This window comes from Sciurus vulgaris (assembly GCF_902686455.1).
Source record: "Sciurus vulgaris genome assembly, chromosome: 6".
NCBI classification, from domain to species: domain Eukaryota; kingdom Metazoa; phylum Chordata; class Mammalia; order Rodentia; family Sciuridae; genus Sciurus; species Sciurus vulgaris.
This window is the reverse complement of record NC_136466.1, coordinates 134,767,144-134,911,322: the sequence shown is the minus strand read 5'-3', so window position 1 is coordinate 134,911,322 and position 144,179 is coordinate 134,767,144. Positions and strand designations below refer to the sequence as shown.

At 39.4% G+C, this 144,179-nt stretch overlaps 3 protein-coding genes and 1 long non-coding RNA gene across 12 annotated transcripts in view; 2 read left to right on the top strand and 2 right to left on the bottom strand.

Annotated features, from left to right (window-relative positions):
• Window positions 1-34,538: 34,538 nt before the first annotated feature.
• Window positions 34,539-64,235, top strand: ZNF131 (zinc finger protein 131). 7 transcript variants are annotated; one of them, XM_079145580.1, is made up of 8 exons: window positions 34,539-34,750; window positions 34,996-35,150; window positions 35,667-35,805; window positions 36,849-36,950; window positions 44,181-44,325; window positions 54,170-54,855; window positions 60,711-60,841; window positions 61,798-64,235. In XM_079145580.1, exons 3-8 carry the CDS (start codon window positions 35,682-35,684, stop codon window positions 62,482-62,484), a joined length of 1,875 nt encoding a protein of 624 aa, XP_079001706.1. In that variant the 5' UTR covers window positions 34,539-34,750; window positions 34,996-35,150; window positions 35,667-35,681; the 3' UTR covers window positions 62,485-64,235. The 7 variants fall into 7 exon arrangements, with proteins under 7 accessions (XP_079001706.1, XP_079001707.1, XP_079001708.1 ...); XM_079145581.1 differs by lacking the exon at window positions 34,996-35,150 and having other exon boundaries at window positions 34,540-34,750; XM_079145582.1 differs by lacking the exon at window positions 34,539-34,750 and having other exon boundaries at window positions 34,818-35,150.
• Window positions 64,236-69,065: 4,830 nt separating this feature from the next.
• On the bottom strand, window positions 69,066-73,021 carry LOC306664138. The gene is made up of 2 exons (XR_013764657.1): window positions 72,788-73,021; window positions 69,066-70,059 (listed from the first exon to the last, which is right to left on the bottom strand). It is a non-coding gene; the product is annotated as an uncharacterized lncRNA (long non-coding RNA).
• Window positions 73,022-73,204: 183 nt separating this feature from the next.
• On the top strand, window positions 73,205-129,642 carry NIM1K (NIM1 serine/threonine protein kinase). Its single transcript, XM_079144895.1, has 4 exons — window positions 73,205-73,414; window positions 106,356-107,334; window positions 124,320-124,588; window positions 126,194-129,642. Exons 2-4 carry the CDS (start codon window positions 107,037-107,039, stop codon window positions 126,941-126,943), a joined length of 1,317 nt encoding a protein of 438 aa, XP_079001021.1. The 5' UTR covers window positions 73,205-73,414; window positions 106,356-107,036; the 3' UTR covers window positions 126,944-129,642.
• A 4,405-nt stretch (window positions 129,643-134,047) lies between these two features.
• HMGCS1 (3-hydroxy-3-methylglutaryl-CoA synthase 1) overlaps window positions 134,048-144,179 on the bottom strand; it is a 22,324-nt gene continuing 12,192 nt past the window's right edge. For all 3 annotated transcript variants that reach the window (XM_079144693.1, XM_079144692.1, XM_079144691.1), the window contains 9 exons: window positions 142,365-142,822; window positions 141,910-142,035; window positions 141,268-141,432; window positions 139,829-139,994; window positions 138,874-139,044; window positions 138,290-138,396; window positions 137,410-137,535; window positions 137,060-137,223; window positions 134,048-136,115 (listed from right to left, as the gene is read on the bottom strand). In XM_079144693.1, the coding sequence (XP_079000819.1) occupies window positions 136,026-136,115; window positions 137,060-137,223; window positions 137,410-137,535; window positions 138,290-138,396; window positions 138,874-139,044; window positions 139,829-139,994; window positions 141,268-141,432; window positions 141,910-142,035; window positions 142,365-142,812 (1,563 nt within the window). In that variant the 5' untranslated portion in view covers window positions 142,813-142,822 and the 3' untranslated portion in view covers window positions 134,048-136,025. The remainder of the gene's footprint in view (window positions 136,116-137,059; window positions 137,224-137,409; window positions 137,536-138,289; window positions 138,397-138,873; window positions 139,045-139,828; window positions 139,995-141,267; window positions 141,433-141,909; window positions 142,036-142,364; window positions 142,823-144,179) is intronic.

Here is a 144,179-nt window from a genome sequence, read left to right as displayed (position 1 = left end):
GTTCAGAAGGGATAAATGTTCGCTTTCGGTGGAGATGCCAGGGATGAACCTGGGAAGGGATGAAAGTTTGCTTTATCCCCTCAGGGCTTATTGTTATTGGGAAAGGGTGCACTGGGAGAGGTTTAATGTTTGACCAATTTCCCCTCCCTCCTCCCAAGCCACACTGTCCCCCCTTTCTTCTTGGGGAGCTATCTTGTAGTAATTTTATTGTCCATAATCCATTCGTGCTATGTTCTGGCTGAGAAGTTGTCTGCATTTTGCTAGTGTCCTGACACTTTCTGTGAGGCTGATTTTAAAAGTGATGGACTTCTTAATCTGGCAGAAGAAATGTCTAGGCAGCCTAGCATTCAGAAAGTAGCATGGGTATTGCTGGCAGGGTCTACTGTACTGTCACTGGGAAAGGATTTATTTGGGGAAAGATTAATGTTTTGTCTTCTTCCCAGAGACTGTCATTTTAGGTTTGATAGATATCTCCTTCCCAGAGATTGTCTTGTCATTGGGATAGGATCAACATTATCAATGTCTTGCCTTCTTCCTCCCTTCCTCATCCCAGACCACTGTTTTGGGGGTTACTATTTCCATATCCTTCAGAGACCCCCAAGATTAAGAAATGCCAGTAATGTGGGACATCATCCTAGGAAAGCTGCAGGCATTGAGCCAACAGAAAGCCCACTTTTGGGCTGCAACAAACAACCACAAGGGTGGTGCTGTACATTCCTTTGGAGAGAACATCACGATGCCAAGTGCCCCAGATGCTGGACATGGAGCTAAAGGACTTGTATGCCCATCTGAATCTCACTCTTGCTTTGGTTGTCCCTTCTTTCTATGGCCCTAATTTTGTGAATGGAAATATTTACTCTGTAACATTATATATTGGATACTTATAAATTGCTTTCAATTTTATTAGAGTTCACAATGTGAAATTGCCTTGAACCTTAGAGAAGATTTCGGATTTGGACTTTGAGCAATCTCAGAACTGTTGAGACCATGGGGACTTTTGGGGATGGACTAAATGTATTTTGCACTGTCAGATGAGTGTGAGCTTTTGGGGGCCAGGGACGGAACGTTATGGTTTATGTGAGATGTCCCCCAAAAGCTCACGTGTGAAACACAGCAAGAAGGTTCAGAGCAGAAATGATTGGGTTGTAAGAGTCTTAAGCTGATCAATGAATTAATCCCCTGACAGGGATTAACTGAGTGATAACTAAAGTGGTAGGGTGTGGCTGGAGGTGGAATTGAGGCGTGGTTTTGGAGTATATTTTTGTATCTGGCCAGTGGAGTCACTTTCTCTCTGTCTACTGATCATGATGCTGAACCCCTTCCCTTCACCATGATGTTTTGCCTCAACTTGAGCCCCAGGAATGGAGCCTGCTGTCTATGGATTGAGACCTCTGAAACCATGAGCCCTCAAATAAACGTTTCCTCCTGTATAATTGTTCTGGTTGGGACCTTTTAGTTACAGCGTGAAAAAGCTGACTGAAACAGAGCCTTAGGTCTCTGCAGTGCACACCACTCCTTCCTTTCCCTTCCTCTCTTGAATCACTGAATACTTTTCACTGAAAAAACTCTTTTCATTTTATCAATCCTATTTTGTAGAACTGTTCTTTCGGATCTACTTAGAATTGTGGTGTCCTCTTATTAAAGTTATACAACATGATTAAAGCCTTTTCCCTTATTCTCCACCTTTGGAATGAATTTTGTGTGATTGAAGTCAGGAGAGGAAGTAGTAGAGGTGGACGTTATGGTTTATGTGAGAGGTGGCCTGAAGAGCACAGGCCATGTGTGAGATCATTAAAATCATAGAAATCCAAATTTTAAAAGTAAGCTACAATGTTGATTAGTATCATGGCACATATTAAACATCTGCTTTCTATCCAATATAGGTACGTAGACATAGATAGTTACATCTTGGTAACTCTCAAACACTTGGTAGAAACGAATTAGATGAGATCATTTGAAAGCAAATAATGGGAGCTGAGGACATAGTTCAGTGGTTGAGCATTTGCCTGGTGGGTTGTAGGTCCTGGTTTTGATCTCCAGGACCACAAATCCAAGGTATTGAGAGCTGAGGGGAGAGAATGGAAGAGAAACCAATTAAGGCAATACAAATTAAGCATTTCAGCGTGAATACTTTATGTGTATGTGAATGCTTTTAAAACAGAAATTCCACTTCTGTAAGGAGGAAACTGTACTTTAAAAAGAGGTGTACAGTTAAAACTTCCAGTGCCATTAGAGGTGCAAACACCCATGGTTTTACCCCTTACAATGCCTGACTTATTTCTGGCCTAGTTCCTAAAAGCAAAAGGTTTAGCAATAAGGGCCTGGGCTAGGTGGCCCACATTGTAATTCCAGGGACCTAGGAGGTTGAGGCAGAGAGGGCTGGTAGGTTGGAGACCAACCCCAGAAACTTAGAGGAGGCCCTAAACAACTGAATAAGACCTTGTCTCAAAATAAAAAATAAAAGGGCTGGTCATGGTGGCACATGCCTGTAATCACAGTGATTCAGGTAGCTGAGGCAGGAGAATGGTAAGCCAGCTTCAACAACTTGGCTAGACCCTTAGCAACTTAGCAAGATGCTAATGAAGGAGTTAAAATTTAAGTGCCCACAATTAAAGCACAGAATCTGTAGTCTAGCAAATGAACTTAGGAAAAGAAACAAAGAGGGACAGGCTTGAGGCCTGAACATACCTTAACAAGCCTAAAATAAGACTGCCAAAACATCAAAATCTAACTGGCCATGGAGGATAAACAATCTCCACAAGGCCGTGGACCATCTGGTGTCACCCACTTTCTCCCTTCTTCCCTTTTCTTTAAGGTTAACTTGACCGCCTGCTAACCAAAATAAACTGCCCTACCACATTGCTGGAATGTCAATTTGCACGTACTACTTGCTGATGTAATCAATGTAGTCATGTGCCCGCTTATGTTTGAATCAGCCAATTATGTGTACCCGGGCCAAACTCCCTAACTTTTCCTATATAAACCCCTGACTACTGAGCCTCGTGGTCAACTCCTCTATCTCCTGCGTGAGATACGTGTTGGTCCGGAGCTCCGTTATTAAAGTGCCTCGTGCTTTTGCATCAAGCCGGTCTCTCGTGCTTCCTGGAGCGCGCCATCCTGAAACTCGAGTAAGGGTCTTCCTTTTGGGGGGTCCTACACTGTCTCAAAACATAACAAGAGTAGGGATGTTGCTCAGTGGTCAAGTACCCTGGCTCAATTCCCAGTATAAATAAATAAAGAAAGAAATAGGCTAGATTGTGGCTCAGTGGGTAAGCTCCCCTGGGTTGAATCTCTGATCTAAAAATAAAAAAATTTTTAGCAATAAGTAGGCAGACAATAGGCAAGCCCACCCTACCCAAACGCTGGAAAGCAAAACCTCAACAAAGGCAATCATCTGAAGTTAGGATCTCAGAGAAGACATGCCCCATCATTAAGGCTGCCCTTGTCCCTAACCAGGGAAAGCCTATTCCCTGCTGATGAATCTGTTTTTACATTTTCTTGTTAACTCTTCTTACAAGTATATTTTTTTCATGCTACATTCTTCCCTAAAGATATATCACCATCTACTTTTTGTAGATAAATGGCGGGAAGGGCTTTTTTTGTTATAAAAACCATCTACACTGATTTCACATAACTTATGGTGACCATTTGTGAAATATAAAAATTATTCTGCCTTTCCTTGTTGTGAAACCACTGTTTCTAGTCTCCATTAAATAGTTAGCTGGGTCATGTACGGGCTCCTGTCAGCTGTGGACTGTGACCCATGAGGGCCAGGCATGGGGCTACAGGCAGTGAGGGGCCCACCAGCTGGGTTGCAGCCCCTTGACTCTGGCTGGGTTAGGGGGCCTGGCACTGGGAATGGAATGGGGACTGGAGCTGGCCAACAGGCTGTGAGGGGGAACTGCCCACTCTTCAACCTCCCCTACTCTCCCCGCGGACCTAGCCTCCTGCCCAGCCACAGCAGGAGCAGTCCCTTTCCTGACCAGTGGTCTCTGCAGAACCTGCTCCTCCCCACTCACAGTGCTTCACCAGAGCCATTGAGAGCAGCAGTGACCTGCTGCATAGGATCAAGGACAAGATGGAATAGGGACCCTGGGATTAGGGGTCAGAGTTTCTGTAGGAGGAAAAGAAGTCTGGTCAGAAGGTTTCTGTCACAACAAGTTTACTAATTTCCCATATAAGTGGAATTCGTCATCATGAAAAGGTCACAAAAAAAATGAAAGAAGAAATGGTTTACAAAGCTTTGAAGATGATGAAAGGGGCCTTTGCATCTGAACCAGAAAAAGGAAGCAAAAAAGTATGAAAAGAAAGACTTTGCTAAAGCTAAAATGGAACAGCATGATGAATCCAAATACCAGAATTTAAAACCTGGCAAGAAAAAAATGAAACTTGTTTTGAACAAGGTGAATCACATTTGAAAGAAAATTTTAAAAATTTAGTTGGCTCCCTAAGATTATTTTTAAATGATTCTTTGTTCTTTAAACCTGGCAAGTGTTAATTCCTTCTCTTAACAAAGGCATTATTATTGAAGTATCAAGTTTTCATGAACTCCAAAAAGTGTATTATCCTGAGTATACTCAGTGAGTTTGATGATGGCGGTATGGGCCAGTCCAGTGTCTCCCTTTTTCCTAGCAAAGCCTGACATCTAAGCAGGTGATTATTTTGATTTAGCCTCATAGAAGGCTATGTAATCATTTTAGGGGAGATTTAGTATCTCAGCACCACATAAAAATAAATAAATAAATAAAATAAAGGTATCATGTCCATCTACAACTAAAAAAAACAAACAAACAAACAAACAAAAAAGATGTTCATGGAAAACTTTAAGAATGTTGGAGAAATTGTTTCCTAAATAAAACCTGGATCAAAATAGAAAGAATAAAGTGTTACTAACAGGAATATTTACATTTAGTTAGAATTTAGCGTTTAGTTAAATTAAATTATTGAACCCAGCATGCCTATAATACCAACAACTCAGGAGCCTGAGGCAAGAGGATGGCAAGTTCAAGGCCAGTCTCAGCAACTTGGCAAGACTGTTTCAAAATAAAAAATGTAAAAAGAAAGTTGGGGATACAGCTGAGTGGTAAAGTGCTCCTGCATTCAAGCCCCAGTACTTGCGGGGGGTGGGGGGGCGAATAAGGTTTCTATCCATTTTTAGTATGAGTAATAAGATCTTAAGTTTCCAGAATAATAAAGTGATGTAAAGTTATATATTTGAATTATATACATATATAATATATCTAAAATTATATATAATATGTACTTAAATATATATTTGAAACAAAGTTATTATGCCTACATATATTTTACTAAATTAGAACTTGTACACCTATTTATACTTTTAACAGGGGATGGTAGCTGAAATGAGAACAAGACAGTTTGAGTCAAGAAATCAAGTTTGTTTTTCTTCCCCTCCCTATTTGGTTGTCGGTTTGATCAATTTTTGTTTTGTTTTGAGGTAGGATTTACTTACTTACTTTGTTGTCAGAGAAAGGTGCAAATTCATTAAAGTTCTAAGTATGTATACCAATCATCATTTTATACTTGTATTAGAGAGATAGAATAAGTAAGGCCATTACAAAGTTAACTAAATTTGTTGATATATCATCTGTAATCTTTTCTAAATGCTGAAGTAAAATATTCCAGGAAAATTCCAGGAAAAGAGAAAATAGTTAGCTGGTAGATATTTGGCCAAGCCTCATGCCCAGCATTGTAGGATGAATCTGCTCCATCCTCGCACACAAGGCAAGTTGAACATTGCTATCATTAATGTTCAAAAAAGTTGTTCATGAGTGCAGCATGTCAAAAGGAGTGAGACATATTAGCTTACATATCTTTCTTTTCCCCAGAAATAAAGTAGTTGAGGGCTTTTATTTTTTAAAGATATTTAAAGGCAACAACATTATGTAAGGAGTAGATTTTGTTTGATCTAGGCAATCCTGTACCTGTTTGTGATTGAGTCTTACTTGCAGTTGAAGTACATTATTGATATTCCCCGTGCTGGCATCTTAACAATGCACTTACAGCACAAGATAACTGCCTCTAACTCCTCCACTAGAAAACAGGGATTTAAAGAATTCCAGGGAAGGATCTAACAACCAGAAACGATCAGATATAGGTGGGACTTCAAAGCATTTCACAGTTTTTAAAACTGTACCTGTCTCACACTTAAAACCACACAGCAGAGTTTATCTTGAGAAGCTTTATTCTATGTCCCAGCTGCAAATAGTCCATGTTGTTCCACTGAACCCTGCAACTTGCCACATTTGCCAGCCTTAAACCTAGCTTACAATCTTCTGCCTCTTCTGATGCCTATACTTTGCTTCCTTCTTTCCTTCTTTCCTTCCTTCCTTCCTTTCTTCTTTCCTTCCTTCCTTTTTTCATTTTTTCTTTCCCCTTTTAATTTTTGTTATGACTGCCTTTCCTTTCATTTCTTATTATCCCTACCTTTGTCTCTTCCCCCACTCCTCAGCTCATACAAAAACCTGGTTCTGATGAGAGTCATCATGAACATTATGTTAAATAAGCTCTGCAAAAGAGGGAAACAGCTCTTTAATTTCCTACATACAGCATCGATTCATTGAATCTCACTCCTGGCATGTTACCAATCATGCTCCCTGAATATTTGAACTAAACTGACTTTGTTATATTGAAGACAAATGTTTGGTCAAGAAAAACTATGTTTGCGTACATTCCCATTTTTGTGAACAAAACAGAAACATCAGAAACATCTCAGGAAGAGTCCGCTAGAATGTAATCTGTCCAAGCACATAATATCTGGAAAAGAAAGCAGCAGCTTTCAGGTGAAAAACATTTTTAAAAATTTAAATTTGTTATCATTTAGGTTGTATTTATGATAATATCAATAATGATAATACAATAATCAATTTAACAACTTATTTTATGCTTTGAGCTGTCTACTTATCACTTATGAATGAATTTAATCATGAAAACTACCTTACGTTGTTTTGTTTTCAGTTCACAGATGAAAAGATGAAGACCGTATATGTTAGCCTGCTGAGTGTCACATCTTTAAAAGTGATGGAATGGAACTTAAACTTGTGAAATTCTGGACCCTTGACATTGGGCCCTCCTTTTCATTCTTCTTCTTTTTTTTTTTTTTTTTTCTCATTAAAATCATTACTGTTTAATATTGTTTCGAATACTTTAATGCAATTAAAGAAACAAAAAAAGCAGAAAACTGAAGATACTAAATTTGTTCTTTAAGGGAAGAGAAAAATTACTTACAGAAAACTTTCCAGCTAACTAAGAAACCCAAGGCAACCAATTTGAAAATCATCATAAACAAAAAGGTAGGTCAATGAAGGGAAGACTTTTCCTTCTCTGAGAGGCTGCAGCTGTGGGGAATCATTTGCCCAACTGTGTGCAGGAAGCCTGGGATCGCAGAGAAGAGGCTTCTGGGCCCCAGACGCTGCCAGCCCTGAAGGAAGCAGATTTTGGGCCCTGGCCGCTGCTATTTTATCCCAGACGGCTTCCTTTCTTGAGATCGCCAGACTTCAACTTTTGAGACTCTATGGTTTTCTAAGCTGGGCCTGCTCCTCCACAGACTTAGATTGCACAGCACCTAGAAAAGAGGCACAGAGTCGCCCGCCGGTTCAGGACTGATGTCCTAGACCCTTGAGGAGACGCAGGAGCCTCCAGGAGAGGCGGATGCCTCTGAGAAACCCGGTAGAACAGCGCCCAGGCTGGCCGCTTGGACCAGGTATCCCGTGATTGCCGTCGTTCTTTTCAGCGTCGCCCTCCTCGGAGGCCAAGAGCCACCACCCGAGGTCCACAGGATGCTGCCTGTGGTTCCCACGCGCACTGACTTTAGACTTTAAAAGACTGTGAACTTTTCGCTGCCCGCCTTTGGGCTTGGGAGCCCTGAGATTTCCGCCAAAACGCTGCAATGGATGATCCTCTGTGAACAAACGATATTACAAAAAAGGTTTTGAGCTTAGTAATCATGTGAGAAGTTAATGTATTCGTAGATATTTGTGAAATGTTCTGTCCTTTGTTTAATAAAATTATAGAAAATTTTGTTTTTCACTTGTTTATCTGTTTTGGAGTTTAGGAAAGAAAGGGCAGGTTGTCTGGGTGCCAGCATCGATCCTGCAAGGTGTCTTTTCTTTGCTGGACATGGGACGCATGGGTGGTGGGGTACCCTTTGCACAGAAGGCAGACAGGGTTCTCACTTGCCTGTTCCTACTGCCTGCTGTAAATGTCTGATAAATGTTGATTACAAGTATTCTTAAACTCATTCCACTTCTTGTCCTTTTTCTGATACCGAATATTCACAGGGATTAGGGTCTGAACGTTTAGACCCTTCCCCCATTTTCTATCGAGAATTGCAAAAGTCTCACTTTTACACCTTTGATAGGGAGATACTTTTTCTTTGCCAGATTCAAAAATAATTTTTCCAGGAAAGGCAAAATGTGGTAAGTACAATATATTCCCAGAGGAACTGATGACCTAGATGTGTGTTAGAGATGGTGATGTGCCTTTATGGAAGTACTTCAATTTTCTGCTTTCTTTTTCTTTTTCTTTTCTTTTTTTTAAAGTTGAACAGTAGAAACACAATCAATAAGAACTAGGAATGAAGAGCAGTTCCTAATTTAATGCTTCATTTCACACTCAACTTTTTCAGCGATTGCAAATTAATCTATTAATAGAAATATGAAATATTGGTAGAATCTAAATATTCTTTGAATTCACACACTGACAACTCTCTATAAACCCACTTGCAAATAATCACTAGTAGAAATAGAGTTCTATGATTCTTTTTTTCCCCTTCCTCTTCAATTTTTTGAGAGACCTTGAGAGTAATTGGCATTGCTTCTCTAAATGTTTCATTGAATTCACTGATGAAGTCATTATGCCCAGAGCTTTCACTTATCAGGATTCAGGATGCAGGATCCCCAAGCCCCTACGTCCTTCCAGTGGTGGACACTGAACCTAGGGAGGACCTCCTGCAAGTGCTCTCTACCACTGAACTATATCCCCAACCTCACCATGCTTTTGATTACTGATTTAATCTCATTTATAGTTGAGGAAATTATTCAATCTTGGTAGTCCTTGCTAATGTTAGCAATCATAGCTATAAACCTCTCCCTTGCACTGTTCCTGCTTTATCCCATAAATTTTGGTAAAGTATGTTTGTATTTTTATTCATATATATTTTCTACTTTCCCATGTGCCCTTTTCCTTGATCAGAAAATTGTTTGAAATGTTTTTTTGATTTCTACAAATTTGTGAATTTTCATTTCCCTTTTTATTATTTATTTCTAGCTTCATCTCATTATGTGTGTAGAAGACACTTTGCAGCAATCATTAAAATACGTTTTAAAATCTCCACTATGGGCAGTGAATCCCTCTCATGAGGGATTATATCCTAATCTGTATCAAAGAGTCCCATGTTATCATATTGTCACCTTGGGAATTCCTTTTTCAAGATATAAATTGGATGGGATGAGATGACAGATTAATCAGATTATAGCACCAGATCTGAAAACCAAAATTCATCTCCCATGTTAAAATTGCTTTTTGGTATATTCCTAGTGACAAGTACTCTACCAGTCAGGCAGAATTCTAGGAGGAAGAGTAACTAAACCAAATCATGGTATGAGAATCTGGATATTGTGCTGCCATCCCCTGCTAAAGACATAAGAAAAATGACTATTTTCCAGTGACTTGTTTGGAGCAAGAATTTCTCCCAATTACAGAGACTAACAAATGATTGGCTTTTGTCACTGTTGTTAATCTCATTAATTGCAATTTCCTTTTAGGATTAACACCACCCAGGTTAGGAACTCCCCAGAGGCCAGAGGAGTATAAAAATGAAAAGTTGCAGGCTGCTAAGTCCCACATACTTGGTACCTGGTGCGACTGACTCCCGGGACGCCATGGGGCAGCACTTTCCCTGCTGTGTGCCACAGGCCTGGAATACTGCAGACCAGGCAACAGGGCCCCAGAGGCCTCCAGCCCTGAGCTCAATATATCCTGGGCCTTGGCCCCCTGCCTTCTATATCCACCCGAATATCTCCTATGACAGCCAAGACTTCAACTGCGACCTGCTTTGCACGCCCGGAGGGCATCTTCCCTGGGACTGATCGGGAAATGGCCACTTTTCCAGAGCACACAGCACTTTACGTCAGGACATTGCCGTCCTTCCTGGATCGCATGTCTGCAACCCAGAAGAAGCCACTGGTGCCTCCAGGAAAATCAGGGGTCTTGAAGGTGCCATCGCCTGCCCGCTGGGGCTCCCTAGGCGTGTTCCCCCTGCCTGGATAACAAATGGCTGGAGCCCAAGACCTCTGACGATGGTGACCCTTATGAGAGTGGTCTTTTTCCTGCTTCCACCAGCTACCATGTGACCAACCAAGGCTTCTGGGTTGCAGACATGCGGCCCAGGAAGGACGGCAATGTCCTGACGTAAAGTGCTGTGTGCTCTGGAAAAGTGACCATTTCCCGATCAGTCCCAGGGAAGATGCCTTCCGGGGGTGCAAAGCAGGTCGCAGTTGAAGTCTTGGCTGTCATAGGAGATATTCGGTTATTTCAGGGGTGCTCCTGCCACATTTCAGTTGAATGACAGCCACCTCTGCCTGTCTTCCTTTCAAACACACCTACAATCTTCTGCTTCTTGGGACTCAGAGTCTGCCCAACTAGGAGCCAAAGGAGTCAAAAGGCCAGATCCCGACTCGGGAGAGCAGTGAAGCCTCCCAGTCTGGGTCTCAGTTGCCAGTACACACTTGTCTGCACTCACCCTTCCACCCACCCCAACATCTGGACCTCCAAATTCTGGGATAGATCCTCCAGAAGGCTCCACCCAGTGTGCCATATAGCCAGGGACCCTACGAGGAACCCAAGGGCGACCTTCTTGAACTCTACTTTTCCTAGAGTTTTTCAAAGTTTCAACTTGAAATCATGGTAGTTTGGTTTTTGATAACCTTACAAGATACTCCCCCCTGTACTTTTAAATCACAATCTACATCCCCAGTACTTTTTAGTTCTTATTTTGAGACATGGTCTATTTAAGTTGCTGCAGCTTGCCTTGAATTTGTAATCCTCTTGCCTCAACTTCCTGGGTCACTGGGATTACAGGCCTGAACCACCCCGATCTGCACTGCAAGATTTATCTTTACAATTAATTAGTATTCAGGGAGCTGGAGAATTGTTCCTCGGTTAAATTTTCCAAATTATCAAACCTCACTTTTCCAGGGTTGATGGGAATTTGGCTTCAAAGTAGATGCAATGCCTCTCAAATTATAAAGGGAGAAAGATTGGGAGCAGGAATGCACCCATAAGATGGGGAAGAAGAAGGGAAGGCTTGGACAGAAGACATGGCAATTAAAAGCTAGTCATCAGACATATATATCCTAGCACCAAATGTGCTACTACATTGGAGTAGGAACCTGATGCTTCTGAGATCAGAAAAGTGAAAGTTGACACAGAGGAATGCATAATTCTGTCTCAGAAGTTACAAAGAACAATGATAGCAAAGGTATTACATTGCAGATCAATATATTGAGCTGATCACTCATTATACAACAGACAACTTGCCATGGGGAATGTTTAGATGCCTTAACTGAGGATGTTAGAAAGAACATTTTACAAGATTTGGCTAAACTGGTGTTTATTGATTTTAGGGAAAATGTAAGGAAGAAGGGTTATTTGCCCTGCATTGACTGCTGTGAGGATTTGTGGGTGATTCTATGATGAATATTTTGGGCCTGGGGGACATAGCACATTGGTAGAGTACTTGCATGGATGAAGACCTGGGTTCAATTCCCAGCACTGCAAGAAAGAAAAGAAGAGAATGGTTTCTGGAAGATTGAAAGACTAGGTTTCTGGAAAGACTAAATGGATTCTGGAAACATGAAAGACTAGGCCAAGGACCGGTTACGACTGGTAAAGTACTGTTAAGAAGCAGCAGCAATCACTTGTAATAGCCAGAACAAGGAATATTTGGTCATTATAGAATTGTTTTGCACTCATGTTGACTCATCCTTGGCACCAAGAGGCCTTGTCTGATGTTGATGCTCTGTGAAATTGGTAGCATTCAAGAGGAGAGCACCAAGTGTTAACTCCTTGCCACACATTTGAGCATAGTGGAGTAGTGCCCAGCTCATGGATCTCAAGGCTGCTTTTCTCCTTCTTATGTGGTCTGCCATTATGTTTCCTAAGTTAAACCTGAGTGCACACATTGGCAAATGAATTAATTTTGTATCTGCAATAGCAAAAATAAAATGCTATTGTCGGTAGGATAAAAGTAATGTCTTCGCAATTTACCATGTGCTAGTGAGAGTTTTCATACTGAAGACAGGCCCACAAAATAATGGGTAGGGCAGAAAATAGGAAAATAGAAAGACAAAGTAAGGGGAATGGGTAACAAAAGTAACAAAGTGGAACAGAGCTCAAAGCTTCAGGTACCTAGAGTCAAAAAGGAGCTAAATTTTTCTCCAGTGAAATAACTGAAAAAGAACACTTACTGAAAGTAATTGTAATGAATACATGGCAAACAATTCTGCTATGCTAGAATGTGCTAAGATCTTCTAATATATAAGAAAGTCGATACAATGAGCAGTATAATTAGAGCATCTATTTGACTAACAAGGAAAATGAGAGATGACTTCAATTTGCATTAGAAACTTTATACTCTAAAGTGTGTAAAAGAATGAAGGAGCTTGGTTCTGAGTCAACACATGAGATGATATTTTCCTAGGTTTTTAATATCAGGTATAAAACTTTAGTCCCCTGGATTAACATTTATATTTGTATTTATACCTGCTCTTGGTCTCCTGGATTGAAAATTCACTCTAACCTCTTTCCATGTAGTCTTGGTTTGGTGTTCTTGCTTCAGCCCAAAGGGATTTCTTCTCAGACACTGCACACAACTTTGAGAGATCACAAGCTCCAGGATCCATTAGTTCTGCAGGATGCAGGGGAGCTCTGTGATTACTATTGCCAGTACAGCTCCAGACACTTACTTATTCCTGGATCCCTAGGTAGTTTCTTCTTCCTGAATCTTTTCTTTCTGCTACATTTGCTTCTGGTAATCTAAGGGCTATCTTCAGTGATTTCCTGCCCCCCATCAAGAACTCACCCAACTCTGACTGCTATTACATTCTTTCCTAAAGACTACGTGAGTGTTTCTCCTAGAGTACGAAAGTAGTGATGCTTGGGGACAATGTGAACCTGGGATCCAGAAAGCAGAGTTCAGATTACACTGGATATCCTGAGTTATTGACTGTTATGGTGCTATTTGGAACCATAAAGGGATCTTATAAGTCAAAAATTTGAACTCACAATTGAAGTTGCAGCAAGAGAACAGATTGGAATGAGGAAACACAAGAACTGGTTAATCAGTGCTACTGAAAGTATTAATTGTTAATAATTAGACAATATCAGTGATAGATTAACCCTATATCAATTAGGAAAGTGCTGAAAATAATGGAATTATTTTCAAATTCTCAACAAGGACAATTTATATAATACTAAGAGCTTCTTTGATTGAATGATAATCTCAGACTCACTAATATTCAAGACATGGAAATTAAAAGAAAGAGATACACGTTTAAATGGCATAATAGAAAGTGTTCAGAAGCTTCATTATAGGGGCTGGGAATGTAGCTCAGTGATATAGCCCTTGCCTAGCATGTATGAATCCCTGGATTTTATTCTGGCCACTACTGAAAAAGAAAATCATTATAACCCATGTTGTTAAAAGTTGACAAAAAAGATATTCCTCAATGCTGTTGGTTTGAATGAATTCGATAGGATACTTGAATATGCAACATGATCATGTGTATTAACAATTTTAAATATACTGCCTTGACATAGATCTCTGATTTTATGATTTATTTCACAGATTAATTCTCAGAAACAAACTGTATAAAGGAAAAAATAGTGTTCTTTAACAGTACAAGATAAAAATTGTCTTCTTAGTTAGAAACAAGGCAGCCCTTAGAAACAAAAAAGAATAGATGATATTAGGGTTTCTAGAACATATTAAATGTTCTTATAATTCTACTTCCATTAGGTATTAAGATATTAAAACAGCATTAAGGATTTGACATTTACATACATGTACATGTTTGTGAAAAACCAGTGACCTATTGAAATCTAAAAAAATGTATATTTTACATTACTAAATAAAAGTAAAAATGTTTTACAATTTTATAATTTTGTAGGATTTATAATCTGAAAAGTACTTCAGAAAAAAATTAATCCTCTATTAATCTCATCTCTTTCACTTTCATTCCTTTTCTTCCTGTTCCTGTTTCCTCCTAGATATTATTTTAGTTGAATGAAATTTAATTAATGAATTTCAGCAAGATATTTGTAGAGTCACATAAACTATAAAAATATAGTGAGATTTTAGTTTGCAAAATGGATGTAAATGATATCAAAGATATTAGTTAAAATTTAATTGTGAAATGAATGCAAAAGTTACTAAAATTATTAGAAAACAGTCTTTTAAATTATACAAAGATTAGTTAAGAGAAGGGAAGATGTCATACTTAAACAGGAGTCTAGTCAGGAGACACCTCCTTCTCTTCCTGGTGAAGTCACTTGGCCTCCCCCAGTGCTACTTGTCAAAGGCAGATCCTTCCTCAGGCTGGGAAATTGTAGCAAATCCTCTGCCCTCTGCCCCTTGCAGGGACCCACCATGTCTACTGGCCCTAGGCACACTTGTGCCTTCTGGGACTTATTTCTCCACTAAAAACCAAATGAATAATTCAAATTAAAATTGTATTTTTCACTACTTTGGTTTTAAAACAATATGTTAATATTATATATCAATTATATTTGACATGAGTTAATTTTTTAATTCCAACTTCAAAAGAAATTAAAAAATTTTTGATAACCCCTGAAAATACTTAAGGCCCTAGGTAGTTGCCTATTGGATGGCTCAGCCATGCCTGATCTAGTGATTCCCGGTGGCAGCAGCTGGGGCTCTGTCTCCAGAGAGGACACATTCTAAACCTGCTCCACAGCAGAATTCCCTTGGCCTGGCTACATAGTTAAAATGCAACTTTGTGAGGAGTCTATAGTTTTGTGTACTTCCAAAGGTAAAAACGATTCCTCCTTGGATCATTCTGACAAAAATTAGAACAGTATAACCAACACTGTAGCTTCTTTCCTGAAGCTAGTCATGTAGAGATTTCTGCATGTTTGGTTTCAATTCAGGATCAAGAGGCTCTTGATTGTAATTGCAAGAAAACCCTTTGCCAAAAGACAAGTCGTACATATTTTCCAAAATCTTTTCTACATGTGGCAATCACTGAAGAAGAGCTTTCCTTGACTTGAAAACAAATGACAACCCAAGAGCTTCTAGGGAAGAGCTAGGCTTTTTTTCCAGGTGAAGCAGTAGTTAACCTGACTGGCAACCTCTTAAGAACCAGATTCAGAAGCCAATTATGGAGCCAGTCAAGGCTCGAAACCTTGCTTGCAACATACCGATGAATAATGTGCCTGCATTTCACTTACCCTCTGAAAAGGCTCTGTAATCAAGATTTGAGAGTCAGGGGGTGGCTTTTGAGAGCAGGGGGAGGGTGATTTCATTTTGGAGGGTCTCTGCTATCACAGGCCTTTGGCTCCAACCATCTCTCAGCCAGGGTAAGTATTCATCCTCCAGTCTGTCCTCCCCCAAAAGCCAAACCAGAAATACATATGAAATTTTCTCAATTGAGGATAATTTTATTGATAGCAAAAAAACATACAAAACGCTGGAAAGCACAACCTCTGCCATAGCGCTTGAGCAAAGAGAGCACTTGGATGACATCACGTGTCCGCCCAGGATCATCCAATGAAGCATCCGGTGGGAGAAATCTCACTGCTCCTGGAAACTAAAAGCAGGCTGTGGAGGAAGCCGGGGTCCATTGCCCACTGCCAGCAAGACTTTGGACGTTGGGAGGTGGCTGTCTTTAGGAGGAGGAAGGCATCCAATCTCCGGAGTTTCCAACGAAGGATTTCTCAAGTTCCAGTCGTCCTCCGAAGCCGGGGCAGGAGGGTCCTCTCCCTTTCTTGGAGCGCCTGTGGTTCCTTCTGGGTCTCTAGGTCGCGGACGTGAGGTCCCAGGCAGGCTGCTCTGAGCCCCTCCTCAGAGTGCTCCGCACTCTGGGCTGGTGCTGCCGGCAGACCCAACTCCGAAGACCACAAGGACGAGCAGTTTCCCGTCCAAGTCTCAGCAGCCCCAAGAGACGCAGCCCAGCTTTGGATACAAACGAAGAGGGCAGGACCCAGAATCCCAGGGACTCGGGTTTGGCAGCGTTTGGGGCCCTGGTGTCTCCTCGGCAGAATCCAGGCCTCCTGCGCACAGAGGAAAGTGCTGTTCCATGGCGTCCTTCTCACTCCGAGACGCTGGGTATCTGGTATTCAGAAGACCCAGACTCTTACTCTTCTTGTTGATTAGGTGGTCCCAAACTGAGGGAGGCAATGTGGGTGTGGACCAGAAAACTAGGAACTAATCACACCAGAAGACCTGACGGGATTACATCACTCTCGATTTGGGTCCATTTTCAGATGAAATCGTCCAAAGCCAAAAGGAACTGGTGACTGTGATAGCGCCGTTTACCGGTGACAGTTCTGCTTCCTCAAATGTTGAAGTGTGAACATTAGAGAAGCACGCCAAAGCAAGCATATTAAGCAGGTATTTAAAGGTAATAATACAGGTTTCTCCCAGGAGGCAGAAGGGGACCATGGCTGATGTTCTAGAGTCCCGGAGAAGTGAGCATGCCCTGCAACTCTTATAGATTAGGGTCTCCTTTGTTCTGTTCTCTCCTCCCTTATTTCTCCTTCCTGCCTCATGACTAGACCCAGGAGTTGCCTGTGACATAGCAAAAAAAGTGAGCAGCAGATGGCAGGGGGAGAGCCAAAGTGATTCAGGCAGGTAAGGGCCCCGGGGGCATTAATTAGCAGCTCCCTGCCTGTAGTCCTTCACAAGGGCAGGTAAATTTGGTAATTAATGGACTATGGAGGTCTTTGATATTCCATTCTCCCAGGGGCAGTCACCAACTTCCCAGACTCTGATGACCTTCATTCCTTGATTTGACCAGATTTCTTATTCTACACTGTCTGTCCTCAATTCTGGTTTCAATTGGATTAGAGGTGGAGAATTCAAAGCATCACTAGGTCTGGAAGAATAAAGTTGTCTAGGGGCAGTAGATCCTTGTCAAAGTCCTTATAAGTAAAAGGGCATGACATCTACAACTTATTCTCAAATAATCAGTCATAAATAAATAAAAATAAATTAAATTGAACAATAGTACAGAGTTAGAAAGCCAATGTCACAACATTATGGGGGAATCTAGATAAAGGTTATATGGGAGTTCACTGTGCACGTCTTGCATTTTCCTGTAAACTCAAAGTGTTTTCAAGGTTAAAAAAAAAATTAAAAAAAAAGAAAAGCTGTCTGGGGGGACTCCAGCTTGTCAAAAGCTAACATTGGTACAAATCAAACTTTTAGTCTGGAATAGAGACAAAATCATACTTTTAGTCTGGAAACCCAGACTCAGGCTAGGAGAATTGGGGAATTGAAGTTGGGGAATTGAAGGGACTGATGCCTAAAGGAGGGTTCACAAATAGTTGAGTGATAGACACCCAATTTTTATTAGACCTTCATGTTAGGTCAGAAATTAGGCAACTGTAGGGGGCAAAGCTGAGCAGCTGGAACAAAGAAGCTGAGCGGCTGGAACAAAGACCAGCCCACCAAAGTTGACCAGAAAGTTCACAGCAAGATGGTTAGAAAGTTCCACTGACCCTTCACACCCACCTGTCACTCAACAGGACCCCCTCCCATCCCAGTCTATAAAAACCTGGGCCACATGCGATTTTCTCTGGGTTCCTATACCCCTGGGGGTCCGGGAATTTCACCCGAGAGCCAAATTCCAATAAAACTTGCTCTGGCCACTTTCTGTCTGATTTTATTTGGCCGCTAACTGTGCCCGCCGAGCCTGCCGAGACCCGCCCAAGCTTACACTTCACTCAGTTTTGCTTTCTGCTAGCAAATAGATAAGTTGAAATGTACTCATTTTGGGTGTGTTCCTGTGTATTGGCAAAAAGCCAAAGTCATAGACTCCTGTGTCTTGTTGTAGTTAAAGAGCTGCTGCATGTCTTTCTAGAGAGTGACCTTCAACAAGTTATCAAATTTCTCTAGGCCCTTTATTTTTTAAATTATTTTTGTAATGGAAACCAAATTTAACTTTAATTTTGCAAGAAAGCATTCATGTAAACATTCCATAATAGAAATTGTTTAGACTGTTCCTAGCAGAAAATAATTTATTCCATTATTACTATTATTACTATTATTATTGTTAATCTTACCATGGATAATAAACTAAAGGAAAACAATATAAAACTGGGGGGTATTGGTATTTGTTTGTAATGGATGGCATTTTATATCATATATCATGTATATGCACAGTTGAAATAAATTTCATTCATGTGAAATACTCTCACAAAAATATCAACAGACACAAATGTAGATTTTCTTGATCAAAAATCTACATTTACTCATACATAGTCTGATTTCAGCATTTCAGAAGCATATGTTGATCTCCTTCCAATTGCCATGAACTATGGTGAATGCAGTGCCTCCCTGCATCATCAGTTTTTTATCTTGAATAGAAGAAAAAATGTAATAGAAAATAATGAGAAATAATAAAGCAGAGAAAGGATAACAGAATGTACAAAGAGAAAGATTAGAAATTCTAATTATGCTTATGCACCACGTAACAATATTCCAGTCAACAAGACACTGCATATACAATGGTGGTACTATAAGATTATGATGGAACTGAAAATTCTTATCATCTAATTAAGTTGTAAAGTCTTAGCATAATACATTACTTACTTGTTTGTGGTGATTGTGGTGTACACACACCCACTGTGCTGCCAATCATATAAAAATATGGCACATATAACACATAATACTTCATGATGAATAAACAATTGTTACTAGTTTACTTATTTACTAGTCTATGCTTTTTATCATTATTTTAGAGAGTATTTCTTCTACTTATATATATTTAAAAAGTGTACTGTGAAACACTGTGTCATGTTATGCCAGCTGCAGTCCCATACATCTTGTGTTTACCTTGACTCTTGATTGCATCAATAAGCCTGAGTGGAATAACTGGCCTGTACCATCCAGGTCTGTGTAAATATACTAAAATGTTTTCACAACCACAAAATTACCTAATGAAGCTATGCATTGTGGTACACACCTGTAATCTAGCACTCAGGAGGCTGAGGCAGGAGGATCACAAGTTCAAGGGCAGACTCAGCGATTTAGTGTGATTCTCAATAACATAAAACAAAACATAAAAAGTACTGGGGAAAAACCACTCTAGGGTGGACTATAGGGAGGCTGCATTCCTTGTCGCTCTGTAACTCCGGTTTCAATCAGAGGATATCTGTTTCTTGGTGAGGCAGTCTTTGCTGCTTATCATCGATCCCCTGCTGTTTACCCCATTTGTCTACTGTGATCACCTGCAGTCTGCCAGCATATCGACACCTTTTATGAGTGCAGATTGCTCACTGTCAGGCGCCTATCATCTGCCATTTGCCTGCCTCTTGCCTGTCCATCACCTGCCTTTCACCTACCCATCACCCACCATCCAACAGACTGACAGCAGACTGACCGCAGACCGCCAGTGGAGCGCCAGCTGCCTGCTGTTGCCTGGAAGTTCTCTGTCACAGTACCTGCAGGTTTGGTACACGTGGCTGCCGCCATTTTGAGATAACTGCCAGGCCCTGTAGGACCCCTGGCTGGACTGACTGAGCCCTGTCTCCAGGATCCCTCAGCCCGACCGATCACTCCCTGCCTCTGGGGCCCTCACATTGACTGACTGCTCCCTGCCACCAGGATCCCCAGACCAACTGACTGTATCCTATCACCAGGACCCCAGACCAATTGATCGTACCCGGCCTCCAGGATCCCACAACCACACCAAACACAACTGACCTCCAGGACCCCTGCCTGACCAACTGCACCCCACCTCCAGGACCACCAGTCGACCATGTCCACACCCCGAGCTGCAGATCCCCATTTGCCAACACATTTGGAAGACAGAGTGGCCATCTTGGATAATCCTGGAAGCCCTAGCTCCGATCTTTAGGTGGGGCAAATCCCATCCTGAGACACCTGTTGGAGACCTGAAGCTCATTGTCAGGTACCTCTCATGCATCAGGCTACTGAAGACTGGGAGGTTTGAATACTATAATAGTGTAGATTTTCTTGCTTCTCCTATTGAACAATTTTAAGTTTTTATTTCTTTACTTTTTTTGCTCTCTTTTCCTTTTGTTTACCTGTTCCCTCAGAGTCTCTTTCTCCCTTTTTTGCATGCTAACATCCAAATTCTTTTGATTGCACGCTCACCCTTTCTATTATCTAAAACTTCCGTATATTCTTTTCTTATCCCATTAACAGCTACATCCTACATCCCTCTGCATCCTCTTTTTCCTCCATTAGAAACTGCAGACCTTATTGCAAATCTGTTTCTTATACTGAAGATAATATTTGAACTCATTCTGTTTATTATGACAATTTTGTTATTGCCCTCATAGGGACTATTTGGTCTAGGATTGCATAGTGTCTGAATTGGGCACTACTAATATTGATCTCCCCTCAAAAGGTTTTGGAAACCTATAGGGCCACTATAAGCCTATAGGGGGAAATCTGCAATACCCCAGATCTGCACTGCTAGAGGGGAAGATGCAACAAGAAAAAACAAGGGAAGAAAATGATCCAAACAAATCTAGATTCTATATTAATAGAATCTAATGACAGTATGGTAGAAGAAATGTCAGAAAAGGACTTCAGATTATACATGATTAAGATGATTCAAGAAGCAAAGGATGAGTTAAGAGAGCAAATGCAGGCAATGGTTGATAATACCAATAAGCAGTTGAAAGAACACCTGCAGGAAGCAAAAGATCATTTCAACAAAGAGATAGAGATTTTCAAAAAAAAAAAAAAAAAAAACAAATGGAAATCCTTGAAATGAAGGAAACAATAAACCAAATAAAAAACTCAATGGAAAGCATCACCAAAAGACTAGACCACTTGGAAGACAGAACCTCAGATAATGAAGACAAAATATTTAATCTTGAAAATAAAGTTGCCCAAACAGAGAAGATGGTAAGAAATCATGAACAGAATCTCCAAGAACTATGGGACATCATGAAAAAACCAAATTTAAGAATTATTGGGATTGAGGAAGGCACAGATACAAATCAAAGGAATGAACAACCTATTCAATGGAATAATATCAGAAAATTTCCCAAACCTGAAGAATGAAATGGAAAATCAAATACAAGAGGCTCACAAAACACCAAATGCACAAAATCACAACAGATCCACACCAAGGCACATTATAATGAAAATGCCTAGCATTCAAAATAAAGATAGGATTTTGAAGGCCACGAGAGAAACGCATCAGATTACATATAGGGGGAGACCAATACAGATAGCAGCCAACTTCTCAACCCAGACTCTAAAAGCTAGAAGGGCCTGGACCAACATATTTCAAGCTCTGAAAGAACATGGTTGCCAACCAAGAATCCTATACCCAGTGAAACTAACCTTCAGATTTGAAGAGGAAATAAAATCCTTCCACGATAACCAAAAGTTAAAAGAATTTACAAACAGAAAGCCTGCACTTACAGAATGTTCTCAACAAAATATTCCATGAGGAGGAAATGAAAAACAACAATGGAGGTCAGCAAAGGGAGGAACTACCTTAGAGAAAAACCACTCAAAGGAGAAACCAAGCCAACTTAAAAACCAAAAATTAGCCAAATGACTGAGAATAAAAATCATTTCTCAATCATAACCCTGAATGTTAATGACCTAAACTCATCAATCAAAAGACATAGACTGGCAGAATGGATTAAAAAGAAAGACCCAACAATATGCTGCCTGCAAGAGACTCATCTCATAGAAAAAGACGTCCACAGACTAAAGATGGTAAGAAATCAAAAAACCTACCATGCACATGGACTCAGTAAAAAAGCAGGGGTTTCCATTCTTATATCAGATAAAGTGGACTTCAAGCCAAAGCTAGTCAGAAGGGATAAAGAAGGACATTTCATACTGCTTAAGGGAACCATAAATCAGGAAGACATAACAATCCCTGATGTACCAAACAATGGTGCATCCCTGTACATCAAACAAATCCTTCTCAATTTCAGGAATCAAATAGACCACAACACAATAATTCTTGACTTTAACACACTGCTGTCACTACTAGATAGTTCTTCCAAACAAAAACCAACCAAAGAAACCATAGAACTCAATAACACAATCAATAACCTAGACTTAATAGACATATATAGAATATTCCATCCATCAATGAGTGGATTCACTTTCTTCTCAGCAGCACATGGAACCTTCTCGAAAACAGACCATATGTTATGCCACAAAGCAGCCCTTAGGAAATGCAAAAAAATAGAGATACTGCCTTGTGTTCTATCAGATCATAAGGCATGAGAGTAGAAATCATTGACAAAATAAAAAACAGAAATTACTCCAACACCTGGAGACTAAATAATATGCTATTGAACGAAACATGGATAACAGAAAACATCAGGGAGGAAATAAAAAAATTCTTAGAGGTCAATGAGAACAATGATACAACATATCAAAATCTCTGGGACACTATGAAAGCAGTACTAAGAGGAAAATCCATTGCATGGAGCACATTCCAGAAAAGAATGAAAAGTCAACAACTAAATGACCTAACATTACAGCTCAAAGCCCTAGAAGAAGAAGAACAGAATAACAGCAAAAGTAGTAGAAGGCAGGAAATAATTAAAATCAGAGCCGAAATCAATGAAATTGAAACAAAAGAAGTCAAAAAGTTGACAAAACACAAAAAGTTGGTTCTTTGAAAAAGTAAACAAAATAGACAAACCCTTAGCCATACTAACAAAGAGAAGGAGAGAGAAAACTCAAATTACTAAAATTCGTGATTAAAAAGGAAATATCATGACAGACACCACTGAGATACAGAACATAATGAGAAGCTACTTAAAAAATCTGTATTCCAACAAAATAGAAACTACTGAAGACATTGACAAATTTCTAGAGACATATGCTCCTCCCAAACTGAACCAGGAGAACATACACAATTTAAACAGATCAATATCAAGCAATGAAATAGAAGAAGCCATTAAAAACCTACCATCCAAGAAAAGCCCAGGACCAGACAGATTCTCAGCCGAGTTCTACAAGACCTTCAAAGAAGAACTCATTCCAATACTTCTCAAAGTATTCCAGGAAATAGAAAAGGAGGGTATCCTACCAAAATCATTCTATGAAGCTAATATCACCCTCATACCCAAACCAGGCAAAGACACATCAAGGAAAGAAAATTTTAGACCACTATCCTTGATGAATATAGATGCAAAGATCCTTAACAAAATATTGGCGAACCGTATCCAAAAACATATTAAGAAAATTGTGCACCACGATCAAATGGGGTTCATCCCTGGAATGCAAAGATGGTTTAACATCCATAAACCAATAAACGTAATCCATCATGTGAATAGACTTAAGGATAAGAATCATATGGTTATTTCAATTGACACAGAAAAAGCGTTCGACAAAATACAACACCCCTTCATGCTCAAAACACTAGAAAAAATAGGGATAGTAGGAACATACCTGAACATTGTAAAGGCTATTTATGCTAAGCCCATGGCCAACATCATTTTTTTTATTGTAAACAAATGGGATACATGTTGTTTTTCTGTTTGTACATGGAATAAAGGCATACCATTTGTGTAATCATAAATTTACCAACATCGTTCTTAATGGAGAAAAACTGAAACCATTCCCTTTAAAAACAGGAACAAAACAGGGATGTCCTCTTTCACCACTTCTATTCAACATTGTCCTCAAAACTCTAGCCAGAGCAATTAGACAGACTAAAGAAATTAAAGGGATACAAATAGGAAAAGAGGAACTTAAGCTGTCACTATTTGCTGATGACATGATTCTATATTTAGAGGATCCAAAAAACTCCTCCAGAAAACTTCTAGACCTCATCAATGAATTCAGCAAAATAGCAGGCTATGAAATCAACATGCGTAAATCCAAAGCATTTTTATATGCAAGCAATGAAACATCTGAAAGGGAAATGAGGAAAACAACTCCATTTGCAATAGCCTCAAAAAAAAATAAAATACTTGGGAATCAATCTAACCAAAGAGGTAAAAGATTTCTACAATGAAAACTACAAAACATTGAAGAAAGAAATTGAGGAAGACCTTAGAAGATGGAAAGATCGCCCATGTTCTTGGATAGGCAGAATTAATATTGTCAAAATGGCTGTACTACCAAAAGTGTTATACAGTTTCAATACAATTCCAATTAAAATTCCAATGATGTTCCTTACAGAAATAGAGCAAGCAGGGTTGGGGAGATAACTCAGTTGGTAAAGTGCTTGCCTTGCATGCACAGGACCCCAGGTTCAATCCCCAGCACCGCAAAAAAAAAAAAAAAAAAAAAAAAAAAAAAAAAATAGAGCAAGCAATCATGAGATTCATCTGGAAGAATAAGAAACCCAGAATAGCTAAAGCAATCCTTAGCAGGAAGAGTGAAACAGGTGGTATTGCAATACCAGAACTTCAACGATACTACAAAGCAATAATAACAAAAATGGCATGGTATTGGCACCAAAATAGGTAGATCAATGGTACAGAATAGAGGACACAGACACAAACCCAAATAAATACAATTTTCTCATACTAGACAAAGGTGCCAAAAATATGCAATGGAGAAAAATAGCCTCTTCAACAAATGGTGCTGGGAAAACTGGAAATCCATATGCAACAGAATGAAACTAAACCCCTATCTCTCACCCTGCACGAAAATCAACTCACAATGGATCAAGGACCTTGAAATCAGACCAAAGACCCTGCATCTTATAGAAGAAAAAGTAGGTCCACATCTTCACCTTGTTGGCTTAGGATCAGACTTCCTTAACAGGACTCCCATAGCACAAGAAATAAAAGGAAGAATCAATAACTGGGATAGATTCAAACTAAATAGCTTTCTCTCAGCAAAGGAAACTATCAGCAATGCGTAGAGAGAACCTACAGAGTGGGAGAATATCTTTGCCACTCATACTTCAGATAGAGCACTAATTTCCAGAAAATATAAAGAACTCAAAAAACTCTACACTAAGAATACAAATAACCCAATCAACAAATGGGCTAAGGAAATGAACAGACACTTCACAGATGATGTACAAGCAATTAACAGATATGAAAAAATGTTCAACATCTTTAGTAATAAGAGAAATGCAAATCAAAACTACCCTAAGATTCCATCTCACCCCAATTAGAATGGTGATTATCAAGAATACAAGCAACAATAGGTGTTGGTGAGGATGTGGGGAAAAAGGTACACTCATACATTGCTGGTTGGGCTGCAAATAAGTGCAACCACTCTGGAAAGCAGTGTGGAGATTCCTCAGAAAACTTGGAATGGAACCACCATTTGACCCAGATATCCGACTCCTTGGCCTATACCCAAAGGACTTAAAATCAGCATACTACAGAGATACAGCCATATCAATGTTCATAGCTGCTCAATTCACTATAGCCAGATTGTGGAACCAACCTAGATGTCCTTCAATTGATGAATAGATAAAGAAACTGTGGTGTATATATACAATGGAAAATTACTCAGCCATAAAGAATGATAAAATTATGGCACTTGCAGGCAAATGGATGAAATTGGAGAATATCGTGCTAAGTGAGATAAGCCAATCTCTAAAAACCAAAGGACAAATGATCTCACTAATAAGCGGATGATGACACATAATGGGGGGTGGAAGGGAGGCAAGAATGGAGGAAGGAGGGACTGTATAGAGGGAAAAGAGGGATGGGAGGGGTGGGGGGGAAGGGGAAAAAATAACAGAATGAATCAAACACCATTACCCTATATTAAATGTATGATTACACAAATGGTATGCCGTTACTCCATGTACAAACAGAAACAACATGTATCCCATTTGTTTACAATAAAAATAAATTAAAAAAAAAAAGAACTGGGGATGCAGCTCAGTGGTAAAAGTGCCCCAAGTTCAATTCCCAGTACCAATAATAATAACAATGACACACACCTCAGAACATGTATCTCTGTTAAATGATGCACTTATATACCTCAACAACATGGAGTCATCATAGCTGAACTGAAGACTAAAACTAGTGTTGGAAAGCACCGTCTCAGTGGTTGGAAGGGAAAGAGAATTGTCTGAACTCAGTGAGAGGTGAAACCCACTGAGATGTGAGGCACAGCTAACCTGTGCTATAATGCACCAGAAGGAAGTCTTTCTTGAGAACCAGCAATTGGTCCCTCTGCAGATGACATACGTGAATCACCAATGAGGCACAATGCAACAGTATAAGTGCAGGAACAAGATGCTTGAGGACTCTTATGTTTGGGTATAAATGTTGACAGAATCTCCCTTTGGATTATGTAAGGATGTTTTGTGAGAATATTGGTGGACCTAATAACACATTCACATTAGATATGTGCTAAATCTGACACTGGCAGCTCAGCAGATTTTTAAATATATTTTCTTCCTATCTATTTTGCATACACATACTTTATAAACATACTGTCTGCAAAATCAAATTTGGGTGAGCTTATCTTGGTATATCTCCAGACATCTTTAGATCTGATTCTCATTTATATTTTAGCTTTTATTATGGAAAATTTCAAGTGAACACATAGAGAATCCACTACTCAGGTTTTCATAGTTACCAACAGTTGGCAATCTTCTTCCATGACTTCCTCCAGAGTTTTTAGGTACAGCTATCATGTCATTTGTCCATGTGATTACACCTATCTATAACAGATAAGGCTTTTTTCATGTCATTATACCTTATAATTTTAATAATTCTTTATCATCTGTTAATTAGGATGTATGAATTTTCTCCTATTGTCTCCAAAAGTGCTTCTACATTTGATTTCTTTTATGTTAGGAGTCAAAGAAGTTCCATACATCACAAATGATTTAGATGTCTCAGAAGTGTTTGATTTATAATAATTTCCCACCTACATTATTTGCTTGCTTTTTATTATTTATATATTTTTCACTTCCTAAATTAGTTTAATTGCTTGCTAGGTGTTGTTCTATTTTAGTTCCAGACTCAAATTTTTAGATCTAGAGATCTGATTTTACTTAGGTTGAATTTGATTTTTAGGCAGGAATACTACTTAGGTGATGGTATGTTCTTCCCATACAATAAGAAGCACATAGCAGGATTCTCTCATTGTCAGCAAGATTAAGAATGCACGTGGAGTTAGGTGACCTTTTTCCATGTGTGACTCCATTTCCATATCCAGACTCTAACTCGAGACACTGTTTAGGATAATCATCCCTGGTATTCTATTTCAAGCTCAAAATTTATCTTTTGTCAATGGCATCTCTTTCAGACTTACTATTTTTCTTTCAGTGCATTCCAAATACTCTGAGAGCATCAGGCTTTTATTTTACTTTACTTGCTCCACAATTGGAATCTGTAAGTCTCCAAACAATCTTCATTTATTTTACTGAAAAAGTGGCATGTAGAAAACACCATTTTGGCTTTGGTGTGTTCGTTACTTTTTGGTTGATTATTGCATTCATTTTCAGTGGACAGAGCAAAGATACATATGCATATACAATACAAATTTATATATATATTCGAAAGATAAAACTAAATTGTGGGTTAATGGCATTCAATTTTTTTTTTTTTTTTTTTTTTTTTGCAGTGTTGGGGACTGAACCCAGAGCCTGTGCTTGTGAGGCAAGCACTCTACCAACTGAGCTATAACCCCCCCATGGTATTCAATTTTAAAGATTATGGGCAATTAGAAGACCTCAGAAGATGGACAATATATAGATTGTTACAGGAACTTCAGTGTTAGAGACATGCTTCATTATAAGTTTCAGTATAACAATGAAGAACTAAAACTCAATGACAGGGAAATGATGACTAGCTTAATATATATATATATATATATATATATATATATATATATATATATATAGTACCAGAGGCACTTAACTACTAAGCCACAGCCCCAGTCTTTTTTTTATTTTTATATTTTTTTGTATTTTTAGAGAAAGGGTCTTGCTGAGTTACTTAGGGTCTTGCTCAATTGCTGAGGCTGGCTTTGAATTTGTAATCCTTCTGCCTCAGCCTCCCTAGCAGCTGGGATTACAGTCATGCACCACCACACTCAGCTAAAACTTTATATGTCCTGGAAATATTGACAACTATCAAAAATGGTTGGCAAAAGACATTGTACATGGAATAAGAAAATGTCACTGGAGAACTTGGGAGGAAAGTTGAGAGGTGATGAAGAGAGGGAGAGAGAAGATAATCTCAAAGTATTAAACTCACGAGTAATGAACATATATATTCAAAGAATGTATAACCTCTCAAACGATAAGGCAGGAAAATGCAAGAAAAAGATATGAATAGGTAATTTATAAAGATTAGTATAGAACAATTAAGGTATAAGAGGGGCTTAACATCATTATTAATAGGGCAAATGTGAATTTAAACTACACAGCTGAAAAAAGGACAAAAATTTAAATGTAGATAATTCCAAGTTAATGCTGATTTGAGATGGGTAGGCTTCTCAAGAAGACTGGTATTTGTTAATTCTGAAAAGCAATATGGCAGTATTTGTGGAAGTTAGATAAGCTTTTCCCCTTCATCCCTCTTAATCTCATTCATGCATCTATATCACAAAAAATATCCCTTATATAAACCTAAAGAAAAATACAAGAATCACAGAATTGTGTGTAATATAGGGAAGTTGTTGGAGACCATAATTATAAGTAAAATGTTTGTATTAATACTAGAAATATCCTGCAGGAGTCAGATGAAACAAACTAGTTGCATATATTGTTCTACTGATTAATCTTAAAAATCATAATGGAGACATTTACCATAATAATACCCACATACATTAAAGACACATTTGCCTAATAAAATGAGCAAATTATATACAGAAGTCTCCATAATTACATGAAAATCTACTTGCTGAGTGAAAATCTACTCCAATTTTTGGCAACTTGCAACAGCAAATATTTATTATTTCACTCAGTCTCTGGGAATCAAGAATGAGAGCTGCTTAGCTGGATGGTCCTGATCAGAGTCTCTCATGAGGTGGCAAACATCAAAAGCTTTGCTAGAGGCAAGGATCACCTCCCAAGTTCAATCACTGTCATTGTTCACAATGACACATTGTTCCTTTCCACAGGGTCCTCTCCATAGTGCAGTTCATGAAATGGCAGCTGGTGTCCCCAAAGAAATTGATTCAAGGAGAGAGCATGTCAGAGTCTTCAAAAAAGAATCTTCAGTCTCTTTTATAACTGACTCTCATCAGTTCTATGACAAATCATCAGTTCTATGTACTATAAGTCACATAGACCAACCCCAGAATAGTAGAGGAGTACTCTGTATAATGAGTGACTACCAGGAACAAGAGCCACTTGTTGGGCATTGGACGCCATCTGCCTTCAAACTTTAGTCAAGAAGAATAAAATTTAACTGCCTTGTAATTCTTTATGGAGATAGTAATCTTTTAAAAAATACTATAAAAAGACAATAAAATCATTCTCAGGCTCCCTAGAACCTAAGAAATAGAAATAGAAATTTGGGTATATAGTCTAATATAGGTATTTTGAGTTGAATATTCCCAAATGCTATTGAGAATAGAGTAGTAAAAATGCTCATGTACTTCAAATGAGAATTAGTTAATGTTGCATTTAGAAGGAATATTAAAAGTAAAAAAATTTACAATGCTCATAACTATATACAATCTAGAAATTCACATTAACTAATGTTTTATATACAAAATACTTTCATAGGATGGAAATTAGGTGTAAAAGTAGAAAATGGGAAATATTTTGGGAAATTAGCATACTTTTGCATTCCCCCAAAATGGATATATGCCATTGATCAAAGAATGACAAGGTTTTATTATGCAGTCATAAGTCAATTGACCAGGATGTTTAATAATGGCATGTATATCATAATCCATATCTGTGTGTAACTAAAAAGTACAGTACATAATAGATTTAAGAAATTCTAGGGGTAAAAGTGCTTTACAATTCTGACTGAGCTCAGAAGGTTGAAGAAAGACCAGAAGGAGCATATCTGGAGATTATAGACAGTGTAACTACATATCCTGTCCTAGGGTAGAATTCTGCAATTTGTCCTTAATACTTTTTATCTAGGATGGGGGAGACTATTTCTGCTAATCAGGATAAATAAAAAGCAGAAAATTCACTCACCTCAAGTTAGGTCTGTTTTGACGCCAAATCATTCGAGGGCCAGGTTAGGGGGAAGTACAGGTTTTAAGAAATTTTGGACTTTAGAATGGCTCTTGAGAAATTGCAGAAGTATAGTATAAAATCTGTTTGTGTTTATTGGCAACCAGGATCATAGAATACCTTTCTTTTTCAGTCCACACAAGCACCATTTTTCCTTTATTCCTTTTTGTTGTTGTTATTGTTCTTTTGTTTGCTGATCTAATGGGTATGATCTAATGGTAAAAAACTGGTAGGGAGGGGGCTTAACACGGCCCATTTGTTCAGATTCTTCTTGGCAGTAGTAGGAATTGAACCCAGAGGCACTCTACCACTGAGCCACATTCCTGGCCCTTTTCACTTTTTGAGACAGGGTCTTGCTAAGTTGTCCAGGTTGGCCTCAAACTTGCAGTCCTGCTCCAGCCTCTCGTGTACCTGGGATTTCAGGCATGTACCACCATGTTGGTTATTTATCCCTTTCTCTGTCCCCCTCCCAAATCCTGTCCCCAGTGATTAGTTATTACTTTGGAAACCAGAAAATAAAAGGTAGAGATGAAAGTAAAAATGGAATCTCTGATAGTGTCTTGTCTTCAGTGATTATCTCTCTTTTTTAATGCACTTTTTAGAAATAAAGAACCAATAAATTATTTAGATAAAGACATATCAGTGTCTCCAACATACATCAAATCATCAGTTCTTCAGGACATGACACATATTTCACAAGCTCACTTTAACTGTAGAAATCAGAATTAATTCTAAAATAGCAAAATTATCATCTTTATTATATTTTTTTTTTTTTTGCAATTGCTTTTTCAATTCACCATGCAAAGGTCAATTTATTTCTTTGATAAGTTAAAACCACAGTTCCAGTGAAGGTAACAGAAAGAACTTTGGTAACAGGAAAAGCTGGAAGGGGTAGGATAATAAAGATTCATGGCCAGACTGGACCTTCTATGACACACATACACTATTGTAGAAGGAAAGGACTATAGCAGATGCTCATGAAGTCTCCTGACTTTAGGACATCTGTGGAAAACAGTTTGATTAATGTTAACAGTATCCTACATCAAACACATATGGTGGCATCCCTTTGCTTTCACTGAACTTGGAGGAGGTCATTCGGTCATGCAAGAGGTAGAACCTATGCTTAGTATGTAGGAGGAACTGGGTTGTTCAATTACTAGCACAACCAACCAATGTCCCCCCGCTCCCACAAAACAAACAAAAACAAAACAAGGATAACAAAAAACCCTGGAGAACTGAAGGACGAATCACATTGCAATGGATGTGTCACCTTTGATTTTTTTTGTTTTTGTTTTTCAAATGGGATCTTGCTATGTTGTTCAGGCCGACCATGAACCAGCAACCCTCCTTCCTCAGCCTTGGACATGTCATTTAATGTCCACTATAGGCATCAACACCACCACTACAATAGTCATCTAATTTCATTTATAAAAAAGAAAATGACAGTTTGACCTTGGATCCTGCAGGGAGATCCACTCTGTCCTCTGACCACACCTGCTTCATTTTGCATCCCCACAAGCAACCGGGGAATGACTGGGAAGACCGATCCTCCATTCATGCATCTCAGGTGAGGGACCATGATCTCAGCCTGCCCTGCCAGCGCTGGGCCTGACAGTTCCACCTGCCCCACTCCTGGTTTTAGAAGCCTAGACAATTTCAGTGTTTGCTAAAATTTCTTGGCTGGAAGTTTTACTGCCCCCTGGTGTTGTGAGAAAAGCGATGAGTCCTTCACCTACCAACGGAGCACTAGAGGGCAGCAACACGCCGGTGACGGAGCAACATTGTGGTTCAGGGGCTACACTGGCGCATCGGGTAGTGAGACCGGAAGAGGCAGTACTACTGCTTTCTACAACAAAGTTAAGGAGGGAAAGTTCATTTTGGATTGACATGTCCAGCGATGTCTGCTGCGGAAGGTGAAAAGGGATGACCAGAGGAGCTTTGAGGGGGACACTTCATATCCAAACCATAACAGAAATAATAAAATATGCTAAAACACTTTTAAAAATCTTGAAACCTAAAGGACAGTGACACCAATTTGAAGTTTAGATGGAAAGTGGCACAGTGTTGATTATGAGCAAATCTGATTGGATAATAGTTATGTAAAACAATAAAATGATGGGGGATTTAATATGTATGGATATATATAGCAAAAATCTGGGGGGTGGAAAGTAAAGGGAATTAAAATTTCCCAAGGACTTTCTGTTGTCTGGAAAGAGGCTAAAAATATCAAGTTATTTAAATGTTTTAAATCAAGAATTCATGATGTAGACTACAGGTTAGCCACTAAAACAATGAATAACTAACAACCAAGGAAAGAGGAGTCATAAAAATTATCCAAATTATGCAAGAAAGGAGCAAGAAAATGGCACAAAAGAGTAAGATACAGGCAAACAAGCCAGGCACAGTGGCACACACCTATAATCCCAGAGGGTCAGGAGGTTGAGCAGGAGGATCAGGAGTTCAAAGTCAGCCTCATCAACTTAAAGAGGCCCTAAGTAACTTAAAAGACCCTGTCTCTAAATAAAATATAAAAAGGGCTGGGGATGTGGCTTAGTGGTTAAGTGTCCCTGGGTTCCATCCCTAGTACCACAAAAAAAAAAAAAAAAGAAATGAAAACATATCCCAAATATATTAGAATGATGTTAAAAAGTAATGAACTGAGGTACTTCAACATTAAAAGGCCAAAAAAAAAAAAAGCAGTTCACAGACCAAGGATCAAGCAAGGTGCAATGCATTCCATGTTTGCAATAAAGATTTTAAAATTAAAGAAGCAGCATTTGGATCTCCGTGACCCCTTTGGCAATAACAACATCCTGAGGGGCTCAGCTGTCTAGAATAGCAAGTATTCCACACCTGGATGGTTTTGCATGTCATATTGTTATACCAAGATGGGATGGGAATTCAACTTAGACACAAGATTTAGCAGCTACGAGGGAGACAACACTGCTGAAAACAAAATTTCTGGACCTTGTGTTTTATTTATCTTCAGCTTAGCCTTCTATCTTTTGTGATTTTTTGCTATCTGGCTCCTGTTCTGTCTTCTTCCCTAGCTCAAGGACTCCACTAATTTGGAATTTTGGAATTTCCAAGCCGGTATTAAAATTTAAATACTAAATGAGTAAAGGCCAACATATACAAGCTGGGAAGCAAAGAAGTAATCATCCTTAAGTATAGTCATGAGAGCTTAGCATTAAGGACACATTTTGAGACATGCATTGTTCAAAGACTGCCTTGCGTGAACATCAGAAATGATCCATTAATCCCTCTCTTGCACAATTAGCCCTCCTTCTGTATTTTAATCATCTTCCTCTGCTGATCTTTCCCTGCCAGTTTTACTCTACTCTCATGTCACTATTTCATGCTGAAAATTTCCAAATCTTCTATATTTGTTAGCTCTTTCCCTTAAGTTTATATACATACCCATATATCTAAATGCCTTTTTTACATCCACCATCTCCACTTAATCTGTCTTCTTGAAATTGTCCCTCTCTCCCAGTTTGACCTTCGAATCTTCCCTTTGAAATAAGGAAATCTAATTATCTTTAATACTATTTACAAGACCCCTGGGAGTCTATCCCAGTCAAGTCTTTCAGTGCAGGAATGCTATGATCAAGGCATCTTTGCATGAAATGTACTTTTCATATCACTTCTTAAAGGCCACTGGCTCTCCTCCACCCCCCAGATTACCTTGTTCTTCACGTACCATAATACTGAGGAATCAATACCCAGGCAATCACTGTTTAAAATGTTTATTTTAAACAGGGTAAGATTCAGAATGTGGAAACAAGGTGTAACTTGCCCACTGCCCGATTTCCCAGTTCCTTGAACAGTGCCTAGCACAGTGTTGACTCTCAAAACATGTCTGTTGAAATAATGATTGTACTCCCTATTGTACATAGCTATTAGAGTTCTCCCCTAATCACCATTCTCAAACTCTTTAAAAGAATTAAATCTCAACTATTGCATTCTCCTCAAAAAGCCTTTCTTAGGATGAATGAACCAGTCGCATATGTATGGTTGACTGTGGGTCACAGGACTCTTTAAAGGGCGGAGGGCGGAGGTGCGGTGCGGAGCTGTAGTAAGGACATCACGTGAATAATTCCGTGCAGATCCAGGTCCCGAGCCTAGTAAGCACGTGCACTGGCCGGCGCGAAAAGGGCGGGCATTGGGGAAACAGATCCCAGGCGGCCTGAACGTGCTCGCTCCCGTGGCCGCCTCCGCCCAGGCGTCCAGGCGAGCGCAAGTGCGTCAGCAGGACCCAGCGTAGGGAGCGCCCGGGTTCCTGCGAGGAAAATGTGGAGGGAGAGCGGTGGCTTGGGAACAGGGAAAGGTGTGGGGCGACCTGTGCTCTGGAAGGGGAGAGCACGGAAGGGGAGGAGAGAGGAAGAACCGCGAGCTAGGTAAGGCGGGCCGACCTGGGCTCGCCAGGAAAAGTGGGCGGGGTGGGGCGTGGCTGAAGCCGCCGGGGAATATAATCGTGCTGGGACTGGCGAGCAAGTGTACTCGGGAATGCGGGGTCGAAAGCTTCTGCACCTGGAGTCAATTGGGGAAGGTGGAAGGCAGAAGGGCGGCGATTGAGGGTTCTCGCTCCCGACCCAGCCAAGCCCTGCATCGGCCTAAGGCCATCGCACCTTGCTTTTCCCAGCTGGCGGCCTCTACAGCGGTGAGCGCCAAATACTCCCGGCTGGCTCCGCCCCTGCACTGAGAGGGCGGTGGGGGAGTGGCCCGCCCCTTCCTCGGTTGGCGCTCGGAAGGCGTACGCGTCAGCCGGAGCCCGACGCGGTGACGCAGTACGTCGACGTAAGTGACGCACGGGCCCGGGCCGCTCCTCCTTCTCTGAGTGAGTGCCGGCCGGGTTGGGGCGGGGGAGAAGAGGGAGGGCGGGGGAGGGAGAGGCGACCCGGGAGTCGTTGTGGGCCGCGGGCCGGACCGGGTTTTGGGGCAGCGGGAGCTCGGGCGGGGCAGAAAGGCTTGGTGGGCCGTTAGAGAGCCTCCACGGCTGTCGGGTTCCCTCCCTTGCCGGATTTACGCGCCCGGGCGCCCCGAGCCTCCGGCGCTGTGCCCACCCCGCTCCAGCTCGCGTCTCCCGACTCCAATTAGGTCAGGCTCGGAGTCCCGCGGCCGCGGCTCTGGCCCGCAACGCGCGGCGACTACTGGGGCTCGCCTTTCTTTCTTCCCTCGCCTTCCTCTCTTGCCTCACCCTCCCCCCCTCTTTTCACGTTCCTGGGTTTTGTTTTTTTCGTTGTTTTGTGCTTTAGGGGTTTTGTTTCCCAGCACGAGCTCATGGGTGTACATTATCATGCTCCTCTTTTGTAGAGCAACCCGACGGCCATGGAGGCTGAAGAGACGATGGAATGCCTTCAGGAGTTTCCTGAACATCATAAAATGATTCTGGACCGATTGAATGAACAACGAGAGCAGGACCGGTTTACCGATATCACCCTCATAGTTGACGGTGGGTAGGACAGTGGTCAGAGGAGTGTATTTGTGGCTTCAGTTCTCCCTCTCCACCACCCGCCTCCCCCTCCCCCCCAAACACACTTTTGGGGCTCCCAACCAAAGTCTGTGGATGGTGTGCATTGGGACTGGAGTGCACTTGTCAGTGTTTGCTCCCATAGGCCAAACTGCAGAAAGCTGGTTGGTCAGTTGTGCTTTCAGTATAGCCCGGTGTTCATCGCATTTTAATTTGCATCCTGTTAAAAGTTTTTTCATTGCACACGTGAGTGCAGAATGATGAAGCTGGGCTTATAGACCATATCTCAGAAATTTTGGTTAATACATAAAGGAGAATGTCTAAAAATGTTTGGTTAATAGTGTGGTAAACTGCTTTGAGAACTCCCTTACAGGAGTCATTTGGGAAGTGTGGGTTTCTAGTTATCCAAGTGGTTTTGAGTGGAGAATGTTAGAGATCCCCTTTGGGACCCCCCCCCCCCCCCAAATAGTTGAAGGGTTTGTCAGTCTTGTCATTTTAATGGAGACAAACCCAGTTCGGGTGTCTTTCCTGTTTAGTTCGAACAGGCTTCTCAAAGCAAGTTATTTTTATTATGGGTCTACCATAATTGGGTTTCCTCATGTACATTTTTAAAACATTTCCTATTATATACACATGAAACTTTATGCTTATACTTATCTTATAGTTTTTCCAACTCCAAATGATCTTTTGGATTGACTTTATGTTTAGCAATTTCATTGAGTATTATAGGCATCTCATTTCATAATTGACAATAATGGAAAGGCCTAGAAGGTTCCTTACCTAGTGTTGTAAATGGGCCTTTATAACAACCTAATTGTCTATGAAGCGAAGATTTGGCTTCTTGTTTAATTTAAGTTTAAAATTTGCCAAGATAGCTGACCATTTTCTGAGTTTAGTTCAATAACTTATGCAGATACTATGTTGTGAAAAAAAGATCTATTTTATTTTTTACAATTTTATGTTTTGTAGTTTTTACATTTGATTTTTATGCATATGTTTGTTTTGTTTGTCTATTTTTACCCCAGGACATCATTTTAAGGCCCACAAGGCGGTTTTGGCTGCTTGCAGTAAGTTCTTCTACAAATTCTTTCAGGAGTTTACTCAGGAACCTTTGGTGGAGATAGAAGGTATGTTCTTGTTTTATATGCAATATTCAGTGGACATAATTGATTCTTTAGCTTTTAGACTATTTAGCCTGTCATGGAGAATAGGCATCAGTAATTCCTTATTGGGCAGCTAGATAGATTCTTTTGACTCTTGAGAATCCTTAACTTTGATAGCATGATCTGCCAGGAAAACTTTTAGATGGTAGATATTGGTGAGCAATAGAAGTCTTTCCCATTGCTGAAAGCATTCACTGTCTTTTGAAACATGCATTAAAAGTAAATCACCATCTTTGTTTCAGTGGGCTTATGTTTCAGATAGGCAGGGATGCTATTTTAAATTATAGGAGGGACTTTTGTATTAACAGAAGCAATGATGTACTAACAGTGATATAAATGATATGCACAAGGTGAAGTGGACTGCCATGATATGGAAGAGACTAGGAACACTGAACTCAACATTAAGAAAAAGTTCTATAGACTAGGAGGAAAGGAATCATCAATTAGGTATTAACTTGAAATAAAAAATGATTTTTGTAATTGTTTGACTTTTTCTGATAACTTGCCAAGTGCCAAGCATTGTGCTGTGTAGTTTGTATATTATCTGAGGCTCACATGAATATTTTAAAAGTGATTTTATTTCCAATTTATACATACGGGACAGAGTCCAAAATGTTACTTGTCCAAGGTTGCCCAGCTAGCAAGAGATTGTCTGTGCTATTAATTACCATGCTTTTATCTCTTGTTGCTACTATCTCCCCCTGTTCCATATCCTGTCAAAATCCAAAACAGTAGAGCATAAATCTATTTGTGTACATAAATACAAAATCTTAAGTTCTTTTAGATTTTTTGGGTTTCAGTTTTATATATCTTTCATATACATATTCTTTGTTATGAATAGGTTGCCTGGGAACACCATTCCTTTAGAAAAATTCGATGCCTAGAGGAGTAAAGAAAATAAGAGTTAAGAATATCACTTTATTTTGGCATATCCCAGTTGATAAATCTGCAGCTTATTTTTTTCTGTGATGGACAGAGTACAGGCATAATGGGAATTCATAGAGCTTACTAAGATGAGAATCTAGCTGTCTAGATGTGTGTTGCTACAGGGCAAGGAATCCAACAGTTGATTCATCTGATGTTTGCTAAATATCTAACCCAGGCAGGTTATTTTACCTCAATTACCTATTTATCTTCCCATTTAAAAAGAGGTTAACAGGCTTATAATGATTAATTGAAATAACCTGTGCAGAATATTGGGCATGGTGGTTGATGCATTGTTAAAGCATAGTAAATGGAAGCTATTTATCACATTAAAATACTAATTATACATTATATACTGTGCTAGAAGAATTAATGAGTAAGATGTCTCTTCATGAACTTGAACATGTGACAGCAGCAGGTAAAGGACTGCAAAAAGTGTTAGAGATTGTTAACTGTTTTATGGTATCACTGAGAAGGGAGAATGAGAGGTTTAGTCTACCTTAGATAGGGATTTCAAAGAAAAGCTTACTTCTAAGCAGAATATTAAGTTTTTAAAAATAAGTGGCCTAGGCTGGAGTACTCATTGTTGGTGGAGAGAGTAGCTCTGGAGTAGTAGGCTCTTTTCTGAAAACGTATCACCTTGGGATTTTTCTCTTCTACCTCTTAGTACCTCTGTCCTCTTATGTCCATAATATCACAGGACACAGAAGCCTTCAGTATTTCAAATGTAGACAGATGTAGCTTTAGATTTGTGCAGATTTAGTTTTAAAGAATAAATTTAGTTCATTGTCTTCTTAAACTTTTAACTGTGGGATTGTTCTGTTAATCGAAGTCACCTGGCTATAGAGAAAGTACTCAGTACATAATTAGGAAAGCTGAATTTTAGTCCTGGTCTTACTATTTGTCAGTTATGTGACCTTGAATATCTTGACTTCCTTTTTTTTTAATCTGTAAAATGTGTCAAATAGTTTTGTGTTATGTCATGGACACTTCGAATATTTAAAAGACTGAATGCTGTTGAAATCCTCTGGGGAACCTTTTTTTTTTTTTTTTTTTTTTTTTAAATAAGCAATGTGTCTGGTTAGGTTCAGGCTGCCCCCTGGGTTGTAGATCCAATTCCAGTTTACTTTTCCTGGGACCTGGGTAGTAGACCATGTCATAGTACAGTTTTTAAAACCTTGGATCAGTGCAGCTCTGCAGGTGAGCTTTAGATCACATGCACAGATTGAGAGGACCTTTCTCCACTTCCCTCATTACCATTATTTTCTCTGTACTGAAGCTCCCAGAAGCTCCTTTTCATTGTTCGATGAGTAGAAAGCTGGGGTTTTAGCCTATGTGCTATTGTACATTTCCTGCAGGTGAGTCTATTTCCTGGACAAAGAGGTGACAGAAAATGTAGAGAAATAACATGAATTCCCTCCATACTCTAAAGATCATAGTCTTTTTCCTAGTTCCTTTGTCAAAGAAGAAAACTCTTAAGAGTTTAATTGGTGGCTACCAACCACATATATGCAACCTCAGAACTAGGACTTGTCCTGAGGCATAACTGAGAAAAGAAAAATTACAAGGTCTCCTTCCCTCCCCACTCCTCTCCCCCAGTATCCCTTTTCCTGGTATTGTAGCCAAGAAGAATTTCTCTTAGTGCCTTTTTCTGTCTCCACCCACTGCTCATTTATGGGATTTGGGTTCTCAAGTCTAACCTGAAAGATGTGGGAGGAAAAATAAACCGTAGGAAACTCTGCTCTTTGAGTTTTTCTCTTTCCAATCTGCTTGCTTCTATTTTCCTAATCCTTGTATATATGCTTTATGTATTCTCTGCAGGGTGTTTAGTTGTAATTAATGGACAAGATTGGGTGGAGTATGCTTATACTTTATCTTAGCCAGAACTAGAACCTCATTTATAAAATACAGTGACTTGGAGTAATACAAATTAGTTGTACATTAGAAATACCAGGAGAGCTTTTACAAATGCCAACTCCTAGACTATAATTCCAGATCAATTAAATAGGTCTTTCAAGGGTGTGATTTTAGGCATCTGTATTTCAATTTTCTAACTCCTTGTTTTTCACCATGTTTTCTGAGGATAGTAATTGGTGGGGATCACCTGGGATGTTGTTAGAGCCATTGATTCAGTTTCTATCCAGACCTGCTAAATCAAGATCCTTAAATGATTCCTATGAACAATATTGAATTCAAACTGCACTGCAGTGGGACCGTTCCAATGTGTAGTCAATTTTGAGGACCACTGCCTTATAGGATTTTGTAGAGGCAGATGACCTGTGTTTAAAAAATTGAATGCCCTTTGGGTGTCAATGCAGTACACAGAAGCTGAGCTCTCTCCCTGTTTTCTGGTTTCCTGGTGGTAAATTACCTGTGATGAGAAGCATTAATTCACTTTTGGCTTCAAAATAAAATGGTTGACCTTGAAGCCAATTGTATCCCAGTTTAGCTATGCTACTTGATTCACACCACATCCAATCTTCAGCATTTATTCATTCCCTGGTTCAGAACCAAGACTCCAATTTTCTTCATTCTCTTTCTGCTTTTCCGAAAACCACAGAGTCCCCAATTGCCTGGTTTCTCTTTGATGGCAAATCTTAAACATCATGTCCAGATATTTTAGCCCCTGCTATTAAAAACAAACATCCAAGTACATGTTGAGACATTGTTTTGAGTATGACTTTTCTCCCACCAATTGGAAGAATTTCCCAAGACTAGAGAAATGCCCAATACTGGCTTTTTTTTTTTTTTTTTTTTTTTTTTAACTGTTTTTAAGCATTGCTGTCACGAAGACGACTCAGATTAAGGTGTTCATATTCATATTTTCTTTAGATACTCACAGAAAAATTGTATTCTGCACATTTCCATGAGAGGAGTAAGGATTGATAAAATCCATTAATCCCAAGATTTATAAGTTAGCAAACTAGTCCTGATAGAATAAAATATTTTCACAACTATACATTTACCACTTAATTACCTGGGCAGGTATTATCAGTTCGGTTTATGTTAACTAATTTAGTTTGTTGGGACAGTGTTGGGCTGGTCTCATAAGAAGCACCTGAAATGTTTATTTAAAAAAAAAAAAAAAAAAAACTCATCCCAGGTGTGATTCCAAAGTTGAAGAATAATTCTTCTAAGTGCTCAGCTAACTCTGATCAACCAAAATCCACAAAAACAACATCCACGATTCTTTATTCAAATTCTTGGAACTCAGATGTATTTCTCACAATTCCAGATTTCAAACATTTTCTAAATGCAATGCAGCTTATGTATATTAATATTCCCAGTGGAGTCTAGGATAACATCCTATAACCAATATTAATATTTCTGAAGCATAACATTTTAATATTTACTTAAGTGGGATAAAGACCATACATAGCCTTATGTTCAGACCAAATTTTATTGACAAACTTGTGGGGAAACTTGGTTTTAAGTAGTTTGGGAAAGTAGAGACAATAAGAATACTGACTGTATTTGAGAGATAATGAGATAAAATCAAGGTTTGTCATTGATTCAGTATATGGTGGTGATGAAAAATGGGGAGTACAAGAATAAGAGCAGAATCCAGATGATAAGCTCCACTGTTGATTTACTGTTAGGTCTCTGTATAATGACCAATTTGAAATGATTGACAAAGATCGGGAATTCCAGAAGAAAATAAGGGCCAAAGATGCTGCTTAGGCAGAAAAGAACTTATGAATCTTTTGCTGTAAAATACTGAGCAAAAAATCTGTAGGTACAAAATATATTGAGGCTATATGAAATTCTTTATTAAACATCAGTAGTGTCATGATTTTTCACTCATTCTGTTCAAATGAATACATTAAAAAACATTATAGAGATAGATGATTAATGTACAACTAAACCAAGAGAAACAGTAAACATTCCGTTTTCTTTAAGGAAATTTTCCTTTGATAACTTTCTATTCCTGACTTCAAATTTTGTGTTCCTGAATTTTAATAGTGCTGGTTGTTAAATGAGAAAAATGTCTGTAGGCCATTTTTCAAGAAGCAGGTGCTCTTAATTCTTCAGTTCTTGGCATGCTGTATTAACAGTACATGGCATGTGGGAATCTTCTCCCGATAGAGGATATCTCTTTAAAGTTTGTCAGCAGACCTTTGGACTTATACAAGAAAGCAAAGAAAGAATAACAATCCTAATGTGATATTCTTGGTAATATTAAAATCTTCTATCTAAAATAGTACAGATCCCTAATATGAATATCCCCAAGGATTCAGCAAAACCTCTCTGATTAAAAAATATTAACAAAAGTCAAGGTATCAAACTGGGAGTGTAGCTCAATGATAGAACCTTGCCTAGCAGGTGCAAGGTTGGAGTCCCATAATTGTGCATATGCACACAAGGGAAAGTCAAGATGTAAACTGAGAGAATAAGCAGTAATTGACCCACCTACCTTCCCATAAAATAACCAAGAGGGGTTATGTGTGTTCATGGTATAGAGAAAAAAGAGCAATTTAGGGGACTTTAGAATTATATAAAAGATTGTAGACCTATAATATATGAGATCACAGTCATTTTTCCAACTAGGAGGGAATAGTTTAAAATCTTTATCCCACCAACATCCTATTTAAAATTTTACCATAGACTTAGGAGTAGGACTATCTGGGATTGATCCTAATTTTTATCACTTAATAAATTATTTCATAGTTATTGTAAGGATTCTGTTAATATTTGTATTTTTGAGCCGTGCCTGATACACATAAGCATCAAATGTGTGTATTTGATTAAAAATTCAAATCTCATTCTGTTTTAGGAAATACATAAACATTTGTATAAATGTCTTTTGTTGTGCTTTTAAAAAACTTTTGGTCCAAACTCCTTAAAGACAACAAAACCTGTGTTTCACATAGGCTACTTTCATATGATAAAGAAAACATGATCAAAAGAAGGTGCAAGGAGGACCAGGGTGTGCCTCAGTGGTAGAGTACTTGCCTAGCATGTATGAGGCCCTGGGTTCAATCCCTACCACAACCAAAAGCAAAAACAAAACAAAAAGAGGCAAGGAAGAAATTATTGGGAAATCAAGTAAAATTAGCTTTCGATGAATCCAGTTTTTGCTTACTTGGAAGCATGTAACTTATCATATTTTATGGTGCTTTTCATTGTTCACATTGCTTTCAGACATTTTAAAGATAAGTGTACTAAGAATCAGATTATCTTGTACCATATCACAGTTTGTGGAGGAACTGGTACTGACACTTGAAAGTTCTGACTTCCTATGTGGTACCATTTCTTTACACAAATAAAGGGTACTGCTTTAAACATTTTGTGGCTATTCCACTAATATTCTTACCATTGTCCCATAGACCACATTTAGGTGTATAAAGTAGTTGCAAAGAACATAGTGTTTCTGTGATTTGAAGTTATATATAGATGAACTAGTTAGGTTATAACTCATAATATACTTTGGAATATTTCTGCATTAACAGTAGCTTTTGGGGAACACTCCTAAACCATAACAAAAGCTAATCCAGATTTCCACTTATATGAAGTGTCTAGAATAGTCAAATTCATAGAGTCATGGAGTGAATTGGGAGTTAGCACGTGCTTGGGAGAAGATGTGCAATTACTAATCAACAGGAATGTTTCAAGTAGAATAAATGCTAGAGATCTATACACCATTGTATAGTCAACAATGTATTGTACAATTAAAATTTATTAAAGAGGATAAATCCCATAACGTTTTTAGTACAATAAAAGGTTTATTGAAGATGTGACACCCAAGAGTTGGGCCTTCAAAGACCATGTGTCTAATCAAAGATAAATTGATTAAGCATTCAGGAAGGAGAGTGAGTGTTAATAAAGTCAAGGAAGGTATTAGCTTGGAATTTGACGAATAGTTTGTAGTTTGAAATTTGGAAAGGTAAATAGAAAAATAATATGAAGGGTCTTGCAATAAATGCAGAGAGGTACTGAACTTTATTTTCTAAGCTATGGAATGCCATTAAAGATTTTGGAGTTGAGTTGTTGCAACTGTAATCTGCCTGGCAAGAAATGCAGCATGTCTGACATTTACTAGCCAATTCATATTATTTGCCTTCAGCAATCTTTGGGAAAGATCTTAAAGTAGTTTACTAGGTAATGCTGGAATGTGGCTATCATATAAATTATGCTATTAATGAAAATTCTTGGAAATTTTAAAAATAACAATGAGTAATCAAATTACAAGCACTTTTTTCTTTACATTTCTTTACATATTGTAAGATTTGAATTAATGCGAATACATACTAATGATTATCTTTTTTACAGGTGTTAGTAAAATGGCCTTTCGTCACTTAATTGAGTTCACATATACAGCAAAATTAATGATACAAGGAGAAGAAGAAGCCAATGATGTATGGAAAGCAGCAGAATTTCTACAAATGCTAGAAGCTATCAAAGCCCTTGAAGTCAGGTAATTATTTCTTTAGTGTGGTACAGATAGTTACATTCAGGCATGTTCACCCTATTAGTCAAAAATTTGTATATGTGTCATGCCATTAAAGAACTGACATTTCAAAATTAAGAATATTTAAGGATTTATAAAATTATTCTTAGATACTGATTGTTCTTTTACTTGCATCTGATTTTTCTGTTCTTGCTTGAAAACTGCTACAAATTAAGGTAATATTTTTGGTAAAGGAAGTTTAGGCACCCCTTTGCAGAGTTCTCCAAGTCCCTATAAACCGTTTGTTGATTCAAATTGTGAATTATTCATCTCATGCTATATTCTATAAAGGGTTTGGCTTACAAAGGCTAACATAGTACTGTTTAAAAATCAGTGAGAAAATTGGTGAAGATGAAATAAATAGATCAGGCTAGGGTAAGGAGATAATCGGTCAGATTAAATTGTAACACAAATGCATTCCATTTTAAGTCTGTACACTTGGTATGTGGGCTACATCTAGCTCTGAGTTCTGAAACACAATGCAAAGAAAAAAATAGTTCAGTTACATTATTCATTATTTAAGAATCATAACATCAATTGCTCTAAGGAGTCATTCCTGGTATTAAAACATAAAATTCCTCCTAGGAGATATTAAGATAACATTAAAGAATATAATGAGCAAAGACCTTAACATCTTCACATAATGAATAGGAGCAATCTAAGATAATATACTGGCTAAGAATAAGAGCTCTGGAGTCATTTTCCCTGATTTAATATCCAATTTCTACCATAGTGAGTGGCCTTAATTGTCCATAAATACCATTTATTTTAATTAGTTTGAAGACTATTTAAGATTACTCTTTTTCTGACAAGGTCTTGGTGAGTATAGCACCTGAACATAGCAGGTGTTCAATAAAATTTGTGAATGGATAGATGGTTGCTTGTGTGCCAGTCAAAAGCAGATTAGTACTCTCCTATGAAGGGAACCAAACTTGGTAGCAAAATAGAGGTACGTGCCTGATTAGGACATCCCTTCTCAAAATGAAGGTAGATTAAGAGGAATGTAAATGGATGGGTCACTATCAGATTTGTGGTTACATCTTTAAGGAAAACCTTCTGAAAAAAGTGTTTTGTGTGGCCTCTGCTGCTCATGATTGTGAGTAGTTAGTTCACTATAGGGAAAGTTCCTGGCAGCAGAACAGGGGAACATATTCTGTATCAGTGGTCTAGGTTGAATTTGGGAGACATTTAATGAAGTTCACATGCATAGTCTTTGGAAGATGAAGGTAAGAACAGTTGGGTATTCATATTGTATAGCTTATTTGGAACCTTTTAGAGGGTTTATTATAAGATTGGAACCCTTATATTATGACCATGTGTGCTGTTCTATTCAGTATAAATACAGTAACACGTTGAATTGTTTCTTGAACCAGACAGACATACATGTAGTACACTCTGACCAGTTCTTTTTGAAAACAGAAAGACAGGAATATTTACATATTGCATGTTATACAAATACAATGTCTGAACTTCTATAGGGGAGAGTGTCTTACGTTTTTTCTTTTTGTGTGTGATGAGCTACATTTCCTCGTTTCATTGCATGTCTTGTAAATTTTTTGGTTAAATATTTTAGATTTTAAATAATGTGTCAGGGCTGGTATTAGGACCCCTGCCCCTGCCACCCACAGTTTGTTGCTGTGTATTTAGTGATTTTCCTGTACTAAGTCTGTCAAGTCTGTGTTCTTTGAATTATCTGCTAAATTAGCTTACTGGCCAGCTGATGATTGGACAAGGATTTCCTTAAATGCCTGGAACCAGTAAGTCTTGACAGCTTTGCTGAAGTGCTCTATGTATTGGGGCACACCATCAGTGTTTCCTTACACAGTTTACAACTCAGCTTTAGCCTTACTTTCTGAGTGCATAGAATTGCAAGATCAAATAGCAGAACTTTGGACCTCCTCGGGTCTTTTTTGAGCAGGCTCCTGGCCTTGTGCTTGCGTGTGACCATCTGTGTTCCCTATAAAAAAGCTTTTCAAAGTTCCCTATGGACATCTTATTTCCCCGTCTGTTTCCTTTTAAGTTTTTGGTTAACTTCTTGGTAGCCTCAGTTGCTAATGCCACCTCAGTAGTTGCAGTGGTGAGCAATCACTGTTGATCGTCTTTAATAAATGATCGATTAGGGCTATTTGAAGAATAAGATCTGAGTGAGATCAAATCTCTAAATATTGTTATCCTGTTTTAGATCTTTCCTTTGAATTACTATGTGTAAAGCTCTTAAAACAGTGTCTGCCACATAACGATACTGTTATGCATATGCTCTATTCTTTGCTTGGAATGCCTTCTCCCTTCTTATTCATTGACAAAATCTTATTCGTCTTTCTAGTCTCAGTCTGGAGCCAGCCACTTGTCTTCTAAAGCCCTGCATGACTGCTCCAAGCAGGTTGACTTGGATACTTCTATATTTTTACTTTATCTTTTTACATTCTCTGCTTGAGCAGTAATCCTATTATTGTCCTTACATTTTCCCATTAGACTTCAACTGCTTTGAGGCAGAAGTTATGCATTTTCATCTTCAGGAGGTATTCGGATGAGTTTGAAAAGTTAAGTAAAATTATGTCTCTCAGATTACCCATTCGTCAGGCTTCTTTCCTTTGCTTCTTTTAGGAGCCTCTAAAACCTCTTCTTCCCTGGCCATTCAGCTCTTGCTTGGCCATTTATTTTTGGTTACAAGCTTATCTATCCTATTTTACAAAAGTTGGGTAGCAGCACTTTTGTTATTCTTTCATTATTTCTGAAGCATGGATGTGGGTTGTTCACCAAGTTATATTTATCATTAAAATGAACATAAGAAGGCTGATGAATTAATTTACAATTTACCTCAACACTTGTACTTGAACAGAATGTAACCATACTGCTTCATTATCAGAAGCATGTTTTCTCATTTTAACATCGTTTAATTAGGGATGACTCTTTAAAGTGAGTGACCAGGTCATAGTCATAGCTTAGTTTCTATTAAATTGTAATTATTTATATTGTTGATACCACGCAAGTTGAGTTTGATTTAAAATGTCTTCCGAATGATTTATACTGAGTTGATGTTAAAAACTTATTAAGGAATTGGAGCATTCCAAAGTGGGCCATTAATTTCATATTAACAGTCATATTTGTCATCAGAGGAATGACCACAAAATCAATAACTGAGGGTCATATGGGTCCTTAAAAATGAAGACACCGATTTAACAGGCCCAGCATAGCAAAAGACAAAGATTTAACAGGCTAAGTAATTCATGAACAAAAATTTGTGGTTAAGGTGACTATGGAAGGGAACTCTGTTAAAGATTATTGTGTAACCCTTCTGCAGATACAGAAGGTGCATGAAGTGCTCTTATATTTGCAATATGGGATTAATTTTGGAATATAGTGTAAACTTTTTGAATGACACTGAAAAACATTGTAGGGCCTTATTTTGCTTTTCTGGAATTGCTTAATTGTTTGTTTAAAACTATATGAGAAGGCTCCTGGTATTTGTTACAAAGCACCAGTTGCCACATAGATTTTCTTTTCTTCCCTGACCTCTTGAAGTATAATTTACATGTAATGACCATTTGCCCATTTTAATTGTAGAATTTGAATTTTGTCGTTTTTGTTTTGGGTTTTTTTGTTTTGTTTCTTTTTTTTTTTTTTTTTTTTTTTTTTTTAATTAGGGACTGAAACCAGAGGCACTTTACCACTGAGCCACATCCCCAGCCCCCACTTCCCCCTTTTTTTCATTTTTGGAGAGGGTCTTGCTAAGTTGCTGAGGTTGGCCTTGAATTTGTAATCCTGCCTCAGCCTCAAGGCACTGGGACTCCAGGTGTGTGCCACCTCATCTGGCTAAATTTAGTGTTTTTGTGTATAGTGGTGTAACTACTACCATAATCAAGATACAAGAAACATTTCCATCACCCTGGAAGGTTTACTGATGACTCTATTTGATCTTGGTACCACAAATCTGATTTTTACTGTAGTTTTACCTTATTTAAAATGCCATATAAATGACCTTACAGTGTGTAGTCTTTCACGTTTGATCGTTTTCCTATAACGTTGTACTTCAGAGATTTTACCCCTTTCCATTACTGAGTAGTAGCCATACTCAGTATGATCAGGCTTTTTCATTTTAGCCATGCTGATGGTGGGGGTATAGTTGTTTTAGTTCGCATTTTCCTAATGACTAATGGTGTTGAGCATTTTTTAATGTGCATTTTTTCCATCTGTATATATTCCTTGTCAAGATTCAAATCAGATCAGTTCTGTTCAGATCTTTTGCCCACTTTTAAAATCATCTTCAAGAACTCTGAGGGGTCTTAAAATTTTATCCTATTTGCAAACTAATAGATTGACCAGAAGTTTCAGCACATTACATGAAGCTTGATTCAAAGAAAAAGGACTTGATTACTTTTTATAGCATTAGAAACAGTGTGGGTTCCATGTTTCTATGTTTTCCTTTTCTGCTCCTGCCCCAAGTCCCATAGGGATTACACAGGGCCTAGGTGTGTGCTGTGCTCAGTGGTTTGCATTATATAGTTGCAGTTTGGTTCCTGAACTTTAAGAAACCCAAATCCCTTATAATTAGCTGCAAGCAAACCTGCCTGACCCTTGTCCTAGAGAGCACATTATCTTTATTATACTGGATGATAAATAAAACTACCTAAACTCTGGAAGAAGACAGGCTTTATCTTTTAAAGCCTGTAGCTGTGTAAGCAATCTTGAATTGTTCATCCAAAATAAAAGGCTCTCAGTGCCTTTGTTTATAAGACATGCAAACAGGAGGGATCCATGGACAGTTTCTCCTAATCGTATTTTCATTTCCATATGATTTTGACATCTGATGAAATTTTCCATGACAATACCACTTCATTGGTCACTCTTGATTAAATCTACCAGTAGAAACTGGGGCCTGATTTATTCAGTATTTCTCATACTGGATTTAAGGCTACTATTAATAAAATTTCAATAGGTAGGATGTGACCACTCTGCAGTACTGATCTTAATGGTATCCATCCATCCAGGGTCTGCTCTACAATCAGATAATGGAGCAAATCCTTAGAAAGGTGACCTTCTCCTTTAGTTTCTGTATTGACTTTACAACTTAGCCCCAGGCTTAGTGTAACAAGATGCTTTAGCCGCTATCCACTGCATTGTCACACAAGGAGAAAGTCTAGGTCAAGTCCATCATCCATAATAACCCTTGCCAGTGATTTGAAACTGACATGAGTGCCTTCCAGAGTCCAAGTGTTGTCATTGATCACATCAGACTCAGACAGATTTTTGCCACCGTTTTAATAGACAACTCCTATGGAAAGGAACCCTGCCCACAGGACATGCATAAATAAGTCAGTTATTCCTCCTGTAAGCTTTCCCTTGGGAGCTTCTAACCAGCAGCATCCTAATCTTGGAAAGATTTCCAGTCATCTGAGGGCTACTTGGTTTTCCTTAAACATTTTCTGGTCCCTTGTATCCACTTCTGATATGTAAGTCACCATGTTTTGGAAAGGGAAGGAAAGTAGTATCTAGCTTCTATACAAGAAGTACAGTCCCTGGGCTACTTAGGAGTCATGGAAAGGAGGAAGTATTGTTTATAATTATGCCCTTCATCATTCAGGGGTATAGACTGACATTACCTCCAGTGTAGTCTCCCCCTTTTCTCACTTCACTTAGAATGATTGAATCTTACAGTTCTTGGAGAAACTGAGGGCAGTCAGTTCAGACTTTCCTACTTATTACAAGCGCTTGCACACCAGCTGAGTGGTAGTTGTTTACTTCATGGACTCTTGTCAGCTATGAGAATGATAGTGAAGCAAAAACTTGCTGTTTGGCCTGGAAGGAGCAGAAGTTTGGCTATCCCTAGGTGGTTTTAAAGGACTTCTGGTAAAGTTAAGGGAATTGATCAAATCATAATCAGAACCCTCTGATGAGGGGTGGCAGACTCAGCATCATTTTAAAGATGCTTGCAGTAGTTGGGAAGAGCTGTGTCAGAGCATTTTCTTTCATTGGTAGGGGTCTAAGGGTGGTTCTGATAGATCATTAATGTTCTTTCTTTACCCATACCTAAGATGTTCTCTCCCAGGGTGCCCAGGTAATTGCTCTCCCTCTGCCTCCACAGAAATCATTGTGTCGCATTCTGGTAGCTATAACTTCACTTCTTTCTAGCAATCCCCTCCTCTTACCCAGACCTTCCATCTGGCGTGCTCTAGGCCATTTTTATAAAACTTAGAGACCTGTTTTGTTTCTTTGGCTCATGTGGGCCATTATAAGTGTACTTGGCTAGTAGTGTTTTCAGCCAAGTGGTCAATATTCTTATGATAAAAGATGAAGTCAGTTCAGTAAGAGAATCCAGGTGGCTGAACTGGAATTAAGTTTGAATCGTTTAATTCACCTGAAAGGGTTGCTCTTGGGGCGGGGGGGGGGGGGGGGTGTTGTCCAAGAATGTTCAGGGCTGAATCCTAAATTTTCTAGTTAGCTTTATATAAGCTTCCTACCCCTTTTTGTCTTCATCATTACCCAGGAAGCAGCTGAAAAGAGATGATCCCTTTCTGTGGACAACTAAATTTGATTACCAAACTGCCTTACCCAGATTTTTTGGTCAAGGAGGTGGTGAGGGAAACAGTCAGAAATCTTTTTGAATCAATGTTTTGAGAAGGCCATTATAAATGCTCCATAATATCAGTATTCGCTGATGGTAGAGAGAGAAGTCCATCAATACCTTTACTGTTAGCCAGTTATTAGCCTATTATTGAGTAGTGTTTGTGGTTAAAAACTGCAGGACTCTGGGACTGATGGTGATCCAAAAAGTTGAACAGATGACATTGATTAATTTCAGAGGCTACAATGTATGGCCTGAACTAGCTGATCAGACCACAGTAGCAACAGTGTAAGTGGAAAACTTAACAGTGGTTAACTGTGCACCACTGAGAGCCCAGAGATGGAGCCAAAGGTCTGGTGTAGTCAGTCTGCAAGTACCAGAGACAAAACCATGTGATGTGGCTTCTGCGATGTGAGAGAGAGAGGGCAACTCTTGGTAGGTGTCACAAGTGTATCATACAGTGACAGCGTTCTAAATCAGGAACAGGGTCTTTTATTTGTGCTCAGTGCATGATGGTAGATGTGTTAGCACATCTAGAACAAATCAGATCTAGGCATTTATGGTGACAGTGTGGGTGCAGGTGTGATTAGCAGTTTGATTCCACTTGGTCTCATTAGAGAATAGTCCTTTATATAGGCATCAAAATAAGTGACCCAGATTAAGAATGGGGAATATTGACCAGAGCTATGAGGACAGTCTGAATTTCTACCTAGGCAGAGCCACTGTGCCTGCCTCCTTTTAGTTTTCATGGTTTTGAGGTTGAACACCTTCAGCAGCCCAGTGAACACCATCAGGTTTCAGCTTAGCTAAATCATCAGTGAATCAAAGACCCCATTAACCTGTTGGCTTTACTTTGGGCAACAGAGAAGGTGAGCTACCACTTTTTCTTATAAAGCCAAAGTACAAACTGACTGCTTTTTTTTTTTCTTTTTTTTTCTTTCTTTTTTTTTTTTTTTTTTTTTTTTTTGCAGTGCTGGGGATTAAACTCAGGGCCTTAGTGCTTACGAGGCGAGCACTTTACCAACTATGCTATCTCCCCAGCCCTGCTTTCTTAAATATACGCTTACATTTGACAAATGACACTTGTTGGGTACTTCTCACCTTATTAATCATGAAGTCTGAGTTGACTCATTCCCCACAAAGGGAATATCAGGCTAGATAACATCAAGGCATCAGTTTCAGTAAGAGTCCAATAGCAAGCTCTTGGCATATAGGTATAGGTTTTTTTTTTTTTTTTTTCCCCCAGTGCTGGGTATTGAACCCAGGGCCTTGTGCTTTCAAAGCAAGCACTCTACCAACTGAGCTACATCCCTAGCCCTCATTGTACCCTTTCAAAGGGAATGTACCTTGTAGCTATGTCCCGGGCCAAGTCTAAAACCCAAAGAATAACTTTTGTGTGAATGGTTCTTCCCATTACCAGAAACACTTAATTATAAAAAGATTGATCTCTAGACTTGTAGCTTCAGAATTGTGGAACCCCAAAGGTAAGAAATGTGCTGTAGTTTGATGGACAACTTCCAGTGCAATCTTTTGGTTGGAACCCTACTAAAAGGATGTTGATCTGCAAATTAGCTGATAAAAAGAAGAAAGCAGGGCTGGGGTTGTGGCTCAGTGGTAGAGTGCTTGCCTAGCATATGTGAAGCACTGGGTTTGAGTCTCAGCATCGCATATGAATAAAAATAAAGGTCCATCAACAACTAAAAATATATTTAAAAATAATTTATAAAGAAGAAGGAAGCAGAATGCCTAAGCACATACTGTCTCCAGTACCCAAAAAGCTTAATAGGATAGTGGACATCATTTTTGGTGGGAAGAGGGGAGGTGAAGAAACGGTTTTTCCTTGACTGTTGAAGAAATTGAGCATTGTGAATCTACCTAAATACATCCAAAAGACTTTATTATGTAAGTAGCCCCCTAAATTTTGTTGGGGCTTATCAGCAACCCTTGACTGTTGAGACTGACAACTTCTGACTTGCCAATCAACAGGACATCATCAGTATAACAAAAACAAACTTTAGACATCAGGATAGAGATGCTCCACTAAATTCTGACCCTACCACTGTCAGTAAACATCAGGAAGGTTTGTTTTCACTGTCGTTCTTTCTCTTCTCTACTTAAAGCTCTTTTCAGTTATGGTGATTCCCTCTGATGCTTATGGGATAGGGAAGTGTAAATGCACTACCTACTGTGCGTTCAGATGCTGAAGCACGGAAATAGCAGTTTGTAGAATCAACCCTACCCCCAGGTCAGGAGAGCTTCCTATCCTGCTCTGAATCATGCCCATACCCCATCAGTTGAATATAGGTGCCTTTTCTCCCTCGGGAACCAGGTAGGTTGAAAGTTTGCGTTCTTCACGTTACTGATTTTCTCCCAGCATACTTGGATGAGTATATATTGACAGTAGCTCCCTTTGAGAATAGGGAGACTTTCACTCTACCCTTAATTTTCTTTCTCCTTAAAAGCAGTTGAAGGTAGAGGGGAAAGGAGAGAGAGAAGTCATGGAGGGAGAAAGTGACTTTGTGTCAATAAGTAAGGCACAGTTCCTTTTGGTTTCAAGCAACACAGAAGGTGCATGTGGTTCAGCCAAACAAACCTCCAATGTTTTCAGCCCCTTCCTAAAACCTCAAGGTTATCACTTCTGACATGGTCTGTTTTAGCTGTAAGAACTCCTTATTTCAGCAGCCCCCTCCCTTGTTGCTTTCCAGTTGGAATTTTAGGGTCCATGCCTTTTGGCTTGATAGAGCACTCCTTAATTCTGTACATTTGCTGCCCCATTGTCATATCATCTCTTAAATTTTGCTTAGTTTTAACATAAAAGTTTAAGGATTTTCAGTGGCCCTGTAATTGATTTTCTCCTGCCTACCCCCCACCCCCCAAAATTTTATAGTTCAGTAGTTTAGTACTTAACATTTGAACCACCATTTAAAGATTATCTTTTCTTCATTAAATTACTTTGAAACCTTCTTTAAAAAGTTTATTCTGAAAAAAAAAAAGAAATTGATCATAGGAAAAAAAAAAGTTTATTCTGTAAGAGGGGCTCTATTTCTGGACTTTATTCCATTTCATTAATCTTCATAGTTGTGCTTTCACCAGTGTCATTATCTTCATTGCTGTAGCTTTATAGGAACTCTTGAAACTTCCAGTTTTGTTTTCTGCCTTCCCATGTGAAGGTTTTTATCAGTTTCTTCAAAAAAGCCTGCTGAGATTTTAATCTTCTGTATTTTTTTATTCATACATTATGTATTTCAGAAACAAAGAAAACTCAGCTCCATTAGAGGAAAATACCACAGGAAAAAATGAGGCCAAAAAAAGAAAGATTGCAGAAACTTCAAATGTTATCACTGAGTCATTGCCATCTGCAGAATCAGAGCCTGTTGAAATTGAGGTAGAGATCGCTGAAGGCACAATTGAAGTGGAAGATGAAGGCATGGAAACATTAGAGGAAGTGGCTTCTGCCAAGCAGTCCATAAAGTACATACAGAGCACAGGTTCCTCTGATGATTCTGCTCTAGCATTGTTGGCAGATATTACCAGCAAGTACCGTCAAGGTGATAGAAAAGGGCAGATTAAAGAAGAAGATGGCTGTGCATCTGACCCCATAAGCAAACAGGTAGAAGGTATTGAAATTGTGGAACTTCAGCTGTCACATGTGAAGGACTTGTTCCATTGTGAGAAATGTAACCGTTCATTTAAATTGTTTTACCATTTTAAGGAACACATGAAATCACACTCCACTGAGAGTTTCAAGTGTGAAATATGCAATAAAAGGTACCTTCGAGAGAGCGCATGGAAACAGCACCTAAATTGTTACCACCTTGAAGAAGGTGGAGTCAGTAAGAAGCAAAGAACTGGGAAAAAAATTCATATATGTCAGTACTGTGAGAAACAGTTTGACCACTTTGGACATTTTAAAGAGCATCTTCGAAAACATACAGGTAATTAGCAAATACTTTATGTTAAAAGTGTATTTATTTCACATTAATGTGAAATCTAAATGTCTAAAATAGTGCCACAAAAACTAACTCTTGTCTTTTCTAACGTGCAGGCTCAACACACATTGCATTTATAGTATTATTTTGTTGAAATATTTAAGTGCAAATCATTATCAACTTTGAAAGTGTTTGTCCCTCTTAGGCCTTACCAATTTTTATATTTTTCTAAGAAATATGTAACACATTGTGATTTGCTTAGGATCTTAAATTATTAAATCCTAATTATAGCAGGATTTTACTGTTCTTGTTTTTACATTTTTCATGTTGATATGTTACATAGATAAGCACATTTACAAGCCGTCTCTGACACGTTTATACTTTTTTGCATACATTTAGTTATGTTTTGGCCCAGTAGATAGGCAATATACCATCTCCCTTCACATCTCTCAGCAACAAACGTGTCAGGACTGGTGGACAGCCAGGGAACCAAGAAGGGTGATATTGTCATACTATTTCTTCTCCTAGGAGCCATCCTGTGCCTACAGCACAGGTTCCATGGAGGTCTGCTTAAGGCTCTGTGGCTCTCACAGTTCTATATTTCCTTGTTCTCCTGGCTGATTCACTGTCCTTGTTTCCACTCCCCAAGCATTTCCCTGCAAGGTCTCCTGGACTACACATAGGACCTGCCACCAATAGCTCGAAACTCAGATAGTCCTTAAGCTCACTGTAACAAGTGAGTGCCCAGTATCAGGCTTCTGAACACTTGTTCCCAAGTCCTCATTACAGGTAGTGATCAGGGCTGTTTTTCAGATTGTCGATATGGTGAATACATCGTAGGTACACTATACTATTCAAAATCTTTCTTTTTGATGCTAGAGTTTGGAGAAAACTTGTGGTGAAATATTTTTATAGATCCCTCACTATGCAGAATCACTTGCTAATATTAGTTGAAATTGAGAAACCAGATAGATACAGATAATGTGATATCCTTACCATCTAAATTCTCATTGTCAATTTTTGGGAACTAAATAAGTACAGGAGTAGAGAGTGATAAGGGAAAGTATTGTCCTTAAGGCTCAGTATTTAGTTATGTTTTGGCCCAGTAGATAGGCAATATACCATCTCCCTTTCACATCTCAGCATTTAAGAGACAGTTTGGGTAATTAATATGCAGTAAATTTTTATGGGAATCAAATCTGATTTCAGACTTGTATGTTTTACAATCTGACTATAATTTTATTTATTTATTTATTTTTTTATTTATTTAGGTCCTTCACAAATATCTATCTGTTCTTTGGGTCTCTTGAACATTTTTGTGATAACTGGGTTAATTTTGCAGAAGGATTAACATATCACCAGAACAGTAAACAGTCTTTAGTATGTAACCAGTTAACTTTGATAGGGGTTCCATCATACCAACAGAGGCCCAGTTGCTTTTATATTACTTTCTAGGACTATGAAATTTGATAACAGGGCAAGACAAACTATTTTAGAAATTATTCTTAAAATGTGCTTTTTTATTTTGGATTGAACAGAATATAGGTTATGTTTCTTTGCTTTCAAAATGATGTGAGATAAAGTAGCTTAATTAATCTTACTAGTTATTAGAATTTATAGAACCACATGTCCACTGTAGGGTCAGTTTAGCACATAAAGCAAACTGAACTTTGTCATTTAACTTCAGATACTTTCCTAGTAATTGGTGACTTGGTAGTTGTAGGAAAGTGACTGATGGTTTAGTGAATTTGAGAAGCGCATAAGTAAGCAGTTTTAAATTGTGTTTAAGTTAATAAAGAATGGATCACTTTCAACAAATTTTTTCTTGTAACCAACTAAGTACAAAAATTGGAGGCAATCCCGTCCCAACACACAATACACCCCAACTCATTTTCATATTTTGCATATTTTTATTGGTTTAGTGGTTTTGTTTCTTATATATTCTTAAAGAATGTACCATAATCTGTGACTTGATTTGCAAAGTTTTGGTTATTCCCATGCTCTGAATTTACTTATTATAGTAATGATAATAATGCCATCCTGCTAGACCATGGATGTAGAGTCCAAGGAACTCAGTTATGTTGGGGGAAATATGCAAGCACAGTCAGTTTGACAGACCAGGTGCTGGGTTGCTTGTTCATGATAGAAGAGACTAAGATGGCTTCCCAGAGGGGTTACCCTGTGGTGACCCAAGAGAAAAAACCTGGAAACGGGCATTTCAGACAAAGGACATGAAGCATAGAGAGACCTCGAAATAAGTGGAAGCAAGCCAAGTCATTAGGAGCACTGGTAGTGCATGTGCTGAAGGGTTGAGTCCTGGTAGAGGAATGGAAGGAGTTGTGACCAAAGAGATATAAAGGGCTGACCAGACAGCAGGAACCTATGCATCATACGGGAGGTCTACAAGTTTAAAGGTGAGAAAGAAGAAAAGCTTGAGATCATAGTTAATTTCATAAGTAGTGTAAATGAGTTTGGATTTTATCTTGAAATATTCTGGGTCATTTTAAGAGAGTTTTAAGTCGGGAAGCAATCTGATCAGATTTGTTTTAGATATCAGGCAAGATGGATTGGAGCAGCATGAAACCTACTGACTCTAATAAAGAATCTGTTCAAGTAAACGAGAATGGAAAGTTGCTAAAGGCAGCCACGATGGAAAAGGGTTGGAGATTTTAGTAATAAGTAGGCAAAATCCACAGGCTTTGGTGACCAATGAGGTGGCGGGGAAGCAGAGTGGTGATATAAGAGAGATGCTTCCTAGCTTTCTCATCGAGGTGACCAAATGGTTGGGGATTATTAATTTACAGAAAAATAGGTAAGCAGTTTAGGGGTAAAGGAAGAACCAGACCAAGTGACTGCTATGCCTGAGGGATAACCAGTGTGAAAGACAGACTACAGTTGGCCTTTAGCCATGTTTTCAAATAGTGGCTCCCTAGTTTCCAAGAGAGGAAGTGTAGAATCAGAATGTGGATCCAGAAACCAAATCAGTTCCAGTTCCGACATTTGCCACCATGATGGACTTGACTGGATCAGTTTACTTTGGGATTCTTTCTTTGCATAAATAAGGACAATACCTTTGCACAGTCAATTTTCCATTGGTGTGACAAAATACATACCTCACATAAATCAACTTAAAGGAGGAAGAGTTTATTTTAGCCCACAATTTCAGGAGTTTCAGTTCATGGTCATGTGACTTTCTTATTTCTGAGGCTTTGGTGAGGCATGGTAGAGCAAAGCTGCACCTCATGGCGGCCTGGAAGAAGAGAGAACAGGAGAGAAGGAAGAAATGGAGACTGGGGGACAAAATATATCCTTCAAAGGCACACCTACAATGACCTACTTTGCTCAGCTAGGCCCACCTCCTAAAGTTTCCACAACCTCGCAGTAGCACCACCAACTGGGGACCAAGCCTTCAACACATGAGCCTTTGGGGGAACATAAGCAGATCCAAACTACTGTCTACTTTCCAGGGTTGTGACAAATAAGAAAATGGTGAAAGCACTTTGAAATCTACAGCTACCCACACGTCTAAAGTAGAAATAACCTGTTGCTATTTCTAGATTTTACTGGTCTTATTAAACTAAATTTTAAAACAAACAGTTCAAGTGGGATACAGTGAAAAGTGAGTCTCTCTTATTTAAAAAGGTCTCTTCAGAAGCAACTACTGGCTGGTGGTATAGCTTGGATGTAGAGGGTGTTCTTAGGCATGTGCCAGGTTTTAGGTTCAATCCCTAGCACTACAAAACAAACAAAAGCATCTCTGCTATCATTTCCTTATTTATCCTTCCAGGTGTATTCTTTGCATTTTCAAATAGCCATAGATATACACACTTGCTTTAGTAAACACTTAGGCTTTTGCTAGGCCTTTGCTATTACGAACTATGCTGCAGTAAGCATCCTTGTACATTTATCTTGTACATGTGTTCTTAATTTTTAAGAGGAGAACTGCTAGGTCAAAGAGTATGTGCATTTAAAATCTTGACAAATATTATTAAATTGCCCTTAAAAAATGTTATGCCAGTTTATGCTTAAGTTTCATTGATAATGAAAAATTATACAATAATAAAACCAAAAAATTCAACATTTCTTTTAGCAGTATCTCCCAACATTTTTGGAATCAAAAAGGGTTTGTGTATCAACATTAATTCCGGGTAAATAGGTATTCTCCCTGAAATGAATTTTTCATCACATGGAAATCATACAAAAGCTATAATTTTTCCAGGAAATATAGTTACTTGACTGCATCCTTCTATTTAAGTATGAAGGTCTCATCTGAGACCTCATTACTGGTGCTTCGCCTCCAGAATATTAGTCTTGTTCTCTAAGCATTATCCTGTCTCAATTTCTTCACTCTTTTCCTGACTGTTCTTTTCTTCTACTTCATGAAGCCTTCCAGCCCTTCCATATTCCTTTCTACCTTTGTATTGCTTCATTTCTGGTTTTATTGTATACATCCTTTTTTTCTCTCTCTCTGAACACATTTTCTTGCTTAGAACTCACCTGCTTTAAAAAGCCCTTCATCTTGGAAATCATTTGTTGTTTGCTCCTGCTCTCTGGTTGCTGAGCCCTGATAGAGACAATTCATATCTGAGCTCTTCACTTAGACAGTTTGGTGTTTTCTGTCTTAATTACTATTTCGGGTCATCACTGTAGTACTCCTCACAGCAAATGATGGTTTTTCCTGACTTGAAGGACTCTCATAGTGATCTGTTTTCCAAGTCACCTTTCCTTTTTATTTCTTGGCCTTCTTGAAAGAATCTTTACACTGATTGTTTTCATCGACATACCTCTAACTTTCCTCATCCCAGACAAATATGGCTTCTGATCCCACTTTACCACTGTCTGCTATAATTTCCCTCAGTTTTCCTTCCTTCTGCTTCTTGGCAGTTCCATTTCTGTTTTCTTTGCTAGCTCGTCTACCTGCTCTTTTTCACTTGGTATTTCACTAAGTCCTCTCCTTGATCTTGTTATCACACAGCATACTCTGAGAAAGTTTATCCACACTGGAAGTATTTATTACCATTGAAAATTACCACTAATCTATATGTCAGTACACCTTCTTATTTGGCTCCAGAACTGTTTATACAACTATCTACTGGCTGTTATTCCCTCAACTGAGTAACTCGAACTGAACAGACTCAAAACTGAATTCATAATTGTTCCCACCACTCACTGCAATCCTGCTTGGATTCCTGAGTCCTGAATTCTTTTCTGACATTCCAACTATTATGGGAAATGGTTCCTCCCTCTTTATGCACCGTGCCGTTTTATACTTCTGTGCCTCTCCCTGTAGCACTCTCTTTCATTCCTTTCCTTGTTTCATTCTATTCCAGGTAGAATTACCCTCCTCCTTTGTGCTGCTGCAGTACATTTCCTGTGGTTCAGTTTTCTGTATGGAAATTCCAGTGCATTGTGTTTATTATCACATATTTCTCTTTCATACCCTGGCCTTTGACAGGAAGTTTTTTAAAAGGTCATCCTATTTCTTTTTATCTTCATTGCTTAGCACATGATCTGGTACATGGTAAGTATGCAAAAATGCTTATGGAAGAATAGTGACGCATTTCCCTAAAATACAGATTGATCATGATTTTTATCTAAGGAAAATAATTTAAGAAGTGCAAAAACATGGAACAAAATTTATACCCAAATTTTATTTCTTCATCAGAGTACAGATAAAATGAATAATAATTAAGTCACCTTGCCTCTTCTAGAGTAATCTTGAATGTGGTGAAAACATCTGAATTATAAATCGTGATTTCCTCTTTTAAGAATGTACTATTAAAAGTAACCAAAAAGAAAAAAATAGACTCTTAAAATTTGCTGTTTCACTTATTGTCGGTATATCTTTTCTCTTACTATAGGTGAAAAACCTTTTGAATGTCCAAATTGTCATGAAAGATTTGCTAGAAATAGTACCCTAAAATGTCATCTCACTGCATGCCAAACTGGAGTGGGGGCAAAAAAGGGAAGGAAGAAGCTGTATGAATGCCAGGTATGTGCGGGTGTATTCTGTCCTTAACAAATGCATTTGTTTGCATTCTTCAAAATTGAAAGGTAATAGTCATAGTACCTGACTTACCACATTTCAACTTGGGATTTTTTGACTTTGTAATAGTGTGAAAGCAATTCAGTGAAAGCCATACTTTGAATTTTGATCTTTTCCTGAGGTAGTAATAGGCAGTAGGATGCTTTCTCATGATGCTGGGCAGAAGCAGAGAGCCTTACAGTGGATCAAGAAGGAAACATCTGATACTCTACCGTGTATTTTGTTGCTCAGATATGATAGTCAGTAGATTAAGTGTATTGAAAGCATTTTTAACTTACCAGCGTTTCCAACTTAGAACATTTACGGTGGATCTGTCAGGACATAATTCTATCGAAAGTTTAGAAGCATTTGACAATCTCAAGCAAATGTACAGAGTTGACAGTTTGGAAAGGAATGAGAGTGAAGAGCATCACTGTTGATTTTATAAGGGGGAATAGTTTACTACTCAATCCTAAATGACAGTGATATCAAAATTTATGTCCTAAATAATAGGTCATGTGAAACTAAAGTTATTCTTAACTGTAGAATAATCAGAATTTGGGAGAGACAGGGGAGACAGAACAGCTACAACTGGATCTTCTTCCATGATAAAATAGTGGGTTTTTTAAAAAATAAAATTGTGGTCCTCAGTGTTAAAAATACACTGGAAATTGCAATATGGTTACTTTATATTCCAAGAATTTATGTGGTACTTAATGAAGGGCATATTGAGATATTTCCTGGAATATTTGAAATTGCTGACAACCAAATAATTATAAAATCGTTTGGACAATTTTATTGTAGAGACCATATTCATAATATTTTCAGAGGAATCTTCAGTTTACTATCAATATGTTCTTTTACAGAGAATAATCCATTTTTTTTTTTTTTTAGTTAACATTGTATTTTTTTGGTTATTTCAGGTGTGTAACAGTGTGTTTAACAGCTGGGACCAGTTCAAAGATCACTTGGTAATACACACTGGAGATAAACCCAACCATTGTACTTTATGTGACTTGTGGTTTATGCAAGGAAATGAACTAAGGAGGCACCTCAGTGATACTCATAATATTTCAGAGCGTCTAGTAACTGAAGAAGTCCTTTCAGTAGAAACACGTGTGCAAACTGAACCAGTGACATCAATGACTATTATAGAACAAGTTGGGAAGGTGCATGTGTTACCATTACTTCAGGTCCAGGTGGATTCAGCACAAGTGACTGTGGAACAAGTTCATCCAGATCTGCTTCAGGACAGCCAAGTGCATGATTCACACTTGAGTGAACTTCCAGAGCAGGTCCAAGTCAGTTATCTAGAAGTGGGTCGAATTCAGACTGAAGAAGGTACTGAAGTACATGTAGAGGAGCTGCATGTTGAACGGGTAAATCAGATGCCAGTGGAAGTGCAAACTGAGCTTCTAGAAGCAGACTTGGATCACATGACCCCTGAAATCATGAGCCAAGAGGAGAGAGAACCTAACCAAGCAAATGCTGCTGAGGCTGCCAGGGAAGATCACAAAGGTGCTGAGGATTTAAAAACTAAACCAACTGTGGATTCCCAAGCTGAAAAGGCTGAGAATGATGACAGAACAGCTATGCCAGTTTTAGATTGAAATAACGAATATATTTTTAAATTTACATGTTGGGTTTTTGAACTGATTATGGGCAGTGTGACTGTCCTTAAGCTAACAGACAAGTGGACCAAAGTTAAAACTATTTCCTGTTGTGCTGAACTGTTTCTGTTGAAACAAACTGATGCCCCTCACCCCAGTTAATGCCACAGAGGAGGATCTTTCTCATAAGTGAAGGGGAGCTTTGAGAAGTATATTTCTGGAAACTTAAATGGATTATATTCTTATTATATAGTTGGGTACGAATGTATCTATTTTCATTGTAGTAAGGGTTCTTTATCACCGTTTTCTCTTCCCCAGGTCATGTCCTCCCTCAAATTTTTTCCATATTGTAAAAATCAAACGTAAAATCATTAGAATACAACTTTATGTATTCTAATGCATGTTAGAAAATTGAGTATGTAAGAAACACAAGGCTGCATGAAGAAAAGTGCGTTGTTACTGTGCAGTTAAAATTTTTGGCTCTGGCTTTCTCTAGTTTGAACAACATTCTTGTCTGCCCCAATAGTCACAGGTGCCATCTCTGCAACAGAAAGAGTGGTGGTGGCAAAATTTCCAGAATGTTTTAAAAAAAAAAAAGCAACAACAACAACAAAAAAAACACCCATGTGCCTTTTCAAAACCAACTAAACTTTTCTATAAAGCATTTCTGGTTCTTTGAAAGTTTGTGTTGTAAGAAGCAATGTAGACAGTGCTATAAGACTTCATATTTTTGTTTTATGATGACAACTACCAATTTTTCATTTAAGTTAGATTGAGAAATTTCATTTAATGGCAGCTGAAGGGCCACTTTCAATTGGGAGAGTTCATTTACATCTGTGGTAAACTTTATTTTGATGAAAAGTTGCACTAGTATTTTACCACAAGATGGAAAAAAAGATAAGCATCATTTAAAAATTAATGTATTTAAAATAAAGTACAGAGAAAAACATGTATATAATATATCAGGCTTTGTTTTGAATGGAATCTTTTTCCCCAATCCTTAATGTAAAGATCTTGTGCTATAACTTTTAAAGCCATACAAATAAGAGTGCTAAACTGTGGACTTAAAAGTAGGTGTGTAAATATTTTTAATCAGTATTACTTAGAAAATAAAATATAACAACTACATAAAATAAACCAATATGCTATTTTCTTTACCTGTTAAATATTGGGAGATATTTACATTTTTAAAGTAAACTTTAAAATTATGTGTTCATGACTCTTTCTTATTTTTTTAATTACTAGTATGGAAATTGGTATATGGTCAGAGATACCGTCTCATCTTTCTGCATCTGTATTAACATAACTTGTTCATGAACAGATAAAATTCTCAACACATACCTCTAAACTTCAAAAATCAGCTCAAGAAAAAGAAGAGAGTTCATATTTATAGTTTTTACACAGTGGGCTCAACAAGTGGAGTTTTTTAAATAGAGTCTTAAGTTTTTAAGATCAAATAACCACCTTTTGGTAATCTTAATGTTAAATAGTAACACATTTATAAAATATATTAAAGAGAATGGCTTTATGCAGTTGGAGAAGTCACAGATTTAGATGCATCAGGAATCAGAAGCTTGTGTTTTTAAAATCTAAAGTAGCCGTGTGCAGTGATTACATGCCTGTAATCCCAGTGGCTTGAAGAGCAAGGCAAGAGAATTGCAAATTCAAAGCCAGCCTCAGCAACTTAGCAAGGCCCTAAGAAACTGAGTGACCCTGTTCAATCCCCCGTACCAATAAAAATTTTTTAAAAAGTATATGAACACTTCCAAGTATGGTGTTTGGCACTTAAGATAATTGTTTTTTCACATTGAATTTTTTTAGCTTGTCTTTGCCTGTGTTCCTGAATTGTAGTTTTTTGTTTTTATTGTTTTTTTAAAAAGCCCTTGGAGATAGTCTGAAGCTTGTAAATTGACAGCTAGTATCTAGTGAATTTTGAAGGCTAAAAATATATCATGTTGTTCCCTTGAGCCATGGTATAAAACAGGTTTATTTTTAAACATAATCCTTTCTGACTATAAGGTAGCAATCAGGGGCAAAGGCACATCAAAGTGTTAAAATTATCATTTGAGTTTTCATATTTGACAATGCTTTCAAACAGATTTGAGCAGGTTTAAGTCTTCCTTTTCCAAAAAGGTACAAGGCTATCAGTATGCTCAGAATGCCAGTGAATTTCATTGGAAAAGATGAAACTACCACTGGTCATAAGCCTTAGGTTGAATAGCACTTTGTAGTTTGCAGAGCACTTTATAACATGAAACGGCTTTTAAAAACTTATGTATGATGTGTATTTGCTTCTATGGTGTTTTACTATTTTATTTCTACTGGGGTTTTAAGTCTACACTAGTAGTTGAACAGTAGAGTGGAGTATTCTCCCCTGCTTTCTAGTTTGAACAGCAGTTCTAAGACACCAATTGGGTACCCAGCAAGCTACCAACAGTCATGCTTATCCAATTACAAATTTGGAGTTCCCATGATCCCTAACCCTCAAAGTTTGATAATGTCTTACTTAGAACAACTCACAGAACTCAGGAAAGCACCGTATTTAAGTTACTATTTTCTTAGAAAAGATAAAATTCAGGAACAACATAAAATGGACAAGATGCATAAGTATGGTGGGGATGCAGAGTAGGAAGTCAGTTTTTGTTTTCTCCTGGTTTGCCACCTTCCCAGTACAATATTGTATTAGCTTGCGAACTTTCTTAACAAGTTTCATAATCTAGGCTGATTAGATCTTTGGTGGTTGGTTAGTTACTAAGCGCCTTCCCAGCCCCTCTGCTCTTCCTGGTGGTATCAGAGTGGAGCTGGTAGTTATAGCCCTTTAGTCGTAGTTGGTTCCTCTGGTGACCCACCCCTATCTTGAAGCTCCATTGGGGTTTCCTTCCATTAGCTCATTAGCATAAGCTGGAAAAGTAAAAGGGGCTTGTTAGGAATAACAAAATACATTCCTATCAGAAATTCCAAGGCTTTTAGGGGCTCTTACGCATGTATAAAAACGGAAGGTTCTTAACAGTTTTGGAAGGTTCTCATACCACTGTATGTAGGAACCTCGTTTTCATGAAAGTCTGAATACCTCTCCCAGTACTTTTTTTTTTTTTTTTTTTTTGTACCAGGGATTGAACCCAGGGGTGCTTAACCACTGAGCCACATCCCTAGCCCTTTTTTGTGTGTGTTTTGAGACCAGGTCTTGATGAGTCGCCAAGTCACTGAGGCTGGCTTTAAACTTGCAAATCCTCCTGCCTCAGCCTCCCAAGCTGCTGGGGATTATAGGCATGTTCCATTGCACCTGGTTCTCCCCCTACTTTCAACATGGATTTCAAGATTAGAGGGGTCCATGAAGGACTTCTAGACTGTTTTATATGTTGAATAAGCCAAGGGTCTTGGAACTAAAGAGGCCTAAAGGTAGATGAAATCCCCACTTACCACATGGATTTTAATTCATGTCTTCAATAAGTGGCCAGTCATTAACATGTTCATGTGAAAATACTGTTTGACATGCAAAATTATAAGTATATACCTGACTGAAAATTTAGCCTGATTTTGTTAGAGAAAATACAGCTTCGAAATCATTAACACTAACCTTTGTGTTAATTACATCCGGAGAGGGAAATAGGCTAAATATTTTTCATGGGTAATCTACTGAGCTATGTTGTAGCTCTTAAATTTGTCATAAAGGATACAAATGAGGAACAGCAGAATTAAAACTCTGAAAACCTTTTCATTATCATTAATGAGATCCTTTAAAGTTAGAGGCTTAGAAGTGCATTATTTTAAAACAATGCAGATGGTGTCATAAGTATAGACTAAGATATTTTGAAATGCTATTTATGTCTTGTAAATTTTCATTAAAATACTTACTGACATGGTAAGTAGGACAACATGAGAAATGGATTGTTTTTCTCCTTGCCCTTCCAAAACAATATGACATAATTACCTAACTAAAGCAATCCATACCTTGATATTTCTACCAAAATGTAGCCTGGGGAAGACAAACTTTGAGACAGGAATTTAGGGATACAGAGAGAAGGGACTCTCAAAAGAAATACCCATACAGCGTTGTGGAATACAGAACAACTTAAAAGCAACCTAGTGTACCCTGTGTCCTTATCTTTAGCTTGCCAACTGATGAAAAAGTATTAGAACCACAAGATGACCATGAGGCATCTGGACAACCCACTTTTTTAGGGAGTGTGCCATTAAAGATTTTGGTAACTGAGAATGACCTTAGCCTCATTATAATAGCAAGACCACACCCCTGGGTAGTGATTTAATACCCCTGGGCAGGTGGAGATGCATGATTATAACATGCAAGAGCAATGTGCAAGCACAAGAAAAACTAGCACAAAAGTACATAACCTGTCCCTGACTCCACCTCTATTTTGGTTCCCTAGCTACTGTCCCTCTGTATATGTTAAAAGCCCAGACCAGGTTCACAAGGATCTGAGATTGCCCACATTCTCATTCTGAGCATGTACTTTCCCTTTTCAATAAATCTCTCCCTCTATTTCTCATATCTGGCAGTCCTTAAATTCTTTTCTGTGATGTAGTCAAGAACATGGAAGGTCCAAGTAGCGGTCTCCTCCACTCCTGGAGACCCACAAACTCCCAGTTGGTGATAATTTCATTATAACATAATAGCTATCATTCATGAATTACCTACACAGTGAACATTTTTAGTAATCTCAATTACTTCATGAGGTTAATGTGTTATTTACTCATTTTATAAATGGAGGAAATTGAGGAGGGAGATGAGAAACTTGGTAAGAGTGGAACCAGTGTTTGAACTGAGGGAGCTGGATTCCTTACACCCCTCACCCCACAGACTATGCTCCTGATACCAAAATACAGTTATCTAAGAGAGGTCTTTTTAATTGACAACATTGGATTGCACAAAGCACAGGGTGTTAGATATTCTTTGCTCTAACAAAATACCTGAGAAAACCAACCTAAAGGACGAATTCGGGCTGGGGAGATAGCTCAGTTGTAGAGTGCTTGCCTAGCATGAATAAAGGCCCGGGTTCAATGATCTGTACCACCAAAAAAAAAAAAAAAAAAAAAAAAAAACAAGGCAAGGAAGCTCAATGGATTGGCCAGTGGAACCTTTTTTCTTTTTTTCTTTTTGTGTGTTGGAGAAAAACCTGAGGGACTTGTGCACACTAAGCAATCACTCCACCAACTGAGCTATGTTCCAGCCCTGGAATGACCTTTCTAGGGGCCTCTTCTTTTCATAAAGCAGCCAGGTGCTATCATAGAAATATCTTCTTTGTTATCTATTGTTCAAGTTAGTTTTTGTGATGACTGGACTGAGACAAGTTTTAGGTATTTTAGTACCAAGCAAGAATATTCTACTTATTCTCAGTAGCTAAATGCTTTTATGTGTTTGAAATGAAAATGTCACAAAGATATGAAATACTAGAGAACAATAAGGTATCAAAACCCTGAAAATCAGAATAATTAACCAGGTATACTTTTGCTTCCTCTGGGTAACTCAAGTATACTTTAGACACAAAATGCTAACCAATACCTTCTAAGAGGCAAGCACTATGGTATGAATTGACTTCACTTTACAGTTGATTATTCACTCTGGTTTAGAGGCCAGGTAGATTAGCTGTATTAGAACAATAACTACGTTGTGTGAAACAATACTTATTTAAGCCATACATGACTTTAGATACTGCTAAGAAATAATACAGGAAGTAATACAGGTTTAGAACCTTAGTCCAAATGAAGTAGTGCTTTTTAAACACAAATCAAATGAAGGTAATTTGATTTTTTAAAAACTTTACATAATAGGTAATTTTGTTAAGTATCAATGAACCTAGAGCCTTTAGGTATTCTTCATTGTTCAGTTGTAAATACCACCCGAATGCCATTCATAAGAAAGTATCACCACAGTCATGCCATACGTGACTTCACATTCAAGAAAAGTTTAGAAACTGGTTATGGTAGTGCACACCTATAATCACAGGGACTCAGAGGATAAGGCAGGAGGAACACAAGTTCAAGACCAGTCTCTGCAATTTAGTGAGACAGTGTCTCAAAATAAAAAATTAAAAGGACTTGGGGTTTATGTACAGTATGCCTGGATTCACTCTCCAGTACCACAAAAAAAAAAAAAAAAAGAAAGAAAGAAAGAAAGAAAGAAGGAAAGAAAAAGAAAAAAACTACCCAGAATATCAATAGAATTTAAGCTGACTGGCAGAGGGAAACATAGTGGCCCCTCACTCAAGTCACTAAACTTTGCAACCATTTTTTCTTTTTCCTTTTGTTGTTGTTAAATTATACCTGCTAAAGTAAAATAATTACTTAGTTTAGAATAAGTAAGTTTAAAAAAAGCACTCAAAATCCATTAATCAAAAATAACTATTGTTAACATTAGATGGATACCATTCCAAGATGTCTATCTACACACACACACACACACACACACACACACACACACACACACACCAGAGAGAGAGAGAGATTTTACAAACAAGATTACCATGCTAGTTTTAATTCTATTTAATTTTGCTTGAATTTAACAGAAATAAAAAGAAAAGCATAATAAACTTCTAAATTTCAGATAAATGTTTCATCATCACAGGAAATATTATTTCCTAAAAGGTTCCTGTAAAGTTAAGGAAAAAGGATTTTAGTAAATATTAGTTGCCAATAAGTGATTCCATTTTAAACTATCAACTATTATTAAATTATCAACACCCAGCTGTGAAAATGCTGAAATTGGCACATTCATACTTCCACCTCTGGGTTTGTTAATTATAGTTGCATTCTTAAGGTTTATAAAGGTAACATGCAGGTTAAACAGCTGATTAGATATAGCTCTTGGAAGAATTAGTGAAATAGAAAACAGATCTGAAGACTTTACCTAGAATGTAGCAGAGAAGGTAAAAATCTACAGAACATGAGAAAAGATGAGACAGAATGAGTTCTGACACGCATAATGTCCAGTGGGAGCTCCTGAAAGAAAAACAAAACTTGGGAAGGGGTCTGTGTGGACTAAATGTTTGTGTCCCCCTCCTCCAGAAAATTCATATGTTGAAATCCTAACTCCCAATCAGATGGTACCAGGAGGTGGGGCTTTGGGAGGTAATTGGGTCATGAGGGTGGAACTAATCTTATGAACAGGATTAATGCCCTTACAAAAGATTTCAGTAGGCTCTCTCATTTTGCCTTCTGCTGCGTGAGGATATGATGAGAAGTTGGCAGTCTGCAACCCATAAGAGGGCCCTTGGCAGCCCCTGACTGTGTTGACACCCTGATCTCAGACTTCTAGTTCCAGAACTATAAGTAGATGTTTGTTGGTTAAATCACCCAATCTGTGGTAATTTGCTACAGCAACCCAAACTAAGACATATCTTTCATGTTCAAAGATATTATCTGGAAATATTTCTGAATTGTTGAAAGACATGAGTTCTCAGACTTGGGTAGGACACAGATCCTAAACAAGATAAATACAACACATTTTCCTGGGACAAGTTGGTCCCTTTTCAGTTGTAGATCCAACTTTGTAACAGTTGTGCAGTTTTAGAAAAATTTGATTGATATCCTCTTCTAAGATTTGTCCAATATCCAAACCTGAGGGAAAGAGAAAGGAATGCTTGAGGTAGGGACTCCTCATGAATGGCCCAAGTTCACATTCAGATGCAGTATGCCGGGTGCCTTAATGGTCGACCAGAAAATGAGAGCATGAATAGCACTATGTGTACAAACACTCAGTAGAGGGACTTCTGACCATCTCTGGGCCCAATTACTTAGACACCATGATGAAAGGAGCAGACCTGAATCCATTTTTTGTGGGGGATCCTTCTGCCAACATCCCAAGACTATTGGTTCCAGATTTTCAAAAATTAATTTGCTACTTGATAGAAAATTTGTCTTATTACTTTTCATAATAGCTCCCAGATTACAGATGAGGGAATTGAAGCTGAAAGATCCTTAAAATCAAAAGTGTCACACAGCTAGTGTGCAGTGGAGCTACAAGTCAAGGTGTAGCTCGATGATACCAAAGTCCAAAGTTTTAGCCACTGCCAATACATCTCAGTACCTCCTCCATTAAAATCATCCAGTGGTTAAACATGGGTTTTATTTCCTCCCTGCCAACACAGGGGAGCCGGGTATAGCAAACTAAATGTGCATAAGTTTCTCAATATCCATGGGACTATCTACATAGTCTTTATAGGTTCTACAATTTCATACATTCTTTTGGAAAATAATATCTTTATGACATTAAAATGTCTTTCTGAGACATATGCCCATTGAAGAAAATGAAAAAAATAATACCGGAAGAAGACCACCTAAAACACCTGAGATTCCCCCAGGTAATGAAAAACATTTCTATTTGCCATATTTCCTTCCAGTCATACATATCACAAATTTGTATTATTCCATTTCAGAATTTTTGCCTTCACTAATATACAATATATTTCCTCATACTACTCAACATGAGAATTTTTATCCTGTTACATTTAATCAAGCTATTGTTGAATGACCCCTTCTGGGAGGAAAACGTTTTTTTCAAGCGAAGGAAATTAAGTGCAAAGTCAATCTTCTACCACTAGGGTGTTCCAGGACTTTAAGAGAAGGGAGGGCATGATGGTTGGGCTCCGATCTGAAAGGAGCAAGCCCCTAGCATAATGGCTCAAAGTGAAACGGGAGTGTTGGGGCAGAGTCCTAGAATGGGGTCTGGCAAATTGACTTCAGGAGACATGATATCTAATGCAATTTTAAGTTTTTCTTGCTTTTTGCAGGCATGATGTGAAAGCCTGTGCACAGAGACTACATCAAGTTGCGATTTTGAGGTTCTTGGTTTCTAGGAAATTTTCTTATAGAATTTTATCCTGCACATTGTCATGTTGCAGGATTCAAGGGATATTCCATGTCTTTTTAAAAATGCAAATATTTTGCATTGTATTTCACTGCTTTAGAAAGAAAATGTGTTGATGGCACATACTATTTTAAAGATTATTCTTTCGAAAAAACTTTTGTCTTAGCTGGGCGCCGTGGTGCACACCTGTAATCCCAGCAGCTCAGGAGCCTGAGGCAGGAGGATTGTGAGTTCAAAACCAGCCTCAGCAAAATCAAGATACTAAGCAACTCAGCGAAAGCCTGTCTCTAAATAAAAATACAAAATAGGGGTGAGTGGGGATGTGGCTCAGTAGTCAGGTGCCCCTGAGTTCACTCCCCAGTACCAAAAAAAAAAAAAAAACCCAAAAACAAACAAAAACTCTTGTCTTTTTCTTTAAAAACAAATATTTCTCACAGAAATACTTATCCTACACAAAGACATGACCACTGTCATAAAGCAAGGAAGTGATTGTTTAAAATTCTTTTGGTTTTCCTGCCAATGGCCAGTGCATGGAGCTGTCCAAGGTTTTATTTCTTGCCCTGCATATTCCTGATCCCTTTAATCATCAGAGAGGTAGCAGAGATGTGTAGCAAGGAAGAGAACCAACTCTGTGACCTGGGTTTCTGTCCTGGCACCAGCATTCTACAGCTGTGTGACCTTCAGCAAGTCATATGACCTCTTTAGGCCTCAGTTTCCTCATCTGTCAAAACAGGAACAGTAATAACAGAACCTAAATCATAGAGTTGACCTTTGTAAAACAGTGCCTAGCAAGTAGCAATCATCGTCATCATCTTCATCTTTGCCTATCCCTTCATTTCTACCATAAAAGGATTTTGGACAGGTTATTTTTCACCTCCACTTATTTGTTCTTGTAAATATTGCCCTGGAAATCATAAATACAGGATAGGGAGCATGAGGAGATGGAAAGATTGCTCACAGAGCTATAACTTAGGGTGTCTAATCCTGGCTCTGCCATAACTAGCTGTGTGACTCTTGCTAAATTAACTGACCTCTTTTTTTAAATATTTATTTTAGATGTTGATACACCTTTTTAAAATTTATTTATAAGTGGTACTAAGAATCAAACCCAGTGCCTCACACATGCTAGGCATCACTCTACCACTGAGCCATAACCCCGGCCCATTAACTGACCTCTTTAAACTCAGTTCCTAGTCTGTAAAATTGAGGGCTTAAACTTCAATAAATAACTTCTATGCTTAGTAGTATGTAAATCGAATTCCCAGCTCTACGTTCAATGCGGAGACCTGTTTCCTTGTTTGTAAACTGAAAAATAATATTTGGCACCTACCATTAGTCGGAGGAGCATAGCTGGGAGTAGGCAGGGGATTATGGAGCCTCTAAAGTGGCACCAGGAGGACCAGGCCCCATGTATGCCAGGAAGTCAGGCGGTGGGGTGACATTAGTATTTCTGCAGAACCTAAACCTTGCCAGACTCACCCGGAGAAGCTGTCACAGTGCTTTGCCAGAAACTCCCGATCGGTTGGGAGGATTACTGTGTTGCGGTCTCCCAAGGACACCAGAAGCCTCGCTCAAGGGCTGAAGTGGCTCAGCGCACTTAAACTGATATCGAGCTGTGTCAACCCCTCTGGCTGCTGTGTCGCCACTTTCCATCCACTCTCTGGGAGGAATCCTCTCTGCCGCAGCCCCGAACCCCCTCCCGGAGAGTCTGCAATGGGTGTCCCTGCGCCGCACGCCCTTCTCTCTCCAGCCCCTCCCTCCTGGCTGCCATAGAAACCGGCCTACCACGTCCAGGCCCGCGTCTCAGCGCCCGGCCGGCCCTCCTTGCCCGGTCCCTGAGCCGGCCCCCAGCTCGGGATTGGTCCTTCGGGAAACGCTGCTGGGCGCCTCGGTCCCCGCGGCCCAGCCGGGCGAGGAGGGCAGGCGAGGTTTGCTGGGCTGTGTGGTCAGTCTGCCGCCCCTGACAGCTCCGGGAGCCTCGCGCGCGACCGCGACGCCCGCGCGCCAGGACACCCCCGCGCACCCGCGCCTTCCCCAGCGCCGACCTCCCCGCGCGCCTAGCCGGGCGCCGCGCAGCAGAGCCAGGTAGCCCGCGTCCAGACCGAGGTAAGCGAGGGGCCGCGGGCTTGCCGCCAGCCCCTCTACGGTGCCTGCCCTTCCCCTGCCCGGCTGCAGCCCTGGCTGGGCTGTAAGGGGACGCCTTTCCGCCCCGGGACCTCAGCGAGAAAGAGACACACACGTTCTGGACTGGGGTGACAGTGAAGTGGGGTCAGGAGAAGGTTGGGCGCTCCGTGCGGCATCCTCATCCCTCCACCCTCGGATGGATCCGCGCGCGAGAGGAGGGGGCGTTAGCACAGGGAGAGGGCGCGCTCGCGAGTCGGTGCCAGAGTCCTGTGCGGCGCCCTTGTCTGTGTGCGCGTGTGAGCACCGGTGTCAGAACGGTGCCGGCACCGCTGGCTATGCGCCCACACGTGAGCCACGGAGGGCAGCCTAGCGCCTAGCCCTGTGCACACCGGGTGCGCTGGACCAGAGCCCCACCGCGCCAGCCCTAATCTGTTAGTTTGTAACAGGTCTGGGGACCTGCGTGACCTCCCACGGGCGCGAGCCAGGCTGGAGGTGGAGGGAACTGACATCGCACGGCTGTGGCCCAGGGGAAGGGCAGCTCCCACCACACCCCACACCACGACTCTCCCCAGAGAAAGGTGCTTCTTCTGGAAAACCGAACAAAGTAAGGAAGAGCCTCTTCTCTCTTCCCGAGTAGCCCTCCAGGAATTTTAGGACATTGAGGACTGGCGATGCCACCAAAAATCTCAACGGGGTCTTTAAAAAGCCCATTTCTGATCAGCTTCCGCGTGCCATCTGGGCAGATGGAGAGAGCAAGGCAATCGCTAATGATGCTTTTAGCTTAACCAAGATTCAGCCATCTGTACTTTTTCCCTCTGCTCCTTTCCTCTTCCCCTCTCCCCTTCTTCTGGTCCCTCTTTTCCCTTTCTCCCCCCCAATCCCCCTCTCCCCCTTTCTCGCGTTTTCGTCCTCCCCGAGTTTGGTAGACAAGAGGGCTCTATGTTAGACCCACCCTCCCCCAGCCCATTCCTCATCCCGTTTCAAAATAAGAGCAAATGAATCACATTTTAAGTTCTCACTCGTGTAATTCAGACAAGTTTGGATATTAAACAAATCGCGGTTGCACGCCAGGCCGCGGGAATCCAAAAGGGAAACAAACAAAACCAGCCGAAAAATTTTGTTCCAAGATTTCAAATGGGACTCTAAAACGAGTATTTGTTTATGGTAATATGGTTTTAAAAATATTTGAAAAATATGTATCGCATAAGCTTGAATCATCAGCATTCAATGTGATTCACAGAAGCGCTTCAAAAGATGGTTTCTGTTAGTGTTGCAAAAGCCCTTCTAATTTTGGTTGCCATGGTAACTGAAGAAGTCGCCCCGCACTATTGAGAAGCTGCCTGGCTGGAACTAGGAATCATTCTTTTTGAGGGGAACTCCTTATGTCCCTTATTGTCACCATGATAACAATTGGGTTTATAAAAAGATACTTGTTTCCTTTCCTTAAAGCACCTAAATGCCAAGGCATATTTTTGTGGTTTTTAAATTTTTTTTTTTTTTTTTTTTTTTTTTTTTTTTGTCTTTTCAGAGTTTGCAATTTGTTCAACACATCTTCCCTCTCAGACAAATGAGAGTAAACACTGCCCTCCAGCAAGTCAAATGGCCTAAACGGTCCTGTGGCCTCAGCTCTCTTCCCACACTCACTGCACTAACAGAGGACAGAGGAGAGCTTTTGATGTTCAAGGAATTCTGGCCTAGGACCAGATCTCCCTCTCCATTTAGCATTTAAATTTGGAATCCTAATTAGCTTTCTAATTAGGAGTTGGAATGTGGGTGGGGGTCCTGGGAGAGGCTATTTGGGAAAAAAGCAAGGCCAGCTCTCCGTGAAGGAGTGGTTGGTGTGCTGTTGAACTTGCTTAGGAAAGTCCACACGGGTTTATTTTTGGCTGTACCACTGTTAAGTGGTAAGTCTGGAAAAACCTTCAGAGAGGCCTCCTTCTGTGTTAGGAAAAAATATGGCTTGGAGATTTGGTTTGAGGTGTGTGCTTTTTTTCTAATAACCTAACTACTTTTAAAATAAAGGCGGATTTAAATGAAATCTAAATTACCCAGTAATAACTATGGATAGGCCATAGAGCACTTTCTGTCTTGTTTAGCCTTAGGTTTTTAGTTAGGAAGGCTTAATTCAGGACATACCATTTCAAATACTTTAGCAAATATTGGTATCTTTAAAGAACCATGATTCTTTGCACACACCCAATTTCTGAGTTTGGGTTCCTATAAATCAGTTTTACACATTGATAGTATATGATTGGAACATTTGAAAGTAATTGTTTAAATTGTTATCAAAATAATGTATTCATCTGACTTTATGAATTAGGTGTATTAAAAGACCATAACAAAAACAACAGTTCCACCCCTGGATATAATCTTCATCAGCTCCTAGCTCTTTGATCACTTCCAAATAATTAGTTTATGTTGCTGGTCCTTGCTTTATTAATTTTAGACAAAACTATTGACTTACTCTTATTATAGATGAGATATAACTCCCTTACTCCACCCCTTACAACTTCCCTTACTCCATTTTTTGCAGTTTAGTTTATGGAAAAAAAATCAGCCAGATCCCTATTTGCAAAGCTCTTTATTTAAATATGATGGATGTGAGAAAACTCTTAAGAACATCTGTCTTGGAGGAAGAGGACTAAAAACTTCGTAAGAGTTTACCTACAGCAGCGAAAGTTCAGCTGGTTTCAGATACAGTAGTTCAAGATTGCTTTTAGAAGAGGGAAGAATTGTTCTTGCAGGTTACCAGCCATTGTTTGGGTAATTTGGATTTTATACAGAGAGGTGGGAGAAAGAAATAGGGAATAAAGTCACATAGTGGGATGGTGAGGAGGAATAGCTGTAGGGGACAAGTACTTACATGGACCACAGGAAAATTCTTAGTCGTTTAGCATCTCATAAATATACCACAAATCAAATTAAATCCATATTGAACTTACATTATTAGGACTATAATCATTGTTTACTGCAGATCAAAGTTGTAAACCATAATTGTATTTCTTTCATTTTTGCACAACTTTTTGGAAAAAAATTTATTATAAAAAATATTTTAAATTTTAAAATATATTTTTTAAATATTTATTTTTTTCATTTGCTTAATTTTTGGAAACCTTCTTCCCAAATATTCTAAAGGCTTTATAAAACGCCTTTCCTTCATCTTTTCCTTACAATCCAATGCATCAGATAACCATTAGTTTCTTTCTAGCCCTACCCCAGCCCTCCAAAAAGGAGCCCTCAGTCCTGTGAGCTGAACCACTTCTCTTCTAGCCCTGATGAACACTGGCATTCTGAGATTTCCCTCCTCTCCCCTTCTGTGTGGATTTCCTGTTCTCTTATTTTCCTTTTACTTGGTTTATTCCCTATTTGATAGAGTGCCTATTCTGGTAGCTCCTTAAGAAAGAGTTTTGATAATGGCAGCAGCTCAGATGGCCAAGGCAGGAGAATCAAGAGTTCAAAGCCAGTCTCAGCAATTCAGAGAGGTCGTAAGCAATTTAGCAAGACCCTGTCTCTAAATAAAATATATTTTTTAAAAAGTCGGGAGAGCTGGAGATATGGCTCAGTGGTTAAGTGCCCCTAGGTTCAAGTATCTGAAATGTCTTTACTCTCCCACTTCCTTGAAGCTTTACTTAAGAATCTAGTTAGAAAATAATTCTTACAAATTTCTGAGGACATTGATTCATCATCATTTTCTAGCTTCTACTGTTTCTGGAAAGTTCAATGCCATTCTAATTTTTAACACTTTGCATGCAAATCTCTTATTTTTTCTCTCTGGAAACTTGTAAGATTCTTTTATTGTTTTATGAAATTTCACTAACATGTGGATTATGTTCATTTACTTAGTGGACCCTTTCAACCTAAAAATCCATGTCCTTCACTTCTGGGGAATTACAGATAGGCCCTTTTGGAAAGTTCTTCCATTTTGTTGGTTACATGTCCATCCATTTCACATGTTGATTATTACTGTTAACTGAATCAATTGAGGACTTTTAAGTTTAAATGACTTGTTTGCTGCCCTTTGGAATCAGGCATGCTGCCAAACCATCTTGCATTCTGATTCTACTTTTTCACTTTTTTTTTTTTTTTTTTTGAGTCACTAAAGGAAATTATCTTTACTCTCATTCATACAGGAATCATACCTTTAGATCATACCCTTAGGCTTACTAATAGAGTGGGGGTTTTGTTGTTGTTGTTGTTGTTTTTTGTGGAACACATTGGTTATAAAACATAAATCAAGGCACAGAGGCAGCAAATTTGATGTATACTGATGAGTAACATAGTAGCCAAGCCTGAAATAATGACGCATATGTCATGAACTTTTATGCCAGCCCTTGGTATCCCGTCAAGTAAATATTTCTTTAAAACATAGATTTGTTCACCCTTTCATTTTGCAGCAGAGGAAACAAATTCAAAGATCTTAAGTATGGATCACAGCTACTCAGAAGGAACATAGTCATCTCTTCTGTCTCCTCTGACTTCTTTTAGGGTGCTAGTGATAGAACTCAAAGCCTCTTACATGCTACACAAGCCCTCTGCCATTGAGCCACACCTCCAGCCATCCCTACTCCTGACTCCCTTTGAAACATTCCCTTTCTCACTGTCTCCTCTCTCTCCTTGGCTACCTTGTCTTAAATTTCTCTTTTAAAATCCTTTTTTTTTTTTTTTTTCCATGAGGTACAGTAAGTAGCACATGCCTATCATCCTAGCTACTCAGGAGGTTGAGGCAGGAGGCTTGCAATTTTAAGACCAGCCTGGGAAACGTAGTGAGAATGTCTCCCAAAATAAAAAGAAAAAAATAGGGGTTGGGGCTGTACCTCAGTGGTAATGCACTTGCCTAGCATGTGTGAGGCACTGGGTTAGATCCTCAGCACCACATATGAATAAATTAAAATATAAAGGTCCCTCAACAACTAAAAAAAATTTTTTTTAAATAAATAAAAGAATAAAAAGTTCTGGGGTTGTAGTTCATTGGTAGAGTGCCCCTGGGTTCAATCCTCGGTACTGCAAAAGTAAAATCCTTCTTTCTTTATTATAAATAAAGATTATATTTTACCATAAAGCATATTATAACATGTATTATCACACAGCATATATTCCAGAGGCAGCAAGAAGAGTGGTCAAACCTTTATTCTGAAACCAACTAGTTGGGTTTGAATCCTGTTCATGATTCACCTACTATGTGATTGTGTTAGCTTTCTATTACTGTAACAAAATACCTAAGATAACCAATACATGAAGAAGAAAGCCTTATTTTGGCTCACGGCTTTAGGTTTCCATCAATGATTGATTGGCTCCTGTGCTTATGGATCTGTGGCCAGGCAGCCTATCACGGTGACAGCGCAAGGTGGAGTCGAACATCTCACTTCATGGCTGAAAAGTGAAAAAGAGAAGGAGGAAAGGGGTTGGGCTTCCAATTTCCCCTTCAGGTCCACACCCCCAAATGACCAGAACACCCCTTTAGGTGGGATTACAAGTGTGTGCCACAGTGCTAAGACAGGTCACATCTTGCTCTATACAATAAAAGCACTCTGAAGAAGGCACATGAAAAGTGTAAACTAGGAGAGAGTGAAGCAGTACCAGTGTGAATGGTGGTGGAGGCATGTGGGGGAGGCAAGGGCAAGAACTAGAATGGGAGATGCAGGTGCGACTTGGTGGGACCACCACCCTTGGAGAGGTGGGTCTCCCCACCTGTGCAAGAGACCAAATGGAATATGGATCTAATGCTTTGGGTTTTCTTTGGGACCTTAGGGCTTAGTTGAAGCCAGGAAGTCAAGAGAGAAGGCTTGTCTCACCTCTTGGGACCTTGGGCTGCTTTTGTCTTCCCAGGTTCCTCCTGGGAGATCTGATCTGATTTGACTCTTCTGGAATCCATGAAAGTCATCACTGTGTTTCACTCACACACTCACTTTTCTGGGTGGCCAGAAACAGCCACTTAGCAATGTTTCCAAGGTTTTAAAATCAAGCCTTGCGCTTCCCCATTGAAGATGCATGCTCTGAACACCATGAGAAACGTAGGGATGGATTTGTGTTTGTGGGTTTGTGTTCTGCCATATTGATCACACCACAGAATGACCCATTTCCCCAGGAACCAGAGGAGCTCTTCAGAAGAGTGTGGGCTAGGTGACTGGTTTTGGATTGAGAGATTCTGGAAGTGAATAAAAGTACTTCTGTCTGGTCTGAATATTCCTGTTTCCTTCTCTGAACGGCACCTCAATCCACGTGAAAACTACTCTGTGTATTTTGGTAATGACTCTCTGCAAAGAAGAGTTAAGAGTTACCAAAGCTCTGAAACAACTGAATTGGTTAACACATATAGGAAACAGGAGACAAAAATGTTGAAAGTTGCCATATAGCAGTGCTCAGCCAGGAGACTCTCCCTGCTAGGTTACTTAGCGAGAGGTGCAAATTGATGACTTAAACCTTTTTGTTTAATGCTAGACTTTTGGGTGAAAGTTGCCCATAGAACAGATACTAAATTCAGAAACAGAATATTGGTTCCATTCTTGGCCAATAAAATGATAATTATTATGAAGGTTTTCAAAAAGCCTTTTAAACTTTTCTAAACTTCTAGTTTAGCTAGAATACCCCTCAGACATTATTGATAGCACCAAACCTTGAGCTCCTGAATAACATGCGGGCACAGATTTTTCCCCAATTTATATTGTCTCAAATTCAGGGGTACATTTAAAAAAATTCACTCTCTAATTCCTGACCTGCCTCTCCTTATCTTTCAGTGCTAGCTCCATCTCACCTGCCAACTTCTCAGGCCTCATCTCCTTCCAGGTGTCCTGTTTTGGGCATCCACACTTTCTAAGCCTTCCTCTGGTTTAGTGCTTTGTGCTTTATTATATTAATATTATTATTAATTATAATTAATAATTAATAATTATAATTAATAATTATTTATTATATTAATAATTATTTTAATTATTTTGTGATTTTATTATATTTAAATTATCTCTTTATGTATCTACCCTGCCCCACTAACCATAGATTGAATCACATCTAAATAATACCTGGAGAATGACATGTTTAATTAAACATAAAAGTAGGCAGGTGCTTAAAAATAATGTTTTCTGTACTGACCATTTCATCTTGCTATTGGAGAATTCTATAGTAGAATAATTGGGTAGCAACCTCACATTGCTTAGGGTGGGGGCAAGGGCAAGGAAATAGCAGAGAATGATCTATTTTCATCTTCTTGCTTTCAAGCAATGTGTGTGCGGCAGGAATTACCCATGATTCACATGGCTTTGACCCAGGAGACCGGGGTGAAGCAACATCTGCTGGGTTTGAGGCATCTGCTCTGAGGAGAGACAGGCCAGGCTTGAATCAAACTCATATGTTCATTGCCTGTACAACTCTGGACAAGTTAACAAGTCCTTCTGAAGTTTAGTTTCTTCATCTGAAAAAATAGCAAGCACCTTTTACAGCCATTGTAAGGGTTAAAGAAAATATGTATCGACTAACTGGAATAAAATAATAATAGTTATTCTAAGTTAAGAATGCTTTTGGCTGCAGATAACCAAAGAACTTTCCTATTTAGTAAAAGTTTGTTTTTCTTGCAGAAAAAGGTGTCAGGATAGGCAAATGACAGCTTTGTTTTAGCTGCCAGCAAAAACCTAGTTTTTCCTCTCTTCCTTTTCTGCTGTCCTGACTTTTGCCCTCATAGATAGATCACTTTCTGATTTTCAGGTGGCTACTGCACCTTTGGACAGATTCCACACTGGAAGAAAGGGAAAGGAGCTAATCTATGTGCAAATGTCCCCCCTTCATAAGGATGCACACCTGTCAGAAATCCTTCACCAAGGTCTCATTGACCAAAACCACGTCTCAGAGCCATTCCTGTCTGAGAGGGAAAAGGGAAAACTGCTCTTTCTGACCTCTGTTACAGAAAGCAGGAGGAAAGGGGGAAGAGAGTTTAGTAAAGATGGGTGAGCAGGCTACAGTAACACTGCAACCTTATCACTCATTGTGAGAGCATCTGCATGTCCTAGGTTGTCAGTACAGCTCTGGTTTATGCTTGGGGTCCTAGTGTGATTGTTACTAGCATCCCATCCTTCTCTCAAAAGTGCATTGTTTGGAAGGTAAATTCTGCATTCACCCTACTTGAGTATTTATCGTAGGTAGTTATTGTAGGCTGTTGTTAAGACAGAGCACAACCATAAGTAAATAAGCCACCCTTGTGCTTGGTGAACGCTTGTGTGCTGGTGGTATGTGAGTTGAGTTTTCAGGGCAGGGAAATGAGTTTGGGCAAATAAATCGGCTGCGGTGAGCTGCTCTGGTCAGGGAAGGTGTAATGCCCAGGTGTGAGAAATGACCATGTTGGGCACAGTTTGAAAATGGAAAAGATTAACATCAAACACATTTTACTGGTACCTTTGTATGAGTGGTGAACACTGTGTGGTATGGGTACAATGTTAAGATGTGATTTGGCCTAAGAGCATTCTGAGGACTTGTGGCACAAAATAAAACAGCCATTTATATTTAAGTCAAGTATTTTTTTCTAATCACAAAACTTATCACAATTTCAGTGAAGAGAAAAAAATATTTTTTCTAAATTATTCTCCTAACAAGCATGTACTAGTATGTGACCTTGAGTTAAGGAACATATTTGCATCTTCCAAATTTCCTTTTGAGTCGATCTTGAGTGAAAATATATGTAACTGTTTCCCTCCTGAGTCTGGCTTGTAAGTCCTCCCATATTTGTTTTGGTTGTTCATTTATTCTGTTAAGCTGCTTGGTTGGAGTAGTAGAAAGACAAAGCAACTTGACGACTTTACCTCTCTGGATCTGTTTACTTAGATGCAAAGTAAGAGATTAAATGACTTTGCAAGTCCCTCCACTTTGAACTTCTAGAAGTCTCAGGGAGTACGGGTTATCACAGGCAACTCTTCATCAGCCAATCTTCTTGGAGACTCTAGATAGTTTGGCTTAGGGACATTCAGAAGGCAAAGGAGACCACAAAGTGCCTGAAGTTCAGCTAAGCAGATTGCCATTTGTTTTTGGCAAAGGGAAGGCATTTCCTCAGCACTGTGGAAGGAAGGTCAATGTGAAACAAGGTGGGCTGGCTGGAAGGAAGACTGACTTAAGGAAAAGACTCAGCCACTGGCAGCTGCCTACCATAGCTGTACTCAGGACGCTGATGCAGGATCACTTGAGCCCAGGAGCTCAGGGCCACCTGGGACAAAAGAGAAAAGACTTGTTTTATTCCAGGTTCTGAGCTACTGTGCAACGATCAATGACCTAACAACAAACCTACTCTAAGGGCAAAGCAGCAATCTCCAGAAAGTCAGTGCCTGTCAGCCCTCCTGTTGCTGGGTTTGTGTCCTGAGATTTTCTGATGGCACCTTTCAGATCTACTCAGTTTGACCGTCTGTTGCTGGTCACTTTCCAACCTCATCCTTCCCCTCTGCATTGTGCTGTTCCTGGAATGTTGCTGGTGGCTTTTAGTTTTGTTCCTGAGGGCCCCCTTCCCCCATAGTGCCTTCACTACTTAGCAGTTGCTACGGAGAGCAGTTTTTGCTGCTCCAGGATTAGATTTATGCAGCTGCTGTCAACATTTCACTCCGCCTACAGTCACAGAGTATACTGACCTATGTAGTGTTTCTTCAATGGACTCTGGTGACATTACCAGGGCTGGTCTTAACTTCCCATAAAAATCCCCCCTTTCTAAAAGACTCCCCAGTGTTTTGCTGTCTTGTTTTCCTGTCATTTTGTTTTTGAAATGACACATTTGGAGTCTGGATAATTTGCATGTTTAGTCATTCCAACCAGTTTTTGTTTAGCTTTTCCCTTGGGAAACAATGTTATCAAATAGCTGAAGACATTAGCATGCCAGTGACATACCACCCCTCTAAGGAGTATCCAGACACAGGGACTCATGTTGAGGATTGCCTGTAGATGATGATGCTTGACTAACATCTTCAGGGTATGAGTGGTCCTGTTTATGACCCATTCCAGGTCCCATCCCTGACTTCTCTAAATGTGGTTTGAAATTTTTGGGGAATGTTTTCTTCCCTGTAACTTCTCTATACATACTCTCATAATTTATCTTCCTTTTTCCTTACAACTTATTTAAAATTTTTTTGGTACATTATTATTATACACAATAATGGGACATGTTCATATACACAGACAAATTTTTTTTAATCTTCCTCAGGTAGATTTATTTATATGTTTATGTTTTGGGTACCAGGGATTGAACTCAGAGGCACTTGACCACTGAGCCACATTCCCAGACCTATTTTGTATTATATTTAAAGATAGGGTCTCACAGAGTTGCTTAGTGCCTCGCTTTTGCTGGGGCTGGCATTGAACTTGCGATCCTCCTGCCTCAGCTTCCTGAGCTGTTGGGATTACAGGTGTGCTCCACGGTGCCCAGCTTCTCAGGTGAATTTTGATCTCTCAAATAGAGAAATAGATAGTATCATCTGTCAAGTACTTCCTGCTTCAGCTAATAAATGGAAATGTCAAATAAGAGTCTTCCTTTGTCTAATCTACTAAATTTCTATCTACTCCCCTCCCCCAGATTTCTTCTCAGGTACCTTATGAATTTTATTGCCACTCATGTAACTGGGACATGTTTTATAACTAAATTTCCTTATTACCAGATTACTATTGGTGAATACAGATATTATGGAATTTGCACATTAATCTTGTCTCCAAAATGCACTTGTTGAACTTAATTATTAGCTCTAATAGGTTATAGTAGTTTATGACTCTCTAGGGTTTTCAAAACTTGTCTACAAATAAGAACAATGTTATTTCTTTCTTTTCAATATTTAGTTGTTGCCTTCTTTCATTGGCTAGCAGCTCTGAAAATACTGAATAGAATCAGTGTTCACAGGCATCTTTGTCTTCTTCCTGACTTTATAGAGACTGTTTCTAGGATCTTACCATTTAAAAAGATGTTTGCTATAGGTTTTTTGGCAGATAGTTTTAATTAAGTTGAATAAGTTTCCCATCACACCTAGTTCATATATATACATACATATATATGTATATATTTTTTTTTCAGTGCTGGGGATGGAATGCAGAACCTCACACATGCTAGGCAAGCACTCTAACACTGAGCTACACACCCAGCCCTTTTTTATTTTATTTTGTGACAGGGTCCCACCGGTTGCTCAGGCTGACCTCCAGTTTGTAATCCTCCTGCTTCAGCCTTTTGAGTAGATGTAATTATAGGCATGCGTTAGTTTGTATTATTTTTATAAATAAGGAGTATATGATTTTATTAGACTTTTTAGTCTTTTGTGACTAAACAATTTATGTGTTGAGTTGAACCTACATACCTGCAATTATTAATTCATGCTTACATTCTTGGGAGAAATTTTAGTAGGTCATTCTTTTGTAAATACATTGCTAGGGCTGGGGATATAGCTCAGTTCATAGAGTGCTTGCCTGTCAAGCACAAAAAGGCCCTGGTTTCAATCCCCAGCACTGCAAAAAAATTAAATAAATAAATAAACATATACATACATTGCTATATTAGACTTCATAGTATTTTGTTTTACATTTTGCCTTTCATGTGCATGAGTAAAATCAGTTTATCATCTTTTACTTTCTTGTACAGTCAGTTAAATTTTAACAGATATTCTGTTCTAAGATGGCCTAATTTATAGTTGTAGTTTAAGGTTTAGCTTGTTTGTTCTGTAGTGTGTGCACATATACCAATCATGGTTATGTATTTTTATTTATTTGTAACTTTTATTGGGATATTTGGACTTTTTAGCAATAATGATAATAATCATGAACTCTTGGACTTCAACTGTGTAGTTTGCCATTCAACCACATAAGGTCACCTACAGTTTCAAGTCAGTTAACGACAGTGGAGAAAATGTCTGTTACAAAGTTGGGAAGGAAAGGCAATTTAATTTATGCATTTACTATCCGCATTGTTCATCAGCCTTGGTAGTTTATTAAAAAAACAGAGTCCTTTGAAGAATCGTTCTTTCTGATTCTTCTGCCTGCCTTTGCTACCATGGTTGATTTATGCCATACCCAAGCTAAAGCTCAATTTGATGGCAATAGCCTATCCTTAGAGGATTCAGTTCCACTGCATACCAAATGGAGGCAGCCAGTGGGCTCAGATGGACCTGGGTCCCATGACAGTCCCATCACTCACTAGCTCTTTGGTTTGGATGAATTCCTCAACCTTTCTGAACTCTATTTTGTCAGCACAGTGGGAATTTTAATATCTATCTTTCAGGGTTTGTTATATTGATTAAATCAATAACGTAAGAGTGTTTAACACAATGTGTTAATAAAAATAACTTAATAAAAATAACTTGGTATATACATCACTGATACAGTGAACCAAATGCTATAATACTTGATATTAATTTATGGTTTACATTCTAGAACACTTTATATATTATGTTTCAGTTCTTTTTGGTTTGTTTTTACTAATATTTACTTGGCACCTACCATATCCTCATTTGTACTAGCAGCTGGGAAATACTGAGGATATGAAACAAAAGATGTCAGTTTTAGAGAAGCTAAACATAGTTCATACCATCAAGGTGTGAGCAGAGTTCACTGGAAGAACTGAGGAAGAAGCAATTAACCATGAGTGAGCAGAGAAAAGAACATACCAAGAGGGACTGAGGTTGTAGCTCAGTGGCAGAGTGCTTGCCTAGCATGTGTGAGGCACTGGGTTCGATCCTTAGCACCGCATTAAAAATAAACAAATAAGATGAAGGCATTCTGTCCATCTACAACTACAAAAAAATTTTTTTGAAAAGAAAAAGAACACACCAAGAAAGTGATATTTCAGGACCGGCTGAGGCTGAATAAGAAAAAGGTCAGTCATTTCAGTTGAGGGAAACTGGATACTAACACTATTCAGTGTGAAAGGACATTTTATGTTGGGAAGGTAAAACTTTAGGAATAAATTGCATAATTGAAGCAGATCTCACAACTTTTCTTCCAGGCTAGATATTTAACCATGTCTTTGCTTTTTGTGGGGGAAAAGTACTAGGGATGCCTTGAAATCTGGGGTAATGCTGACCCTCTAGTGTCTTAGAGGTGGGATTTAATTCATTGCTAACTGGGGCTGATTTAGGTTCCCTTGGGGTAAGGACTAGGGAGAGAGGCTGAGGCAAGTGCATGGGTCTGTATATTTGCAGAACTATTCAGAGGAATGGAGGAATGCAGTAAAGATTTTGAAATGGAGAGGGGATTATTTCTCGTGTTTTAAAATTCTGAAGGACGTTTCCAACATATCATGCCCTAAAAATGAAAACCAGGAAGATGAAACTTTCCTTACTCTTAGCATGATCAGTTTAGCTTCGGCAGCATTCCAAAGGGAAAACCATAATCAGCTTGTTTTTATTGTCTGTGGGCTGCAGCAATGCTGGTCTATAAATGTTCTGATGTTGTCAACTCAAAGAGCCTCTTAGGAATGTCCACTGCATTTGTGGTGCGCTTCACTGGGAATTTTAGAATGCCCTGAGAAAATAATGGGGCATCTCATCAAATCCACAATGTTTCAGAGTTTTCCAGCCAGCGATGCTCTGGTTAGGGACATTTATGACACACCCACCCTTGTTTAAGGAGAGAACATTTGAAAGTTATTTTTTTCTCTTGATTGGTTATTTTTAAGTTTTTGCCTTTTCTTTTTTCATCGGAAACCATTATTTGTAGTGTCTCTTTTTAAACAACAACAAAAAGATGTTTATGAGAGAAATATCTATTTATGTATCTTCTGGGATTCATGCCACCTTTAAAAATATCTGTACAATTCAAGTTAATTCAGCCAATATTTGTGGACTCCTCCTGGGTACTGGGTGCCCAGAATCCTGAAACACATAAGACATAGGTCCTGCCCCCCTGGAAACCCACATTCTACTAGGGAGAACAAGCATTCGCACAAGTGACTCAAACAGCAGATAGAGTTTGAAGATGTTGGAGGAAAACAAAAAACATCGTGGGGACATTGCAGAGGAAGAGCTGAATTCTGCTTGGGTATCAGGAAGAGACATGAGGGAAAGGGAAGTGGGTTGAAGGGTGAGAGTGTACGCTGGATTTTAATAATAAGCAGAATTTCAACCATTAGAGGATTGAAATAAGAAAAAGAATGAAATTAAACTCTTGAAAAATTTAAAATAACTTTTGTATTTAGCAACAAATAACACCTGTCTTAATTCATTTATCCATTCATCAATCACATGAACGTGTACTGAGTACCTCTGATGTGCCAAGCACTGTTTAGAGACAGAGATGACTAAAATACCATCTCCGCCCTCTTTACTCTCATCATCTAGATAGGTCCACAGAGGAGGAACAGTATTGTGTTGGGGGGGGGGGGGGGCCTGGGAATCAAACTCAGGGCTTTGTGCATGCTAGGCAAGTACTCTACCACTGAGCTGCACTCCCAGCCCTAGACAGGTAGGCAGGGATATGCATACAAGAAATAAAGCTATAACTATCAACTGATGGATGCATGAAATACAGTGGGAATCCTGTGAACTTAGGGAGTCAAAGAAATCTTTATAGAAAGATAGAGTTTTGAATTTTCCTTGGGAAATAGCTTGAGGAGAACAGCCCATGGAGAGGGAATGCCACATACCAGAGAATAGAACCATGAAACTGCACAGCGTGCACAGGGTCCTCAATTATTTTGATGTGTCTCAAATATAGTGTATATGCAGGGGATAGGTGGGATCAGGGGGGATCAGAAATGAGGCTAGAAATAAATCAAGAACCACATCTCGAAGAGCTTTCTAGACTGTGCATTGGAATTTGAATTTTATTGTCTGAGCATTTTAATTAGGGATTTTAAGCGGGACAGTGATATGATAAAATATGCATTTTGGAAGAATCCCACAGGTGATTAGTAAAAGCTGGGTTTAAGACTATTAGAGGCTGGACTGGGGATCTAGCTCAGTGATAGAGGGCATGTTTGGCATGTATGAGGCCCTGGAGTTCCATCCCCAGCACTGCATACCCCAAAAGACCGTAAGAGACCATCACTCCTTATGGTGCCTCACGTGCAATTCAAAATTCAAGCAAAACTCACCGTATTAGTCTGCTTTGTGTTCCTGTAACAAATATATGAGATGTTCAACTTTAAAGAGAAAGACTTGTTTTGGCTCACAGTCTTGGAGATTCCAGTTCATGATCTGTGGGTCCCATTGCTTTTGGGCCTGTGGTGAGGCAGCACATGGTGGTGAAGAGTACATAATAGAGGGAAACTGCTCACATATGGCCAGGGAGCAAAGAGAGGAGGAAGAAAGAGCTGGGGCACCACGATACCCTTCGTAAGCATGCGCTCAAAGACCTAAAGACCTCTCACTAGGCCCCAACTCCCAAAGGCTCCACCACCTCCCAGCAGCACCTCTGTGGGGAGCTGATCTTTTACCACATTCACCATTGGAAACATTTAAGATGTAAACTCTGGCACTAACCACAAAAGAAGAATAATAAAACCCAAATTATGACTTTTGTTATGGTGATTATTTAGATGCTTTAAAAAACATGCATCAGGTAACAAAATATCTTAAGATTTTATTTCCCCCTCTCTTTAATGCCCTTGCACTTGCTAGTGCCCTAAGGAGTGCACATGGCTACCCACTGTGGGATTTAGTGCTGCCCAGGGAGATCACCTATGGGATGGGTATGTAACAGGATAGGGGCAGCATTGAAGGATCTGCAGAATTGGGTGAGGAGAAGAAAGAAGCCTGGGGTGGCACCTAGATGACTTGGGCTTCTAGTGACTTAGTCCCCTCCCAGGTAGGCTACCTCCAACCTCTATTCTCAATGTAGAGATCCTTCATCCTTTGTACTTCGCCATCTGGGCTGTTGAAGGGCATCTTTAAATGACTTCATTTGAGCCCCTAAATAAATTCCTCCTGTCTTTAAAATCTCAGGACCAGATTTAGCCTGTGACATAACCATGGCTTCTACACAGCCCTGTCATAAGGTTACTGACTCAACTTTGACTCAGGGTGGGGAGTTTTGGCTCAGGGTGGGAGGCTCAGCAGGGTCCTCCCTTCCTTCCCCATCTCTCCTCCTCCCTCTTTTAGTGGCTCCTTTGCACAGAGGTAACCATAACCTTGTCCCCTTATTCTGGACAAAGATTCAGTGGCAAAAGTGGCAGCCTGATAGAGACACAGTTCATCTCATTTACTCACCCCCAGTTCCCAAATCTGCCCATCTGGGAACAAGTCTCCAGGCAGCTGCTAAATACATCCTTGGGGCTGTTCCTGAATTTTCTAGAGTATCGAGGACTCTGTTGGTGAGCATGTTTTCATGATCTGGGTCTGGTGTTGTTAAACCTCTTTCAGAATTCTCAAAATCCTAACTTCAAAAGAAACAAAATTTTAGAAAGCCCACCAGACATATTCCTAATTATAGCTTCAGATCCCTCTGCATGTTTCCCCAGGCCCAGTGGAGGATTCAGGAACCTATAAGTGCCATTTGTTGTTTTCACCACCAATATTTGAGCCCCACCTATGTCAACAATAATTACTTCACTGATGCAGGGTACCTCATGGTTTTCTGAGTCATTCTATTTTTGGATTTGAAACTTTGGGACATGTCAGTTTGGGAATCTTTACCTCAACCACCCCAGGCAGGTGGGCCAGTTTGTTTACCTGGGATGAGTCCCTTTTATATACATGGTCATCAGGGACAGACCACATTCCTACATAGCAGTTGAGATAAATGTGTATTTGTAGCACTTACACCAAGATCTCAGTTGTAACTATAAATAGTCAAAGCAACATCAAAAATAACAACTGCACATATGGAAGTGTACAAGGTTAAATTCTCCACTTCCACCCCAATTTCATTTCCCTCCACCCTGACAATAGTGGGGTTCTCAGACATGCAAACCTTGCATTGCAGACACAGCATCTTTCCTTGTTCATGAATAGATCCCCAGTTAATGAATAGTGACCACTATCATGAAGTTCTCAGAAATTGCCCATTTCATGAACATTGCAATTGTTTCCACTACACACTCCTTATCTTCACAATTACAAACAATTCATAAAATTCAAGCTGAAGAAGTATGAATGCAGACCAAGAATCACAGCAAAACCTTTTTGATGCATACATACTTCTGAATCTTTTTTCTGTTTCGTCTGGGATCTTTTTGCAGTTTTCTGCATTAATAATGTCTGGTCTCTAGAGGTAAGGCTTTGCTCAGGAGCTACCATGTGAGATGGAAGATCCTCATTATGTACTTTCATTTGCCTCCTTGGGGAAATTTTTTCAGCCAGAAATACCAGGTCAATTAGCAAGCACCATGGAACAGTGTGTAATTCTCAGAACTGGCTTGGAAAGCCCTCTGACTCCCTGGTGGGCATCACTTAAACTACCTCTCCAGCATTGTGTAATCACTACTTCAATCAGCCCCAAATTGGTTCCCGCTCTGGGGAAAATAGTGTCTCTAATTACATCAGTGACAAAAGTCCCCTGAGCAGCCACCTGTGCCCAGCAGTCAAATCATTGGAGTAGTAAAGGCGCAATCGGACACAGGAGGGCTCCTCCTCTATTGTTATTGTTATTGTTATTATTATTATTATTTCAGGTACTGAGGTATTGAGTCCAGGGGTCCTCTACCACTGGGCTATATCCCCAGCCCTGTTTATTTTTCATTTTGAGACAGGATCTCACTAAGTTGCTGAGACTGGTCTTGAACTTGTGATCCTCCTGCCTCAGCCTCCCGAGTGACTGGGATTACGAGTGCACCCCACCACACTTGGTCCTTCCTCTTCTTTTAAAGACCAGTGTATTTTGTTTTTCCCAAGCCAACCAGGTTTGCATGATCTTGAACTCCATGAGTCATGTTCTTTAATGAATTTACAGCATTATTTACTAGGATACCTTCAGATGCAAGGTCAGTTTGGTTTTGACAGATTTTCTCTTCACATAAAGTCCAGTATGACTGTTTATGCCTACATGATTTATGACCTTTCTGCCTTCTCAGAGGTTTTTCTATTTCCCAACAAAATGATTATTTAATTTAAAAAACCTAATTCTTTTGATCCTAGGTATACATCCTAGGATCATATACATGATCTGTAGGTATGCATCTATAAGAAATGCATGTGCCATTTGCATGCACCAACCACGGGATACTTCATTCACTAATTCATTCAGCGTTAATTGAGTGTCTACTACATGCCAGGCATTGTGCTAGGATAAGATACACAAGACAGCCCTATCTTCAAGGAGCTGCTTGAATCAGAAAGATACTCTCTTCTTGCTTTTCACTCTGAATGTCAACCGTCCTCCAATATCACAACTCACTTAGCCTGATTAATCTCCTCTTTATTCATGTCCACACCTTATTGACTTTCTGGGAGTTCATTTATTAATGTTGTATGGAGATTATTATTCATTTATTTATGTGTATCAAGTGAGCAGTGACAAACACTGTCCCAGCAGAGGGTATAAGAGCAAAGCAGAGAGCACTTGTTGGTACTCAGGGCTTATAATAACCCAGAGTCTGTTTATACATCCTGTCCTCTCTTTTCCCGACTGTTCAAAAAGACACAAATTGATCTGCGAAGGGTGAGGCTCCCAGGCCCAGGAGGTAGGGCCGGGCCCCTGGGAACTTTGCAGAGGAAGGCAGCCCAGCCCAGGCGGTAGCTGTAAATTGAGGGGAACCTCTAGGAGGGAACTGACCAGCGAGACCTCCCCACCGGGTGAGTCTTCCCTGCTGGGTGAGGTTTCCCCACAAGGACAGCAAAACCAGAGACTCAGGCCCAAACAGGCCTTGCCTCAGCCCGCAGCCTAGGTCCCCTTTGGATGACCATTGGTTAACAAGTGGAGGCACCTCTGCCCACTAGCAGGGATTATACCCCACCTGAAGGCCACCACTCCTAGAGAGGCAGCTTCCTTGTGGAGCACCGCATTATCAACTTCCTCCATGACTTCAGCCTACTGAAGGCTAAGAGGGGATATATATAGAAATCTTCAGGGACATTGTAAGTCAATAGAGGAAATCTGCAATATCTCAGCGGTCCACTGATACCTGAACAATATGAGAAAACAAGGAAAGAAAATGCTGCAAACAAATCTCGATGTTACATCAATAAAACCCAATGACAGCATGGCAGAAGAAATGACAGAAAAGGAGTTCAGAATGTACATAATTAAAATGATCAGGGAAGCAAACAATGACATGAAAGAGCAAATTCAGGCATTGAATGATCGCACCAATCGACAGTTAAAAGAGCAAATACAGGAAGCAAAAGATCATTTCAATAAAGAGTTAGAGATACTGAAAAAAAACCAAACAGAAATCCTTGACACGAAGGAAACAATAAACCAAATTAAGAACTCCATAGAAAGCATATCCAATAGGATACAACACCTGGAAGACAGAACCTCAGACATTGAAGACAAAATATTTAACCTTCAAAAAGACACAAATTATATAAACTCATAGTTATAACAAGATGTAATATGTATAATAATAACAGCACTACAAAGGGAAAGAGGGAGTGGAACTACAAAAGAGTGAAGTTTCTAGATTCATTAGAATTAACCTAAAGCCAACCTAGGTTCTGATAAGTTACAAGGCATATCAGAGGCCCCTAGAGCAACCACTAAGAAAATAACTAAAAATATGTAGTTAAAAAATAATGAAAGAACTATCCACATGCAAGAGAATGAAGCTAGACGCTTACCTCATACAAACAAAAACAAACAAAAAGTGACTCAAAATGTATGGAAAGGCTGGGGTTGTAGCTTCATGGTAGAGCACTTGCCTAGCATGTGTGAGGCACTGGGTTCCATTCTCAGCATCACAGATAAATAAAATAAAGGTTCATTGACAACTAAAATAATATTTTTTTAAAATGTATTAAAGATCCAACTGTAAGAGTTAAGACTATAAGACTTAGAAAGAAAACATAAGCATAAATCTTTGACCTTCAATTAGAAAAAAGTTACTTAGATTCGACACCAAAATAAAAGGAATGAAAGAAAAACTAGATAAACTGGGGCACCAAAATGAAAAGCTTTTGTGCTTCAAAGGACACCATCGAGAAAGTGAAAAGACAGCCCACAGAATGGGAAAAACGCTTTGCAGCTCATGTGTCTGATCAGATAAATAACCCCAATTTTGAAAATATGTGAAGCATCTCAGTAAACATTTTTCCAAAGGAGATACACAAATATCTTATAACCTATTTGTGTTCCTGGATCCCTGAAGCACAATGTACTTGTACAATTAAGATTTGTCTCTTCTAGTCAATCTCCCCTATAGAGACAGAGTGCACTTCAAACATTGAACAGTGGTACCTGATGTTCTTATCTCCACGCAGATTGTGTATTTTAGCTATCTACACACACTGGGCGTCCAGGATATTGGATTCTCAATAAATTCACCATTGGGAGAGGGAGCTGATGACACATAATAGGCATTTAATAAATGGTTGTTAAATGAATCAATGGTGGAGATGGTGGACTGAAAATAAATTGATCAATAAATTGATCATAAATAGAAGTATTTTCTAGATTCTTCACCCTGAATGATCACAATCATTTAACGAGATTATTCCATGCCCCAGTTTCTTTTCTTTTTCTTTTTCTTTTTTTTTTTTTTTTTTTTTTGTGGCGCTGGGGATTTGAACCCAGGGCTTTGTGCTTGCAAGGCAAGCACTCTACCAACTGAGCTATATCCCCAGCCCCATGCCCCAGTTTCTATGTCTTTAAAGAGAGCGGTGACATACACCTGTAATCCCAGAGACTCGGGAGGCTGAGGCTGGAGGATCACAAGTTCAAAGCCAGCCTCAGTAATTTATCGAGGCCCTAAGCAACTTAGCAAGACCCTGACTCGAAATAAAAAGGGCTGGGGATGTGGCTCAGTGATTGAGTGCCCCTAGGTTCAATCTCCAGTACCAAATAAAAGAGAGTATTTCCTACCAGTGGTTTTAGGGATAAGAAAGAACTACATTATTTCAAAAGAAGTGGAGTCTATTCCACTCCACTGCCCAGATCACCTGGCAATAGCAAAGAGCCAATAAAACAAACTAAACACTAGGCTGCGCTACTGCTTCAATCCCCGCCCCCCACCCCCAACCCCGTCATCTCAGGAGAATGAGCACTCACCCTTGCTTGGCCTGAGTTCCTTCCAGGGAGTGATGCTAACAAGTGAAACAAACGACACAATAGATCTGCAATGACATGCTTATTTACCCTCACTGACTATCCAAAATAAGAGGGAGAAACTTTGCAAAGTGGTGGAGAAAAGCATGCTACTAATAAAAAGGAAGAAAGAAAGGGAAAAACATGCTGGTAGCTACAGGTGTTGGAAATGCATAAGAGAACCCCACTTGACAAATGGTGGGAGGGAGAAGCTTCCTGAAGTGAGTCAGTAGGCATTTGCAGAAGTTAGCAGCATGCCTGGTGTCTTCAGATGGGGTGAGGAGCCCAGTGTGACTGGAGAGTAGCAAGGGGACAAGTGGAGATGACCACCGAGAGGAAGATGACCTTATTGGGCAGAGCCTTGAAGGCCATTTCAAGGGTTTAATTTTCACTCTGCAGTGACATGGGAAGTCATCAAAGGAATTTAAGTAGAGAAATGACTCGATCTACTTCTTTTAGAAGGATCTTTCTGGATGTTCTGTCTAAAAAGGACCCTGTTCTGGCTAGGTAGGGGGCAGGGAAGAACAGTTCTGTGACCAGCCACAGGGGCCATAAATGTAAGCCAACCAAAAGCTCATGGTGACTTGGACTTGGTGGTAAGTGATTGTATTCTTAACTGACAGACTGAACATGAAGCATGAGAGAAAATAGGGGTCAAGGTTTATGGTGCCAGCTGGAAAGATGTGCTGCCGTATACCAAAATGGGGGAAACCATGACAGGAGTGAGGCTGGAGAAGAAAACCAGCAGTTTGTTTCTCCTGTTTTAAACTGAATATGAGCTCCCTAAAGTACCAGCCATTACCCCTAGACAAGAATGATAATGGATGACATTAATAAAGGTGAAGCCATCCTCTAAGTTGTTAGTATGATGTTCTCAGCACAGTGCTGGAGGGGGCTGTTGCAGGTGGACTGGGACACTCAGTGCATGGAGCCTGGTCTCAAGAATAGCTTGGGAAGAAGCTCAACTCAGCCAACATGGGAAATATACCAAATCAAAGACCAGAGTATGGGACACAGATCTCGAGTGTCACAGGATAGTGGTGGAAGGAAACATGAGTGAGCTTTGGAGTGGTCAAAGAAGGCTTCTAGAAGGAAATGGGGAAGGAGCATCTTCACTGGGTCGGGAAGAAGTGGACAGAGAGGAAAAAAAGGCAAAACTGTGGGAACAAACCAAAGCCTCTACAGACTCAGATACTCCAGCTCTGGCTGGAAGAGTTAGGGGAAATTCAGAAGTATTGTTAGAGCAGACAAAGAGGAAGGAGAGGAGGAGGAAAGGGGGGCTGAGAGGAGAGGAGGAGGACCAGTTTGTTCTGGAGCATACGAGGCACTTGATAAGAGACAACTGCTCATATTTCTTAATTGGGGGGGGGGGGGGTAGCAGAATAGATGGAGATGAAATTGTGTGTAGAACCCTCCTGAACCCAGCCCCACCCTCCATGTCCAAAGGAACCCCTCTCTCCTTTCCTGGCTTGTCTGCTAACACTTCCATGAGAAGACTTTCATGTCCAACTCTCTGACATGGATTGTGGTGGAAAAGGGGGTTGGGCTGTAACATTTCGTCTTGTCTGTTTAGGTTTATTTGTTTTCAGTAATCTCATCCATGTGGATTCTACAAAGGCCCAGGAGAGGGCAATGTGATGCTTGGACTTCAGGATTTTTTTTCTCCCCATAGATAATTTGGAATTCACCCTACATTGTTAAGCCCATAATCCCAGAAGATCAGGGATGGAATGGTTTGAAAACATCATGGGGCCCAGGACCCTCACTGAAGGTTAGAAAGGAAAAGGACTTGCTCAAAGCCACATAGAAGTTTAGTGGAAAATGAAGACCCTAACCTTGTTCTGACCCCAATTCAATATTTACTTCTTGACCTCATTTGGTTGTTTTGGTTGGCGGACTCTCCCTCAAAAAGAGTTTCTCAAACTTATATCATATACCTTTAAAGGAATAAAACTTTCACTATTCTTTCTTGGGACTTAAAGTATTTTATTACAAATAAATATAAATAAAAATTTTATATCAAGAGTATTCAGGGCCAGGGTTGTGGCTCAGTGGCAGAGCACTTGCCTAACTGTGTGGGACACTGGGTTCGATCCTCAGCACCTAATAAACATAAATAAATGAAATAAGGGTATTGTGTTCATCTATAGCTAAAAATATTTTTTTTTTAAAAGAGTATTGAAAAAATAGGAGATACAGCTCAGTGGTAGAGCACTTGCCTAGAATGTATGAGGTCCAGGGTTCAATCCCCAGCACCACACGCACACACACACACAAAGTATTTAAAAATATAAAACTCCATTTAAATTTGTTTTCCTTAAAGCTTTTATACAACTATAAAGCAAAATACATTTATCAAATACTAACGAAACTTCGAGTCAACAAAATTTAGGTTAATAGTATTGCTTGGAAAGTTTGGGTGGCATTGTTTTGTTGAAATTAATTTGTTGCTCATAAAGTGAATGTGTTTTTCTTTTTTGCTTGCACTGATGATAGAACCCAGGGGTGCTTTACCACTGATCTACATCCCCAGTCCTTATTTTTACTCTATTTTTCAAAATTTTGACACAGGGTCTCCTTAAGTTGCTGAGGGTCTTGCTAAGGTGCCGAGGCTGGCTTCAGATTTGCCATCCTCCTGCCTTAGCCTCCTGAGTCACTTGGATTAACAAACATGAACCACGATGCCTGCTTTGAATGTGGCACTTTTTAAAACAATGGCATACTTGTTTGTATGACCTTGTTTCTTTTACATGACCAGTGCTCAGTAAAGATTTGTGAATTGGATGTCCATGAAGGTATAAATAATTCACAATATTCTGAAGTGTCAGGAAACCAAAACCTGGTCTTTGCAATTGGTATACTATCCTTGGTCCACTGAACTTTGTGTCTATCTTCTATCTATTCATCTCTCACCTAGGTATCTATTCATCCTTTATATCTATGTAGGATGCGAGGCCAATAGATTGTGTGTGTTGTGTGCTTGTGCGCACATGTGTGCGTGGAAAAAGAAAAAAAGAATTGTCATATGTGTTGTTCACTCTGTGTGAAGGGATCACTTATGTGCTATGGGAGGCTCTTGATAAAGGTTTCAAATCCTCTTGAACTTTTGATGAAAGAAGTGTTGGTCTGCAGCACGCTTTCCTTACCCATGACCGTAGCCCTGCTGCCTGTGGCCATGATAGAATTTCCTGAATTTTGCTCGAGCAGAAAAGATTTTTGAACACCCTCTAAGGCTATGCCTCACATGCTCTTCTCTGCTTCTTCATGAGCACTCTACAATAGAGCTGAAGAAAGTTAAAAGGCAGTAAAAGAGCAGTTTCTACTTTGATTTACAAATATTTTTAACCCCCTAAAAATAAACCCTGAGTTGCAAATAGGCACCAGTGTTCCTATACTGCTTCCTAAATTAGTTATTTCTGAGAGGATGAAGAATATATTCTGTCTTTCTGCTCAGAGCTACCTGCTTGTGATTCAACACATGACTCCATTTAGGATCTTAAATGCCGCTTCTTGTTTGTTTGGAGGCAGGCATTGTTTCTCAAAAGAGGTGGGAATATTTATGTCTTAGAAATGAATTGTAAATAAGGTTAAAATCTGTATGGGGGTGGGCTTCAGTTTCTGCAGTTTCTCCCTTGGAATGTGGCTCCCTTCCCTTCCTCGTGTGTTTGAAATTCCTGGTCTCATATTTTGTAAGATTACCTAAATTCACAGTCTTCCCCCTTTTGGAACTCAGAGTTGAAAAATAAAGGGCAACTTTCTTAACTTCAGTTGTCCTTAGATTTGCTTTTTTGTCATTGTTTTTGTTTTAATCTGTGAAGAGAGAATGATAATATTTTGCTCCACAGGGTTGTCATGTCATGTCATTCAGCCATCCATTCAGTCATGCATGCATCCAGCAGGCACTGTTGCCTATTGTAGAATGCCTAGCATTTTAAAATTACAAATATCATATTTTTTAATGTAGCAGATTTTAACAATCACATGAAAACTGTATTGTAGAAAATTTTTAAAAACAAATTTTTTAAAAACAGCGCAAAGAATGTTATAATCCACCATGTACTCATCACTCAGCTTCAAAAAGATAAATTCACATCTAATCTTGTTTCATTTAAATCCCCATCACTCCCTCCACTCTTGGTTATTCTGAAGCAAATTCCAGACATCATTTTATCTAACAACCATTTTTAAAGATAATTGTTTGATCCCATTCAAAACTTAAACAACCTTTAAAGCCTTCTAAACTGCATTTTTAACTTATTTTATTTCCTTTTAAAGAACTTTATTTGATTAACAAAAAAAAAAAACTTCCCAAACACTAGTAATTCTTGTAAATATGATAATCTAAACATATAAACAGGGTAAGTTGTAAGCTCTTTTAAATATATTTCAACTCTATTTAAAACTAATGAAATTTCAGCATAAAACCACAAGTCTAAGTCAATTCTTCAATTCTTACAATCACAGAACTGTTTTCCTCTTTACATAACAACTACATAAAAATACCAATTTCATACAAGTTCATCAAAATTATTAGTATTGTGAGATGCCAGTCTCTTAAACACTTCCAGTTTCAATGTTAAATCCTCCCAAGGTTAAAAGATACCTAATCACTAAAAAAGGACTCCATGATTCCAGACCCCACACATGTGGGTAGCTCCCACCCAGTCTATTGTATTTGTGGATTAAATTCAACTGATGTTCTCTGTTTCATTCTATACTGAACTGTTTTCATAATCTTCCTGTGGGGACCCAATTCTTACAGATATTTAATTGACAATTAGTATTTTGTTGCTGTGTCTGTCTGAAGTCAGAGTTCTAAGAAAAATATCAGTGACAGATGTTCTGTGAGAATGAATTAGATGGTTAAACAAACTTGGGGACACTGAATTAAACATTTGCTTGTTTGTGTGTTTTAAACTATGCAATTTATAAGCCACTAATGCAAATATCAAAGAGCATTTCCAGATATATTTGACTACAGACCTATGGGCTGCCCATCCTCCCTTTGATAATACTCCTATACAACCTATTCCATAAATAACAATTGAAAGGCCAAATCTTGGCTGACAGTTCAGTTTCACTTGACCATACATTGTTTTCACTTGACCACCATTTAAAAATTGAGAGTTTACCAAAAAAAAAAAAAAAAAATTTCAATTGCCAGTCTCTTTCTAAGGATTACAAAGTTGGGCAAAAGGAAGGTTACCAACATGGCTTTCCTGGCTGGAACTGAGCAAGGGCTGCCTCGCCATGCTGGGCATAGGCCCTTCCTGGGTCATTCACATAGCACACCTGCGCTGCCCTCCTAAGCATTTGAATCTGCAGCCTCGATGGTCCAGGCACCCACTAGTATAGTAGAGCCTGATATAAGAAGAGCTTATGTAATCCCATTGGACGGGGTGGACTGTCATGGGTGGTGAGTGTAAGTGGGCTGGGGAGACCTGGGCCAAGTAACTGGTGGAGGAGAGATACTATTACAGAACAGTACCACAGTCCTAGGGCAGAACCAGCTCACACTGATTTTCTATTTGCTTCAAAATTTCCCCATTGTCCCCCATGGATATCTTGATGTGTGTTGAGAAATAAAGAGTTTAGTCCAAAAGCTAAGATGGTGCAAATGATTTCTAAATAGTAAAATAAGCTTCCAAATGAAGTGTGCTTGTTAATGAGTCCCTCTGTGGGGACACCATTGTCTGAGAAGGATTACAACTAGGGCTTGGGTATCACTGAACCTTGTTGCCACACATAGAGAAAACCCAGATTTTCCTCTAAGCAAACCAATGTCTGGCGTTGCCAACCAACAAAGAGGTTGTCTGAAAGCCGTGCCCAGAGTTTTGTAATTTAAACTCAGACAAAGAGAATAAAGGCAAGATGGTTTCCTTTGATATTATTTTCACAGTGGGATTGCAAGTCAAGAAAATAAACGACCAAGCAAGCTCTGTTTTCTTTAATCTTATTTAATGCATTGCTATGCAGCAGCAGTAGCTAATAATTAAGGACCATTCTGCCTCCTCCAGAGGCTTTGATCTACAATGATGTGACTCCATATATTTGTCTGGTTGGGTGTGTAAACTCTGATTAATGTCCATAAAAATTGGTCAAAATCAAAAAGGCAAGAGTCAAAACAACAACAATGAAACCCCACCTGCCTCTGAGGAAGGGGAGATTTCATCTGCAATTAGGTATGGCATAGCTTCCATTATTTGCATATTTTTCAAGATGATGCAGCTTGATGTTTTGGGATACTGCTAAAAAGTAATCAAAATACATACTATTTATAGCAATCCCATAACCTGTAATTAGAAATTCTATTTCTAGATAGCCAAGAAAAAAATCTAGAAAAAATATTCTGCAAAATGAGTATGCATATACTCACAGATACACACACACACACACACACACACACACCCAAATGGGATTTATCTTTCCTGTTAGATTTTTTTGTTCAATTTTTTTAACCTGTTATAATGTGTGAAAATCTAAAGTTTTCCCTCATTCATTACTCTTTTTGAAATTTCAGAAATTTGCTGGCAATTCAAGTATAATAGAAACCATATGTTTTTACATTATTGGGAGTATATTAGTATGACTAGAAATTCCAATAATGAGATGTTTGACTTTCTGAATTGATTATCCAGTTTACTTGTTTTCTCTTCTCTGTTGTTCATCTTTTCTAGATTTTAAAAAATTGTTCTTCAAGTAAATTCTTTAGTTTTCAAGAGAGAGTTTTCTTGTCTGAGTTGCCTTTTAGTTGCTTATTTATATTTTGTGGATATTTTGTTTTTTGCTTCTTTGTTGCTGTTTCCTTCCAGTTCCTTTTGGTTTGGGTAGTGGTTGTTTTAGTTGGATATAGTTCTTTCTTTAATTTTGGGGCCTTTCCTCAGGTGTCTGGTGTCTCTTGACTGGGTACTCATTCCAGAAGGAAGGCACTCCAGTCTGATGGAGGTCACCCCAGGGGTCCTGCCATGCCTGGTAGCTTTTGTGTTGGAGAACCTCCAAGTGTTTGTTTCAGGAGGTCTTTTCTCCTGAGCTAGTTTATTCAAGAGGAATCCCTGCCTGGAGATGTCTGTGTTTGTTTCTGTCCATTCTGGAAACTCAGTTCAGGGAGAAGAAGGAAAGTGGGGGAGGGGGATTCCATATAGTAATATTTTACCTAATCTCCTTTTCTTTGCCTTATGTTCATAAGTGGGGCCATGTTGTGGGTGGGGGAGTGGGGAAGAGAAAGTAATAACCTGGATCTGAGGAAGGAAAGGACTGGGGATCTCCCTGCTCCACACTGAAATAATGCTAGTGGTTTTGGTCCCACCACCTTCCTCTGACCTTGAGGTATTTGTTCTGTTGCAGTCTGAAGTCTTTGGAGCACACGGAATGTTGAGTCTCCTTCGCATGTCCCCTTAATGCAGGACTCAAGTTCAGTTTTCTTCATTGTCTTTGCTAAGTTGTTCACCATGCCTCAATTTTCTTTCCACCTCCCCACACATGTTGCTAGAGCACATCTGCTATCATCTCCTCTCAATCTCCTTATGGGTTTAGGCCTTTTCTCCTCCTATTCTGTTTCTTCCTAGAGATTAGTGAGAGTACTAAATTCTCTGCATTTAGCCAGAAATCCCTAATTATCTTTTAATTTAAAAAGTAGCCCATTAGACATTAAAGAATCAGATATGGAAATTTCCTGTATAGCCAGAAGTAAAGCAAACTTCTTGGACACTAACTATACAAGGGGATAACATGTTATATATTTTTGTTTTATTTTTCAGGTAAATACTTATTTGTGAGGAAAAACTTATATCATATAAAAGAGTAAATAGTGAATAATGTATCTCTCTTTTACCCCAATACCCAATCCAATGATCACCTTCCTCACATGTTTTTTAGATATGTCCTCCTTCTTACACTTATTTTTACACCTATTCTTGGTACTGGGGATTGAACCCAGGGATCCTCTACCATTAAGCCACATCCCCAGCCCTTTTTAAATTTTTTTTTTTTTTTTTTTTTTTTGAAACAGGGTCTTGTTAATTTGCTTAGGGGCTTGCTAAATTGCTGGGGCTGACTTTGAACTTGTGATCCTCCTGCCTCAGCCTCCTGAGTCAATGGTATTACAGGCATGCCCCTGCACCCCACTCTTTCTTACACATCTGATAACACATTATACACATTCTTCTGACCTCTCAAACAGTATATCTTGGATATTATAGCTCATTCTTTTTCAAGAGTGCATAGTAATCTACTGTGTGTGTATAATATATTTAACAGTTCCTTAGTGATGCACATTTAAACAGCTTCCAGTTTCTTAGTACAAAACAATGCACAATGAACAGTAAATATCTGTTCACCTTTATGCCAGAAATACGTAAGTCTTTGTGCATATGTGTTTGTGTGAGATAAATTCTAGAAGCAGAACTGCTGGGTGAAGGACATACATACTGATAATTTAATAATGATAGCCAAATTGCCCTCCAGCAGTTGTGCCAAGGTGTGGTTCTAGGAATAATAACGAGAGTTCCTACTTTGCAACACAACATTTTCTCATCGGCTTATTATCACAATTTTTTCTCTTTCTTTTTTTTCTCTTTTTTGAGATGGGGTCTTACTATATAGCCCAGGCTGGTCTTGAACTTTTAGTTTCAAGCAGTCCTCCCACCTCAAGCTCACGAGTAGCTGGGACTACGGGTGTGCACCACCATGACAGTGTTTTCATTGTTTCCAAATTTAATATGTGAAAATTCTAATTTAAGTGTAGTGTTTATGTGTATTTCTTTGGTTTTAAGTGAGTTTGATTGTCCTTTTATGTATTATAGAGCCATTTGTAGTTTTTGTGAAATATCTACTCATGTTCTTTATTATTATTCTTTCGGATATTAGTATTTTTCTCAACAATTTGTACATTAAATAAAACGTACAAAATTTTTAAATTGCTGAGGCTGGCTTTGAACTTGTGATCCTCCTGCCTCAGCCTATTTACTTCCTTTTAGAAAATTAGCTCTTTGTCTGTCATATATGTTAGAAAGTTTTCCCTACTAACTTTGCCATTTGACTTTTGTTGTTCATGAAACCTTTTGGCAAACAAAGTTATAATTTTATGTAGTCAAATTTGATGGCTTCTCTTATGAATTTCTCTGAGGTCACAGAAAATTTTCGTTTTTTTTTTTTTTGTAGAATTTTATGATTTCATTTATTGTACAGTTATTTATGTGGAATTTGTTTTGGAGTAGGAGTGAAACTGGGGTTCAGTGTTGGCTTGCTAGCTCTCCCAACGAGTTATGATCATCCTCAACACAAACCGCAAGATTTAGAGAAGTGCAAAACCCCCTAAATCTGATCTAAACAGAAGACTGTCTCCCTGACCATAGGGCAAGACAACTGGTCCAGAACATTTTGCAAGAAATTTAATCTGTGGGTGTAGGGTATGTAAACCAAGATAGAGCCTGACCATCCCTGGCAATTGTATCTGGTCTCTCCCTTCGTGTGGAATTAAGAAGGGAGGCAGGAGAGCTCCTGGGAGGTACCAGAAGTTAATTAGGACAGCAAGTCTGGCCCATTGTTCATCTCAGGGCCCAAATGGAGTTTAAGGTATAGGGGCCTAAATCCGAAGAGTTAGGGCAGCAGGAAAGCAAAGAACAACCTGGACCAGCAAATTGAAGGGAAGCAGGTATAGTGGTATATCAGGCCTTAAGGGCTTGGGGCTTGGGGCATTTCTAAAGAGTCCTGTAGCAATTCTCAGCCAGACAATGGAATTCAGACTAAACTTTTACCTGTACACAAAGGTGGGGCCAAGAATTCTAACGGCTCATAGAGGGTAGCCCAGGTCTTGGAAATGTGGGCTGAAATAAATTTTCTGAGACAAAGAAAGTATTGAAGTAGTGTTAGTGGTTTACAGATAAAAATATTTACCTCGCCTAAGTCATTCCTAAAGGTAACAGTGGATAAATTAGTATGTTGGTTCATTCCTTTTTCAACAAACTTTTATCAAATAAATGTCGGACACTATGCAGACTGGGAGACAGAAGAAAAGGGCACAAGTTCCTGCCCTCCAGGTGCTAATCTAACTAGGTGCAGCAGGTCAGTGACAAAGACAGCACAGTGGCGAGGTGCTCTGAGAGGATACAGAGCCAAGAAGCTCTTCGTAGAGTCTGCCAGATCAGGAGGTGATCCTGCACTGCATTACATCTAAAATCCTCCTTCTCCTTTTATGTAGGTTAAGTTAAAGTTTCTTTCAGAATCAAGATTGACATTAATGCTACTGCACTTCTAGCCTCTCTCTGCCTGATCTCTTTAAATGCTCCCCCCACCTCTTTCTCCTGGTGTTAAGGATGGCTCCCAGGACCTCTAGCACCGTAGGCAATTGCTCTACACTGAGCTACTTCCTCAGCCCTGCGTATCTCTGCCAGAGATCTAGAATGATTTGACCTTAAGTAGATCCTCAGCCTGAGATACAGGGATGAGTTTTCAAAGTGTTTGTGAATCCTTTAAAATTGATTGAGATTGTGTGAGTGTGTAGGTCATAGGTTTTAGTAGAATTTCAAAGGACAATTTCAAATGACCCCAGGACAATTACAAATTAGCAATTTAGATTTCTTCAACCCAATTAAGGATATTTTATATTAAAAATGTTTTTAAAAACACCCTAACAGACTATAACCAGAGATGTTTTAGTCACTGCTACATGATCCCTTCATCCTTCTAACTTCCTTTCCTAATTTCCAGAAACAGGAACAATAACTGGCATAAATCTCCTCTTAACTTTCCATAAATTATGTTTATTTGGCAACCCCACACTTTGCCATAATAATATGGGCAACCATATTCTTAACTGTAATAATGTGTTTTCACTGAGCAAAGTTGGGAATTCATATTTCCAATGCAATTTCTCATGTTTTCAGCCAAGTTTTTGATTCAAAAATACTCATGTCTAAAAATCAAGTTCAACACACTTTTTTTTTGGACACACATTGACCATTTATCATGCACCAGATATAGTATTAAATGCCTTACATGAATTAATCAACACATTTAACAAATACTTTTTATACAGGAGACATCACACTCCAGGCAGAAGGAGAGAGGAGGGCAGCAGCACATGCTACTGAATTAAGGCCAGTTTCCACCTTTGCAGAGATCAGACATTTCAGAAAACATACAAAGTGCTCGGAGGATCCAGGGAGGAAGAATTGTTTCCCACCAGGAAGTGCAGGGAAGACAGTCTAGAAGACAATCCAGCCAGGCAACATTTCTTATCACTGACAATGCTGTATACCTGTTCACCATCCCTTCCATATCTTCAAAATAAAGTGCCAGCCCTGGGAATTGACATCTGATGAGAAGTATTTGGCCTGGATATTGACACTTGATCAGAAGTATTCTAAAAATAAGGCTAGGAAAAAAGTAGCCTTTGTCACAGAATAACAAAGAAAGCGAGAATGGAAGCAAATGGTATAGAAAATTTGTACAAGAACATATTAAGGTATTAAAGGAGATATAATATTATTATTCACACAAATATAAGTAATTTTGACAATTGACGGTAATAGAGAATTTTGTTGTCATCAAATCTGGTTTTGAAGCAACCCAATGCAAAATACATATTTTCCTAAACTTTATTGCTGGAAAGATCTACAGAGTATAAGGCTTTCCTACATGTACATCAAGGACTTTGTGTATGTACATTTTTCTTCTTACTAAGTCATATGTAATCAATGAGTACATTTGCAGAGTGCATTAGATAAATGTTCACCAGGCAGTTTCACATTTCCTATAAATCCTGTACAGTACATTAGCATGGGCTGATCATTTTCTTACTCTCTGTTTTCAGGATGAGCCAGCATCTGCCAAATTTTTGAGGCGGCTCAGGGCTTAGAGGAAGGCTCATCTAAATAAAGGCCGGCTAAAGTGACATTGCAAGGATTTAATCCCCTGGCTGCCCTGTGACTTAAGGCTGATTTGCAAGATTCTTTCTTTCCTGGGGTCCAGCTTATCAGTCTCCAGGGCCCTCAGACTTAAGAACACAGAGAAGCAAAAAATGAAGCAGGTCAGAGATAAGCACCAGCAGCAGGGACTTGAGGGCCTTCGAGGGTCTTTAACACACCAGAGTGCAAGATTTCTTGGCCATCAATGGAAATAGCAAACTGGAGCCTAGGACACAGCCACATACTACAGAACATCAGACTCCACATCCAGCCAGAAGTTCCTCAAGTTCCATCTCGGAAGAGTTATGGTAACTGGACGTGCGCCTGCTTGTACAGGTGGAGCTTGGAAGTTCACGGTGAGGGAAGGTGGGAAGGACTGGACGGCCTCTGCCTGCTCTCACTGAGGCCGGGCCGGGAAGGAAGGTGGTCAGCAAGGAGTTTCTACCAGCTCCCAGGACAGCTGTGCGGGACTCTGGACTGCTTCAGGCCTCAACTCTCATCTCCCACCCCCTCGACCTCTGTCTCCTCCGGAACCTGCCCTGCTCGGTGGCTTCTGGCTGAGATGGAGACGTGAACCCGCGAGGACGATGACCGCAGTGTGCCCCACCGGAGGCGGCCTGGTGAACGCCCACTGTGCCAGGTGGGAGCGGCGCGACAGCGCGGAGAGCAGCGGTCAGGGTCAGACGGAGTGCAACAAGGAGGGGGAGGAGGGACAGCCCCGCCAGCTGACACCTTTCGAGAAGCTGACCCAGGAAATGTCCCAAGATGAGAAGGTGGTGAGGGAGATCACGCTGGGGAAACGGATAGGCTTCTACCGAATTCGAGGGGAAATTGGAAGCGGAAACTTTTCCCAAGTCAAGCTTGGGATTCACTCCCTAACCAAAGGTAGGCTCTGACTTCTCAAGTTCTTCCCAAGAGATCCTGGGATCTAGTTTGCTGGTGGGGTACCAGGCAGGGCAAGGGAACAAAGTGGCTTCGGGTGAGCAACTGCTACACCCAAGCCCTGCGCCAACCGTCCTCCATGATCTTCTCAGTTAATTCCCACAGTAACAACCTGAAGCCGAGGTTTTAGTTTCCATTCTACAGACAGGGAAACTGAGGTCCAAAGGAGTAAAATGTGGGTTTGGCAGTTCAATCTTGAGTTTGTTATTCCCGAAAACTCCCACTATACCATGTGGACAAACTCTTGCAAACGGTGAGGTGAACTTGCCCTCTGCAATCAGCCTTGGAGAAGTGGACTGGGGTATGGCTAGGTTCCAGGTCAACACATCTCCTGAGTCCACATTCATAGCTTCTATTAATATTTGTGTGTCAATAACAAGGGCACAGAGTGGCACAGATGACCTCCCAAATGGCCACTCTCTGGATAGCAGATTTCGGTTTTCCCTCTAGCCAGAACCTGCTGCTTCCATTATACTTTGGGGAAACTCAGGACATTTTCTGCTTCAGTCTACTTTGTATTTGTTCTCAGTGTTGCTTGGCTCCTCACTCCACACTTCCTTTGCTAGTGGTCACTCTGAGATTCTGGACTAGCTGTGCCCACCACTCTGGCCTCAAGAAGAAACTGCATAGAGAGCCCAGCACCCCTTTGCTGCCCAACCTCAATGTGGATATTTCCCCAAAGCCTCTAACTTAGCTGAAACCTGACAAGAAAGAAAGAGAGAAAGGAAGGAAGAGAGGGAGGGAGGGAGAGAGGAAGGAACCACTTGTAAGCATAATTTAGTATCTGAAGCCCATAGTCTCTGCGCTCTCCCAAGAGTCCCTTAATGACATTTCGCTCCTTGGACCCAGCATGCTACCTGTCCCAAAGCCCCTCTTTTTTTGTATCACAATTGTCTTTTGCTTTCTTGTTTTCTCCAACCTGCAAAATTGTGCCCTTCCAATCCCTGTGTTTGGTCTCTATGAAAAAGCCCCATGTACATACACATATGCATAAGAGACACACGCACTCACAAGTCACAGGAGCTCCAAGACCCCTTTCATGTTGCTCTGAAGCCTGAGTATCTGGGTTCATGTCTTGGCTACTTTACTTACTTATCTGGGTAAATTACAGTACTTCTCTAAGCCTCAGATAATTCATTTATAAAATGTAGCCAATAATAGCATGTACTTTATAGTGTATCAGAAGTATTAATGAGTAAGTGCTCCATCAATGTTAGTTATTGGTATTAGTTTGCAGAGTTGTTTAAGCCTTGCCTCACCTTTGTATAACTAAAGATCAATTGTCCTTTTATCAACAGAAGTTCATTCCCACGTGCAAACCAAGATCTCATGGTTTTCACCTCTGACTACACACCAGAAATTATTTGAGAAGGAAAAAAGAAAAAGCCTAGACCCCACTTAAGAGCTTTAGATTTAATTGGCCTGGGTTGAGGCTAGATTGGATGTTATTTTTAAATTCTCCTGATTATTCTAATGGACATGCAGAGCTAAGAAACACCACCTAAGTGATTTGCATATACTGTAGGTGACTTTTTAAAAAATAGTATTTTTTGTTTTTTGTCACAAATCCAAGTAGCATTTGTCTTCTAGATTCAGTTTGGAAGTATTGTGTCAGGCTTTGATGCTGCATTTACTTTCAAATTTCATTTAACTTGGGTTCAGATTCATTTACATCAAAACAGAAGCAGTGTATTAGGCCTTGGGAGATTTAAAGGTAAATTAAATACAGGTCCCAGCCTCAAGGATAAGAGGAGAGAAGAAAACATATAAAACAGGTATAGCACAAGCTAGAATTTGAAACATATGTAAGAGAAGTCATGGGTTTAAAGGAAGGAGACTCTTCCACCTTGGGAATATTGTAGAAGGCTTTCAGTAGGGATAGTATTTTAGCTGCACTCCAAGAAAGGATAAGGATTTTGGATAGTTATTAGAGGATGGAGGAGAACTGAGGAAAGAAAGTGAGCAAAAGCATAAATATGGGGAAATGATGTGTAGTACAGTTTCTCTAAACCCTAGGAGATGGTGGGAGGAAGGACTGGAAAGCTATGTTGAGTGAATCATGGTGGACTTTGATTTTTGTCTTAAGGATCTGGGATTGCTTTTTATAGTAATAAAGGATCATCAGGAGTTTTGTGATTAGAGCAAGGCTTTTGTAAGAATAATCCTATAGTTGGGAGAATGAAAGTTGGGAAGATAGAGATGCAGGAGGAAGGGAGGTGTCAGGAAGCAATGGTGATAGTTCAGACAGATGAGAGGAGATCCTGAGCCAGGTGGTGGCATCAAGATAGAAAGAGCTGTGAGACACTGAGGAGAAGAATCCATAGGACTGGTGTAATGGTCAGGGTTCTCCAGAACCAATACATGTGTATGTGCACATGGATAGACGGATGGATGGAGACTTATTTTGAGGATTTGGTTCACTATTATGAAGAATGAGAATTCCCAAGATCTACAGTCAGGAGCTGGAAACTAAGGAGAGCCAGTGGTGTAGTTCCTGTCCAAAAGCAAGACCCAAAGTCAGTGCTTTAGTTGAAGTCTAAAGGCTGCAAAAACCAATGTTCCAGCTTAAGGCAGTCCAAGCAGGGAGTTCTTACTTGGGCTTTTTTTTTTTTTTTTTTTTTTTTTTCTATTCTGATCTTTGATGGGAAGAAGACAGTATTGGGGAGGACAACCTGCTAATTCAAATATAAATCTCATCCGTAAACAGCTTCACAGACACATCCAGAATAATGCTTGACTAAATATCTGGGCATCATTTGGCCCAGTCAAGTTGACAAATAAAATTAAACATCACAGTTGTTAACTAATTGGATGTGGAACTGAGGATGGAAAGAAGGGAGAAGGCACTAAATTTGCCTTACTTGACTATGTGAACCAAAAGAGGAGCAGTTATAACACAAACAGGGAAATGCCAAGGAAGAGCAGAGGTGAGATGGAAAATGAATGAAAACACTGATGTCCCAAAGGACCTGTCAACCCCAAGTCATGTGCTCAGGCGGGGACTTGGGCATAAGGTCAGACCATGTTTTGCATTGAGGTGATCATGAGGGGGAAAGTAGAAAAGGGTGATAAGCAACCTGTTTATACCAAAATAACTACTGGTTTACATCCCAATTGGCATTTTGTGTCTATATAAGTGCATGTATGTGTGTGTGTGTGTCATATATATGTATGTGCTTTAAATGTGTCAATGGGATCATTTACTCTTGCTCCATGAACACCATGATTTTTTTCAGTACAGGAGATTGAACCCAGTGCTCTACCAGTAAGCTATACTCCCAGGGTCTCACTAAGTTACCCAGGCTGGTCTTGAACTTGCAATCCTCCTGTCTCAGTCTCCCAGGTGAATGGGATTGCAGGTGTGCACTACCGTGCAAACTACCATGGTTTTTTAAAAAATATTTTTAGAATTTTAAATTGACACATAGTAATGCATACATATTAATATGTACATATTAATATAATGTATACATAGTAATTATACATAGTAATGGGGTACCGTGTGACATTTCAACACATCAAATCAGAGTAATAGGTATTTCTGTCACTTCGAACATTTATCATTTCTTTAGTATCCTAAAATTTTCTCTGCTGATTTGGGGGTATAGCCCAATGGTAGAGTCCTTGCCAGGCTTGTACAAGACCTTGGGTTCTATCCCTAACACGTCAAAACAAGACAAAGAGAGAGAGAGAGAGAGAGAGAAAGAAGGAAAGTTCTTTCTACTGCCTTTTTTAAAATATTCAATTAACCATTGTCAACCATAGTCATCCTGCTGTGCTATAGAACATTAAGTTATTCCTCCTATATCACCCTAACCCTGACCCCATTTATCAACCTCTCTCCATCACTCCCTCTTGCAAATCCTTCCCAGGCTCTGGTAAACACTTTTATATTCTCCATTTCTTTACTTCTTTGAAATAAGCTTTTTAGCTTTCACATATAAGTGCGAATATGTGGTATTTGTCTACTTCTGTAATTGACTTATTTCACTTAAAATAATGTCTTCCAGTTTCATCAATATTGTTGCGAATGAAAGAATTTCATTCTTATTTTTTATAGCCAAATTGTATTCTACTGTGTATATGTGCCACATTTTCTTTATCCATTCATCTGTTGGTAAACATAAAGATCGATTCCACACCTTGGCTGTTGTGAACAGAGGTGCAGTAAACATGCAGGTGCAGATGTTTCTTCAACATACGAATTTCAATTTCTTCTAAACATCATGATTTGTCAGTGCCATGAATTATAGATATTTTCAATCCAACATATATTAATATTCTCACTTTTAAAGACTATGTAGAATTCCATTCTATAGCAATAGCATAAATTCTTTAACTCAATCCTCTTTGATTAGTGTTTGAGTTATTTCTAAAGTTTTGCTGTCATTTATAATGATACAGAGATTATCCTTTTCCATACATCTTTGCATCCTTGTATGACTTTTCATATTCCTAGAAGTTAGCTCTCTTCGTCAGAAGGCATGCATGGAAAAGTTACAATGTACAGTGCCTGATTGAAAGGCAGCTTTTGAATCTTTACTTATAAAAGTAGATAACTTATAAAAGTTATCTACTTAAAAAAGTATAAAAGTAGAACGAGAATGAAAAACAAAAGAAAAGTCTCAGAGGGAAACAAGGGGCCAGAGATTGAGGCAGGAGACAAGGTTAGGAAGAATGAAGAATTTGGATAAAGCCGTACTGGGAGAAGAATTCAAAAGGGAGTGACCGTGCTGAGAGGGTCCCAGAGGGTCTGTAAAGGCTACTGGATTGGTCAGCTTTGAGCTGCTTCATAGGAGTGTGGGTTCAAATGTTTTCTAATAGAGAGGAAGTGGGTGGGACCATGAGAAGAGAATGGGCTTCAGGATCAAAATAGTGTGCTTCAAATCCTCATTTGGGCATCTGACTTCATATATACTACTTATCCCTATTTGTCCTCAGTTGCCTCATCTATAAATTAGAGCTAATGATTCTTAGAATCGTTGGGAAAATTAGAAATACCACATGTGAAATGCAAGGCACATGGTAGCTACTCAGCAAACCATAGGTATCATGAGTACAGCTTTATTTTTTAACTTAAATTTATTTCAGAAGGAAATTTAGTATCATAATAATTAAATCTGATATCACCTGCTCAGAACTTCATGATAAAAATATAAGAATATGATAAAAATATGAACATAGTAATAATAGAATGGTAAAAATAAATACAATGCAAACAAATTTAAAAGTTTCAAAGGAAAATTACTGAACAACAGAAAAAGCAATTGGGAAAAAAAAAAAAAAAAAACTGCTAACAAATAGTCCAACACTTCCTCTTTGCCTTAATTAGAATCCAGGGGGAACTGAAATGAAAATAGTTTTTTTATGCACTGAATAATGATTCAGTGCTATTTAAGGCTGTTTCCAAGCCCTAAAACTATTTCATGCCTCTAGATTGTTAAAGGCTCCACTTTAGGAAACCCTGACTTCATCCATCCATCCATGTCTTACAAATGAGAATATGGAGAGCCAGAAGTGACTGTCCTAAGGTCATGGCAGAGACAGGTTGAGAACTGGGCTTTCTTCTCGAACCATCAGGCTTCCTCCGGATTTCAGCATAATGTGACCTTGGTTAGCTAGCCAAAGCTAGCCAGGTACTGCTGCCTCCTCATATCTTGGGCACTCTTCCTCCTTTCAGCAATATTCCCAAGGAGTGTACAGGGGAATTCTAGCCCTATTAGGGAAGTGAGGTTACTCTTTTCATCTTCTTTCTTTCTCTGGGGCTTCATGGTTTTTCATTTCTTCCTCCTGTGAAGACTGTCCCATCTTTCTATTTGTTTGGAAGACTGACTTTCTATTCTTATGTATTTAACGGTACATCATGGCCGAGAACGGCCATTGCCAGTCCCACAGCCACTTAACCCCTCGACTCTCTTGTCCATCTGCATCCCACTAGTCCCATCCTATGTAGGTTTAAATTTTGAGAGGATATATTGTTCACTGGACACTGATGATGGGCTACCTTTGAGTGAAGGCAGCTGCAGTCTTTAGGGCCATGTGCCCAGCACACTCTCAGCAGAGCCCAAGTTCCAGAGCAATGTCTCTGAGGAGGGAGAATTGAGAGGGCAGCAAGTTGGTGGACACATCTACCACAGAGCCAGTGACCTGCTAAGCTGAGCCATCTCCTTAAGATTGGAGAGCTCTCATTTTGTGGAGAGGTTGCTATGTGAGGAGGACAGAAGGAAAAGGCACAATAATAACAATTGGTATTTATATAGTGACTCAAGTTCCAAGGCTTCTTGTCTGTAATGTTATCGAATTAACTTCATACTAGAGCCCCTGAGTTTCAGAGGCCATGGTGTTTCCCTGCTGTGCAGATAGGGATCTGTGTGATCACATTGACATGCTCACCTAGCCTGCCAAAAGCACAGCACACCCCTGGTTAGGGATGGTATGAATGAAAGAAGGCAGGAAAGTAGATAGTCATTTGCACAAATGTGACCCCATACAAAGCCAACATGCCCCGAATTTCATCAGGTTTTCTAGGAAACATGAACAGGCTGGATAAGATAATGGAAGTGATTCCCAGGAAAGCAGAGCATTTTAGTGCCAGGCGAAACTAAAAAACAAAAGGCACCAGCTGCTCTGGTTCTCTTGGAAGAAGGTTCCAACATGGGCCTCTGCTAACTGAGTTTATTTTTATACTACCAGCTTAAATTCCCTTGGGTCCTGCAAGTGGATAGGGCAGGCTGAGAGCCATCATGAGCTGCTTTTAGGCTGGTGAGCAATTTCTCAAAAGAGATGACATGCTCAGTTTCTGAATATTTTATGTCCCATCTGTTGTCACCAACAAAAGGAAAAGGGGCAACAGGTGACTACGCTTTTTTCTGTTGCTGCCCTTACTGACCTCCTACTCCCTTTTACTTTTGTCTCATGTTTCCAGGATCTTTTCTTCTTCTCTTTCAGTTTACTTATTCATTGGCTAATTCATTCCTTTTTAAAAAACAGCAATATATGATAAACATCTCCTAAGCACATGCTTTGTTCTGGACCTTACGGAGATAAGTAAGAGACACCTCTTGTCTGATAGGAACTCATGACCATTTCATGGAGACAGACAGGAAACAACTGATAAGTGCTGTCACACAGTAAGGCAGCAAAGGTGTGCCTACCAGGGCTATACAGAATCCTGAAGAAGTTTGTTGATCAGGAAAGGCTTACACTAGGTTTTGAGTTTTGAGGAGACATTGAGGGGAAAGAGAATTCCCAGAAGACAGATAGGAATTAAATTTCATGAGGTACGAACCAGTGCAGGGGGTATCAGGAATAATTCAATGAAGTTGGAGTGTGGGGTACCCACAGGGTGGTGGGAGATAGGATGGGTGATGTAGGCAGGGACTTGATCACAGAGAATCTTCTTGCGTATTTGAATTTTTTCATTTAGGAATTGGGGAGCAACTGAAGAGCTTTAAACAAGAGATTAATACAAGGGGTTAATATGATTTGATTTTAGTGAGGAAGGTGAATTAAAATTGGGGACTCTCAAGAGTCAAGAAAGCTAGAACAAAAAGTATTGGTCCAATGGTCCAGATGAATGAACATGTCCATTACAACTAGGGAGCAGCAGTGAGGTTGGAGAGAGAAGGACGCATTTGAAAACATGTTTTAGAATATTAGAAACCCTGGGGATCAATTAGATGGGTAGAGCAGGAAGAAACAAGGCATAAGAAGTATTGACGATGATGCCCTTGCTTCGAGTTTTAATAACTTTGCAGGAAAGAACAAATTGCAAGAGAGGAAAAGGATCTGAGAGTAAAGATTTGGGAGCACAGACTTGGAGGTTTATGGAGATCATGACTAAGAAGTAACAATTTGGGATTTAACAAAATCCAAATTATAGTAAAAATCTTGGGGGTTTTAGTTGCAAGCTCCTTGGTGTCAGATAATGTATCATATGAAACTTAGGGTCCCCCACATGCATTAAAAATATCAAACATTTGACAAATATTTAGTGAATTAAATTCATGAATTTCTCATGAAAGCCTGGCAGTGTTGGGGAGGGCCTGGTAGAGAGAGTGGCCCAGGATGCCCTGCGGTTGGTGCTGTGAGCTGGAACTAACTCAGTCTGTAGTAGAGCTTAGTGAAGAAGTCCTGCTGGTTTTAAGAAAGTGATCTCTCCTTTTGCATATAGTCATTAAAATAGTAGTTTAAAATTATATTCTCTTACTTTAAAAATGGTTAGTTGTGACTTTAAGAATTTATTCTAAAAATAAGTCTAATAATGGAAATATTTTAAACCAAAATGTCCATCATGGTGTTATTTATAGTGTTAAAGACTAGAAGTAACTTAGAGGATCCAATGATACAGGGGATCGTCAAGTCAATTAAACTAGACACTGTCAGTAGGTTCCATGGCCACTAGAAATCATGGTTATGGAGACTCTATCATGGAAGGTGTCTGGGACATAGTGGTAGGTGGAAAAAGCAGCAGATAAAAAAGTGTGCACTGTGACACTCATACCCTAGGTGCTTGCAATGACTAAAGGAAATCATTCACTCCACCAGTATTTGCTGAGCACTTACTTTTGTTGAAAATAGACTGTAGGGATCAAAGGCAGAAAAGCAGAGGTCAGCTAGGAGCCTATTATGTATAATCACCCAGGCAAGACCCTTGGTGCCTTGCATCAGGAGTGTGGCGGAGGAAGTGGCTGGACTCTGACCACATTTAGAAGGTAGAGAGGGTAACAGGATCTGCTGACAGATTGAATATGGAATATGAAAGAGTCTGGGCGACTACAACAAGAGTCTTTGCATTTACTGAAATGGGGAAAACGGTGGGAGGCATACCTGTGGGCAGGCAGAGATCAATAGCACAGTATTGAACCTGCTGTGTTTGGCACGCCTGTTGCACACCTAAACACTACAGAATAAATGCTGTTGGTGCCTTACCATTTCAGCACATGCAGGCCTGACCTGCTAGGACCTGCTCTACCTGTTCATGTCCCCTGGTGTATTTTGTGTATAGACACTATTCTAGGAACTGGGGATGTAGCAATGAACAAAACCGACAGCCATTTCTCTCCTTATGGAGCTTATTATATTCCAGTGATGGAGACAAAGGAGAAGTGAGTAAAATAGTTGTTGTGTTGTGTAGTGATGAGTGGTCAGGAGGAAACTAGAGCAGAAGGAGAGGTAGCAAGCATGGAGGGCTACAGTGTTTAGGTAAATCAGCCAGGGACAGCCTTACCAAGGAGGTCATAGTTGAACTGTCAGAAATGTGGCAAAGTAAAGAGGCAGAGGGGATGGCAAGCATGAGCATGCCAAGGTGAGAGTGTGCCTGCATTGCTCTTGGATCAGCTGAGGGGCATCAGGGCAGAGAGTAGCAGGAGCCAATGGTGCAGGGCCAAGTGTGTCGTAGTAAGAACTTTGTTTTTTCCTATGAGTGAAAGAGAGCCACTGGGGGGAGCCAGGAGGGACATGATCTGGCTTACTCTTTAACAGGATCACTCTGGCTTCTTTGTTGAAAATAGACTATAGGGATCAAAGGCAGAAAAACATAGGTCAACTGAGAGCCTATTACAATAACCCCGGCAAGACCCTGGTCGGCTTGAACCAGGAATGGGGCAGAGGAATGGTGAGAAGTGGCTGGGCTCTGGCCACATTTAGAAGGTAGAGAGAATAACAGGATCTACTGACAGATTGAATGTGGAATATGAAAGAGTCTAGGCAACTACAACAGGAGTATGCATTTACTGAAATGGGGAAAATGGTGGGAGGCACATCTGTGGGCAGGCAGAGATCAAGAGCACAGTATTGGGGCTGCAGTTGTGGCTCAGTGGTAGAGCGGTTGCCTGGCATGTGTGACGCCCTGGGTTTGATCCTCAGCACCATATATAAATAAATAGATTTTAAAAAGGTCCATCGACAACTGGAAAAAAAAAAAAAAAAAAAAAGAGCACAGTATTGAACTTGCTGCTTTTGGCACACCTACCACACACCTATATACTACAGAGCAAATGTTATTGGTGCCCTACCATTTCATCACATGCAGCCTGACCTTCCTCTGCCAATCTCTCCATCTCTTTCTCTACCTGCTAGAGCCTGCCTACCTGTTCCTGTCCACTGGTACATTATGTGTATATACCACCGGTTGCTTATTCTACTGTTGATGATGTGGGCAGTTGAGAGTTTGGGGCTATTGTGAATAATGCTATGATCTTCATGTGTTTTATCTTGCTGTAACAGAATAATTCAGATTGATTTATAAAATACAGAAAATGATGTTTCACAGCTGTGGGTGCTAGAAAGTTCAAGATCAAGGCTCTGGCATCTGGTGAGGTCTTCCTTACTACGTCCATGGTGGAAGGTAGAAAAGGGAAAGAGAAAAAAAATTCACTCCTGCAAGCCCTTTCTGTAGTGTCATTAATCCACTCATAAGGGCAGAGACCTCATGACCTAAACACCTACCGAAAAGGCCCTAGCTCCCAACTCTGTTGCATGGAGTTTGGGTTTCCAACACATAAATTTCAGGGGACACATTCAGACCATAGCAGTTACTATGAACATTCCAGCACGAATCTTTTGATAAACAAATGTATGTGTTTCTATTGGGAAGAATTTTTTTTTTTTTTTTAACGTGAGGGAAAGCATTAATGTATTCTAATGGAAGTGATCAAATAGAAAGAGGAAAGCTGATGATGCAGAAGAGAATGAAAAAATTGTGCAGGATTGTTCTTGAGAAGATAGAAGAAGGAATGTGTGCAGCATGTAAAGGAGTCTTGGCTGACCTTTAGATAGGAGGAGGAAGCATTTATCCAAAGTGACAGGAAGACAGAGTTGGTTGGATGATGTGGTGGGAAGAACTTGAGAAGATTCTTTTCTGTTGCTTTCTTTACTCAAAGTGAGAAGCAAGGTCCTCAGCTATGAGTGAGGAGCAGGAGAAGGTATCAGAAAGTTGACAAGAGAGGAAGCCATCAAAGAGACATTTGGAAGTGTAGGAGGGTTATTGGACCAGGGAGACACAGTATATCTGACCAGAGGTGAGTGATCCTACGTGCACAGTGAGACACATGTTATATTCAGCTTCGTGGGTACAGGCAGGCAGTGAGCAGGTGGGGAATTGAATTTAACCAGGTCTCTCATTTAGCCGAGTGAACTCAACAAGGTGAGAGGGGGGCAGAGGAATTGAGGGAGTGTGCAGAACTTTGATGGCAGTAATTAAGATTCTCCTCCAGTGAATCATCCTTGGAGTTGCTCAACCTAGAATCTTGAACTCTTCCTCAGTCCCCAACAGCCACACATTAGGTCCTATTGATATTATCTCCTAAAGATGTCATCTTTGCCTACCTGGATGAAACCCCTTAATTCCTCTCCTTCATTCACACTTACATCACTCCCCACCACTGCAGCCAGAAGGGATCTTTTAGAAAAGTCCAGTCTGATCATTTAGCCCTGTGTTATAGTTTGGATGTGAGGTGTACTCCAAAAGTTCACATGAGACAATGCAAGAAGGTTCAGAGCAGAAATGATTGGGTTGTGAGAGTCCTAACCCGATCAGTGAGTTAATCCCCTGATAGGGATTAACTGAGTGGTAACTAAAGGCAGGTAGGGTGTGGATAAAAGGGGTGGCCCTGGGTGTGTGGCTTTGGGGTATATATTTTGTACCTAGGGCATGAAGTCTCTCTCTGCTTTCTGATCATCATATGAGCTGCTTCCCTCTGCCACATTCTTCCACTATGATCTTTTTCTACACCTCAGGCCCTAAGAAATGGAGCCTGCTGTCCATGGACTGAGACCTCTGTAACTGGGAGCCCTCAAATAAACTTTTCCTCCTCTAAAGTTCTTCTTGCTGGGTCTTTTAGTCACAGCAGTGAAAACACTAGCTAAAACACCCTGCTTACAACCTTCCAATGATCCCTCACTGTTCTTAAGTGAGCTCTCAAATGTGATTCCCAAGATCTTGGCCCTGACTAGTCTCCAGCATCAGCTTGGCTTATATTTTCCTTTAATACCTCATATTATCCCAGGGGTGCCCAAAATGATTCACCGCCATGAGGGGGAAAATAAGTACCTTCATTGTTATTTATTTGTAATTGTATCTTTTTTATTTCAGTGAATATGCATATTTAAAATGTATATTAGTAGTACATGTTCACAATTTATAAATAAATATACATATATTAGGGTAGCGTTCAGAAATGTCTTATGATTAGAAAAACTCGTAGACCATTACCCTAAGATATCAGGTTCTTTCCTGCCTCAAGATCCTCTCTTCTGGGGCTGGGGATATAGCTCAGTTGGTAGAGTGCTTATCTCACAAGCATAAGGCTCTTGGTTTGATCCCCAGCACCGCAAAAAAATAAAAAAATAAAAATTAAAAAAAAATCCTCTCTTCTACTCATCCCTGCTTTTAGAACCTCTCTTTATTGCCTCTCCTCTGCTTTCCTCCAGATAATTCTTAGTCAAACTCTAGGAAAATTGTTAAAAATCTTCCTTGACCCCCCAAACTAGGGTTACATTCCATTTTATGCTCCTATTGTACCAGCACTTTTCCCCCAGGCCCACCACACCAAATGTCTTTCTTCCAACCCCCCAGGTCCATTCTCTACCCTTCTTCACCCTGCTTTCTGACCCAGACTACATGGTGTTCTTAGTCCTCTGGGTTGAAGGAGAAGATCTGGTGCCTATTCCCCTAGCTCCTCACTACAAGGATGAGTCAGGCTAGCTGTGTGTCTGGAAGGACCACCTCCGCTCTATGTCACACACTTTATTCCTTTTTTTTTTTGGTACTGGGGATTTAACCCAGGGGTGCTTAACCACACCCAGCTCCTCCTTTTTTATTTTTGATTTTGAGACACGGTCTTGCTAAGTTGCTGAGGCTGATCTTGAACTTGTAATCCTTCTGCCTCAGCCTCCTGAGTCACTGGGATTACAGGCGTGCACTACCATGCCCAGCTACACAATATACTTTCTAGGTTCTAATATCTGTTCCCACCCCTTATCCCTCATCCTATAAACATATTTTGTTTGGTCTAATTTATGTTTGAAAATTTGAATTTGTTGCTAATACTTATTCATTGGAAGCTTTTGCATAAAAATTCAGATGTCCAGCTTCTCTTTAAAAAATAAAAATTGGAAAATTTCACAATACTAGATCTACATTCCAAACAGTAACTATCATCTCAACTTGAGTAGCAGCTTTCTCTTCATATCAGGTCAGGTGTACCTCAGGACTCCACAGTCCCCACTAACTCCCTGCTGCTTAAATGAGTCTGCTCTGCTCTTACGGTGGGGCCTCTAGACTTTGACTTTGCAAGTGTGGTTTAAAGAATGTGCTGCCCTCTAGGTGGGACCTGTGTCAGTCACTTCATCAGATGTGGAGAAAGGAGAGTTGACTTTTCAAATCTATCTACTTCCCTTCCTGTCCCCTGCCACCACTAGAGGGTCCTCTGGACTGTGATAACCATGTCCTGGATCACTGCCGAGGTCCCAGGCCAGCTGCTGTTCTATAGACCTCCCACATTGCAGCCAGCCAGCTCTTTTAAAGTGGAGTCGGATTCCAACATTCTCCTTTAAAACCTTAGGTTTTTCCATTACCATACAGATAAAGGCAGCCTTTCCTGTAGGTAGGTTATCTGTCTCTGCTAGCTCTCCATCACTGTTTTCCGTCACTGTTTCCCAGCACAGCAGGCTTCTCTCAGGTCCTCAAGAACACCCAGGCCATCCCCACAGGCTTCCCCCCTCACCGCTTGATCACAGTTCAGTGTCCTTGCTTAAGGCAGCCTTTCCATTCTTTATCCATGTCCCTTCCTAGCATCTACCACACATATCATAAGGGGTTTTTCCAAAGTCTTTCTCTCCCTCTGAATGGTAAGAACAGTGTGTGTCTCCACAGTGCACATCTGGTGCGTAGCATGCACTTAGGAAATGTTGAAGGAGTAGTTTTGGAGACCTAGTTCTTCATGGAGCTGCAGGTTTTACCACTGAGCAACAATTTGGAATATCAGGACTTTTAAATATACAGTTATGCTATAAGGCATGGGTATAATGGAATTTAATGTGAAGTGAAGTGATAAAGGCACCTAGGGAGCAGGATTTTAGGAAGCACTGACTCTCACAACAACCCCTGCCTCACTCTAGTCCTGGTCCACGGGGCCAGCAGGTCGGGTAGGGAGGGGGACTCTTTGTTAATAGCCATGAAAATGAAAGAGAGAGGGAGAAGAAGGGAAGGGAAATAAAAACCAGGATTGTGTTAAAGGCAGGTCCCACACCCACTGCCAAATGAACCTTGAATACCTACAATGTGTGAAACTACAGTTCCTTCGGGGAAGTGAGGAGCGGCAAGTTGTGATAAGTACTGTGTTATGGTTTGGATGTGAGGTATCCCCCCAAAACTCATGTGTGAGACAATGCAAGAAGGTTCAGAGGAGAAATGATTGGGCTGTGAGAGCCTTAACCCAATCGTGAATTAATCCCCTGATAGGTGTTAACTGAGTGGTAACTGAAGACTGGTAGGGGTGGCTGGAGGAGGTAGAACATTGGGGGCATGGCTTTGGGATATATATTTTGGAGCTGGAGAGTGGAGACCCTCTTTCTGCTTCCTAATCAATATGTGAGCTGTTTCCCTCTGCCATACTCTTCCACCATGATGTTCTGACTTTCTCAAACCCAAGGAATGGAGCCAGCCTTCTATGAACTAAGACCTCTGAAACCATGAGCCCTCAAATCAACTTTTCCTCCTCTATAATTGTTCTGGTCAGATCTTTTAGTCACAGGGGCAAAAAAGTTTACTAAAATATACTGTAACAGAGTCTGATCAGTGTTGGGGAAAACCAAGGAGCACCCCTTTTCCAAGGAGTATATGAAATCAAAGGATGGAATTCATTATTTTAGTCCTTACAAAAACAGCTCATCCAACAGGTGACACCAAAGGAGAAACTTCTGTTTCAGGTGAACAACTGAAGGGAATCTTAACCCTAATGACTAAAAAGCAGAACAGATGTGCCCAAGGAGGAAGAATGCCCCAAGGATTGGAGGTCCGTTTCCTGGGGCCGATCGCCAGCCATGATGACCTAAGCCCTGGGTGCTTTGCTCCTTTATTGTTTACCCCTTACTGCTCAGTATTACCTCTACCAAGGAAGTGCTGGCCACATCAGACACCAGTGAACGCTGCCTTTTTTAATTCCAGAAGCCCAGATGGACCTTCTTTTGGGGGTGTGGGGAATCAAACCCAGGGTCCTGCCCGTGCAAGGCACCAGTGCTCTACTGCTGAGCTACACCCCTGGCCCTTGGATGGACCTTTTTTAATATACTGATAACACTCTTATTTTGAATTGGTGGCATCTATCTTCATGCTGATAACCACTGTGCCGAAGTTCTTTACAGCAGTCGTTTTGCAAGTAGGTCAGACAGGTACTCTGTGCTCTTGTTCTGTTTACTTTCCTGGTCACTTTTTATTATCTAATAAAAAGTCTGGTCCAGTTTGAACAAAAATATGAATGATGTTTTATCACGGAATCAAAATTCATTTTTTAACAGTAACCATTTTCATTATATAATCTATATTTATTGTAGAAAAATTAGAAAATACCAAAAAGCCAAACTTTACAGAAAACCATCTATATTTCCCCAATTAGAAAGTACCCTTTTAAATATTTTGATGAATATCCTGCCAGATTTTTCTATGTAAATGTATATTTGTATTTTTTCCTCTCTTGTATAATTAGCATCTTTTCATATCAATAAAGATCAACATCATAGAAAAGATCAACCTCATTATGTGCTATTATAAAGATAAATGAAGTACACTTTAACATGTCTTTTTAAATTGTATTTTTATTGGCATATTACAATTATACATAATATTGTGATTCATTGTTACATATTATTATATGCACACAACATAATTTGGTCAATTTCACCATCTCTTGCTGGAAACTTAAGCTCTTCTCAGTATCACAGAAATCTTTTATACATACATTCTTGTATACACATCAGATTATTTTTTCAAGATTAATTGCTAAAAGGAAAATGACTGGGTCAAAATGTGTAACTATTTTTTTAAATTTTTTTTTTAGTTGTCTTTAGACCTTTATTTTGTTTTTATGTCCTGCTAGGGATTGAACCCAGTGCCTCGTGCATGCTAGGCGAGCACTCTACCACTGAGCCACAACATGTGTAACTATTTTTAAGAGTTTCAATAAAAATACCAAACTGCAGTCCAGAACCATCTTACCAATTAATCCCCCACCAGCCAATGTCCTCTTGCCTTTACCAACCCTCAGTAAACACTGGGCACTGGTTTCTGATACATACCAGGCACTGACAAGGTCAAATAAAGCATAGTCACTCAGGAGAGGCAGAAAGATGGGGATTTGAAAATCACAGGCCAGTGTAGAGTACACTGGATATCATGGTCATCCTAGGATGGGGGTCATGTCTTAATTCTAACACTGACCTTGAAGGACTATCTGAAGTTAACTGAGTGAAGAACAGAGAAGGAAGAAGTGACAGAGAGAATGATCCAGGAAGAGGAAAGGCCCCAGGCATAATTCTGTAATGGTTGAACTAAAGGGCATAAGGGAATTTAGGGATGATGGACAGAATTGTGGACAATGAGGCTGACAAGAGAGGTTGGTCTCATCAAGGAAGGCTCTCTGAGCCAAACAAGGGAGAATTTGATTTTATTTTTAAAAATCAAATGAAAATCATAACTGAAAACTCCCTTGGGAGGCAGGAGTTGGCACTAAAACCTGCATGGGGAAGATCCAAGTAAGGCGCACTGATGAAATTCCACAATTGCTTTGTTGTTCTCATCAAGCTCTGTGGACTTGAGAACCACCACTCAACCTCTTTGTCTAGTAAAATAAAGGAACCCATCTAGGATTCTCCCAGTTATAAATACCTATTTCTCCTGTCGCATCCTTTTTTTGTTGTTTTGTTTTCAGAGAAGGTGGCCATTAAGATCCTGGACAAGACCAAGTTAGACCAGAAAACCCAAAGGCTACTCTCTCGTGAAATCTCCAGTATGGAAAAACTGCACCATCCCAACATTATCCGCCTTTACGAAGTCGTGGAGACCCTATCCAAGCTCCACTTGGTGATGGAGTATGCAGGGGGCGGGGAACTCTTTGGGAAAATCAGCACTGAAGGGAAGCTCTCTGAACCAGAAAGCAAACTCATCTTCTCCCAGATCGTGTCTGCCGTGAAGCACATGGTGAGCAGGGGTGAGGACTGAGCCTTGCCCCCATTTCAACCAGCATTGGGAACATGGGGCTTTAGTTTGCCATTACTTAAGCATCCTGGGGGGCTTTAGTTCTGCAAGGGCAGCCAGTAGTGCCTTCTGTGAGAGTCAGAAGTCTGGCCGGGATCATGCTTCGTGCCTCCTAAGTAACATCTAGGGGTCTCCAGTAACATGACAGCTTTCTAGCTTCTCCAGAAGTTGGCAGGAGTCAATCAGAGCAGCTGAATTAAACACCACCCACTCACTGGTCATTATCATTTCTCAAACTTCATGTTCGACTGCCAGGATGCTGGCTCCTCACTGCTTCTTAGTCTTCAAACTTAATCCTGTCTAGGATGCCTTTTTCCCTCTTCTCATGTCTCACATTCCAAATCCTATCCACATGACCAGCTCAGTTCCCTTATCTCTAAAACTAGCTTCAACCTCATGTCAGCTCACACTAAACTTTCTTGCTGTCAATGAGCACCAAGTTCTTACTGCCTCTGTGCCCAGCACATTCTTGATTATGTCATTCTTATTTTATTCTCTGATTATTTATTTAGATAAATCTGGACTCCCTAGTTCATACAAATCTGCACTCTCCCCAGTTCCTCCAAGAGCTGGTTCTTTGTGCCCCATTATTCACCATATTGCTGGGCACACGGGAGGAACTTGACTTGTACACCTACTCCTAGATCTGGTGGGAAAGCAGACGAGAATCCTGCAGTGAGAGTGGAGACCTGAGTCCAGAGACCTATGCCCTGCTATTTCTCCCAGTAATCTGGTTTCTAAAGAGTAAGGATGAATTAAAGACATAGATTCAGATTTCATTGTTTGTTTATGTGCAAGAACCATACTGAGCACTGTTGATACAACATCATAAACAGTTCTCACACCAACCTTATGAGGTGGTTATCAATATGGCATTTTACAAAGAAGGAAATTGACATTCATATCAAGTAGCTGAAGTAACATAAAACCACTTCCCAAGCGCTTCCCAAGAGCCCTTATGACTGAATAGGTCAAGAGTTTTGAGAAGATTATTGACCTGGATCCAGAGTGCAAGGGTAGGAGGGGACACACACTCGCAACCCACAGTGGGACCTGTTGCTACAAACCCTGAATGCAGCCTCCTCCCTTCTACTGAATTGTGTAGAAATAAAGAAATCTCCCAGAAGGAGTGTGGTCGGGAGGTTGGAGGAAGGCCCCACTCATTCCTTTTCTTGGTCCCAGTCAAAATATTACTCCATGAGAAAAATCCAGATAAGACTCAAAAACTAAGAACTCATGTTTTAGAGTGTGTAGTTTTGTAAGATCTGGGTCTTATTTCTGGAACAAATTCCTGAGTCCGCATGAGTGGAACAGACTCCAACCCCTGCCCCGTGGATGAATGGAACCTTTGGTCTATTTAGGAGGTGTGGGTGTTACATTGGGCTAAAGGTTACTACAGGGTGTGCTAACATGACTTAAGTTGCTCTCCCTTGAATTTCTGTTATTATACCACCATCACCTCACTGTTTCAAATCAACTGACACATCTTTTTATTTTGGTAATTTACTTTGAAACTTACTTTCCTCCTCCACATGTCTTCTTCCACAGCATGAAAACCAAATTATTCACAGGGATCTGAAAGCAGAGAATGTGTTCTATACCAGTAACACTTGTGTGAAGGTGGGTGATTTTGGATTCAGCACAGTAAGTAGAAAAGGTGAAATGCTGAACACCTTCTGCGGATCTCCTCCCTACGCCGCCCCTGAGCTTTTCCGCGATGAGCACTACGTGGGTGTTTACGTGGATATCTGGGCCTTGGGGGTGCTTTTGTATTTCATGGTGACAGGCACAATGCCGTTTCGGGCAGAGACCGTGGCCAAACTGAAGAAGAGCATCCTCGAAGGCTCCTACAGCGTGCCCCCCTACGTGTCCGAGCCCTGCCACCGGCTCATCCGCGGAGTTCTTCAGCCCGTGCCCTCGGAGAGGTACGGAATCAACTACATCATGAACAACGAGTGGATGAAAGGGGTGCCGTGCCCCACCCCTTTGGAACCTTTCCAACTGGATCCTAAACATTTGTCAGAAACCAGCACCCTCAAAGAAGAAGAAAATGAGGTGAAAAGCACTTTAGAACATTTGGGTATTACAGAAGAGCACATCCGAAACAACCAAGGGAGAGATGCTCGAAGCTCAATCACAGGGGTCTATAGAATCATTTTACATAGAGTGCAAAGGAAAAAGGCTTTGGAAAGTGTCCCCATAATGATACTACCAGACCCTAAAGAAAGAGACCTTAAAAAAGGGTCCCGTGTCTACAGAGGCATAAGACACACATCCAAATTTTGTTCGATTTTATAAATGACATCAGACTGTTGGGAATTAACTAAGATCATCGTTGCTGCTTTTAAATTTTTTCATGGACAACTTGGGTGGAGACATTTTTGTAATTTTTAAATAAATTTAAATTTGAGGTATGCATTTTTTTCTCCAAAAAGTCTATTAGCCCAGATTCTGGATTGATTTGGGATCTTGTCGTATTCTCAAACTCTAGCATTCATTCATTTAATCAAGAAATATTTATTCAGTGCCCTTTATGTGCCAGGCACTGTTTAAGTTGCTGATGAAATAGCAAAGACTAAGACAGGTCAGTATACTCTAATACAGGACAAAGGCACTAACAACTATGTTTTTCAAAAAGAAAAATATCAAATAGTTATAGATGCTGTGCAGAGAATTCAAACAGGGTAATCTTATAGTAGGAGCTTGCTACTCTGGATTAGGTGTTTAGGAAGGCCACTCTGAGTACATGACAGTGTGAGAGCTGAAGAAAGAACATGCATGACTTGAAAAAATGCAAAAAGCATTCAGGGCAACTTGGGGTTTTACATTGGGTTCCCCTAAAACAAGCCTAAGCCAAGGCTTCTATGTAGTTTATTTGAGAAGTGATCCCAGAGGTGAGAGTAAGGGACAGGTGAAAGAGGGATAGCCAATATGAAGACACATTATCTAGTTGGCCAGTGGTATGTGTGACTGGTGTAGTCCTGCAGGATCCTCTGAGGAGCCTTCTGCAACACACCTCAGGTGTCTGCCCAGGGCATGAAAGGGGAAAGTACCTATTATTGGTTCCTGTCCACCACCAGTCAGAGTGGCTATTAATGTCACCTGCCCTGCATTTTATACTGCTGTGTGAGTGCCAAGCCTGTACCTTGTGGTTCCCATGCCTTGATGTCAGAGAAACCTTGGAGCAGGAAGGAAGATGTAAGTACACATCATTGACTTGAGACAAGGGATAGTCAAATAGCACGAGGCTATCTAAACTTGCATGGCAATGGTCACTGTCTGGTCTAGTAACTGGAGGAAGCATGGTGGGAAGGACCTGAAGTGGCTCACAGAAGCTGTCTGACACAACCCCCCCCCCCCCCCATGCTCCACTCTGGTCACCCTCTCTTACATGTGCTTTAAAGGAGTGGCATCTGGAAGGACTTAACGCCGTAGGTTAGTAGGAGCTGCAGCTGTGATTCTCAAGCTCTAGAGCATCATAATCATCTGAGGGCGCTCTTAACCAGACTGTGAGGCTTCACCCTCAGATTTTTGGATTCAGTATGTCTGGGGGGCAGGCAAGAATTCACATTTCTAACAAGTTCTCAGGTGATGCTGATGCTGCTTGGGGGGAAGGCTTTTGAGCCCCACTGAGCAACAGTCATTACTGAAGCTGATCCTAAGGCTGTAATTGGACTCATATCTTCCTCTTCAATCGCCCATTCTAATTTTCCCTCACCTTTGGCCAGCATTTCAGCTGGCCATTGGAGGGTGGACTAAACCTTCATCATCAAAGGATCTGAGTCCTCAGTTGCCTTGTCCTTGTCAGACAATAATTGCTGACATGCCTGTTCACCATTATCATGAGGCCCAAAGTGACACACCAGTGATCTCTTGGGTTCCAGACATTCCTCTCCAGCTCCTTATGATAATCAGGGTCAATAATCCCATCAGTATGATATCTCTTTCTTTGCATGCTTGTCCACTGATGTGGGGAGCTTACAGGAATATGTGACAGTCACAGGTTCTAATTTATTAGAACCCTTATTGGATCCCCTGGTGAAGAATTACCTTGGCCCCTAGGAACCAAAATCTCAAGTCAAGCCTAGGTTGTAGGAAAAGGGTTCAAAATCTTCGAGTTACTGATTGTGATGGTGAGATGGGTCAATCCTACTTCTACCTATTGGTTTCTAGACCTGTGTGCTTTACGGATGGAGGACATATATGAGCCATTGCAAATGCATGTATGCTTAGTCCTGGAGGACAGTATGCCAACTCTGCAGGTTGCTGCCTAGCATCTGCATCTTGTGCCTTGTTTTATTCCATTGTTCTATTTATACCAGTTGCTTCCCATTGAGATATATGGTAAAGACAAAGGAATTCTGTGGTCCTGTGCCCATTGCCCCACCTCATTTATTAAAAAAAAAAAAAAAGTGGCCCTTGAGACAATACTGTGCAATACCGTGACAATGAGACTAGCATTCTGTAGTTTTTAGCATTATTATATTGGAGGACACACTGCAGACAATAAAGACAAACCATATCCTGAGTGGATGTCGATTCCAATATTCCAATAAGGATGAATCAATACTGGGCCGTCTGAACTTATGATCCTATGAATTTGATGCTGTCCAGATCATAGGCTAACAGTTCTGCTTGCTTAGTTCTTTGGTATCCCTTAATCAGGTGCTCAGTCTCCTTGGGGACCCAGTAGTATGCCAGGAACTTGAACAGCTCTGTTACAGAAGGCATGGCCTTATTACAGGATCCCACAGGCTTGTGTTGTAACCTTCTACTAGGGCTTGCCAGAGTATTCACAATATCCTTTAAATTTTTTTTTTATTTGTTCTAATTAGTTGTACATGTTAGTAGAATTCATTTATACATTTTGATAAATCATACATAAATGGAGTGTAATTTCTCATTTTTCTGGTTGTACATATTGTAGGATCACATCCTTCATGCAGTCATATATGTACATGAGGTAATAATGTCGGTTTCACTCTACTATCCTTCTTACCCCCGTACCCCTTCCCCTCCCTTCATTCCCCTTACCTAATACGAAGTTACACTATTTTTCCCTAGCCCCCTCCCCACCACTGTGAATTAGCATCTGCATATCAGAGAAAACATTCGGTCTTTGGTGTTTTGGGGTTTGACTTATTTCGCTTAGCATGATATTCTCCAACTCCATCCATTGACCAGGAAATGCCACAATTTCATTCTTTAAAGCTGAGTGATATTCCATTGTGTGTGTGTGTGTGTGTGTATACATTAGATAGATGGATGGATGAATGGATAGATAGATAGATAGATAGATAGATAGATAGATAGATAGATAGACAGACAGACATTTTCTTTATCCATTCATCTGTTGAAGAGCACCTAGGTTATGGAAAGCTATGGCAATTCCTCAGAAAACTTGGAATGGAACCACTATTTGACCCAGCTATTCCACTCTCAGTTTATACCCAAAGGACTTAAAATCAACATACTACAGTGACACAGCCACATCAATGTTTACAGCAGCTCAACTCACAATATTCTTAACTACCATGTATGTAGCCTGAGTGCCACCTCAGTTTGTGCTGAAGCCTGAAACTGCTGTGATCTTTCTTTTGTGAAATGGCAGTCCTGATAAATGGGTTGGAAGAATATATGCAACATATGTGACTCCAAAATCCAGAGACTAACTCCAAAACTTCTTAGTGCTAAGGGGTGGAAGGTGCAAGAAATTTTCTTTACAGTAGAAGGAATATCTTGATATGAACCAGATCATTAGTTCTCTAAACACTTCATCAGTGTGACATGCCCCTGGCTGTTCATGGAATTTATCACCCACACTTTGGTACACATAAGTAGCTGGGGAATCTGGAGTACTTGTCACTTCCTGATAGCCAAATCCACTTTGCATCCCACCATGATACAGTGGATGTTCTGTAGGATGTCAACATGATGACAGTGCTTTTGACTATATTGTGAGCAGGAAGTTAACAGAACATCACCTTGGGGCAATAGAGTAAATGAGAATCACTATCCGTTTCAGAGCAATGTGAACTGCCTTAGATCTTTCTTTCTGATAGAACCTGAGTAGAATGCTTTTGCCAAATCAATAGCTGCCTATCAAATGCCAGTAAAGATGCATCTGGCATGGTAGCTTTAATAGAGACTAACATAGTGCACCCTCATCCTCCATTATCCTTCTGCTTGTTTTCAGGAATCTGATTGTAAGTAAAATGAAATCATGACGGAGCCCATTGCTGCTCCATCCCTTAACATTTTTGGTAGTGACACAGCTGGCTGCGTTTCCTCATGTGATTGCTCATGATTTATTAATATAGCCAGAAAGAAGTTTCCACATGACTCTTCTTCCCATAAAGCCCTACTCCATACATCAAAACATGTATTTGGAATATAGGGAAATAATCCTAAAATATATATAATATAAGAGAGTATGTCCAGAACTCTCCCTTCATAACCTGGTTTCCCATAAGCCCTCATCTACATTTAAAGCCACAGTTGTACCCAAAAGTCTTGAGAAATTCTAAGTAGGCACATGATATATACTGATAGTATTGAGGTCTTTTCTTTAGACCAGTCCTCCCCTTCATTGTGCCTGGGATCTGTAAGTTGATTTAGATTGGGAAGCTGGATAAGGGACTCTGATTTTCTTTAACAGACTACCTCAGCCATCTGCTCACCAGCTCTTCTTCCCTCCTCACTTTCTAATCAGTTGGTCCTCAGAATTCCATGATCATTAGCCATTGGCACGATGTCCTGAAGATCAAAGAACCCTAATTTCCACTCATTTTACCATCATTTTTTTTTATGTCTACTTCTTCTCTGTCATTCTAGAATCCCTCATCTCCACTGTAAAAGCATGTTCAGTTTCACAGCAGCATTTCCCACTGTCAACCCCTGTCAGCAGGGGCCAGCCAGCACTGGGCTTTTCAGAGTTGCTGGTGCACCCCTCACCTGTGCATTCTGTGAAGGCAATGTCCTCCTAGGGAACACAGGTGGCTGCCTGGTCTCACATAAAAAGCCATCCTAATATTCCCACCTCCTGAAACTCCCCAACCTTTTCAATACTATGCCAGAGTAGTTCAACCATCTCCTTTTCATTTACTGGTTGCCACAATCACACCTGAACCTTAGTAGCCACCCAGTAATATAATAGGACCAGCTTCAAGAGTCCTTCACTCTTAAGTGATGAGCCAAAATTCCCATGATAACATTTTTGGGGGATGGTGGGTACTGCCAGAGATTGAGTCCAGGGGTGCTCTAACACTGAGCTGCATCCCCAGTCCTTTTCATTTTTTAATTTGGAGACAAGGTCTAAGTTGTGTATGGCCTCACTAAATTGTTGAGACTGGCCTCAAGTTTTGCAGTCCAACTCCTTAGCCTCCTGAGTTGCTGGTTTTACAGGTGTTTGCTACCACACCTGGCCCATAACCTGTATCTTGCCTTATATTCTTCCATTTCCACCTCTTACCCAGCACCCTCAAGGTCAACTCACATTTCCTCTGGATTCCTGACAATAGATACTAGCCAGGTTGTGCAATTGTGTCAGTGTCTACATTATTTCCACCTAGAGAGTAGCTTCTATTTTTCCGCTTAGGTTGTGCTGAGACCTCACCTTTACTTCTTGGTTTAGAGAACAAAAGCATTGAAAGAGGATCTGGTGGAGGCCAATCTTATAGGCATCTACCTCTCTAGAAGGCTTGGCAGGGTCTTTGGGTACGGAAGAATGAGCTGCTTCTGCCAGTCCCAGGATCATCTATCTCAGGATCTTAATCACAGCTTGCCATGTAAGATAACATTCAAATTCCAGGAAGGGACATCCTTGGGAGCAGGGTGGGGGGAGTGTATCATTCTGCCCACTATAAACAGCAAGAGGATTTTTGTCATTTGGTGAGTCAACTAGTTCCAATCTCTCATCTAGGGCCATTCTGGGGACCATTTTAGCTTGCATTCTCCAAAAAAAGCCTGAGGCTAATCCTTGCACTAAGGTCATTTATTTGGGAAATGATCCCAGAATGCAGGAGAGTATGGGAGTGAAACCAAGTAGAAAAGACAACTTAAGGATACCATCCCAGAATTGGCCATAGGCAACTGGTAGTTGATAGGATATTCTGAGGAGCTTTATGAAATGTTCCAGAACCATCTGCCCAAGGAATGAGAGGAAGAATCATTATCCATCCGCAACTTCCCACTGTTGGTCAAGGGTGCCCCAAGGACAACTAACTCCCTTGTACTTCTGTGTTATGAAATTAGGCATTTCACATCAGTGAAGCCAAAGCAAAAGGCATGTAGCAGAATCCAAAGGGAAGTGCTAGCTATCACATTCTGAGAACCTGGTCAAGGCCACAGCAGCAGCTGGAGTAGAAGGCAGGGCAGAAGAGATCTGAAGTGGGATCAAGGTTTCTGATGCATACATAGATCGAAGGTACTAAGGTTAGAAGAAATTTTTACATGCTTGAGGAGAATGGAAGAAAAGGCAGAGTGGATGAAAACACAATTAAGCCTTGGTCAATGTGGTGCTGAATTGAATGAAGTAGGGCAAGACCAGCCCCCATAGGGGTCTAAGTCTGAAATAAGGAATCGGATAGGGTTAAAAAAGTGCTTCCTACTAAGTAGCCCAAGAAATGCATCCTCTTCATTGTTATAATCTAGAACCTTGTTTAAAGAAGTCAAATGGTTATTTGTACTCATGATTTTTTGCATCAAAGTACTGCCTTTATAGAAATAGTTTTGGGGGGAAGATTGACAGGTCAGCTTTTTCACCTACTACCAATCAAGAAAAACTTAAGAGACCATGATTTAAGAGCAGTTCCTGGAAATTTTGAAAAAAGGGTTGCATCAAGATTACAATTTTAAATTAGTGATCCAAATACATTCTCTGCTCTATTGACTTTCACTTTAATGTTTTTTTCTGGAGACTTCAAATAGTGGACATGAGATGAAGTATTTCAACTAATTCACAAGAGGATCAAATATGACTGTTCTGACAACTAGTGTCAATCTCAAAAGTATTATGTTCATAAAATTAAAAACCTAGGAGGCAAAGTCAAAGTGCATAAATAAGAAAGCACAACTTCCATGAAGGAGACAGGGAAGGACAGAATTCTTAAAGCCCTATTAATTAGGATCCTAGAATTTATAGGTGACCAGAGAGAACTGACCTCTAGTTGACCCAGAGGGATAGGACCCTGGCCTAGAAAGTAAAAGTACTACAATGCATTGAATCCAGACATGACTTTTAAGGAAAACATGGTAACACACTACATTAATATTTATAGCAAAGCTTTATACATTCTTACCACCCAACTTAATTATTTTTTTCTTGGAAGTTTAAGAATAAATTATTGATATAAATTCCTCTGTACTAGACAAATACCTCCTTAAAGACAAGACATCTGGTACATTTCTGGCATAAGAAGGGAGCCCGCCTATGTTAGGTTTCAAATGTTAGTGGAATGAGAGTGAACGAATGAGCTGAAATGAAAGTTCACATTTAAAAATAGTGTATTCTGACCTGGGTTGTGGCTCAGTAGTAGAGTGCTGGCGTAGCACGTGTGAGGCAATGGGTTCAATTCTCAACACAGCATATAAATTTTAAAAAGTCCAAAAATAGCATATTCTGCATATTTCTTGCCTAAATTATGAGTTGAGAAGGGAAAAGGAATACTCACATATCTGAAATGTTTCTCTAAAACTTTATTTCAAAGTTATTCACCTCACCATCAATAAGGTATATGGTTAATGCTCTGTGCCAGTATTACCAGGCTTGCCCATTGCCGGCAATGGACTTTGAGAAAACCCATTTCTTGGCAATCAAACATTAAATTACTCTTTTTGAAATATACTGAACTCCCAATACTTGGAAAAGTATTACATGCACCATTTTCCCACCATTCTTTAAATCTGAGCTTACATCATTAACCTACATCAGTGAATATTAAAATGAAGTCATTTTAACAAATTATGACTGTACAAATCAAAATACCACTAGTTAATATTAGACAAGAATATCTTACAAACACATTACATATTAGCTTGCAATCTGAAACATTACATTTCATATTTGTTTATTTTTGATAACTGAAACTTCACAGAATTTAATGGCAAATAAAGTTTTAAAAATTTAGTTCTGTACATTAGTTCCAATTATCTCTATTTTACAATCTATAAGGCTCATGTCATAGTTCAGCACCAAAAACGTCTATAAAACTTTCTAACCAATCTCTTATTCATCCCATGTGATATTTTTTTTAAAGGTGAATGTCTTAAGAAAAAACTATATAAACCCTACTTCCAGATCATGAAGTGGAATACTCTTTTTGGCTAGTCAGACTATGTAAAAACTTGGGCTGTACCTTCTTATTTTTATTGAACAGATACAAAAACAAAAGACCCATACAAACACACACATATGGGGGGGGGGGGAGAGGAACTCATACCACAAATTTGTCAGTCTACAAATTGAATTTATAACACTGAAGTATAAGTAGCCTAATAATGCCCTGCTCCATCCTTCCTTTCCAGTTTAAAAATTTAAAAAGGCATCAAAGAAATGTTTCATGTATTCTTTAAAATAAGGTGCAAAGAAGGATTGCAACAAGCTTCCTCATATACACCTCCAGTAACATCTCAATGTTGTTACCTATGTCCAGCATGAACTGACCAGGAGCACTCAGTTCCCAGAGCTGGAGTGACAGCTCCCAAAAGGACCATGCTTTTCATGCCAGAAGCCAGGTCAATGCCAGTGTCTCTCTGTTCAGAGGTCATCACAGTAACTTTGTTACTGCTGGTCTGGATAATATCCCAGAACTAGTGTTATTGTCCTAACTTTTTTCTGCCTCTCTAGGATTTATAAATCTTAGGAAAAAAATGTTTGTCTTGCCATTTTCAAAGAGTATTTGTGCATATAACATTTTAAGACCACATTCCCCAAGCTAGAAAAAATTTTCAAAAACCACAGGTACTTTCAATAATCTTGTTTGTTCAAAGTATAAAACTCTTACAAATTAAAAAAAAAAAAAATTAAATTGGTGACTAGTACCTCTGCTTTCTTCTGAGAGAAGTGCAGGATTCATACTATATTTAAAAACTAAATCTCATGCATATAAATGGCCAGAGAGGTATAAAGTTTTACAGAGCCCTTAACATCATTCGAGTACATTTAGCATTGGCTAGACCATGACAGGAAGCGTGTTAGCAAATTGGGCAGAGAGACTTTTCCAATAGCACAACAGTTTGCTAGGCTCTGTGTCAGTCACATAAAAATTTAAGCAATGTGTAATCCTTTAAAATTGTCCCCAGACATCCCCATCTTTCAACCATTCCCCTATTCCCACCCCAACCCAAACACGCTGTGAAGCCTTGCAGTTCACAGAGTATCTTAATGTTCCCCATTACTAATGACAGCTGCTTCGGATTCTGCTGATGATGCAGGGAGTCTTGGCACTTTCTTCGCAGGGCTTGGAATATGCTGATATGAAAATAAAATACTTGTTAGCTATTACAGTTTTCCCCCCAAGAATCATGGCACTAAAGTAAAGTTCCCATAGAGAATCTATTAAAGGCTTAGTTCTGAAATAGTCATGCTAACACATATTTTAATAGCTTTCCTTGGAGGGAATTAAATATTCTTCCTTCACCTTATGAATTGATTTTAATTGTAAAATCTATATAGCAAGAATTGATTTTACAATACTCTATATAGCAAGAGTGAGAAGGAGATCACACAGTATTTTACTTGTTACATCTTATATTTACAACATTGATGGCTTGACTTGCTACCTAATTAGTATAAGAACTAAAAAGCAATACTATGCATTTACCAAAGTTGTGATAAGCAGAAAAAAATCATTAAGTTCAAGGTTGTAAAGTCCTTAGTTTGAAACCTGGCTCCAGCACTTATTACCTATGATATTGGGCAAATAATTCAACTTCTTGAAGCCTTATCTCTAAAATGAGCATAGTATATTGCTAAACCTCAAGGAAATTATTATAAGGATTAAATAAGAAAACGTAAGTGAAGTGCCTAGCATATAACAGGATTCAGATCATAGCTACTACTGTTACTTCTTGACAATGGTCTGAGAGGAGGTGGTAGGGGATCAGCACTATCCCTACTATCTCTCTTTCTCTCTCTCTCTCTTAAGACATGCCACAAATAAGCTTCTCTCTAGATCAGTCTTCCTTTAAATTCTAGCATTGTTAATAAAATCTAGTATTTAGCATGTATTTTATATACTTGAAAACAGCACAGCTGGAATCTTCTCCCAGAGCTCTTGCTCTGAATTACTGTTCACTAATTCCTTAAGTTGTTAAATTTCATTTAGGGCCCTAAACTTGGTGTGTGTGTGTGTGTGTGTGTGAGACTGTCTTATCCTGTCAAAGAATAGGACCACCACAATGAGCTTTATTTACCTCAGTTGCTGTGTTTGAATGCACAAGTCCTACTCCTTCACCCAAATTGTCATCATTTGGAGAGGGACGCCGAGCATACGTTCGTCTATGCTTTTCATCCACTCTAACGAGGTACCATGTTCCTTCAAAGAGTGAATCTATTGAACACTGGGGAATATAATTGGCTAAAGGGAAAGCAGAAGATATTAAAAATTAGTTATGATATACAACTTATCTGGTAATAAAACTAAAGAATTTTTGTATTCCCTTATAATTTTCACAGACATCACTCTTGATCTTTATCTTGTATGTTGCATGTTTCATGTTTCTATAGCCCTCCAAGAGGTTTTTATTTAAACACAATATTTTACCCAAGTGATGAGTATCTTCTCTGAGCTTCATGTTTTCAGCAAAGACATCTGGGGCTACACAAGTTCTTGAATCAAGCCTTGATTTAAGATCACATAAACTTGCTGTTATTTTATCAAGAGCAGAACCTAAAACGGTTAATAATTTTAACATTAGAAGACTAAAAATAGCATGTCTCAAAGAAGATTGAATAAAATGTTGTCAAATAAAAATAACTTTTCTTTCAGCACTACTGGCAATTATTTTAAAACAAAACAGTATGTATTTGACACAGCTTCCTATGACCTTGGACAAGACATTTATTCAGTATGAGCTAGTAGACAAGTTAGGAAATAGATGGATATGAAACTACAAATAAATTTTCTATAGTTAACCCATGGTATAATTTTAAATAATGCCTAGCTTTCATTACCTCTTGCTCAATATTTTTACTCCTTCCTATTCAGGGAAGGCACAAAAATTTCCTTAAATATAGCCAAGACTGTAACCCTATAAAAATTAGTCTAATCCTTAGGTAGGTATGGTGGTGCATGACTACAATCACAGCTACTCAGGAGGCTGAGACAGGAGAATCACATGTTTGAGGCCATCCTTAGCAACTGAATGAGATCCTGTCTCAAAATAAAGAACAAAAAGGGCTAGGGATACAGTTTAGTAGTAGAGTACCCCTGGATTTAATCCCCAGTACTGTTGAAAAAATACTAATAATCTACCCTTTATTTTTAGGGTAGAGAGTAAGGATCCAGCTATGTTGAAAGTAATGAAAATTACATTTAATGAACTATGGGTCAGATTCGAATACTCATCTGAGAAGCCTGCTGAAACAATTTCACCAAGCAAATTCCCAATACATTCTTGCTCAAAGACTCAGTCAGCACTTACCTGGTGTAGCATCTTGTGTGACTTTAAGAGAGTACAGGGTGGCAGCCAAACCAGAACCATAAGAGAACACTCCTATCCTCTTCCCTGCCAATTGCTGAGGGGAATACCTGTGTAAGGTGGGGGGAAAAAAGGCAAGAAGTTTAATTGATTAAAACATAAAAGAAGGAATAAAAATTCACATTATACGTTAAAGTGGGGATGTAACCTAAAAGTTCTTAAGGATCTAAAAATTTTAATATTACAGTAGGGAATCTAACCATTTTAGTATTACAGAGAGTAGACTAAAAACCAAAGTTTTCATCTTTTGGGGAATAGCAAGGTTTATGAAAGTTATGCCACAAAATAAACTACTTTAGTGACTTAGGGGCCTATGGTTAACTGTAGGTCAAGAATAATAAAACCAAAAAAATAGGAGTCAGGAGAACCAATGAGAAATTTATAAATACTTCTGGAAGAACTATCACTTCAACCCATATCCTTCAAGGAAATAGACAATAGCAGACTAAACAGAAAATTACACACATGCCTGATGCTGGATTTGGTCTTGAAAAAAGGGGAGTTAAGCAGCTAAAATTCATACTTACTGTGCTAGAACAGAAGCCAGGGAACCATATACTGAGGATGTATACATATTTCCATTTTGATTTGATACAAGCAAAGATGCCTTTGTTTTCTGATTAAAGAGTTCAGAACTAGCCTTCATAAATGCCTTTTCCACATCTCTGTCAAAGTAAGTATCTTCTAATTTAACATCCCTGAAAGATTTTATATAAAAAGTTTTTTTAGTGTTCAAAGATTATTTTTTTTATGTTAGACATTGGGCCTAATTAATATCTAAATCTCTTAGTGTACATGATTTTATTTTTCCATTAAGAATCAAAGAGAAGCATACTAACGACTATGGAAGGTATAACAGTTGTACACATATGGTTCTTTTCTTTGAGTTTTTATTTTTATAATCAAAGACAACTTGATACTAACATGTTAATAGACTCACTAAAACATTATTGTCAAACACAATACTATCTTGAATTCATAGTTATATTAGAAAAGTCATATTACAGGAGTTAAGCCTTGAAATTCAAGTAGAATTTTACAATAAGTAGGGACACAGGTGCGCAGAAACAGAATAAGTTAACATATATAGCATGCTAGTGAACCTAAAAAGTGAGAAAAAGAGGGAATATGAAGTGAGACTCCAACAGTGGCAGTGTATAAGATAGATATAATCACAGCAACTACAAAGAGGCAAGAAGTGTTCATTGGCTATGGTAGTGAATATAGGTACTTCTGTGGTGATATTATCACTATGACAATGAGAACAAAGCTAAAGGCAAAATCAAAGTCTAACAGAGAAATGACTACTAAATAATTTGCATAGGTAAGCCACCACCTCTCTGGAACTCAGTTTCTTCATTGGTAAGACAGATTATACTAGAGGACTTTTAACATCCTTTTGAATCTAAAATTTTCAGGTCTGTACAAATTAAAAAATCTTAATATAGAAGGGGAAAAAAAAGTCCTAATAGGTCCTCTTACCCAAAGGCTTCCAGGCCACTGTAGATACTATTTTTATCTCTGTTCTGGTCATTAAGGAAGTCATTCAGCATCATTCGAGCTAGAGATTTCTGAACTAGTTTACAATACGGTGAGTGAAAGATCATGAAGCCAAAATCATTTAAGGTAAAATCTTTATCATTTCCCTCTGCAAGAGAAATCCAAAGAAACTATGAAAGTCATATAAGTCATGACATTTTACAGTTTACCTTTAGAGCAGGTTAAGATGTTTTTATATCTTTAAGTAGTATTCAAAATATCTCCCATAATGAACTCTTTCTGTTGTTTAAAATGTATGTTAAAGACATCCAAGCTGGGTACAGTGGCACATGCCTGTAATCCCAGTGGCTCAGAAGGCTGAGGCAGGAGGAGCAAGTTTAAAGCCAGCCACAGCAATAATGAGGTACTAAGCAACTCAGTCAGACCCGGTCTCTAAATAAAATTAAAAATAGGGTTGGGGATGCGGCTCAGTGGTTGAGTTAAATCTCCAGTACCTCCCCTCACACACACACATCCATATGGTTCTAACATGCAAAAAAAGACAGAGAGCAAATCCCCGGTCCCACTCTAGACCAGCTGCCATCTGGGTCCACTCTGCTCTCCCAGAGTGTATTATCAAGCTTCACTAAGCCTTTGCTTTGTGCAGCATAAATTGTCCTGTATTGTTAAATAGTATGATATTTTAACTTACTACTAGGATGCTTCTTATGCGGAGCCACTAAATTCCTTAATATTTCTCATGAAATATGATCTTTAATCCTCTCTTAAAATCTCTAAAAGGCAAAGTAGAACCATGGAAAAAGCATACTTCCTGCAACACTGTTATTATGACAATAATTCAAACCCCTACTTTTCAGTACCTTTAAAAATATTTCAGTGTAGGGCTGGGGAGATAGCTCAGTTGGTAGAGTGTTTGCCTCACAAGCACAAGGCCCAGGGTTCAATCCCCAACACCGCAAAAAAAAAAAAAAAAAAAAAAAAAAAAAAAAATTTTCAGGGTTAAAAACTGAATCTGACAAAACCCTAAAATAGCAAATACAAATTCATAGGTCATGGTGCCAACAGATTTTGTTGGGAAGGGATCACTTCAATAGTTTATTTTCATTGGTTTTCTCTGAATCACAGTTGTAAACTAACACCTTGTTAAAGTACCTCTCTCAAAAGATGAACAAAATTCAAGTTACTTTCTTTAAAAAGGGTGAAAAGCAATGTAAGTATTTTTGCAGATATACCTCATTTCCAAAGCTCATCTCTTTACCAGTATTATACATTCCCAGAAAACTGGGAAAATGCTATTTGGTAGATAAGAAGAAATGATAATAGGGTACTACTGAAGGACATTCACAAAGCAGTTTATCATGAAAGACACACTTCCCTCAACAGCTACCAAAACCTAGGAAATCATTAAAAGTAAAACCCACCTTTCTGCCACTGGGCACGGATCTTTTTGCGGTAGACTGAATAGCAGCGGTCTAATGCACTGAGGTAGCATTGTATGGATAGTTTTCCATCTACTATAGGATATTCGGACAGCATCTCAGGCTTGTAAAAGTCATAGGCATGTTGCATATGTGTCCCACGAAGCCCTATTAGAACCAAAAGGAAGATGTCTGTATATTTCTGCTTCTTGATGTCTGCATTATCTAAGGACCTTCTTTAACTACCTCATCAACTCCCACCACCTCCGTATAGGAAATACAAGGGAATGCCAATGTAATGAAAATGAATGAGAGTGAAGACTCCTTTGGTATGTAACCTTTCCATGCATGTATCAACAGTCTAACTGGGAGATCACAGTTACTGTACTGAAGACAAAATAAACTTGCCAGTGACTATGAGAAGCAAGTTATTGCCTCTTACTTCTCTTGTAAAGTGGGGATGTCCCCACCTACCTCAATCCTGCTATGAAAATTAAATAAGGTAACACATATGAAGCACTTAACCTGCATTTAATGAACACCCAGCAAACAGTAGCTTCTATTTCCATTTTCAAGTTTCTCAGGATATTGTGTCAAATGAATAAATAAATAAGTTAATTAATAAATGCTTTCCCAAACACTCACCTCGGTCAAAAATTAAAGGAGCATTTGGCCCAATCAGCAAAGCCACAGCTCCAACTCCACCTGTAGGTCTGGCATTTCCTGTGGCGTATATAGCAATATCTCCTGCAACTACCAGGGCATACCGTCCTGAAAAATATTTATGATTTCACAAGGTGGTCAACACTATAAATATTATACATGAAAACTCAAATCTGTTATATGTTACCCAAAACATGCTTTCCAACTAAAAAAAAAATGCCAACTAAATTTGGAATAGATCATTTGTCCTACAATAATAAGATAACTAATTCACCATTTATATAAACCAAAAGCCATAGTTGTCTTTCTGAATGTATTTGAACAAATATAAATAGTCAAAGTTTGCACATGGCGTTAATTAAAAGGTAACCTGGGTCTATTCATCCTCCGGTTTTTTTGGGGCTTTGGTTTTTTTGGAATAGAAGCTGATAACTTACCATCCCAAGAGCTGGACTCGATCCAGTTAACAGCATTGAAGACAGCAGCTGTGCCTCCATAGCATGCATTAGTTGTATCTATTCCTTCTATATCTGTATTCCCAGACTCCTCAAACAGCTGCATCAAATTAGTCTTCACTGACTTTGATTTGTCAATGATTGTCTCTGTTCCAACTTCTAACCGTCCAATGCAATCATAGGAAAGGTTATTTCTCTCCATCAGATTCTGAACCACAGTTAGACAAAGAGAGTTGATATCTTCTCTATCTGTGCAGAAGCCCATCCTGGCCTGGCCCAAGCCAATGGTATACTTTCCAGCATCTACACCATCATATTTTTCCAACTCTGCTTGATCAACATATTGAGAAGGAAAATAGATCTCAAGGGCAACAATTCCCACATCTTTTGGCCAACAAGCTTCTGCATTCAAAGGAAGTGACCCAGGCATGGTGAAAGAGCTTTAGAAAGAAAAAGAGAAACATTGTTTTAGGCTATAAATTGTTGATTTTCAAGATGGAGAAACAGCTAGTTGTGAGTCCAATAATCATCTGAAATATTGGTTTAGTCTACGTTTAGTACACTTTATTTAAGGCAAAAACTGTAAATCTGTGAAGCAGCAATGATAATATGAATGGAAAATCATCCTTTAAAATCATAAGCTTTAAAAAACTTTATTCAAAGTTTAAAAAAACTATTGAAAACCGGGCTTCTATGGATTTAAAACTTAATTAGCAGAGGTAAGCAACACTCAAATAAGATTCTTCTATACTACAGAGAACTATAAGTTAAAATATAATGACAACTTAAATGTACAGCTGACAAATCAGAATTATCTGAATACAATAAAAAAGTTGAAATAAGTCATTTATTCATCATATATTGATTATTCACAACTATTAACTTTAGGAAATATAAAAATCATTAGATCAAGTAATACTTGCTTTTTTTTTTTTTTTTTTTTTGATGGGGTGGGCATCAGGAATTGAACCCAGGAGTGCTTAACCACTGAGCCACATCCCCAGTTCATTTTATCTTTAATATCTTACTAAATGGCTGAGACTAGCTTTGAATTTGTGATCCTCCTGCCTCAGCTTCCCAAGCCTCTAGAATTACAGGCATAATATTGCTTTTTAACTTAAACATTGATCTAAATAATCTAAGCAAGTAGAAAAATCACAGTATAGAAGTCTAGCAACTCAATCTGTATAAGGCTTCTACGATTATAAACCTATCCCCAACAAAGACACTAAATTAACATTTTGTGCAAAGATACATTCTAGGACCCATCATAGGGTCAAATGCCAATATTTTATAATTCAATTTCTACAGCTAGTGTATAGGTAATAAATGAGCATTAAACTGCATCTTCTAAATCATGAGAAAAAAGAGAAACTGATAATGTACACTGTGTGGCAACTAACTCCTAAAACCTATCTTCTTTTTAAAATGGGCACTAAAAAGTTAGACTACTGCCATACTGAAGATTTTCAGGAGCATCTAGATTTACTCACCAAAAGTAACAAAAATTGCTAGTTCTCAGAACCACTACTGTATACCCACAGGCAAGTCACTTAACTTACTAGAGCCTCGATGTCTTTAAAAGGTTGTATGAGTTAAAATATTAGAAATTACTCTAGATATTTCCAACAGACAGGGATTATTCAGGGAATGGTTACAGACTTGTCTGGGCTAGTGGAACAAAAGGGAAAAGTAGTTCTTCTGATCCCGCAAGCCCATACTCCCAGTAATCCTGCCACTACAAACAAGACCCTCTCATCTCACCAGAGTACCTCTACTGGTATCATAATCAGGACC

Bases quoted from the DNA above. Each gene is read 5' to 3' on its own strand.
- ZNF131 (XM_079145580.1), top strand. From the start codon at position 35,682: ATGGAGGCTGAAGAGACGATGGAATGCCTTCAGGAGTTTCCTGAACAT. The intron at 35,806-36,848 runs GTGGGTAGGACA...TTTTTACCCCAG, and splicing joins TATCACCCTCATAGTTGACG to GACATCATTTTAAGGCCCAC. The intron at 36,951-44,180 runs GTATGTTCTTGT...TCTTTTTTACAG, and splicing joins ACCTTTGGTGGAGATAGAAG to GTGTTAGTAAAATGGCCTTT.
- NIM1K (XM_079144895.1), top strand. From the start codon at position 107,037: ATGACCGCAGTGTGCCCCACCGGAGGCGGCCTGGTGAACGCCCACTGT. The intron at 107,335-124,319 runs GTAGGCTCTGAC...TTTTGTTTTCAG, and splicing joins GATTCACTCCCTAACCAAAG to AGAAGGTGGCCATTAAGATC. The intron at 124,589-126,193 runs GTGAGCAGGGGT...CTTCTTCCACAG, and splicing joins TGTCTGCCGTGAAGCACATG to CATGAAAACCAAATTATTCA.